Below are 121,896 nucleotides of genomic sequence, written 5' to 3' on the forward strand. Positions count from 1 at the left end.
TCACAAGGCAAGGCTGCGGCAGCGCCAGCAGTCCGTCAAGGATGAGTTCTTCAAGGTGTCTCTCGACTCCAGGATACAACTGCCTTCCTGCTCTGGAGCTGCCCCAGTTATAGGTCTGGCCTCCTTTGATGTCCGGACCCTCGCTCTTGGAGGTCGGGAGGTCTGGGATGAGGAAGTCCAGACACCCAGCAGGGGGGTGGAGCCAGCGCCCGGGGAGGCTGGGGGCGATCGGCACCTGGCGGGGGAGAGCCATCAACACTCCTCTCTCCCATTGACCTGCCAAGTGGTCCGTTCACCTCCTGGGTGGATGGTGGTGCCTCGATGTCGGGGCCTGGCCAGGCCCAGGGTTGGGGTCGAGTTGAGGCCACGCGGCCTCGTGGTGCAGTGTCCAAGATGGCGGCTGGGCCGGGGCAATGCTGCTGATGGCGGCCCGGGCCGGCCGATGTCGTGGTGTTCGGGGGCAGGCGTCCCGTTGGGGACGGGTTGCGGGTTGCTTCTGTGGGTTGCCGGGGTGGTTCTTCTGGTGACACCGGGAGAGCCGGTGTTCGGGTCTTATTATGCGGGGAGGGAGCGGCCCCTTCACGAGGCCTGTCCAACAAGGAGGATCAGTGGGGGAGATGGGTATTAATTAAGTGTCAAATAAATAACCAGGTAGTTACCATTGGAACAGTATATGGTTCGACGGAAGATGATCCATACGTGTTTGATTTTCTAGATTCTGAGTTGGCTTCGTGGCCAGAACCAATTATCCTCTGTGGGGATTTCAACGTAAATAGTGTGGTGTGACTAAACACACAACACTCACAGTTGCATCAAGGTCGAAAGAAGAAAGTGTATTGTTCAGTTTGTAATCTGGTACAACACAATGCCCTTGTTGATGCCTGGGCAAAATTAAATCCGACGGACGATGGTGTCACTTTCTATTCTGCCCCACAGAAGGTTTGTGTAAGAATTGATTATTTTTGTGTCTCGAACTCCATACACACAAAAAGTAAAATAGAGAAGTTTCCTCGATTGATTTCTGACCAAAACCCACTTGTTTTGACGTTAGAAACATTAGGAAGAAATAGTAGAGTATATACACGGACGTTTGAAAGAACATTATTGGTCGATGAGGGTTATGTGACACATATGAATAAATGGATAAACTCTTATTGGCAAATCAATAGGGTGAGCACGAGCACAGCCTTTAGCTGGGATGCATTCAAAGCTGGGGTTAGAGGCGAAACTCTAAGTTACAGTATGCACAAACAGAGGACAGAAAGAGACAGGATTAATACTTTGGTTATCGCAGCATCAAATGCAGAGAGGCAGCTATGTACTGCAACACTCAATGGGAACCCCTTGGATACAATACTTTTGAAAATAATAAACATTAGAGCTGAGATAAATGAGGGTTTCGCAATTAAGGCCGCTGCTGTGTATTTAACATATAAGTAACAGTGTCACGAAGCGAGTGAGCGGGTGGGACATACTTTGGCGGTTCGTACAAGGCAGAAAGCGGCTTTAGGACAAATTAAGGAGATCTTAAATGGTCAAGGAGGGATAGCTACTAAGGGTGGGGAAGTTAGAGAGACATTTAAACAGTTTTATACCACCTTGTACACTGAGGATCAAACACGGCACTCATTTGAAATTTACGACTACTTGGGGGGTGTTATGGTGCCCCGACTCGCAGAGGAGGATAGAGAACTTCTTGATGCCCCACTGACCCTTGAAAAGATAGATTTTGGCTCTTGGTAGCCTTCCTTCAGGTAAAGCGGTAGTGCCGGACCAGATTCCTTTGGAATTTTATAAAATCTTTCAGAATGCGATACAACTTGACTTATTTAATACATTCCTGCAGGCTCAGATGGGTCAGTCCGTGCCGGGGTCATGGGCAGGTGCAGATATTGTAAGTCCTAAGAAGGGGAAGCCACCCTTGGAAACAGGATCGTACAGGCCAATTACTTTAATGAATGCAGATGCAAAAATGTATTCAAAAGCGTTTGCTGTGAGGTTAAGCAAAAAAATAGAGCAACTAGGCTGTTCTACTCAGCATGGATTTATTCCTGGGAAGGGAACTGCTCAGCATATTCGAAAAGTCATAACATTGTTCGATGCTACAGAAGTCACAGGAGACCCACTCTCGGCTATGTTCTTAGACGCTGAAAAAGCTTTTGACCGGGTCTCCTGGGACTTTCTATGGGCCGCCCTAAAACATTATGGCATTGGTGAGGGATTTATTAAGGGAATTCAGGCACTTGACCATGTCACCAGGTAGGTCGCCCCCCTAGCCACCGCGTGGTCCTCCCCGTGCTGTGAGCTACCGCTACGCTCTGACTGCTGTTTCCTTCGTTTTTATCCGTGGTAAACTTCTGACTTTTTTTGTCGTTTTCCCCTTAGGTCTCCTTTGCCTTCTGTATACTGTGTTTGGTTTTCCCTTCGCCCTCTGTATACTGTGTTTGTTTCCCCCTTTACCTTCGGTATCCTGTATTGTGTCCCCCTTGCTCCCCCTTTTGCCTCTGGGCCCCCGCTTCCCGCCTCACCCTCGGACTCCCGCCGCTGCTCCCTGCGGCCCCGTCCCCCGCCGCTCCCATTAGCCATCCCGGTCCCGCCTCCCAGCTGCTCCTCCCTCCCTGAGCCCCTCATATAGAGGCCACCCGGTGGTAAAGGGAGCGACCCTTGACCCTGTCACCAGGTAGGTCGCCCCACTAGCCACCACGTGGTCCTCCCCGTGCTGTGAGCTACCTCTACGCTCTGACTGCTGTTTCCTTCGTTTTTCTCCATGGTAAACTTGTGCCTTTTTTTGTTGTTTTCTCCTTAGGTCCCCTTTGCCTTCTGTATACTGGGTTTGGTTTTCCCTTCCCCCTTTGCCTTCTGTATCCTGTATTGTGTCCCCCTCGCTCCCCCTTTTGCCTCTGGGCCCCCCCCCGCTTCCTGCCCTGCCCTCTGACTCCCGCCGCTGCACCCTGCCGCCCCACCCCCCCACTGCTCCCATTCGCCACCCCGCACCCGCCTCCCAGCTTCTCCTCCCTCCCTGAGCCCCTCATATGGAGGCCGCCCGTGAACACGCAGCGGACGCTGCGATTGTGCGCCGAAGGCGCGCCAAAGGCAAGCCCGTCTGCGCCCGTCGGCGCCTGGACCGCACCCAGCGGCAAGACCCCTGGTCCTCATCGCGCCATCGCACCCGATGAACCTACGACGCCGCCACCCTCCACGCACTCAACGCCGGCCAAAACACCGCCTGCTACCAAGCCACCCCGAGGCGCACACGCGTACCCTTCACCTGCCAAGCCTGCCGATTCACCTGCCTCCGTACCTGCACCGCACCCGCCAAGCCAAGCACCTGCAACAACCACCTGAAGTGCATCCTGCTCAACACCCGCTCCGTCCACAGGCACGCCGTCGAACTCTGGAACCTCCTCGACACCACATCACCGGATGTCGCCTTCTTCACGGAAACCTGGATGAGCGCCTCCTCAGCCCTGGACATCGCCATAGCCATCCTGGATGGCTACAAGATCACCCGGAGGGACCGCATAAACCAAACCGGAGGAGGCACCGCCACCGTCCCCAAAAGCACTATGCGCATTACGACCAACTCCGACGACACCCTCGCCGCCGCCGAACACCTTCACTTCCAGATACACACCGACCCAAAGACCACCCTCAGAGGCACCCTCGTCTACAGACCCCCGGGACCACGCACAAAATTCAGCGAAACCATCGCAGACTTCATCAGTCAACACACCCTCACCTCCACAGACTACATTCTCCTAGGGGACCTCAACTTCCACTTAGAGAACAACAAGGACTGCAACACCGCCACCCTGCTGGCCAACCTCGCCAACCTCGGACTCAAGCAACTGGTGAACACCCCACCCACTACGCCGGCCACACGCTTGACCCTGTCTTCTCCTCCAGCAAACACATCTCCTTCAGCCACTCCACCGGACTACACTGGACAGACCACAGCTGCGTCCACTTCGACTTCAGGAAAACCACGACCCACCACCACCCGCAACAAGTTCCACGCCGAAGCTGGAGCAAGATCACCGCCGACCAGCTCGCCAACACCCTCAGCCAGAACTCGCCCTTCAACACGACGGACCCCAACGAAGCAGCCCGCAACCTCACACAGTGGCTCACCGACTGCGCGACAAACTTGCACCACTGAAAAACCCTCCCAGCAGACCCGGCAGCAGGAAAGCCTCGTGGTTTACCAACGACCTCAAAAACTCCAAGAAAAACTGCTGCACCCTTGAGAAAGCCTGACGCCACGACCAGACAGCAGAAAACATGACCACGCTCAAGAACGCCACCCGCACACACCACCAGCTGATCCGCACCACCAAGAAGACAACATTCAAAGAAAGACTGGACAACAACACCCACAACAGCAAGGAACTCTTCAGCATCGTCAAGGAGCTCTCAAATCCCAGCGCCTGCAACAACGACATCACTCCGTCGCAAGACCTCTGCGACTCTCTCGCCTCGAACCGGCGCCCCCCACCACCACCCTCTGCACCTGGACCCCTGTCAGCACCGAAGACACCACCCGCATGATGAACACAATCCACTCCGGCTCCCCTACCGACCCTTGCCCACACCACATCTTCAACAAAGCCGACTCCATCATAGCTCCTCATCTCCGGGACATCATCAACAGCTCCTTCGCATCCGCCATCTTCCCGGAGAGCTGGGAACGCGCCGAGCTGAGCGCCCTCCTCAAGAAACCCACCGCGGACCCCACGGACCTTAAGAACTTCCGCCCCATTTCGCTCCTCCCCTTCACAGCTAAAGTCATCGAGAAGACCGTCAACAGACAACTCTCCACCTTCCTCGAGATCAACGGATCTCTTGACCCCTCTCAGTCCGGCTTCCGAGCAAACCACAGCACCGAGACCGCCCTCATCGCAGCCACCGACGACATCAGGTCCCTGCTCGACAACAGGGAAACTGCCGCCCTCATCCTCCTGGACCTCTCAGCAGCCTTCGACACCGTCTGCCACCGCACCCTGATGCAGCGCCTCAGCAACACCGGAATCTAAGGAACGGTCCTGGAGTTGATCATCTCACCGGAAGAACCCAGAGAGTCCGCCTCCCCGCGTTCCGATCCGCGGCCACCGAAGTCATCAACGGCGTCCTGCAAGGATCCTCACTCAGCTTCATCCTCTTCGACGTCTACATGAGCCCTCTCGCAGCCATCGCCCGCCAACACAACCTCAACATCATCTCCTATGCCGACGACACCCAGCTGATCCTCTCCCTCACCAACGACCCCGCCACCGCCAAAGCCAACCTCCAGGAAGGTATGAGAGACGTCGCAGAATGGATGAAGATCAGCGTCTGAAACTGAACTCAGACAAGACGGAAGTCCTCATCCTCGGTCCATCTCCCTCCGCCTGGACCGACTCCTGGTGGCCACTGCCCTGGGCAGCGCACCCAAACCAACGGACCACGCACGCATCCTGGGCTTCGTCCTGGACTCTTCCCTCACGATGACCAAGCAAGTGAACGCCGTCTCATCATCCTGCTTCAACACCGTGCGCAGTAGTGTAGTTCCTAGTTTCCCACTAGGCCCTGCGCATTGGAATAACATAAACAGTAAACATAACATAAACAGTAGTATCGACGTGGAACTGCTTATATTCCAGGCCTCCACTGACTATGCTAAACTTAATTGGGTTGTGTTAACAACTAGCTCAGAGGTCACTGGAAACTTTCTTCTCTGCATAGGAAGTGATCAGCTTCCTTGGCACAGACAAGAAGGGATTCAGCTTTCCAACAACCGTGCAACATGACAACTTTGCTCCTCAGATCAAGAGTCGATCTCTAGGGTCGTGTGAAACAATAGACATAGATTTCACTCAGTCAGTCTAGTGCAGTTTACTTTCACGGTATGTAGAGAATAGAGAGACGGGCGTTTATCAATAAAGGGTTAACATTTATTGAACAGTCTTTCTTCTCGTACAAGAGAAATGTATTGCCACAATTGCAATAACTGTTATTATAAAAAGTACGTACAGTAAGATAAGAATAGCGAAATAGAACTGTAAAAGCATTGATATGGTTTCTTAGCCATACAATGGTTTAAAAGTAATAAAACATATATACAGTCATATATACATTAGGCTAACATACTCAACTGGTGCTTCTAACTAAGCCTACCCCAGTGTGCCTGACCTAGGCCTAACACGTGAAAGGGGAGTAAGTAAGTAGCTTAAGTTAAGTTGGTTTTGCCAAGGTTTGTTTCAAGAATTCTCGTCTAAGGGTTTAGTCAACACCATACCTCTGAATAGAATGATGGAGGATTGGTATCTCCTTCAGGGGTCTCTCTCGATATCCCAGTCACCCGCGAGGGTAAACTGGAAGCGCCGGGACTGGATTTCTCAGCACGAGAAAGGCAGCGGCTTCTCTCAGCGCGTCGAGGAAGGAGGGGTGACAGCGTCCGCGGGCAGCTGGGCTGGATGTCTTCGCAGAGGACGGCTGCACGGCTCCTCAAGCGTACTGCACCATAGGTCGCGCTGTAGCGGCGATAATGGTAATCAGTAGCTTCACCACCACAGGATAGCAGGCTGCAGCGACAGAGTGCTAGTTGTTACCAACACGGGGTCATGCAGGCAGCTGGCATCAGCAACATGTTCGCTCATTGCTTAAGGCAACGTTGGTAATATTTCTACCTGACAGGTGCCGGGTTTGACGCAAGTTTGCTGGACATAAGACGTCAATTAAAGATGTCACTAGGAAGTGATAGTTATCAGTTGCTCATTAGAGTTCCATTACTAATCAAAACATAGCTAGCGGGGATTTCCAGGTTTGCTAAGTTTTTATCTTGTTGAAGAACTCGGAGTGTTATCTAGGAATATCAGATAGTGACTGCTGCTCTGTCATTGCACTAATTGGTCGCAAAGGAAGTAGCAGAGAGTCATGCTGGAATGTGGCTCTGTGGCTCTGCTCGTGTGAGGCCAGAGATGACTTTACAGAAAATCGCACTTGAACGGTTATGCCAATATAGGGAATAAATGGATTTATAGCCGAATAGGGGCATAAGGTCACAGTATCGATCAGGAACCTAGATAAGCACATGACACCCACTCCACGAATTCATGTCCATCAAAATTACTAAACTAAGCAATTAGATGCATGTGTAACATGGTGTAACATAGCCCACCCCAAAATACATAAATGCATTCGAAATAGGCGTACTTGTAATACATGGAATTTAGGTACTGTACGTAGTTCTAAAAGCATAGTAATCATTCAAAAATTATTGCATATGAAATCAATGAACGATTATGCATAAAGAATTACACATGAAGTATCTCTGACAGAAGAAATGCGAGATAAATCATCACATAAAAATGCATTGTAATAATATGTGTGCTAGAGGCTGGTGTTATGTTATGTCTCTAGATGTGTTTTTTAGAAATAGAAGTGTGAAGCTTCTGTTCTCTAAGAATAGTTTTTACGTTAAGCAAAGAATTGTTCGTGCCAAAAGGAGAGGGCCAATATTTTTAAAAAATTGTCCAATTCAAAGAAAAATCAGTTTACCAAAGCTCCTGGCAGTTTTATGTTGATCAAAACTGAAGGCCGAATTCAGAGTTCATGGGAACGCCGTGTGTCGGAAAGCTTTTCAAAAGTTATTGTTTCTCTGTGGGTGAGAACATCGTATCAGACAGGCTCGCAAAGAATTGGTCTACAAAATCAGGTGATAGTTCAACCAAATTAGATAGCGCTGTAACTTGGCAGGTGTGAGAATGATTGCTGTCATCGAAGACAGGACCAGCCCTGCTCACAGAACGTTGTACCTGGATGATGTTGCTTTTGTCACTCGCTCCACTGTTACCACTTGGCTGTAGTACAGGAGTCTCCACGAATGCCGTCATCAGGATTGGTAGCCGCTGGGGACAACACAATGCGTGAGCCGTTATTGGACTGAGCAAAGTATCGACGTCCATTGGTACTGCTGATGGAAGTGAAAGACAGATGTCCAACACGCATTCATCGCCGCAAAGCATACACCGTAGCACAGGTAAAATGCAATTTTGCCATATTGGTCTGAATGAAAGGAACCAGGTCATGTTTAGATCTCTCAGCCTGGCCAATCCGAGGACGTTAGTTATCCTGTCCCTGTAGCGCATTGCTAGGATTGTTTCTTCCATTCCCATGGGAGCTATGTCTGAGCCGAGGCTTGCCATAACGTAGCAGGAGGGTCAAAAATAGAATCCCTGCGATGAGTCCAAAAAATAGTGGAATACCACCAAAGATGGAGTGCACACAATTAGGAAAGATTCCCAAAATTGCCTGGAAGGGTGTTAGCAGTCCCGTAAAGACTGTCTTAAATATGCCTGGGATGCTTGTAGCACTAGACATGTTAAGGAGTTGGTCGAGCATTTGTACGAAATGCACGGGGCAATTTGTTGATAAAAGGTCATGGACTTCTGTAGCCGTCCTTGCGACTAGAAGATCATACGTCTCTTTAGATGACGTTATAGGCACTGTTGTCTGTAAAAGCACAGATTTCATTTTGCTTAATGTATCAATTCGTATAGAATAGAGATTCAGACGAGGCCAGAGGGGAGTCACTAAGTCTGGAGGCCCGCTCGGGAACAATGCTTGCATGCAACATTTGACCATGGACGTTACTTGTATTAGATAACTTTTTCCGGGCGCGAGGCCACAGCACCTGTGATCCGTTCTTAGAATGTAACTCCCGTTTGCGAGTTGCATAAAGAAGGGCTCTATCTGAGTTGCAGGTGTGACTAGCTGGTGGCATGAAAGGTTGTTTGAATTGCCATCACATGCTCCGTGTAAATTAATACCCTGACACAAAAGTATACCGCTTAGTGAGTGTTTACAGTTCTCACCACTAAGAAATACATTTTTGTCGCTGTCACTATAGCAAGAATGAGTGTATGGTAATTTCCATTCGGATTTAACATATCCCTTACCCAATTGTTCATATTGGCCAGCAGGTATGTATTCAAGGCACTTTTTAAAGCGGAAAGTTGTTATTGGAATTGTGATAATTCCGTGTATTATCCATTCAATGACAGGGCTCTCTGACATTGTCAATGATAATCTCTCGAGTTTCTCGATGCTCAAGATTGTATAGTCTGCTCCTTTCTGTGCCAAACTGATCTGTTTATCAGTAAGGTTAAAAATGGAAAATAATGACGTTGTGTTTATCAGACGCCAAGGCACATAGCCTGAACGAAGATTTTGCAGCGTCCAGCCTAGTTCTATAATAGAGCGTAATTGAGACTGGCCATGTTGTAACATTAGCAAATCTCTGTCTATCACATCAAAGGCAGAGGATACAATATTGTCCAAAGAATATATTCTGGAAGACAGAGTCATTAACCCATTGTCTACCACAGAAAGTGATTTTTCCAAATTAATACGATCAATTTCTCGTATTTTTTCAGCAGTTTCAATTTGCTTTACTTTCCAAGCCTCGTTGTAAGCAGCATAGATGCTGGTCGCTATGAAACGCTTTTGACGCTGTTTGCGTGGTCCAAAAATGAAATCGCGCAAATCAGCACCATCTTTTAATAAAGACAAGTGTTGCTTAATTTCAGCCAGTGTGGATGTAGTTAGCCATTCTAGGCAGAGTTTCCCTACACTGTATGTGGTTATAATTCCTGGATGTTGTCTCTGGGAATATCTAGGGTCTAATCTGGTCATTTTTAACCCCTGTGTTTTATTCAGGAACCTATCTTGACAGCTATTTGTGTCTGTAGGCCAGATTAACCACTTTTTCCAATCAGGATGTGTTCTGTTGAAATGTAAAATGTGTGACACGTCTAACTCATTATCTGCAGTTGCATTTTCAGCTATTGGCTTTGGTATAGACTGTGTTTTCATTTCTTTGTTTTTGGCTAGGCCAAGACAAGATGTTTGGTGTACAGTGTCATTTAAAAATAACATTTGTTCTGGTATCATGCAGGTTCTAAACAGTGCTTCTATGCCTTGCACCTGCCAATCTTTTGTACCCCAAATTGTTTTCGTTTCAATATTATTTTTCCAATAATCAAAACCAAATGTCATCATTTTGTCATAAAATGCTTCTGAATATATCAATTTAGAATTTGTCAGCATTGTTTTCATGCCTGTTTTATCTAACAGTTTATAATAAAACGTTTCTGCATCACTGGTGTTAAAACCTGAAAAATATTTGAATTTCTCAAAAAATGCTTTAGAACCGCTTTTAGGTGGTGTACTACAATGTTCCCATTGATTATACATAAAAACATTTCTAGGCTGTGCAGATTTATGCAAGTAATGATCCCCATAGTGGGTGTAACAGAATAACTGCTCATAACTAGATGAACCTTGTAAATAATCATGATCTGTGAATCTAGCTGACATTACTAAATCAGACATCATGTCATTAATACTGTTAAAGTCCCAATCATCAGAGAATGTACTTGGTGTCACAAAGTCACTTAAGGAAACCTTTAGTTGATGAGGATACTTCAGGATTTCGACCGGACCATAGATCTCATAGTCTGTTTTCTCCCATACTACCCCACCAGGTATTGGAATTGCTGTGACATTAACTGTTGACAGTTCTCTTTTCTTCACGTGGGATGATCTGTGTGGTTTCAGGACTAGGTTGATGTTCTGACTTGCTGTGTCCATTCAATTGTAATGAACTTCCCTAAAATTAAAACTAAAATTAGGCATAGTAGGAGTATGAATACCCCTGAGATAATCCAATGCTCAATCAACGGTGAATCCAGATATAGTTCTTTGATTTGTTGAAGGAGTCCTGTTTCATTTTCTTTAGAATACTTTTTTGTTTCTGGCATCACTTCGGGGTCATTTAAATCTTCAGAGAAGTTGTCGAAGTTGATGAAATAACCAGAGGCAGTTCTGTCAATTGATGGGATTGTTCTTTCAATCTGTCTCTCGGTAGCACTTTCTGATGCCACATTAGTGTAGACTGGTGTTGTTTCTTGACGAACTGTTTCAATCTGTGTTTCAAGAGGCACGAGTTCCATGGCTGTATTGCATAGTCCTTCATTGTGCACTGCAGGCTGATCGAATGTGATTAGTCTTTCAGTTTGAACCTCTTGGATCGTTGCAAGTTTGGGTATTCTGTTGTTTCTTGGGAGTCCACTGGGCCTACTGTTGATTATAGGCCACATGCTTGTGGTTTTACCAGATCGATGGACACGACTCTGTTCTCCTTTTTACCAGCAAGGGGCGGTAGCACAACTGATCTTGTTCCGGTGACTGCTAAGACAGGTACTGCTTTTCTGTAAGAAGGCCCAAATTCCTTCTTAACCGCGATCTTTTCTCTGACTAGATCCCCAATCTTTGGAATCCAGACAGGCCTTGCTGGGGCTGTTGCGGGTGGTGCCTCGTCAGTGGTACTTGGCTGTTGCTTTAACTTTATGTTGCTTAATGATTTTCTTGTTTCATTCAGTTCTTGTAAAACAGCCAAACGGTCTTTTACTTCAAACTGCGTTGTTTCTTCTTGTACCACTGACATCTGACTATCGAGGTCCTGAACGCTCATTCTAATTCCGAACAATAGTTCGTATGGGCTGAAACCTTTTAGAGAATTTCTTGGCATGTTGTTAAGACTAGTCTGGACACTTATTAAATGTTTGACCCACCCAGCGCCTGAACCTAATACCTTCGCTGTTATAGATTGCTTTATGTCCCGGTTTTTTCTTTCTACCACACTTGTGCGACGGACAAGAATACCGCAACCCAATTCCCATGCTAGCCATGGCCCTCCTATAGGCTCGAGAGCTGAAAGCAGGACCCTGGTCAGAATGGAACGTGGTAATTGCGTATATGCCGATATGGACTCGCTAATCTTTTATAACCGTTCTAGCGTCAGCCGAGCGCTGGTGGCCTCATTATTTTAAGTGCATTTCGTCTTAAACGTTGTACACTGGGACGCGCTTCTCTTCTTTGATTGCGCAGATAGACCGCCTTATGCTGTCTAGAAGGGATCCTGAAACTACACTGGCCTGTTCATTACTGCGATCTCTATTGCAGTCTTCACAATTTTGAGCAAAACATTGAATATCTATACTCATTCCTGGCCACCAGTACTCTGATTGTAATTCTTTCAGAGAGGCTTTGATTGTTTGGTGTTTCAGACCCAACCCCATGTGTGCTTCCAGTAATAGGAAGCCCCTCCTGCTCCTGTTTGGAATTACTCTATCCCCCACTCCAGGGATTCGAGCAAAAGGAACGGAGTTTGCATCGATTATGTATGCATAATTGAGTGGATAGTTTACGGGTAGTGCTGCACAGTCGCCTTTTACGGTCGTTTTTACTGCTAGCATGGTTTCCCCGTCTATATACTTATCTGTACGCTTTTTTGTGGCTACGGAAGCCGGGTTAGTTGCTTCCGCGGTGGCTGTATTAGCCAATGAATTCCCTGCAACGTGAACGCCATCACGTTGAAGACTCTGTGCGTGAATCACGTGAGTCTTTTGTAGTTCTTTGTGAAAAAGAGCTACTTGTTCCCAAAGCAATTTATGCTTTATTGTGGCACCTGTGTCATCTTTGTAGTCGTTTTCGATCCAACTCTGCAGTTTGTTGTTGTAAGATTTGACGCAAAAATGAGAATCGCACACTATAAGTGTGGGGAATTCGCGTTCTGCATTTTCGAGCGCCATCTTTAAAGATCTGATTTCAGTTCTTTGAACCGAACAGTTTCTTACAGATTCTGTTTTTGTTTCTTTCGGTCTGAATTTACCGCACAGCCAACGACCTTTAATAATCGCACATGCTGCATTGTAGGATTTACTCTCTACATTAAAATGCTGTACAAAGCTATCTGTATAGATTATACATGCGTATTGTGGGAGAGGCAGGATTTCGATTGGCAGAGGATATTCTTCTTCATATTCTAAATCATTCAGTTCTTCGTATTGCGGGGCGAAATAGTATTTCACGTCTTCCGCTGCTAGAGAATCTATGCACTGTATCCATTTTGGATCCAGTGACACTGTAGGCAGGTTTACTGGGCTGAATAGCGCTTCGAAGGCGGATTCCGCTGTAAGGATATTAATCCGTTTGCCGTGTGCTAGTTCTCTTTCATTTGCTAATGCGATTTGCACTGCGTTCACAGTTTTTTCTGTGCGACTGAATGTTTTTTCTGCTTGTGTGTACAAGTGAGACTTAATTGAAATTGGTACCTTTTCTCCCTCATTAGAGGTTAGGTATGTGAATCCGCATCTTCCTGGGATGACTCGGATTACAAGATCGATCGTGTTGTCACGTGTATCTAATTTTGTTTTTGCTAACATGTCTGTTTGCAGTGATCTCAAAATTTCTGTGTGTTTTTGAGTCCAATTGATTTGTTTTAAATCAGGTTTAATTAGTTCGTAGAGAGGTTTAACCCTCTCTGCGTAATTTAGGATGTAAATTCTTCCGAAATTCAGAAAACCTAGTATGGATTGTAAATTCTTCAGCGTCTTTGGAGCTTGGAGTACAGCGCACTTCTCTAAGAAGTTGTCCGCTAGGCTTTTCCCTTCACTTGATAATTCGTACCCTAAAAACAGTACTGTCAGATGGGCAATTTGAGACTTTTTAAAGTTGAATTTGTAACCCTCTGCTGCGAACCCAAGTATAATGGTGTTCACTCTTTTCAAGTGAGTATCCAAGTCGTCGTCTGTGAGATAAATATCATCTACGTAAGATAATGCTTCATCATCATAGATTTGTAGTAACTCTGTTACCCTAGCTGAGAATAGTCCTGGGCTGTTCTTGAACCCCTGTGGGAGTCGACAGAATTTTTTCTGCGACCCAAATGCGGAGAAAGCGGTCAAGTATCTGCTTTCTGGTGCAATGTTTTGACAAAAGAAACCATTAGAAATGTCTAATGTCGTTTTATATTTTTTCCTAACTATGTTATTCATTAGGGCTGCACTATGCGAGTTTTGTACTGCAAAAGTTTTGCAACATGTATTAAGGTGTCTGTAGTCCAAAACTAGACGATATGAATTGTCTGGCTTGGAGACAGGAAACAAAGGATTGTTCATTTGAGAGGTGCATGTTTCAATCACCCCCTGGTACTCAAGTTGATCTAAGATCTCCCTGACCTGTTTTTTAGCTTCTTGCTTTATGGGATACTGCCGTTGGGCAGTTGGTTCACTTTTTAGTTGGATTTTGTGAGGAGGTGAATCCTCATCCCATCCTACATGATTTTTATACAATGCAGGTGCCTGGGCTACTGCCCATTTCCTTGCATATGTGTATTTCTTATGAATCGGTATGTGATTCGAGAAGGCAGGCATAATCACTTCTTCGCCACGAGGGCACTCCCTGACAAACTCCGGGGGCCAATCTTTTTCAGCTAACAGAATATCATAGCCTTTTGAGAGCTTATCCCAAAATAGACCCTTAATTTTCCTAGTCTTATCACCCTCTATACGCAATGTTATTTCGTATATTTTATGGGGCTCGCTAAGCCTGGCGTCGGCAGTTTCAACCTGAATGTATTCATTCGTGTCCACTGTCTCCAGATGATTCATCAAGTTCTTGCGCGCTATACTGATTTCTGCTGCACTGTCCAACATTGTCAATGCCCACTCCCCGTTTTTCAACTGTGTCCTCAGTATTCTCGGCATGGTTGATTACTCTAATACTGGCTACCTTCTTTTTAGGAAATTGAGAATTCTTATTTTGAGCAGGTTCCTTGTCTTTGGACTTGGTGTGCTCTCCTGGGTCTGACCGTCCTCTTCTTTCCGAATTCTGTGGAAAAGATCGAGAGGGACGTGTATCAATACTTTGATATCTATCAGGTTTTTTCAGATTATCCCTATTTCTAAGGTTATATCTTTTCTCAGAGTGCTCCCGTTGGGGAGACTGGCGTTCTCGAGTCGGAGTTCTTTCCCTCCGTCGAGGAGACCTTCCTCTGGACTGGAAAACTTTTTCCTTGGGAGTGGATTGTTTATTTCCATCCCAGCTCTTTTTAGGAGTGTTTGAATTATTTTTAATAAATAATTTTTCTGGATTTTCGAGCAGTTGGGGCTTAACTGGTTTCCCACCCAAGCTGTCTCTACCTAATTCTTCATAGCATTTTTCTATGATTTTTGCAAGCTCAACAGGATCTTTTATATCTGTTTCCCTCAACTTCTGGCGAATCGCCACAGATGCTGCTTCTCCCTTTACATTGGCTAATAATATAGCCGTGACCTGCTTGAAGTCTTTCAGTAATTTCATACCTAGATTTAAAGCGGGTTCTGGACCGAATTCATTTTGAATCTGTTTTAGCACGTCTGGTATTACCGCCATAGACGGAACACCGTGTGTTTTTGTGTAAATGGAAGCAAAGACTGTACCCCAAGTGTCACAGTCCTCCACGTGTGGTGCGATTCCCATAGGAAGGCAGATGGTCAAGATTCTGTGTTTCTCAATAGGGGTAGTATCAGGAAATACTGCCTCTATTTGAGTGATTTTCTGGGCTAACCAGAAAGGAATTTGTTCCCGTTTTACGGGTGTTTTACCAAGACATGACTGTATGTTCTGTGGTGTAATTTTATTTGTGTTCCCCTGATGAGGGGTCAGCTGGTGTGAATTAACAGCTGGCTGGACTGTTGCAGTCCGTATTACATATTGGACTAATTGCCTATGTATTTTTATTAATGTGTTTAGCTGTGCTAGCAGCTCTTCTCTAGACATTTTTGCAATGTCAGGATGTGGTGTGTAGCTGGCTAGAACCGGCCACGTGGCTCCTGGTCTACCTAGTGGACCGAGCCTGGTTATATGATCATTGTGTTTTAGGGCGCCATTAAACCAGAGCAGATGCTCTTGAAATTTAAGTGGGATTTCAACCTCCTCGAAAGGAGCGTACTCTCCCGGAGGTTCCTCTATTTTGTAATAGTGAAACTCTTGTGTTATAGCGTTTACCGCTGGAAAGTTTATCCATGAATAGAATACCTCTGTCTGCCGATACTCGTGAGCCTCTATCACGAAAATTACTGTACCACCTTGAGGTGTCAGTCCGTGTTCTATAAGTTTTAAAGTTATAGATCTTCTTAACTGGACCGGGATGATAATAGCATCCGGGTCTGTGTATTCGGGACCTTGCTGAGTCGCATCTACTGCGGCCCCAGAGGTTCCGTTTTCTGGCATTGTAAAAATGCAGTTTTTGCAGAGTAGGTCTCCAAGGAGACAAAGATTAGATGCACAATATTTTGGAACACCGTATCCTTCAACGTTGAATAAACCAGAGCTTTACATAGGAATCTCTTCCTACTAAGGTCGGGCGGATTTTAACCTTTTACCCACTCCAGACGTCTATTGGAGTATTTACGGGAGAAAGGGGTGTGAAATATGCACGACTGAGTTACTCTACAAGTCTTGCGTTAGTTTATCGCCTTACCAAACGTTAGGGCGCCATGTAGTGTAGTTCCTAGTTTCCCACTAGGCCCTGCGCATTGGAATAACATAAACAGTAGTATCGACGTGGAACTGCTTATATTCCAGGCCTCCACTGACTATGCTAAACTTAATTGGGTTGTGTTACCAACTAGCTCAGAGGTCACTGGAAACTTTCTTCTCTGCATAGGAAGTGATCAGCTTCCTTGGCACAGACAAGAAGGGATTCAGCTTTCCAACAACCGTGCAACATGACAACTTTGCTCCTCAGATCAAGAGTCGATCTCTAGGGTCGTGTGAAACAATAGACATAGATTTCACTCAGTCAGTCTAGTGCAGTTTACTTTCACGGTATGTAGAGAATAGAGAGACAGGCGTTTATCAATAAAGGGTTAACATTTATTGAACAGTCTTTCTTCTCGTACAAGAGAAATGTATTGCCACAATTGCAATAACTGTTATTATAAAAAGTACGTACAGTAAGATAAGAATAGCGAAATAGAACTGTAAAAGCATTGATATGGTTTCTTAGCCATACAATGGTTTAAAAGTAATAAAACATATATACAGTCATATATACATTAGGCTAACATACTCAACTGGTGCTTCTAACTAAGCCTACCCCAGTGTGCCTGACCTAGGCCTAACACGTGAAAGGGGAGTAAGTAAGTAGCTTAAGTTAAGTTGGTTTTGCCAAGGTTTGTTTCAAGAATTCTCGTCTAAGGGTTTAGTCAACACCATACCTCTGAATAGAATGATGGAGGATTGGTATCTCCTTCAGGGGTCTCTCTCGATATCCCAGTCACCCGCGAGGGTAAACTGGAAGCGCCGGGACTGGATTTCTCAGCACGAGAAAGGCAGCGGCTTCTCTCAGCGCGTCGAGGAAGGAGGGGTGACAGCGTCCGCGGGCAGCTGGGCTGGATGTCTTCGCAGAGGACGGCTGCACGGCTCCTCAAGCGTACTGCACCATAGGTCGCGCTGTAGCGGCGATAATGGTAATCAGTAGCTTCACCACCACAGGATAGCAGGCTGCAGCGACAGAGTGCTAGTTGTTACCAACACGGGGTCATGCAGGCAGCTGGCATCAGCAACATGTTCGCTCATTGCTTAAGGCAACGTTGGTAATATTTATACCTGACAGGTGCCGGGTTTGACGCAAGTTTGCTGGACATAAGACGTCCATTAAAGATGTCACTAGGAAGTGATAGTTATCAGTTGCTCATTAGAGTTCCATTACTAATCAAAACATAGCAAGCGGGGATTTCCAGGTTTGCTAAGTTTTTATCTTGTTGAAGAACTCGGAGTGTTATCTAGGAATATCAGATAGTGACTGCTGCTCTGTCATTGCACTAATTGGTCGCAAAGGAAGTAGCAGAGAGTCATGCTGGAATGTGGCTCTGTGGCTCTGCTCGTGTGAGGCCAGAGATGACTTTACAGAAAATCGCACTTGAACGGTTATGCCAATATAGGGAATAAATGGATTTATAGCCGAATAGGGGCATAAGGTCACAGTATCGATCAGGAACCTAGATAAGCACATGACAGCATGCTCCGAAATATCTTCCGATGGATCTCCACCGAAACAAGGAAGACGGTCACCCAGGCCCTCGCCACCAGCCGTCTGGACTACGGGAACACCCTCTACGCTGGAACCACAGCCAAACTCCAGAAAAGACTCCAACGCATTCAGAACGCCTCAGCACGACTCATCCTTGACATCCCTCACCGCAGCCACATCGCCGCCCACCTGAAAGACCTACACTGGCTCCCCGTCAACAAGAGAATCACGTTCAGAGTCCTCACCCACGCACACAAGGCCCTCCACAACACGGGCCCGAAGTACCTCAACAGCCGCCTCACTTTATACATAACCACCAGCCAGCTCCAATCTGCCAGCCTCTCCACCGTCCCACGATTTCGGAAATCCACCGTCAGAGGAAGATCCTTCTCCTACTTGGCAGCCAAGACATGGAACTCCCTCCCCACTCACCTACTCACCCTGGATCATCTCTCCTTCAGGAAACACCTCAAGACCTGGCTGTTGGAGCAGTAGTGACCCCCCCCCCCCCCCAGCGCCTTGAGACCCTTACGGGTGAGTAGTGGGCTTTACAAATTCTATGATTGATTGATTGATTGACTTTACAAAGCACCTACGGCGAGACTCAGAATCAATGGAGGTTATTCTTCAGCAGTGTTTATTGCCCGGGGTACGCGTCAGTGGTGCCCGTGCTCCCCATTATTATTTGCTGTATATAAAGATCCCTTAATTCGTAGGTTAGAGGCAAATGATAGGATTCCACCGGTTAGAGTGCAAGGGCAAGTCATCAAAACCCTAGCTTACGCAGATGACGTTGCAATTATGACTCCCTCTCCTGCTACTGCAATGCAGGAAGTAGAAAGGGAGGCGGTACTTTTTGATAGGCCGTCGAATGGACCCAAAACACTAATAATTAAAAATAACCACGTAGACTGTGATGGTACTCAGGTTGTTCAGCTAGCAGTACATTTGGGGATGCAAATTATGGTAGATTTAGACAAATTGGTGGAGCATAACATCGCCCCCATACTGGTAAAAACTAAGACGGATCTTGACCGAATACACAAACTACATCTTACATTGGTTGGACGCGCAAATGTAATAAAGATGATCATCTTACCTAAGTTTTTGTATCTCTTTAGGACAATTCCGCTGACCTTCGAAGTCAAATGGTTTGATGCTATTGAACAACTTATTAATAGATTTATCTGGGCACAGGGCAAACCTAGGAGGGCACTTCGGTTCTTGACCCTTCCAAGGGATAGAGGGGGAAGGGGAGTCCCTGATTTTAGACTATATTATTGGGCTGCGGCCATTCAGTATATGCGCGGTTTGATGGGGGGAGACACTACAGACCCACAAATAACGATAGGATCATCTCATATATATGCAATTCTTATGGGGGATAATGCGGAGAATTGCTTTTTGAAGATATCAGATCCAAATTACTTCAAAAGAACTACGTTCAAGGCACTCAAGGCAGCATATACAATTTGGTCATCATTTTGTAAAAAGCTGGGGCTTGGAAGGTTTAATGCCTATACACAAATAAATGGAAACACCTCTCTTCCTAGAGAGATTTTTGGAGATTCAGTGATGATGGATTGGGGACAACGGGGGAGTAGCAAGCTGGGTAACTTGATTCAAGCTCGAGCCGCGACGAGGTTAGCAGGGCTCCGATGGTTCAGTTCCAAGAACGAGCCGCAACGGCGTCAGCAGGGCTCCAGAGTTCACGAGGTTCAGTTCAGCCGCGATCAGGTCAGCAGGGCTTCCTTGTCCAAGATACAACTGCCCGCTAGTTCAGGGGCGACCCTCGATATAGTTCTGTGACCCTTTGATGTCCGGACCTTGGCAGGCGGTGGTCCGAGGCTGTGGGGGCGGACCGGGGGCGAGGTCCGGCGGTTGGTTCTTTGATCCCTTTGAGGATGCGTCCGGGAATTCCCAGACGCCCAGCAGGTCTGGAGCCAGCACTCGGGGAGGCCAGAGGTGATATCGAAACTGGCCCTCAGGGGGGGGGGCCAGAGGTGTGAGCTAAATCGGTCTCTTCAAGGATGGCCGGAGGTGCCATCGAAACTCCTCGCTCTCTCTCACTAGGGTAGCCCTCACATTCCCAATGGGGGCTGGCGTGTCTGGAGCCTACGCTACGCTGGGGCAGGAGTCAGGTTAGGCCCACGGCATCAGAGATCTCGGGAAGGGAAAATAGCTGCCGATGGGCCTATGAGGCCTTGCGGGTCTGGGGCGTGCGGGCTGGAAGGGTGGCCGGGGACAGGCCGATACGGACAAGGGGCAATGGGTCGGACATGGGTAGGGTAGCTAGGGAGTCCCTATGTACAGAGCTGAGCTGATGGGGAGCTGATTCGCGGGGGGAACCACGCCACGAGGCCGGGTCCAACACGCGTCCCCCCCAGCTGAAAGGCGAAGAGAACTACACATCCCCTTGGGGGTTCTCTTCACTGAGGCGGAAGAACCGGGACAGGCCGTCCGCGTTGGCGTGGTCAACACCTGGCCGATGTTCCAGAGTGAAATCCATCCCTTGGAGGGAGATGGACCATCGCAGCAATTTGGGATTCTTCCCTCTCATTTGCATTAGCCACCGTAGGGGTCGGTGGTCGGTTTGGACTCGGAAGTGAGTACCGAATAGGTAGGGCCTCAGCTTCTTCAGAGCCCAAACCACCGCGAAGGCCTCCCGCTCGATGGTGCTCCACCTTTGTTCTCAAGGGAGTAACCTCCGGCTAATGAAGGCCACGGGCTGGTCCAGGCCATTCTCATTCAACTGGGACAGGACGGCCCCGATGCCATCCTCGGAGGGGTCCGTTTGGACCACGAACTCTTTGGAGTAGTCGGGGGCCTGCAATACAGGGGCGGTGCACATGGCGTGCTTCAGGGCTTCAAACGCCTCTTGGCAGGCGGGGGTCCAGTTGACCTTCTTCGGCTGGTTTTTAGAGGTCAATCAGAGGTCAATTCTGTGAGGGGCACTACGATGCTACCATAACCTTTTATGAACCTGCGGTAGTACCCCGTGAGCCCCCGGAAGGCTCGCACCTCCGTTTGGGTGGAGGGGGCTTCCCAGGCCACGATCGCATCGATCTTGGGTTTTAGGGGGGCTAGGAGGCCACTGCCGACCTGGTGCCCCAGGTACACCACAGACCCCTGTCCTATTTGGCACTAACTAGCCTTAATGGTGAGACCGGCCATCTGTAGGGCTAACAAGACCTCCCGGAGATGGAGGAGATGTTCAGGCCAGTGGGAGCAGAACACCGCAATATCGTCCAGATATGCGGCGCTGAATTCTTCCAGTCCTGCCAGTACCTGGTTCACCAGTCTCTGGAAGGTGGCGGGGGCATTTTTCATGCCGAAGGGCATCACCCGGAAATGGTAGTGGCCATCTGGGGTGGAAAAGGCGGACCTTTCTCGGGCCCCCTCGTCAGGGCAATCTGCCAGTAGCCACTGGTCAGATCGAAGGTACTGAGGTATCGAGCCGACCCTAGGTGGTCAATGAGCTCGTCTGCTCGAGGAATGGGGTGAGCGTCGGTTCGGGTGACGGCGTTGAGCCCGCGGTAGTCTACGCAGAACCTCAGCTTGGGAACAGCGCCGGTGCGGCCGCCTTCGGAACCAGAACCACGGGACTGGCCCATGGGCTGTCAGAGGCCTCGACCACTCCCAGGGCTAGCATCTTGGAGACTTCAGTCTTGATGCAGGCTCGGACTCTGTCGGTGACGCGGTAGGCTCTGTGCCGTACCGGGGGGCTGTCCCCGGTGTCCACATCGTGGATGCACTAACTGGCGACTCCGGGGACGAGGGAAAATAGGTCAGAAAACTGCCCCAACAACTGGCGATAGTCTTCGCGCTGCTCGGGGGTGAGGGAGGGGGCGAGTCTCACTCCCTCTACAGAGCCATCTTTTTCCTTTACACACAAGAGATCGGGAGGGGATCCGTCTCTTCCTCGGCTCCGTCGTCGGTGGCGAGGAGTAAACTCAATTCGGACCGCACAAAGTGGGGTTTCAGGCGATTCACATGGAGAACCCGCAAAGTGTTTCTCGGGGACTGGACATCCACAAGGTAGGTAACCTGACTCTTCCGCTCTACGACCTTGAAGGGACCCATCCACTTGTCCTGTGGGGCACAGGGTTCCACAGGGGCCATCACCCAGACCTGCTGTCCGGGTTGGAACTCGACCAGAGTGGCATTCTGGTCATACCACCTTTTCATTTCTTCTTGACTGGCTTCGAGGTTTGCCTCGGCCAGTTCTCTGAACTTCCGAGTCTGATTCCAAAGAGCCAGAATGTATCGAAATACATCTGGCGGGGGCTCGAAGAATGTCGTCTCTCACCCTTCCTTGACCAGACTAAGGGGTCACAGACGGGGTGCCCGTAGAGCAGCTCCAGGGACTTCTGGGGGACTTCGCGGTATGCGAACAGAAGGCAGGGGAGGAGGACGTCCCACTTGCGTCTCAGGGATTCCTCAAGGCCCATGATCATTCCTTTGAGGGTGCGGTTGAACCGCTCGACCAGGCCATTCCCTTGGGGATGGTACGGGGTGGTGAACTTGTACGTCACCCCGCACTGTTGCCAGAGAGACTTCATGAACCGGGAGATGAAGTTCATTCCTCTGTCGCTCACTACTTCTCTGGGGAATCCCACCCGGGAGAAGATTCCCATGAGGGCCCGCCCCACCACTGGGGCTGTCACTGTCCAGAGGGGGATAGCTTCAGGGTAACGGGTGGCGTGGTCCACCAGGACCAGAAGGGGCCCCACGATATCGATTCCCACCTGCTCAAAGGGGGTACTGACCACGGGGAAAGGTTGGAGGGAAGCCTTGCGTCGCCCCCCGCTCTTCCCGCTGGCCTGACACGTGGGGCAGAATCTGCAGTGGGCCTCCACATCGGAGCGCATGTGTGGCCAATAGAAATGGGTGGCCAACCGGTGGTAGGTTTTGTCATGACCCAGGTGTCCCGCCAGGGGTACATCGTGGGCTAGTTTCAGGAGGAATCCGCAGAAACGTAGGGCTACCACCAGCACTGGGCTGACCCTAGTTCGGCGGATTTCTGTTCGCTATATAGTAGGCTGTTTTCCCAGTAAATGTGGTGGGAGCCGGACTGGTCACTGGCGGCCTGCTGCCGCGGCCCCACTAGAGAGGGACACGAGGTCTGCTCCAGCCCCCTCTTGGCGCCACTGAGCCAATTCAGGGAGATCGTCTGTGCTCGGGACTGGCTCATCGGCTTGGTTCAAGGGGTCTGAGTCGGGGTCGCTGCTTTCACTGGGAAAGAGGTCAAGGCCTCCCGTCTGCCCACTACCCCCTGGTTCAGCGGGAACGGGGGGGTAATTCGGAAATCACCTCCTCGGGGTGGCCACTCGGGCCGCCATGGACCGGGTGGTCACGCAGGCCAACTCGGGTAGGCCCACCATCTCGAGGTGCGTCTTTCGCTCTACTTGCTTCCAGCGAGAGGTCTCTAAGTCGTTACCGAGGAGACAGTCCACGGGCATGTCGGTGCGGACCGCAACTCGTAACTCTCCGGAGACGCCCTCCCACTCGAATGGGACCTGCGCTATCTTACAGGTGCGGACGGAATTGTCCGCGGAGATCACTCTGCAGGAGGCACGGGGTACTATCTGGTCTGGGGTGACAATATGCGTTTTCACAGCCGTGATACTGGCTCCAGTATCTCGGAGGGCCCCTATGCGGAACCTGTTGACAGTCACCTGCTGTCGGTACTTCTCGGTGTTGTCTGGTAGGAAGGTTCCGGGGACCATTTCTCTATCTCCCAGGGAAACTAACGTCATGGCTGCGGGTTCCCACCCCTCGGGGTCCTCTAACTCCTCTTCCTCTTCTAGAGCTATGTTGGCGAGGTGGCGCTCAGGGGGGCCTGCAGCAGGGGTCTTCTTGAGCATGGGGCAGTTGGGGTCATTGGCATAGTGCCCTGTTTGGTTACAACGGTAGCAGGCTGTGGCTATTCTGGGTCCTGATCTAACAGGAGGGAATCCGGCCTTGGCGTCTGGTAGGGGAGTCCCTGGCTGGTTCCTAGGGGGGCTGCGAGGAGGCCCTGTCTGGGGAGCCCGCTGTCTATTCTGATTCCCCCCCTCCCCTCTGCCGTGGCTTTTCTTGTTCGTTTCGGTTGGAGTCCCCTACTGGATTGCTTGGGACTCTGGTGTTCACCCACCGATCAGCTTTGATTGCCAACTTCCGGGGGTCGGCCATTTCGCTGTCAAGAAGGTGCTGTCTCAGCTCTACAAAGCAGTTGTCTGATAGATGTTCATAGGCGATGAGGTCCACCAGACCCTCGAAGGTGGTCACTTTGCTGCCCTTGATCCACCCGTCCAAAGCTCTGCTATAGAAATTCACATATTCCACCCATGTGGTGCGGGGTATCTTCTTGCAGTCCCGAAATCTCTGCCTGTACATTACGGGGGTTAGCCCATAGCGGGTCATGAGAGCGTCCGTCATGTGGGGGTAAGAGTTCACGACGGCAGAGGGTAGATCCAGCAGGGTGTCTCTCCCTTCGCTGAGGAAGCGGCCCCATAGTCCGGCCCCCCAATCCTTCTCAGGTACTCGGTAGGCGGACATGGCGACCTCGTATGCTTTGAACCACTGCTGGATATCCTCGTTCTTGTAGTACTCCTTCACCACATCCTTGGGGATGTGCACCTTCGGTTCGACCGGGGGAGCAGGGTCTCTGTTCCCAGGGGGTCGGGACTCCTCGTTCCGGGCTTTGATCTCGAGCTCCTTCAGGCTGCGCTCATGCTCGAGCTGGAGCTTCTTCCCCTCGTGCTCCCGCTGGAGCTTCTTTTCTTCTAGCTCCCGCTAGAGCTTCTTTTCTTCCAGCTCCCGCTGGAGCTGTTTGTCCTCCAATTCCCCTTGCAGCAGTAACTGCTAGATGGCCAGTTTTTGTTCTGCCAGTTTGAGTTCACCTTCAATTTTAAGTCGGGCCAGCTCCAGCTCGTGGCTCCGGTTGCGTTCCCGGTCTGCCAATTCTTCCACGACAGACCTCTCTCCGTGGGGGCAGCTCGTGGTAGGAATTCGGCTCCCTCATCCCTTGGGCCGTCAGTTTCGGTCGGCGGCTCCTCCTCTCCACTGTTTCCTTCAGTCGTGGGGAGAGTGGCCCCGGCTTCTACCCAGGCCGTCAGGGCCTTCTGGAAGTCGTCTTTTGTGCTCAATCCAGTGGTAGCGATGCGGAAATCTTTACAGAATTGTTTCAATTCTTTGTGAGTGTAATCTTCCAGCTTTTCCTTCTGAAATGTGGTCTTCTCGCTGGTTCCGGTGATACTCATGGTTGGTCTTGTTCGGGTGGTGTGTCAGTCGCTTTACTGTACGATTCTAGGCGTAGGCTCTTATCCTGTCGCTTGCCACCAATGTTAGAAAGGGGGCCCCAGAGGTCGGGTTAGGTCTACACAACTCCTCCATGACCAACCTCTCCCACCAATACTGCCGAGCCTTATGAGAGACCTTCGCTGGGGAAGGCCCCAAGTAGGGATTCGTACACACGAGGACCACACCACACTTATGAACAGACACAACACCGAGGGGTGAGTTAGGAGCTTCTTTATAAACATGAAGAAAGCAATATCACACTTATGTACAATGATCGAAGGATCGCAGAGAGTCTCAAGTCTTTTGGGGATAGGGGTAGCGGGGCAGTCTTAGGGTCGTAACCCAGCACGTGCCGTACCCTGCGCACAGCTCTCAATCCTCGAGCCAGGGGGATACGGGAGATGGTAAACGCACTGAGGACCCTACTGACTTGAGGATAGTCTCTTTGGGGTGATGTCTTCGACAGTCCAACCGGACTAGAATGTTCCTCGAGCCGCGACAGAGTCAGCAGGGCTTGCTCTGTAGGAGGTTCAGGGGGAGCCGTGACCAGGTCAGCAGGGCTCAGAGTTCCGTAGATGTCTTCAAGATTCAAGCTCGAGCCGCGACGAGGTCAGCAGGGCTCCGATGGTTCAGTTCCAAGAACGAGCCGCGACGGCGTCAGCAGGGCTCCAGAGTTCACGAGGTTCAGTTCAGCCGCGATCAGATCAGCAGGGCTTCCTTGTCCAAGATACAACTGCCCGCTAGTTCAGGGGCGACCCTTTATATAGTTCAGTGACCCTTTGATGTCCGGACTTTTGGCAGGCGGGGGTTCGAGGCTGTGGGGGCGGTCCGGGGGCGAGGTCCGGCGGTTGGTTCTTTGATCCCTTTGAGGATGCGTCCGGGAATTCCCAGACGCCCAGCAGGTCTGGAGCCAGCACTCGGGCGGCCAGAGGTGATATCGAAACTGGCCCTCAGGGGGGAGGGGGTTTGGGCCAGAGGTGTGAGCGAAACCGGTCTCTTCAGGGGAGGCCGGAGGTGCCATCGAAACTCCTCACTCTCTCTCACTAGGGTAGCCCTCACCTTCCCAACGGGGGCTGGCGCGTCTGGAGCCTACGCTACGCTAAGGGCAGGGGTCAGGTTAGGCCCATGGCATCAGGGATCTCGGGAAGGGAAAATGGATGCTGATGGGCCTATGGGGCCTTGCGGGTCTGGGGCGTGCGGGCTGGGAAGGTGGCCGGAGACAGGCCAATACACACAAGGGGCATTGGGTCAGACATGGGTAGGGTAGCTAGGGAGTCCCTATGTACAGAGCTGAGCTGATGGGGAGCTGATTCGCGGGGGGAACCACGCCACGAGATCGGGTCCAACAGTTGACTTTACCAAGCACCTACGGCGAGACTCAGAATCAATGGAGGTTATTTTTCAGAAGTGTTTATTGCCCGGGGTACGCGTCAGGGGTGCCCGTGCTCCCCATTATTATTTGCGGTATATAAAGATCCCTTAATTCGTAGGTTAGAGGCAAATGATAGGATTCCACCGGTTAGAGTGCAGGGGCAAGTCATCAAAACCCTAGTTTACGCAGATGACGTTGCAATTATGACTCCCTCTCCTGCTACTGCAATGCAGGAAGTAGAAAGGGAGGCAGTACTTTTTGGTAGGCCGTCGGGCTATGCGTTGAATGGACCCAAAACACTAATAATTAAAAATAACCACGTAGACTGTGATGATGCTCAGGTTGTTCAGTCAGCAGTACATAAGGGGAGGCAAATTATGGTAGATTTAGACAAATTGGTAGAGCATAACATTGCCCCCATACTGGTAAAAACTAAGATGGATCTTGACCGAATACACAAACTACATCTTACATTGGTTGGATGCACGAATGTAATAAAGATGATCATCTTACCTACGTTTTTTATCTCTTTAGGACAATACCGCTGACCTTCGAAGGCAAATGGTTTGTTGCTATTGAACAACTTATAAATAGATTTATCTGGGCACAGGGCAAAACTAGGAGGGCACTTCGGTTCTTGACCCTTCCAAGGGATAGAGGTGGAAGGGGAGTCCCTGATTTTAGACTATATTATTGGGCTGCGGCCATTCAGTATATGCGCGGTTTGATGGGGGGAGACACTACAGACCCACAAATAACGATAGGATCATCTCATATATATGCAATTCTTATGGGGGATAATGCGGAGAATTGCTTTTTGAAGATATCCGATCCGAATTACTTCAAAAGAACTACGTTCAAGACACTCAAGGCAGCATATAAAATATGGTCATCATTTTGTAAAAAGCTGGGGCTTGGAAGGTTTAATGCCTATACACAAATAAATGGAAACACCTCTCTTCCTAGAGAGATTTTTGGAGATTCAGTGATGATGGATTGGGGACAATGGAGGATTAGCAAGCTGGGTAACTTGATGGGCGTAAACGGTGTTGTTCAGTTTTCTGATATACAGCGGTTGTATGATATTCCTAGCAATCGTTTTTTAAAATGTTTGCAAATTCAGAGCTACTTGACAAACAAAATGTGGGGTAACACTGGATTTGGAAATGTCGGGGTCATGGATGTAATTGAAGCAGGGACAGATTGTACAATTAGGCGGTTTTATGCAGAGTTAGCAGTGCTTAAGTCGGACGACTTGGATAAATTTGGCGAAAAATGGTTAGATAAAATACAGATGGGCAGGGAAACGTTTTTGTGCTCTCTTGCGCAGGGGCAAACTCTATTATGTTCTGCATCCTTACAAGCGCAACATTATAAACAGTATATTTTCTCTATCATACGCCTGCTAAGATTGCACAGTGGGGTGGGACTTCAGGAATCTGCTGTCCCCGGTGTGATGCCCCATTGGCTGATAGCGTACATCTGTTTGCAACATGTCCCCAGCTCAGTGGTTTGCACAAAGAAATTGAAACTATTTTGGATTTAACGTTAAGAATTAAAGTCATACTTATGCCAGCTTGGATTATGCTAGGTGTGGGGAGGGGGAGCAGTCTTGCAAATATTTCTTGTTTATGGCAATGGCAGTTTTAAGATTGTGTGTAGCAACAGCCTGGTTGGATAAAAACCCACCGCAATTTCACCTATGGTTGGCTAAACTGCTGGCAATGTATAATTTAGAAAAAGGGATATATGATAGGAAAGGGAAAAAAAGGTAACATTCTCGGGAAACGTATATGGGAACCAATCATGAAATGGAAGGAGAGTAGCTAAGGGGAAGGTAGAGATATTGATAACTGCATTTTCTTGCTTTCTTTCGCGTTTTCTTCTTTTTTTTTTCTTTGTTTTCTTTTATTAGATTGCTAGTATTTATGATTGACTACAAATTCTCTATGCCTCCTTTTTAGGTCTCGCCTGGACATCGCATCCGAAGGATGCGTCCAGGCTGGAGACTTATAGTCGTCTGACACGGGGGAATGAGGGACACAAAACTGTGACGAGCGGCTGGATTGAGCTGCGTGCACGCGCGTCAACATTCACGCATGCGCACATCACAGCCACACGCATACACAGCACTCACGCATGCGCACATACACACGCATACACAGGCACACCCCCGTCACCTACACGCATACACAGAGACCCCTCCACACACACCAGCCCCTCTCCTCTCGGCTCCACACACACGCACACGCATTTACACTTACACAGACACGCAGGCACCCAGACAGGCAACCCCCCCCCCGTCACACACACGCATACACACAGACTCCAGGACACATACACATACACACACACATGCACGCTCACACACATACACAGTCCGCCGCCGCGCGCGCGCAAACAGATGCCCCCCCCCCCCCCCCCCCAACAAGGCGAAGCCCCACTCACCGGCATCCTCAGTGCAGCGGCTCCCACCGGCAGCAAGACTCTTCTTCCCTTCTTCGGCACCGGGGCGCAGGGTAGGCTCCTGCCTGCTCCGGTGCTCCAAACAATCGCGGCTCTTCCGTGGGAGGCGGGGTAGGCTCCCGCCCTCCTACTTCCGGTTGTCCCGCCCGGCCTGCCTGACTTCCTGGTCGCAGGCCGGCGCAAAACGCTGCCTAAAAAATGCTTACAACAAAGGCTGCTTCTCAGTTTCCGCGACCGCGCTCAGGTTACCGGCGTCTTGTGTTTTTTCTTTTTTAATTGCGAGCCTTATATTTTCAACATTTTTCAGTCTCAATTAAGTGCATACTATTATATAACTGAGTTAAGGTCCCGCGACGAGGGGCTGAGCAACCGTAGTGGCGAAGCGAACCTGCCCTGTGAGGCGGCCTGATTGCTGTGGCGGAGCCGGAATCGCGGCGCGACAGACCGAGCCCGGGCCTCATTCAGGTGCGGAGAGAGGCGTCCGCGAAGTAGCAGCAGCTCCGGACTGAATTCCGGCCGCCTTTACCAAGATGGCGGCCGTTTGAGTGAGGTTCCGGACCACAGACGCGGAGACCGAGGGAGAAGCGGAACGGGTCCCACCCGCGAGGCACGGCGCTTGGTGGAGGTGCTACCCGGGAGCGGAGAGCGGGGGGATCCCTTCACCTCCCCCCCCCCGCACCCCTCCCCCTCCAACGACGAAAACCGCGGGCGCTTGGATCGGCGGAGCTGGTCCGTTCCCGCAGGCGAGATTGGACGCCTACAACGGAGGTGAGCCCAGGAGTCAAAAGCGGAGGAAGGGACCGCTTGGGGGGAGGCCTTGCGCCAGTGGCCTACCGGTCCGGTGCATACCCCCGAATTCCCATTAGTGCCACCCGCATCGACGGAGGTGCCCTCTCCCCACCCCCCATACACACATTCCCGCCTGTGGAACGGCCGGTGGGGAGGACACACGAGACACGGGGGCAGGCGACAGACTACGGGAGGCACCAGCAGCGGAGGCTGACCCCGCCAGGGACGACACTAGCAAGGAATCGGGGCCACGCAGGGAAGGGAGAGCAGAACGATCACGAGAGCGGCAGGGGGTGAGACTCCGGACATTGCCCCCCCCCTCCCCCTACGTGACAAGGCACACAGCCGAACGGGGAAGAAGGCCCTGAAGCAGCAGTGGGGATACTAGGAACTGGAAGAAGAGATAGTGCCCCCCCACCCCCCCCCCTGCACCAGGGGTCATTGTGAGAGGACAAGCGCTACACGGGAGAGGGCCGGACCATATTCACGAACCGGGCGGAAGGAGAAGGGATGAGATAGCCACCTCAGCCAACCCTGACCTCAAGGGCCACACGGAGATAGACCACTTGCAAACGCACAACACGCCCCTGCTGGCAGAGACCCGCCTGGGATAGCTCCAAGGGACGGGCTTCGGAGCGACTGAAGACTGAGCACAGGGAAGAAAGACACCTGGATACGACGAGGGGGGTGGCAGGATCGCCCCACCCGGAACCTGAGGTGGGTGCAGAACCAGACAAGCCCGATACTGTGCGTGCAGAGTGACAGTGAGTGCGGAGTGACAGTGAGTGCGGAGTGACAGTGAGTGCAGAGTGACAGTGAGTGCAGAGTGCGTGCAGAGTGACAGTGAGTGCAGAGTGCGTGCAGAGTGACAGTGAGTGCAGAGTGAGTGCAGAGTGACAGTGAGTGCAGAGTGACAGTGAGTGCAGAGTGCGTGCAGAGTGACAGTGAGTGCAGAGTGACAGTGAGTGCAGAGTGACAGTGAGTGCAGAGTGACAGTGAGTGCAGAGTGACAGTGAGTGCACAGTGAGTGCAGAGTGACAGTGAGTGCAGAGTGACAGTGAGTGCAGAGTGACAGTGAGTGCAGAGTGACAGTGAGTGCAGAGTGCGTGCAGAGTGACAGTGAGTGCAGAGTGACAGTGAGTGCAGAGTGACAGTGAGTGCAGAGTGCGTGCAGAGTGACAGTGAGTGCAGAGTGAGTGCAGAGTGACAGTGAGTGCAGAGTGACAGTGAGTGCGGAGTGACAGTGAGTGCAGAGTGCGTGCAGAAACAGTGAGTGCAGAGTGCGTGCAGAGTGACAGTGCGTGCGGAGTGACAGTGCGTGCGGAGTGACAGTGCGTGCGGAGTGACAGTGCGTGCGGAGTGACAGTGAGTGCGGAGTGACAGTGAGTGCGGAGTGACAGTGAGTGCGGAGTGACAGTGAGTGCGGAGTGACAGTGAGTGCAGAGTGACAGTGAGTGCGGAGTGACAGTGAGTGCAGAGTGACAGTGAGTGCGGAGTGACAGTGAGTGCAGAGTGACAGTGAGTGCAGAGTGACAGTGAGTGCAGAGTGACAGTGAGTGCAGAGTGACAGTGAGTGCAGAGTGACAGTGAGTGCAGAGTGACAGTGAGTGCAGAGTGACAGTGAGTGCAGAGTGACAGTGAGTGCAGAGTGCGTGCAGAGTGACAGTGAGTGCAGAGTGACAGTGAGTGCAGAGTGACAGTGAGTGCAGAGTGACAGTGAGTGCAGAGTGCGTGCAGAGTGACAGTGCGTGCAGAGTGACAGTGCGTGCAGAGTGACAGTGCGTGCAGAGTGACAGTGAGTGCAGAGTGACAGTGAGTGCAGAGTGACAGTGAGTGCAGAGTGACAGTGAGTGCAGAGTGACAGTGAGTGCAGAGTGCAAGTGCGTGCAGAGTGCAAGTGCGTGCAGAGTGCAAGTGCGTGCAGAGTGACAGTGCGTGCAGAGTGACAGTGAGTGCAGAGTGACAGTGAGTGCAGGGTGACAGTGAGTGCAGGGTGACAGTGAGTGCAGAGTGACAGTGAGTGCAGAGTGACAGTGAGTGCAGAGTGACAGTGAGTGCAGAGTGACAGTGAGTGCAGAGTGACAGTGAGTGCAGAGTGACAGTGAGTGCAGAGTGACAGTGAGTGCAGAGTGACAGTGAGTGCAGAGTGACAGTGAGTGCAGAGTGACAGTGAGTGCAGAGGGACAGTGAGTGCAGAGGGACAGTGAGTGCAGAGGGACAGTGAGTGCAGAGGGACAGTGAGTGCAGAGGGACAGTGAGTGCAGAGGGACAGTGAGTGCAGAGTGACAGTGAGTGCAGAGTGCGTGCAGAGTGACAGTGAGTGCAGAGTGACAGTGAGTGCAGAGTGCGTGCAGAGTGAGAGTGAGTGCAGAGTGAGAGTGAGTGCAGAGTGAGAGTGAGTGCAGAGTGAGAGTGAGTGCAGAGTGAGAGTGAGTGCAGAGTGAGAGTGAGTGCAGAGTGAGAGTGAGTGCAGAGTGAGTGCAGAGTGAGAGTGAGTGCAGAGTGAGAGTGAGTGCAGAGTGAGAGTGAGTGCAGAGTGAGAGTGAGTGCAGAGTGAGAGTGAGTGCAGAGTGAGAGTGAGTGCAGAGTGAGAGTGAGTGCAGAGTGACAGTGAGTGCAGAGTGACAGTGAGTGCAGAGTGACAGTGAGTGCAGAGTGACAGTGAGTGCAGAGTGACAGTGAGTGCAGAGTGACAGTGAGTACAGTCACTCAGCACCACCACATTATCACTCAGAACCACCACAGCATCACTCAGAACCACCACAGCACCACTCAGCACCACCACAGCATCACTCAGCACCACCACAGCACCACCATAGCACCACCACTGCATCACTCAGCATCACCACAGCCCCATTCAGCACCACCACAGCATCACTCAGCACCACCACAGCACAAATATGTTCTCTCAATGTTTCAAGCTTTATTACAAATGTCACAAAAAGATGTTAATATTTCACTTCTGTTCTTGGATTTTGTTACAATAAAATACACTGAACATAATCTTCACAAAAGTTATTTACAAAAGTTTAAGCTATTGCCATTATAAATTACAATCACTTTTATTAAGTATTAAAAAAAATTAAAAGCCATTGTTATTTGTAATATCAATACATCTAAGTCACGTAAATACAAATGTTGCATGACAAATGCTATAGGTGTCACATTTGCGAAAGTTATAACTATTGGCATTGTAAATGACAAAGCTATTAATTTAGCTATTTTCAAAACCAACACATAAATGAACATTTGGTGAATTTCCATTAAAATATTTGACTTTTTTACTAAGATAGTATTATACTGTTTTATGCAAACAAAATTTAGATACTGCATAAATAACTTTAATAAAACATATTTTATATGAAGCTTTTTATGTAAAAAAAAAAACTATAGCATAAAGCAAAAAACAATTGCCATTTACAATGCTAATAGCTCAAACTTAAATAATGCGAGACCTATTGCATTGCAAATGCTTGTTTTGGTTTATAATGGAAAAAACATTGTATTTGACTGTGCTATGTGTAAAAAGTAATAAATGAAAAAAAATAAAAAATAAAAATTAAACGAAAACCGTGAGAAAGCAATCACAAACATGGTGGTCTGGTGCCCCAGCAGGCTACCATCCCTGTGATGGCCCCTAATCATAGAGAGTCAATTTGCAACCTACCTCATTACTATTTATGAGGTAGGTCAGATTGCGAACCACTATGATTTACATTTTTACGAACCAACGTATTAGTTATAGGGTGGTTATTTAACGTTTTTAATGATTGCAAAACTACTTAACTCCTACCGAAGTGGTCTAGACTTTTCACCAGGACCCTGCCTTCCACCGACACCACAAGCTAAGAGTGAGCCACAGACTTATAGGTCTTCACATATACACAATGGATGCACAGAGCTGGCTGCTTGCAAGCAGACCATAGAATCATGGGTTTTAGTATTTTTCATTATCCCCTTTGGGGGCGGGAGAGGAGTGGGCAGCAGTTCAGTTGATTAGTCATAAAGAGAAGACCCTGTAAAGAGCTGTAAAAATACACAGAGAAAAGCTGTTTTAAAAAGTCGACAATATCCTCCTCAAAGGGTCCACTCCCTACCCGCAAAGAAGCCTAACCACAAAACAAACATTGTCTTGCTAATGGTTTATTAATGAACAGTTAATCAACTGTCGAGATACATATCAAGGATTGATACAGACTGCTATCAGAGTGTGTGAATTGATACAGAAATACAAAGGTGTTTTGTTTGCTGCAGAGGTGAAGCTCCAATAACTGAGACGCTCTCCTGCCGCATCCTTTATGCTCACGCTTTTTTGGCACAGTGCTGGTATCTCCATCGACGGTCCCTACAAAGAAATAAAATCAATTTTGGTTTTTATGCTCCATTCAGTACAGACCAATATAGTACAACACACGAAACGGCATGTGTTAGGAGACAGAACACCCGGGACAAGCTGTCATTCTCCGGGGAAGTTGTCCAGTGGAAAAATGTTCTATTTAGGTCATCATTTCTGAAGTTATTTAAAATAAAACTTTTAAAAGTTGCAGGACATTTCATAGCCATTGGAGATATTATTGAATAGATTCATGGATTAATGGTAGGAATGAGTGCAAAGATGCAGACTGGTTAAACCAATCTTTCAGGCAGAGATAATATTATAAAATGCAAGAATTACCAATATTATGCAACCTTTAAACCGGAACCCACGATATGACTAAATATTGCCACCATTATGTCATTGCCATGACTCCCCACAATTTGTCAAGGATTTATATAATTGTACATTAGCAAATTCTCCCCATCACACTGCAATTCTTAGTGCACAACCTCTCAATCCTGACTGATTGTTTACATTGGTCTCATCATTTGGCAATCCTCACTTAACATTAAATTGGCACTATCACTCGCTAATATTTACATTTTCACTCAGACAGCTGGATTGCTGGCACAGATGTATGCAGAACCATGTCAACTAAATGATACGGACTGATTCGTCATTCTCAGCTTTACCGTCACACCCTGTTTTTAGATATACCTGCCGAAAGCACTATTGAAGGCAATTCGCTGGTTGTCCACAAGTTACTTTTAGTGAATCTGGATCCCCCTATTTTTGTCCTGTAGTTCTATTTCAAGAACTCCCTCCTGTCTAAGTCCATCAGGAGGTCGAGCCCGACCTGGTGGCACTGTCCGACCAGGGTGGGGAGAGGTTTCGATGATGAAGCATGACACCAGTAAGTGTGTGCGGCCTCCTCTTCCATAAGTAAAAGCTTCCCTCGTGTTCTGTTAGGTCAGTGGACCCCTTGCGCCCCAATTTCAGGCTTGAATTGTTGACCCATTCTGGGCTATGGTCTGTACTATCCGGGGGCAACCATACTTGATGTGATAGGGGCGTTATGACCATGAGGACAAATGGTGGTCTAAACAACCCCCCCCCCCCTTTCAACCAAAGGGTTCTAGACAGATGTATGCCATAACTTGGGTGTCCTAGCAGCATGGACACAATTGCAGTATCATTACTTAGGTTTTCATGTTCACATTTGCACAATCACTCAGTGATCACCAGTTCTTGTTCACGACTACGGCTTCAGACAGCAAAAATCAATTGATGCTGAAGTCTTGCACCAGTGCTCAGAAATTTGGATCATTTGCCCATATTTGTTCGATTGCTCAGTCATTTGGACCGCAAACTCAGACCTTCAGATCTGCCCCACTACTCACTAATCTTTGTGCAGGTTTAGACTTGCCTCATTGACAAGTAAACTTCGGTGCATGCTCATCTTTGCCCCATATTGTGCCTTTCTATTTGTTACAACACATGGGGTAGCTTTAGCAGGTGTTTTATTTGGCTGAAGGCATGTTCTCCAAACTCAAGATACCCTGCTGAGCTCTGTATGAGAAGGAGGCATCTGCGTGCATCACAGGTGCCACGTCTAGCAAATCCCTTGTGGCATTGCTGCCACAGAGAGTTCTTGGCAGCCAGTCGCAAACTTCTTGGTACCACAGTTACTAAGACTTTGTTTTTACAGAACAACTCCTAAAGCCTAAAGCAGTGTTTGACCCTGAATATGGCCTGAACAGTAATGGCCACAGAGTATTTCATCAAATTGAAAAATCAACCAATCTTCGAAAAAGCCTTATAGATTAATATTTTCAAGCAACCATTTACCGCATATCAGAACAGCACCAGCCCCCTTCTTCAGACCCACTTTCAATAAGGGAAGATGCAGCACCAAAAACTGCACTCAGAGTTAAGTACTTGCTCAAGAATCCGTTCCTCCAATGCTAAGCATCTGCCACCCAGCATGGACCACACCTTCTATCCATGAGGAGCGCTGACACCCCAGCCGTCTACACATCGTTCACAGACCCCGACTCTTTATAGCTGATATTTAGTTCTCGGTTAATAACTTACTATTGTAGTACCACACCCAATAGGTATTAAGAGCCATCATTCAGAGCAACACAGATTTGTACAAACGAGGGGACAAATTTACTAGCTTTTGACTCCACTCCATTGGTATTTGTATGGGAATGCCCACAGGATGCAAAGTAGCTCATGGTGATACTTTGGGTCCGTTTCACAAAATGAATTTAAGACTCAATCCTAAACTTACTACTATTTTGGTATTCACAGAATGCACTTATTCATTTCGATATTCACAGAAGGCACTTACTCGTTTCGGTATTCACAGAAGTTAGTAGTCCTAATTTTAGGACTCCTAAATGCCTTCTGTGAATACCGAAAGTCTTAAAATTAGGATTTTTCTCAGTTTAAGAGTCCTAAAGTTAGGAGTCCTAACTTTACTACTACTAAACTGAGAAAAATCCTAATTTTAAGACTTTCGGTACTCACAGAAGGCATTTAGGAGTCCGAAAGTTAGGCGTCCTAACTTTACTACTACTAAACTGAGAAAAATCCTAATTTTAAGACTTTCGGTATTCACAGAAGGCATTTAGGAGTCCTAAAGTTAAGACTACTAACTTCTGTGAATACCGAAATGAGTAATTGCCTTCTGTGAATACCGAAATGAGTAAGTGCATTCTGTGACTACCGGAATGAGTAAGTGCATTCTGTGAATACCAAAATAGTAGTAAGTTTAGGATTGAGTCTTAAATTCATTCTGTGAATCGGGCCCTTTGTGTTTCTTTGGCCAACTTCCCAAGGCCAATCCTGATTTGCCTTTTTAAACAGGGAGAGGGTGGTAGCACTCTGCCTCACATCCCAGCACTCAATTTGCCCCAGTGCATCAGTAGAGAGCAAGACATCATTTTGGGGGTGCTGGAAATTGTGCCCAAAGCCTTTTCAGGTCTCTGTACCACACACTGGGCGCAGGTGCATCACCACAAGCTCATCAGCCAAGGAGCTCAAGGAAGCCAATTTCAAACAGGAGGAGGTTGGAGCACTCTGACTCACATTCCAGCACTCAGTTTGCTCCCAAGCATCATGGTAAATGCAGTGCATGATAACACTTACTGCAGCAGTAGCCTTTACTTTTTTTACCCTGTGCTGTGTAACTTTAGACATGTGTTTCTGGATTAATTCTTTTTCTCAATATCACATAGTGGGGTGCTGGAAATGCTGCCCAAAGTCTTCTCAGGTCTCTGTACCACTCACTGAGTGCAGGTGCATCAACACATGCTCGTCAGCTCAGTAGCTCAAGGCAGCCTTTTCAAACACGAGGGGTGGGAGCACTCTGCCTCACATGCCAGCACTCCATTTGCCCCAATGCATCATGGTAAATGCATTGAATGATAACACTTACTTCAGTAGTAGTCGTCAGCCTTGTTTGTGCAGCCTGTGCTGTGTAACTCTAGAAATGTGTTTTCTGTTAATTCCTTCATCAGTAGAGGGTAGTGGCGGTGCTGGAAATGCTGCCAAAGTCTTATGACGTCTCTATACCATTAACTGGGCACAGGTGCATTAACACATGCTTGTCAGTGCAAAGTTGGGCTTCAAATGGTTGACATTGATCACCCTGTGGATGTGCCTGAGGGTACAAAGTTTCACCTGGTAGGTGGCCTCACTCATCTTCTACAGCACTGAGTACGTTGCAGTCCATTTGTCCAAGCTCAAAAACTCCCACTTTCTGACCTGTCTAGTATTGCACCAAGTCTATGTTGTGGTCATACCAGTGCCTGATGATCCCATGGCTGGCTGTTTATGTTAGCACTCTTCATATGCTTAGCCATGCAGGCCCAGCACATAGTTGCAATGCCCTGTTTGGGTTCCTTGAGAAGTTTCTCCCACCCTTCTCTGAAAACCCTTAAGGGTCCTCTTGCAGGGAGACCATGCAAAAGCACAAAGGGGCTGAAGCCTACTCCCTATTGTGTTACCTCTCTACAAGCAAAAAAAAAGCAACTGGAGTAGGACATTCCACTTACTCCAGTGTTTCTCATCTCATGCCTTTTAAGTACCGCAAATCTGCTGCCACCTAGCGGCTTTGATTTATAATATGGGGTAACCAGCAGGTTCATATGGGCTTAGCGCAAGTTGCAAGCAAGTATATATCTCTCAGTGATATTGGAGATTAATTCCGGGCATGTGCCGTGTAAGGATTTGAAAATAAGGCAGCCGATTTTGAAGGCACAGCGTTGGGATACATGGAGCCAATGTCTTCTTCATAATCGGGGAGTAATATTGCCATCTAGGCAGATGTAAAATCAGTCTTGTGGCCTTGTGCACAAGTTCCAGTCTTTTGATTAGATATAATGGCAGGCCAAAGTACAGGGAGTTAGCGTAATTTGTGTGAGAAATGACTAGAGCTAAGACTACCTGCGCCAAAACTTCCCTAGTGCGGAATCTGCTGATTTTCCTTATTTTCCATAGCTGAAAGAAGCAGGTAGAAACTACAGTTCCAATCTAAGACTTTATGGATATGTCGCTGTTGTTGTGACTCCAAGGCTCTTAGCTGCGGAGGATGGAGTTGTGGAAGAGTCCAGCTCAGCTGGCCAAAAGTGTGGGCTCCAAGTACTGCAAGCACCGCCAATCATGATCAGCTCAGTTTTATCTGGATTCAATTTTAAGTGATTGCTGTTCATTCAGTTATGGATACGCAGCACTGTGGCTTGGAATTCGGAAATGAAATTGGATGTGTTATTGATGACAAATATTATTTGCAGGTCATCTGCATTATTACATTTGCTCACAGTTCTTTCTCTTAAGGACAGTATGAGGTACAAGTTGAACAGGTGTGGGGATAGTGAAGAACCCTGACGTACTCCGCAAGTAGTCTTCTTATTAGGTGCAGTAAAATGGGAGAGGCGAACCGACTGGGATCGGTCCTCCAGAAAGGACATAATCCTGTTGAAAGACGATCCCTGGAGTCCTGCTTCCCTCACACGATCTTCCAGAATACCATGGTCGAGTGTGTCAAAAGGCTGCTGGGGTGTACCCCTGACTGCATCTTTCCATTGCTCTTACAGTACAGTCAATATTACTGTCTTAGTTGAGTGTGCTGGTCGGAAGCTTCCTTGGTTCAGGTCAAGGTAATGAGACTGTTCGATGAATAAGCAGAGGCAGTTTGCCACATGGGGTCCCAATACCTTGACCAGGAAAGGGAGCAGGGATATGGGGCGGTAGTTCATCGGGATCAGGGGATCTGCCCCGGGTTTTTTCAAAAGGGGAACTGTGAAGGCTTTGTTAAAGGCTCTAGGTACAGGGCCCTGAGTTAGTGATTCGTTCATGAGAGAAACTGAAGGCTAAGAATTTGCAGTGAAAATTTATTTTCAGATGTAGGGAGGGCAGCTATCTGTAGGAGATCCAGATTTGACTTTGGAGAGACGCCCCATGAGAGTTTCTCTGCTGATTGCCGGAAATGATGGAGGGAGCAGGGGTTTCTTAGCGCCGTTGGTAATGCCTCATGAGCATGGCTAGCATGAATGCTGGCTTTAATGGAAGTGACTTTGTAAATGAAAAAGGTGTTCAGCGAGTTGCAGAGTGCCTGTCAAGGGGTTGGGTTTTAGAGTAACTCTACCAGGATTGGATAGCTCATTGACAATTGTAAATATTTATTTTGATTTATTGGTGGATCTAAGAGAAGTGAGTGGCTTTAGTAGATTGGATGGATTTTTTGTATGCCTTAAGTTGAGCTAGGTAAATCACTTTTTTGTCAGGGGAATAATGCAGTCTCCATTTCCTTTCAGTTTGGTGCAGGGCTAGTTTTTGAATTTTAAAATGTTCTGACTTTTTAAGTCTTCTGAATTGTGTGATGTAACTCGCACAATTCCGTGTAGAGTGATTATGAATAGTGAATTCTGCAAGATTACTTGGAATTAGGCAGTCAGATCCAACTCCATGTTACATTGAATTTTAAAAGGTGCAAAAATTGAACTAAAAAATTATTTTGAAAAAACAAATATGACCAAATTTAATACCTGATGCAAATTGAAAATCAACATTTTTTTTGATTTCTGGTCAAGATAGGGATTTTTAATTTCCACCTTTATAGCGGAGTGGTACTGTTAAACATAAGTCCTGACTCCTACCACTGAAATCCAATGTAAGAAACTAGATTATTAATTAAGGTAGATAGTAGTCCACCATAAGTAATATTGGCATTATCCTTTTTAGGTCTCGCCTGGAAATAGCATCCGAAGGATGCGTCCAGGCTGGAGACTTATAGCTACCTGACACGGGGGAATGAGGGACACAAAACTGTCACGAGCTTATCCTTGGGTGGATTGAGCTGCGTGCACGAGCTTTTTGCCTTCAGCCTCCAGTTTCTTTTACAATGTTTCTTTTTTCTTTGTGTGAGCTTGCCTTAACCGACAATGTTTCTTTCTTGGTGTGATCGTTCTTTCACTTTCGTTTCCCGTGTTTCTCGTCTTAGACTAGAGTGTGGTTGTTCTGAACACGAAGTATGGGGCACAAGGCACACATTCACGTGATACGCAGCAATCAAACATTTTAAATAACAGATGCACGATGTTAAAAGCAAGAATGAGTGCATGTTGTTTTCGACTAAAGCGCCATTATAACACGCAGCAATCAAACCTTTTAAATATACCTGTCCGACTGCATGCAATCAAACAGCACAGATGCACGATGTGAAAAGCAAGAATGAGCGCATGTTGTTTTCGACTAGAGCGCCATTATAACACGCAGCAATCAAACATTTAAAATATACCCGTCCGACTGCGTGCAATCAAACAGCACAGATGCACGATGTTAAAAGCAAGAATGAGCGCATGTTGTTTTCGACTAGAGCGCCATTATAACACGCAGCAATGAAACATTTAAAATATACCCGTCCGACTGCGTGCAATCAAACAGCACAGATGCACGATGTTAAAAGCAAGAATGAGTGCATGTTGTTTTCGACTAGGGCGCCATTATAACACGCAGCAATCAGCAACAATCAAACATTTTAAATAACAGATGCACGATGTTAAAAGCAAGTATGAGTGCATGTTGTTTTCGACTAGAGCGCCATTATAACACGCAGCAATGAAACATTTTAAATATACCCGTCCGACTGCATGCAATCAAACAGCACAGATGCACGATGTTAAAAGCAAGAATGAGTGCATGTTGTTTTCGACTAGAGCGCCATTATAACACGCAGCAATGAAACATTTAAAATATACCCGTCCGACTGCGTGCAATCAAACAGCACAGATGCACGATGTTAAAAGCAAGAATGAGTGCATGTTGTTTTCGACTAGGGCGCCATTATAACACGCAGCAATCAGCAACAATCAAACATTTTAAATAACAGATGCACGATGTTAAAAGCAAGTATAAGTGCATGTTGTTTTCGACTAGAGCGCCATTATAACACGCAGCAATGAAACATTTTAAATATACCCGTCCGACTGCATGCAATCAAACAGCACAGATGCACGATGTTAAAAGCAAGAATGAGCGCATGATGTTTTCGACTAGAGTGCCATTATGGCGGTGCTTAATGCAAAGTGAGACTATGCACATGCAGCAAGTTAAAAGCTACAACGAGCTTATGTCGTTTTAGCCCATAGTGTGTTTATTTCACTGTTCACTCTCATCCAGGGTCACATTTCAACACAGACCACATTTTAAATACAGCCTTCCGAGTGCGTGAAAGTAGCACCCAAGAAGGGCGGGAGTTATTGTTCGAATCCAGGCGCCATTGCGTGAAAGCAGCACCCAAGAACGGCGCGAGCTAATGTTAGAGTACAGGCGCCATCATGGCGGGGCTCAATGCAAAGTGAGCCCATGCATATGCACCATGTTAAAAGAAACAATGAGCGCATGTTGTTTTCGACTAGAGCGCCATTTGCAGGTGCTTAATGCAAAGTGAGGCCATGCACAAGCAGCAAGTTAAAAGCTACAACGAGCTTATGTCGTTTTAGCCCATAGTGTGTTTCTTTCACTGTTCACTCTCATCCAGGGTCACATTTCAATACGAAATAATTAGAATATCATGTGTCTTTCTACCATCACTTTCGTTTCTTGTCTTAGAGCTGAACGTGTTTATTTCTACTGACCGTTTAACAATGGGCATTTTCCAACATAAAATATATAAAGTAATATTGTGTTTCTTTCTCTGTGCTATTGTGTTGTATTTTACAAATATAAAATGTGGCATACAAGCATACGTTTACTTCACATGCAAAAACATTAACTAAAGTAATCACTTGCTTTTTATTTAGCACCGACTTCACTCGAGTGCGTAAAAGGAGCAGGCAACAGTGGGCGATTTAACCTGTATTGTTGACTTTACTTATGGTTGTTTCTGCTTGTAATTGTGCTTTCTAGAGCGCATCAGCCTATCTTACTAACATCCGCCATTATTGGGGGGCTCCAAACAAAGCGAGTGAATGTACACGCAGCAATTTAAAAGCGACAAAGATACCATGTATATGCAGTCGCTCGTTGCTTGTCTTAGAGTGCCTTTACTTACAGTACAATATTCTCAAAAATAATAAAACACTTTTGATGTACTGCTTCTGTCTACATTAACATTATTTTGATTTTCTTTTCGTAAGCAGTTTGCTACAGACTTTAAAGCCTGCAGGTATCTACTTGCATGAATTCGTTTACACATTCTTTTCTCGCCCCTACAGTTATCGACATGGTGTTATTTAGTAGGTGTAAACAGTCGGAAATAACAATAGCACTTCAAAATGTGCTTTGCGGCGGCACTATGTCTGCGGCGATGCTATGTCTGCTTGTGTAATGAGATTTAGAAATGTTGTGCTTTGGCTTTATATTTACAGAAAAAGATTATAGTATTTATAGTGTTGCATTATATATTGAAGGTACTGGCATTATACATAATGCGATAAAAAATAGCGCTTTTTAAATACGTCGTTGGCATTAACTTTTGAGGCCTTGATTGATATCTGAAAGAAAAAGCTTTACAGTAACATGCTGCAAATTGAAATAGTAAGTTTTAAAAAACGTAGTCTTCACCCTCTTAAAGATCGTGTTTACATGTGAAAGAAAATGCTTTACAGATATTTAATGTGGCATACTTTCACTTTATACCTAGCAACTAATTTCTTCGGCATGTTCCTCGAAGGCCTTCTTTTAAATGTCAAAGTAAATGCAGGCGGCACCGGTAAACTATAGTGCTTTCCAAAAAAGTTATCATTCCTGCAGCAGGTGCTCTGACACAAAAGTGTAAAGTGGCATTGATCCACTGTATAACAGTTAAAGGTCTATATAATTATATTTATTTACATTATGTTGTTAATGTTTTTTTGCTGGTATTTGAGTCATAGCACACATGCTATTCCACACAACTATTTGTTACATATGCCACATTGCAACACCTTTGTTAATATGGAAGGCTAACATTTCTGAATTGATGCATGTACTTCCGAGTGTAATAAGTTCAAAATGTTGGAGTTAGTTTTCACTGATTACAAAGCCCGTTTGTAAAATCGTCGGCGGCATACTCCTTCAAGGCTCGTGTTTACATGGTAAACAAGAAGCTTTACAGATTTACATAGCATACGTTTATTTTACACGCAGCAATTATATATCTCGTCGGTATGTTCCTCGATGGTCTAGTTTCAAATGTTGAAGTTTGCATACTTGTATTCTGGCCAAAACACCCAGGCTTAGTCACACCACTTGTAGTTTCATGTGCCACATGGCATCGCCTTCTTTGATTTAGGAGTTTAACATTTCTAATATGGTGCATCTACTTATGCGTGTAATGAGTGAAAAATGTTGGAACTAGTTATCGCTGAATACAAAGCTCCATAAAACATTAGCAGCGATATTCTTAGAATAAGGCATACGTTCACTTTACATACAGCGATACAATAACTCAGCGGGATGTTTGTAAAAGGCCTTCATTCAAAAGTTCAAGTGAATGCACGTGCCTCATATTAAAGGCATCACAACAAAAAACTGCCGACAGCATTTTACCAAAATGTTTTACATCTATACATTTTCAAATCCATTTTGTATATATTTTCGCATGCATAACTTTAAAAATATATCCATTTACATAAAGCATTCTAAGACTTATGGTAAACAACTAATATACATTCATTAAGTTATATTTTACAAATACGAAATGAAACTCAAGCATGTATTACAAGAAACGAAAGTGTTTAAAACTGAAACTCACGGCATGCATTCAAAGAAACGAAACTGTTTAAAAAGAACAGTCCCCTTTGCCCTTTTAATTTACATTGAGAAGTGCCAGACATGTTTTTTCGCACTTAGCCGACTTTCTCACGGCACTGAAGTATTTGTTAGTCCTGTGAGCCTTGCATTTTATTGCTTTTAACGCTTGGTATCTGATCGCAGCCGATACTTATGTTGGGACTTTACGAGTTGTTACACAGACCCTCTGTTGCTGAGAACAACAACCTACGTTCGGATACTTATTTGCTTCGTACTGGACTTCGCTGCTGATCTACCAATTATTTGCATTTAAAGGTAAGCTTTTATTTGCGTATTTTTTAATATTATTTGCTGCTATTAATGTACCAGCATTCAATAATTCATTAAATTCGTTACTTTATTTACTGGCACGCAGTCTAGTCTGACCAAATTGATCACCTGATATTGTGCATGCAGGTCTTTACAGAGAGTTAGTAGAGCACTATATCTTAAACAAATACAAAGACTGTGCTTTGTACTGTTAAATCATGTATGCGCGCTTGCACGACGAAACGCTAGTAATAATTTGTTGATATGTTGGTGAGTGCTTCGAGAAGCTACAGTTCATTGAAAGTCATTTTTTAAGTGACATAATTGTGCGTCAATGTGGCATTATTCAGTTAAATATTTCTGTAATGTTACTTCCATTTGTATAGCTTTGATATAATGAAGACGGAAACGGAGTTTTCTATTGCGCAAAATATACTAGCTTTTAAGCATTTCCGCCATTAAGTGTACCTTCTACCGTACACAAATACTAGATGTTTTGCCTGCAAATATTATATTCGGCAAAACTGTTGTGCTGAATTATAAAATATTACACAGGCAGTGTGCTTTTAATTAAGGCCATGCACACGCAGTTATTTGAAAGCAACAGCAAACGCGTTGAAAAATATAACCGCTCCTTGTTGTATCATTCTGCTTCCTACACTGCGGAAGCCCATGTTAACAGGCGCCAGTATGGCGGCTCTCAATGCAAAATAAAGCTACGCAGCAATTAATAAGCAAGAACGAGCCCATTTTAAAAAATACAGCCGCTGGTTGTCTGTCCTATAGCACCTTTGCTGATACCACTGTATTTAAATAAAGTTATCTGTAGCAATTAAAAAAGCGCGGACCTCACCCAAGTGCGTGTAAGCTGCATACTACGGGTGCAGTCATGTCACCCGTAGTGTCGACTTAGCAATAGACAACAATGAGTCCATTTTAAAAAAAAAAGCCGCTCGTTGTTTTCATATTCGGCAAAGCTATTGTGCTGAATTATAAAATATTACACAGGGAGTGTGCTTTAAATTAAGGCCGTGCACACGCAGTTATTTGAAAGCAACAGCAAACGCATTTAAAAATATAACCGCTCCTTGTTGTATCATTCTGCTTCCTACACTGCGGAAGCCCATGTTAACAGGCGCCAGTATGGCGGCTCTCAATGCAAAATAAAGCTACGCAGCAATTAATAAGCAAAACGAGCCCATTTTAAAAAATACAGCCGCTGGTTGTCTGTTCTATAGCACCTTTGCTGATACCACTGTATTTAAATAAAGTCATCTGTAGCAATTAAAAAAGCGCGGACCTCACCCAAGTGCGTGTAAGCTGCATACTACGGGTGCAGTCATGTCACCCGTAGTGTCGACTTAGCAATAGACAACAACGAGTCCATTTTAAAAAATAAAGCCGCTCGTTGTTTTTTTTCATAGCGCCTTTAATTAGACAACCGTATTTAGATAAAGTAATCTGTGACACTTGTAGATAGTGCGGACTTCACCTAGCATTTTATAATTTTTTTTACTCGTTACTCTATTTAGTGCCCCGCAGTTTTGGTCTACCTTAATTGATATTTAGATATTTTGCATGCAGGTTTCATTTACGATGAGATGCACAACTCTATATTTAAAACAGATACAAAGAGTGTGCTTTGTACTATTAAATCATGTATGCGCGCCAGCACGAATAAACGCCATTTTCAATAATATATTCATATGTTTGTGAGTGCTTCGAGAAGCTACAGGCCATTGCAAGTTATTTTTCCAGTTATATATCATTGTGGGTCAATGTGACACTATTCAGCAAAGTATTTCGTAATGTTACTGGCATTTGTATAGCTTTGATATAATGAAAACAAAAGCGTTTTCTATTGTGCAAAATATACTAGCTTTTAAGCATTTCCGCCATTAAGTCTACCTTCTACCGTACACGAATACTAGATGTTTTGCCTGCAAATATTATAATCGGCAAAACTGTTGTGCTGAATTAGAAAATATTACACAAGGAGTATGCTTATTATTAAGGCCATGCACACGCAGTTATTTAAAATCAAAAACAAACCCATTGTAAAATATAACCGCTACTTGCCTGTCTTACAGCATTTTTTCTTAGACTATCGTATTTGAATAAATTAATCTTGCATTTCTATTTAACACGGACTTCAGTGTAGTAAGTAAAAGCTGCATGCAACAGTGATACCATGTCACCTATAGCGTTGACTTAAACATGGTTCTTTCAGCATATAATTGTGCTCTTCGCAGCGTAGGAGCCCATATACACAGGTCGCTTTTAAGGCTAAATACTAAATTAGCCGATGTAACGCAGCATTCAATATGCGATGACTGGCAAAAAAACTAACATAAAAAGTACTTTACTTAATGAAGTCTTTTAAGGGTTCTTTTTCACCTACCTACTACCGATGCCTTCCTGCGCTTTGCCGATCACGTACACATTTTAGTCCGGCCTTAATCGTCTGTTACAACCATTAGCAGCAAGTGTTCAAGGAAGTGCCCCGGGGTATTGCTAACTGCTGTAACGGTCTTTCAGTCTTTACTGTTCCATTCTAACGTTCGTCTGAAAGCTACTCGGCGCCATAAGGCTGGCGCCCGGGCTGATTTGTTTCAATGTAACATTTCAGCCAATCTTGAACACATTGCAAACAGTTAACTATTAAGTTACTGAGCACCGCTGTTACTCAACTCGGGCCTGCTTATTCACCCACTACCCACTTCGAGACCTCCTTTTCGAAAACAAATAAAAAAATTCCCGGTAGACATAAAATGTACATGTCCATATTTATGCTTACTATGTCGCGCATGTACAAAATAAGATGTGCATTGAAAAAAAAACAATCTGCAATGCGTTCCTCCTCCTCCAAATACATCTTTTAAAAGCATGCATACACATTCTGTCAAACACACAACTGGACGCATGTATTACAACGCTAATATAATTGTAACATGCATATTATTAATGACTGCATTCGCGCACAACCATTAATATGTCTTTTTACATGAAATTAATTCATTAACAATGCTTACATCACAGGCTGTCGATATATTTAAGCAATGTCGAATTAAACGGAATATTATAATTCAACAACCAGCAAAATACTTTTCAGATCACTATATAAAGTCCATAGTTGTTTTTATTTTAACTCACCTTACTTCTCGATTCTATCTTGTAGCACGTAACAAAATCCTTTAACAAACAGCTCCACGCTCAATTTCTATTTTACTACCTGCTGCAGCTATTTCAATAACCACTGCTGAGCACAGGCTACAGTTCCTTACTAACATTAACATTACGATGCTAGACTTCGCTGCTTTGCTGCTTGCTTTGCCTCTCTTCCCTCCCATTCACTTCCTGTTATCCACGTAACTTAACCACTCCCACTTATTCTTCCTTTTTGGAATCGTTCTCCATGAAAGTGCACACAATATGCATCTAGCTTAAAAAAAAACGTCAATAAACACTTAGCCTGCTAAGAAATAATACATATATAACAAATAGGAATTGAAAAAGCAGTTAAACTCCCTAATTCGTACTTACCTTAAAATTGCAGCTATTTATATATTTTGATTTTACAAATCAATTGTTATTAACATTCACACATGAGGCTTTTAATGCCCCAATAATAAACGTGGATGAAGCATATATCAATAGGGAAATTATTATATTGCATGGTAAAAAATATTATTTATTTATCGTTGCTTGCAACTCTCATTCATTAAATAAATAAAGAAATGTGGATTGTGTAACTGAGCACTTGCAGTGTGCTTAATTTTATTCATTTATGCATGTATGTTGCTTGGCTACAAATTACTGTCATATTATATACTAATAATATATAAAGTATTATATGTATATTGTAAATAAGAGTTATACCAGGTTTTATTTATTTTATTTATTAATACATAATTCGAACATGCATTAATCTCAATCCATTTGCATGCATACATAATACTTTCACACACCATCAATTCATGATTTCATCAATACAACCATTTATTATGCAAACAGCCATAATTCATGCATCATACATTTATCCTTACTTCTATTATGCAAACAACCATAATGCATGCATTATGCATTTACCTATACATATATCATGCATGTATTTATCATACATGCATCTATTTATACAGTTAATGCTCTCACTAATCAATCCACCCACTTGCATCTAAACATACTTACATGCAAGCTCCATTCATCTATTTATCCATCCATTACTCCATCATGCATACAGCTATCATGCATGCATTCATGCAATTATACATACATCATTAATGCATCCATCTATCAACTGATCCAATTATCATGCACCCATTTATCATACATGCATTCACCTATTTATGCATCTAACAATGCTGTACCATTACATTACTAATCAATTTACCCACACATCTAATTATACAATTTTCCATCTATTCACAAGTATTTATCATGCATGCATTTATTTATACATCATTCTTGCATATACTATTACATCCACCCACTTGCATATAACACTTTGGCTGCTAAGAGTTTTGCCACTTGGTGCTGGATCTTTATTTTACCATTGTTCATGACAAGGTTAGCTCGTCATCAGCGCAGTGCAGGTAACACCCATGATGAGGTGACCTTGTCATTAGCATGGAAGGGTTAAAAATCTCACTGTGATTTCTAAGGTTAATAAAAACAAGACAGCATTACTATTTTCAGTGTCAGTCTCATTACTCCTGAAATCCCTGGTCATGTACGTTACCTCTGACGGCAGTAGTGTTCAAGCAGACACTAACAAGCATTGGCTACTGCAAGTGCTTTCATACACATGGCATTGGCACAAAGGGACACTTGGATAGTTTAGCTACTTGTAAACTTCCTAGAGAAATAGGACCTGACCACCTACTGCCTGTACAACTTCCTCCTGAAAGGCTGGTACCTTACTGGTACCAATGTCTAACAACACAGTGAACTAAAGCAAGGGTGAAGCCTGCAGAGGCACAGAAATGACCATATTATGTCAAAGGAAATGCGAGATAGTTGGCAAAGTGTTTAACAATCCTGCACGTGTTATTGAGAAAGTAAATTTTTCAATGATTTGGGATTTGCATTTGTTGAAGTACCAACAGACAGGCAGGTTTTGATGCCAAATTTTGCTGTACTTCCCTAGTTCTTGCATTGACTGCTCTTTTTTGTCCTTCGTCTATTCCCAGGTAGACAAATTATATCTGTAGTAAAAGGGGGGGGGGGAAGGGAGCATAAATTAAATACTCAATTTGGGGGTACTCTGGAGAGTATCAATTTGCTAATGGCCTACCAACCACTAGGGTGACTATACCCCTCTATATAACCTACATGTGGGAAGTAGGAAAAGCCCTAATTCAGAATTCTTTACTTTTATTAAAATAATGATAGTGAAACCCGTTTTTGGTAGTGCACCTTAGGTAGCCCACCTTTATGTGTATAACCAGCCTGTATGTGAAACACGCCTTTTGAACATCAAATTTCTCTTCTAGAATGATGGCAAATAGGCTTCAGGGCACGGATGGCATTCCCAGATCTGAGGGGAAGACGTAGTATTAATTTCAATGCAGTAGATGCTTTGAAACTTTTGGCCATGTGATGGTAATCTGCTAGACATCCTTCAGGAGGAGGTGTAATCACTTATGTTAAGCAGGCCCTGTTCGTAGCCACTGGGAGGGCAGGCTCTGACCTGTTACAGTCAGAAACTCTCGGTAATGTAATCGCAGGCTGTACAATTTTAGTTAGCCATTACACTAAGTGACTAGAAGGATTAAGAGAGCACCTTTAAAAGCCTTTAGTGTGTATGTATTTATAAATACAATACTGTCTTCATACTTCATATGCCATGCATTCATCCATTCATCTTTCCATCTATATATATCCATCATTCATATTGTTATAATGCATGTATTGATGCATTTATACAAACATTAATAATTCAAGCATTCATCAATAAATACAATTATCATGCGTTAATCTATCAAGCAAGCATTCACCTATTATTGCCCATCCTGCATCCATACAGCATTTATCAATTCTTAAAACTTACATTTTCACTGTAACTATTACTACTTGTGTTTGTAACTTGTTAAAATGTATAATATAATGACATCTTCATGTAAAGTACTTTCTAAATAATATGACAATAAATGAATACTTCAAAACATAATGTAGCACTATTATAGTCTACAGGTAATTAAGACAAGCTTTTTATATACTGCGTACTGTATATGAGGCCGCTAAATATTTCATACAACTGCTTTCAAAAGTACTAATCAGTTGCATTATAAAGATTGTTACATTTTATTATTGCTTGATATACAGTATAATTTAATATGAACTTTTGTAAAATACCCACGAATAATGCTTTCTAATATTTCTTTACAGCATTTATTACGCCTACACTAAACACCAAAAGAAAAACAAAGAAAAGTTCAACAATAAATACAACGTAAGTGCATTTGAATAGTTTTTTAACTTCTGCTTTACAACTAGTTATTATCCTAATGTAGACATATATATTTTGCATATTACTAGAAATTCTGTTCAAAACTGTTCTCTTACATGTACAAAAGGAGTTTATTGAGCAAATTGTTTACTAATTTCAGAAACAATTAATAATCAACATAATAAAGTGGTTTTGTAAAGGATGGTAAGTTAATGCTATTGTAGGCTAAAAGGTTGACTGCTACTGTAGCTATTCAGAAATGAGTACCATTAAAAGCAATGGAAATTAAGTGGTGATATAGACATTAGCCATTGAGTGATGATATGAACAATGCAGATTGAATACTGCTATATGCAATATGTTTCAATAATACTGTAAACATTGCAAGTTGAGGAATAATATAGTGGCAAATTACTTCTTACTGTATGCATTCAATTTTTTAGCAAGCATACTCCTTTAGACATTACTGCATGCTTTCATCATACACACATCCTTATTTGTTAGTGCATGCTTCAGCAAACATACATAACCTCAGTTATCACTACATGCTTTACAAGCCACATATACTATCAACAGTTAGTACCTTCTCTACAAAACACAAACACCACCAGCTGGCAGTATACATTTTCAACAGGAACACACATTATTAGTTATTGGTACACGCTTTTACCAAGCAGACATCAACAAATATCAAAGCCCACTTCTAACAAACATACACCCTTCCAGCCTTCACAAAATGCTTTCATTACCAGCTAGCTGTGCACACTTACACTATGCACAAACAGCAGTAGCCATGAGTACATGCTTTCACTAATCAAAAACTACCAGCTGACAATACATACTTCCACCATACACACACACTATCCATCAATATACAATTTTTACATGCACACACACCACCAACCATAAATGTATACATCTTTTCTGGACACAATTAGAATTAGCTATTATAGCAATGGCACTATTGTGCACCTTACTTTTAAATATATTCATCTGAAATGCAACATGCCACTATTGCAACAAAAATAAAAACATATCTTTTATCGTTTCTATTTATACCATTTTTTGGCATTTGATGTTCAAATATTTAGCAATGCTAATAGCTAACATATTAATAAATATAACACATATTGCATTATAAATGCAAGTATTTTAAGCTGTCAGGTGTTTTTCATGCTGTGAATAATGAACACTGACATGTTTTATTCTGTTAGAAGATAACACTGCACTATTCCACTTAACATACAGCACCATCTGTCATGCATGCTTTCACAAAAAAAACATCAACAACATTCAATATATGCTTTCACCAGGCAAACATCAACAACTAAAACGGCATATTTCAAATAAACAGACAAACATCCAGCCATCAATGCATGACTTCCACAGACACACATATCACAAAGCTGTGCATGCATTATGTTAACATTTTTATAATTTACAGATATATCAATTGCAATATGGCACACCTAACTTTCACACTAATTCATAAAGCCAGCATGCCACTATTGCTACGAAAACAAAGATACACATTTTTGAGCTTGCTATTTGTATTCTTTTGTTGCAGTAGCTGTTCAAATATTTAACAAAGCAATTAGGTGAAACTTACTATAAAAATATATCGCATTAGAAATGCTAGTATTTTAAACTGTTATCAGATTTACATTAAAAATTAATAACAAAATATGTATAATTATTCTTTTATGGAAATACAAGCCTAACATTATAGTAGGATTGAGTAATTAAACATTATAATATTATGGTAAGGACTAATATGTAAGCAGCCTGAAAGCACCAGCATAGCTAAATAGACAATAAGATGCTACTTATATATACTTTTAAATGATATAGAATGTATTAATGATGCTGTATATAATATATTTGTGCAATATTACAGCAATCATCTCCAAATAAATATTAAATGTTTGATATATTATTATATTAAATCATCCAAAAGTTTATTATAACATCTTGGTATCATCCGGTTCAACATGTTTCTTAAAATATATGTTCTTTAACATGCATATTGTTTTAATGCTATTATATTACAAATATATCATATGTACATATTATTAATTATATTAAACAAAACTTTGTATTTCAGGTACTTCAAATAAAGAAGAAGAAAACAATAAGGTAAAGATCTATTCTTCTATTGTTATTATCATTTAAAAGCTAACCTATAAAACAGACTACTTGTTATTATTTGTACAAAATTGTAGATATACAATATATTTAGTAAATACATACAATTTGTAAAATATTAACATACAAATAACCTTTTGTAAATATAAAATAATGCATAATAGCATACAAGCTCAATACCATCAAGGCCATGAAAAGTTTTCTATACATTCAAGAGGCAAACAATGCCTTCCAAACAGTACTTTTGCTATTATTCACAACCAAAATAAAATAGCTAATATATGGGATGCAGAAGATTTACATAATATAATGGATCTTGGAAATGCATTATATTTAGAGATGCATTCCATCAATAAACAGGATTATATGCATCCTGATGATCTGCCTAAATATATTACACATGGAAATGATATTTATGCAATTAAATTAGGAGAAGCTTACTATGGTAATATATTTACACGTTTTGATTTGATATATCCAGACATACAAGAAGCATTAAATTTAACAATAACAGCTTCTGGAGTATTGCTTTGTATGGATGTCTATGTTATATCTATTTTTAAAAATGAAGATAGCTATTTTGTATTTGATTCACATAGCCGAAATGAGACTGGAATGCCACAACATGATGGCACATGTGTACTACTTAAAAAAAAAACTTTTGAAGAAGTAATTCAGTATATTAAAAATTTAGCAAATAGCATCAAAGCATTTAATGCAGGAGATGTCCAGTTTGAATTAACGGCAATAAATATTCAGAAAATACTAAAAAAATCATTTAATCGTGCTTTAAAAATAGAAGAAAAAAAATTAAAAAATAAAACAAATTTTTTTGTACATAAAGCAAACATTTATGTACAACAAAATAGCAATAACATTGAGAATGTTAAAGCATCAACATCTAGATTGCAAAGTACACTTACAGAAAATGCTACAAATATCGAAGTAGGTAAATCAGCCTTAAATACATTATCTGAAACGACTACTTTAATAAAAACAGCAACAAAAAGACCTTCCACTAAAATTAAAAATAGTAAACGTTGTAAAAAACAAAAAATTACTGTTCTTAGCAAAGAAACAGAAGTTACTAAACACTTGCAAAATTTTAAAAAAGATAAAAAGAAAATATCAAAGAATAAAACAAATATAGAAGAGTTAATTTTAAAAGAGCAATTACTATCAAATATAACATTGGATACTAGCCAAAGTAAAGTCAGTAATGTTACCGCAAAAAAATCTAAAAATAGTCATATCGAACAACTCTCAAACAAAGCATTACATGTTAGTAATATAAGCATTGTCAATAATGAGTTTACAGGTAATAGCAAGTTATTGGAAGTAAATAATAGCATTTTAAAAACAAAATTTCAAGATAATGAACTACATAGCTTATATATTTGCTATATTATATTTGCTGTACTTTACAACAAATTAACATTTATGAAAAACTGGTCCATACAAGAGATACATAATATAATGCAACTTGGCGAAAAAATGTATGAAGACATGCTGATGTTTTATAAAACACAAAATATAGACATAAATGACATACCTAAATACATTAAATATAATAATACAACATATTCAATTCAGCTTAAAAAAAAACAAATACATATAATATTACAGAATGATACTTTACAAAGAAATATTACATTTGCTTTACAAAATACATTAACTACATATAATTCTGTCATAATGTACTTGAATAAAATTGTATTTGTTATTACAGAACAAGATAACAACTACTTTACTTATTATTTGAATACAACATCACATAGTCAGGAAACACATAATTGCAAAACAATACTTTTACATAGTACAACAATAACACATTTAGTGAAGCATCTAACAATGCTTTCAAATAACATCTTGCCCCTAATTTATGAATCAATATCACTAACTATTATACCAATTACTATTAATTCAATACTTAAAAGTTCTTTTCAAAAAACTCAGAGGAGACTAATTACACAAAATAAAAAAGGACTTGCACATATGATAATACATTATAGTGTTAAGTTAGCATCTGAAACTATACCTATTACTCCTATAGATATTAGAGTAAATGTTACTACCAAGAAGGATAATATTAGTTTACAACAAACAAATAAAACAGAACATACTATAAGCCCTAATATTTGTAATGACTACTCAGAAATACCGGACGCTACTATTAGCCAAACAAAAAATAATGATTCTTTTGTTGAAAATGTAGCATTACATGTAACACAGAATACAAATATTAATCAACCAGCTACAAAGTCCATCATAGATCATTTTATTAATGAAATCTATTATGGACCTGAATATATATGCACTATTTGTAACCAAATGTGGCATAAAGAATCAGTTAGAAATATCTGCAATATAATGCACAACAAGACTTTTATATTATGTAATATTAGTAACCAGCCAAGTAATTATTCATGTAATACATGCTATAAGTACATTATTCAAAATAAAATACCACCATGTTCAGTTTATAATGGCATGAGTTTCCCTGATATACCACCTGAATTACATTTGTATGACTTAGAAGAAAGATTAATATCTCCAAGAATACCTTTTTTACAAATTAAAACACTGCCACGTGGATTTCAAAAATCCTTAACAGGTGCTGTAGTAAACGTTCCAGCCGATGTTATGACCACCGTTACAATATTACCAAGACAAATAAGTGATACTATGACAATACCAATTAAATTAAAAAGAAAATTACAGTACAAATCATACACACACTATGAAAATGTAAGACCAAATATAGTTAAAAGAGCAGCTTCATGGTTAGCATACAATAGTGATTTGTTTAAAGAATATGGAGTAACTATAAATTCAGATTGGGAATATGTTCCAATTGAAACAAATAGTCTACAAACATCTAATAGTAGTGATGATTCAAGTAGTACAGACAACATGCCTGTAGGCAATTTAGATACATTATTAACTAATGAAACAATAACAGACGATAACAGAATTGTATTGAGTTTGGCACCTGCTGAGCATAATACACCACGTGGATTATTTGAGGATAAAGATTCAGAATATTTAGCATTTCCTACAATATTTTGTGGTAAACGTAGAACAGCTAATGAAGATAGACATGTATCAGTACATTATAGTACAATATGTAAAGTGGAATTAAGAAGTTATGATAAGAGAGTAGCTAATAATATAACTAATCTGTTTTTCAAATTAAAAAAATTGCAAATTAAACAAATACAAGATAAAATATTTATATCACTTAGAAAACATTTTACAGATGGCAAAATAATAACAGTAAAAGACATAAAAGAAAATTTACAAACTATATTGCACTTTAATGAGGGATACAAAATATTGAAAACAATACGCAGTTCTCCTCCTTACTGGGAAAATTGCAAACGTGATTTGTTTGCTATGATAAGACAATTGGGCATTCCAACTTTTTTTTTGACTTTGTCTGCAGCAGAAACAAAATGGTATCACTTAATTAATATATTGTTACGTATAAAGAAACTTAAAGAATGCACCAGAGAAGAATTCAAAAGTATGTCTTGGGAAAGTAAATGTAGTTTAATACAACAAGATCCTATTACTTGTGCACGACAATTTGATTATCAAGTAAAGAAATTATTTAACTGCATATTATTACACAAGAGTAATCCAATAGGTAAAGTATCAGATTATTTTTACAGAGTTGAATTTCAACAAAGAGGATCACCACATATACATGCTTTACTTTGGGTAAATAATGCACCACAATATAGCATAGACAAAGATGACAAAGTTATATCTTTTATTAACAAACATATAACTTGTCAAAAAACAGAAGAACTGTCCTTTGAATGTTTACTTCCATTGCAGAAACATGGACATACTAAAAATTGTCGTATAAAACATAAAAAGATTTGCAAATATCAATACCCAAAATATCCTATGCCATGTACTAAAATATTAAAGCCATTACAATTAGATAAAAAAGATACAATTGCAAAGCAACAAATTGATATTATCTATTCGACTATGTCCTCAGAAAGCTTTCCACATTACACATATGAAGAGTTTCTACACAAAATAGAATTGACAGAAGAGCAATATATAAAATGCATACGCTTACAAATAAACAAAACAACTATATTTTTGCAAAGAACACCAGCTGAATCTTTTATTAATAATTACAACAGAATAATATTACAGGCATGGCAAGCTAACATAGATATACAATATGTCTTAGATGCATATGCTTGTGCAGTATATATTGTATCATATTTGAGTAAATCTCAACGAGGATTAAGCAAAATAATAGCACAAGCCGCGAAAGAAGTCTCTCATAATGTAAACATTAAAGAGCAATTAAAGCATATTGGAAACAAATTTTTGAATTGCACTGAAATTAGTGCACAAGAAGCTGCTTATCTAATTCTACAAATGCCATTAAGGAAAAGCTCTAGATCATTTTTATTTATTAATACAAGTTTACCAGACAAACGGACGTACTTAATGAAAGACATGCATACAATTAACATGATGCCAGAAACATCAACAAAAATACAACTTGATAATATAATTAATAAGTATAGCAAACGACCAATAACATTAGAAACATGTACTTTAGCTGATTATGCATCTAAATATGATATAGTACCAAAGAGTAAAATAAGAAAAGTACAAAACAGTTATGATAATTTACTGTTAGAAACAAACTTTTATAGTTCTGATGATGAAGAACTTGAAATAAATGAATTAACTTCCAATGAAACTACTAAAAAATACACTTGCCGTAAAAAAAAAAAAATAATACGATATCGCAAATTTAATAAAATTAATGAACCTGAAGACTATTACAGGGAATTATTAATGCTTTTTTACCCCTGGAGAATAGAAAGTAATATAATTTCAGACAAAGATACATACTACGAAAGATACCTGGAGTTACAAATAGAAATTGATAATAATTTTTCATTATATAACAAGCAAAATATAACACCCTATGATGATGTAGAACATAATAATGACAATACACTAATATCACCAGCATCACCAACAGAACAAATACCAATAGATGACAGTGAAATACCTGCACATAATGATGATAATGTAAACTACGACTTGTCACTAGATTTAGGAGTTAGAAGCACAACAGAAGAAGATTTACTGGTAAATAATTTATTACCTGAAGAAGAATACAATAACATAATGCAAAATTTAACATCTGAGCAACTAAATTTTGTGTATCACCATTTACATTGGCTCAAAACTCAAACAACAAATTTCTTTACTTTTTGTACTGGAGGTGCTGGAGTAGGTAAAAGTTTTCTCATAACTGCACTTTACCAAACATTACTAAGATACTACAATACCAAAGCAGGAGAAAATCCAGACAATATTCATATCTTGCTTACTGCACCAACAGGACAAGCAGCACATAATATTAGTGGACAAACATTACATAGCACATTCAAAATTCCAATCTCACAAACTTTATCATATAAACAATTAACACATGAAAATAGAGCAGCACTACAAAGCAAACTAATGCATTTAAAAGTATTAGTAATAGATGAAATTTCAATGGTAGGAACAAATATGCTCACTTTTATACACAATAGAATGCAAGAAATAAAAGCCTCAAACAATACTTTTGGAGGAATTTCTATAATAGCTATTGGAGACTTTTACCAATTGAAACCTGTTTTTGATTCATATATATTTGAAAATTCAAGACACATGTATGCACCATTAAGTACAAACTTGTGGCAAGCAAATTTCAAATTATATGAACTTACTAAAATAATGCGACAAATAAATGATTTACCATTTGCAGAAATGCTTAATAGACTAAGAATAGGTGAACATACTAATGATGATATACAAACATTAAAGACTCGCGAAATACAACCTGACTTACATACAATGAAATCAATACCATATATCATGGGTACAAATAAAGAAGTAGATGAAATTAATAATAATGTTTTACAAGAACACATCAAACACTATGCTGTGTACACAACAATAGCAATAGATACAGTAGCAGGAGACCTAAGTGCAATGGCAAAAGAAGCAATACTAGAAAGATTACCTACAAATGCAACACAAACAATGAATTTATCAAGGACATTACATATTGCAATAAAATTACGATATGATTTAACTTCAAACATTAATGTTAATGATGGTTTAACTAATGGTGCAACAGGCATAGTTGAGTATGTAGATTGTGTAGATGATATCCCAATTATTATTTGGATATTTTTTGACAATCAGAAAATAGGTACACAAACAAGACAACAAAACAAGCATCTATTTCATACAAGTATTTCTAATGCTTGGACACCAATATTTAAAATTTCTCGTCAATTTCAATACAGCAAAAAATGTATCACTATTATACGAAAACAATTCCCCATACGACAATCATCAGCACGTACTATACATAGAACACAAGGACAGACAATAGAACCATTATATATACATTTTAATAACATCAAAACACATCACTTACATTATGTAGCAATTAGTCGAGCAAAATCATTGAAAAATATATATTTGAAAAATTTCAATGAAAATAAGATAGCAACACATTATAAAGTACATGAAGAAATGCTACGCTTAAAAACAGACATGATATTAGATATATCTATAACACAAATAGCACAATATAGCAAATACTTTACAATAATAACACATAACATAAGATCATTACAAAAACATTTCAAATCAATGAATGCTGATAATAACATATTAAGCGCAGACATATTATGCTTAACTGAAATTAATATAACACACAAAACACCTAGCAATGCATATAATATAGATAATTATAATTGTGTAATATTTGACAATTTTTCCAATAAACAAACAAAACATGGAATTGCAATCTATTCCAAAGCACAAATAATTATAAATCCAATATTTACTACAACACAACAAGTTGACATACTGACAATAACACAAACAATAAACAACACAAATTACTTAATAGTATTTGTTTACAAACAACCCAAAGTGCCAACAGAAACATTTTTAGCAATATTGACAACTACAATGAATGCATACCCACTCCATAAATATATAATAATGGGTGACTTCAATATTGATTTACTACAAACAACACACAATGCTAAATTACTTTTAAGTCACATGCTAACATATTTCAATTGCGAACAAAGAATAACAACAGCTACGACAGACTACAATTCTTTATTAGACCACATTTTTACAAATACATGCTTTATAAATTGTGGCACTTTAGAATCATATTACAGTGATCACAAACCTATATGGATAGCTATCTAAATAAAGCATTACATTACTGTCTGTATATATTTATTTTACAACATTATCTACCATTCTAACTTAATGCATTATATTTTACAGATGATTTCTATTGAAGAACTCAAGAACGACAGACAAGTAGATGCCAAACCATATCAAAAAGGAGTCCGTGTCAACGTTATACAATGTTCATCTAAAACTTACTACAGAAATGCCAAAAATGAGAATAAAGTATTGTACCACATGTCACTTGCAGATGAAACTGGATGTATTAAATCAACTTGTTATAATGAAGAATACTATCAACAAACAAAAGAACAAAATGGACTCATGATTAGAAATTACATTTTGAAAGATGGTGTAATATTGATAACCAAAAAAACAAAAATTGCAAGAATGCCTGCACTTTCTATTTCGCGATCTCTTATCCAGGAAGCACAGTATATTTTAAATCCAGTGGCACCGCCAGTCTCTCCTATTAAGGCTGTACGCGAAGCTGCCATAAAAACACTACTAAGTGTATCTGGAACAGTAACAGAGGTAAGATGCAGTAAATTATTTGCTATTACTATGATATTTGCAATTCATCTCCTTTGTAATGCCCAAAAAACATTTCCACAAATGCCTATATATAACTGTTTGCTATGCAATTGTACATATAATTTGCATATAATCATATGTATAAATAATTTGCAGTGTACATGCTATACTATATGACCATAATAAATATCCAATGTTATTTTCAACTGTTATTACCAAATATCCAAGAAAAATTTATAAATGCAGCCAATCCATAGTAATTACAAGGTAAGTAAAGCGCTTTACATGTGTTTGCATTTCCTAAAAAATTACATTCTACAAAAAAATTGAATTAGTACTTTGCCCCCAGAAATCATTGGAAATACAGCCAATCAGTAGTTATTATAAGGTGAGTAAAGCGCTTTACATATGTTTGCATTTCCTGAAAAGTTACATTCTATGAAAAAATTGAATTAGTACTTTGCCTAAAAAATATTCTTTAATATTAAGTGAGCTATCACATTGCTTACTTGCAAACAATTTTCAAAACAAAATACAAGTTTTAAGAATAACAATTAAATACCAACTATAAGGTAAGTAAAGCCCTTTATATATGCTTGCTTCTTTAATAAATATTCATTCCGAAAAGCAAATGGCATTTGCAGTATTCTACACCACAAATTCTTCCAATGCTTTGTAGAGTTTTAACAATGCTAACTAGCAAACAATTGTAGACAAATGATACTATTTTAGAGTAAAAATTACCTATCAAGTATAAGGTAAGTAAAGCATTTTACATTTGGTAGTAATTACAGTTAAGATTAAATACAATAACAAAAACCAATGTGAAAATGCTTTCTGCATACAATTTTATCCAGTATGAAATACATTTTAATACTATTTTGTACTAAAAATTTTAATACAATGTTTACAAATATACAGCAACAATCAATTTAAATTAAGAGGTAAGTAAAGCACTTCAGATATGAAAATAGCATTTCTTTCAATAGTAAAGTAAGTAAAAAACTCTAATACAATGTTTACAAATATACAGCAACGAACAATTTCAATTATAAGGTAAGTAAAGCGCTTTAAGTATGATAGTAACACATTTATGTAATACTAAGGTAAGTAAAGTACTTTAAACATGATAGTTTCAATACACTTACAATAAGGGCAAAAGAACAAATCGCAACTAAATATAAGGTGAGTAAATAATTTACAAATAAATATTGATTGCTTAAAACAAATGCTATTCTTTTACAAAAGTATATAGTCCTAATAAAAATGTGTAAACAGATTTATTAAATTAAAACAATACATAAATGTGACTGCATTAACTCAATACTAAAAACAAAATTTAAATTACAGATTGAAGATACAAGAATCATAATTGTTAAAGGACAAGAAACAAAAATAAGAAGCATCACTATAAAAGATGCTACCGACTCTGTTAAGATAAGTCTGTGGAGAGAAGCAACAGACTTTATTTTTAATCTGGGAACATATGTACAGCTAACTCATATGACTGTACACGAATTTAGCGGAGAAAAAATATTAAATACGACAAGACATACAATCATACAAGTAAGTGAAATTTCTAAACTATACAACACCAATGTTATCCTTTTTAATCCTTTTTTCCACACAATAATGTTTTTCAGGCAAGGTAACAATATGTACAAATGTATTTTTGGAGTAAACTAAATAAGCCTGTGCCCATGCAATTGGATCGAAACAGATTTTCTGCCAATTTTTACCACTTTACAACTTTTATACTAGTTTTAGCAAGTTTTATATAAAGCAACTATTTTTAGAAAAACAATACGTGTGATATAAGTTGCAATGCAACTCTTATTTGACCTGTCAACCCCTAATATATGTTACCGTCTAGCAACTTATATTCTTAACTATATCGAGCACAGGAAATCAATTATAATATGATCTGCATTAAAACAGACACCTACTTACCCCTGTAAGCTATTGCAAAACGTTTTGCATTTCTCATACACATGAACTTTAGTTATAATTATCTCTTTAGATCTCATTATCTTTGTTCCCTTGGCTTTGTACCCCTCTGGACCTATACCTTTTAAAACTTTCTATATATAATTGTTGCTAAATACATAGGAAACTTTGACATTGCACCTTACTTATAATTGCATATTTTTAAACATACTTGCACTTTATGCCAGATTTAGGCCATTCTTTTGTTGCTACTAAAATACGTAAGAGACGTTATTAATTGCACTTTAGTTATCCTTGCATATTTTGCACACACTATTGCACTTTATTCTCAGTTTAGACCTCTCTCCAACTGATACTACCTCACTTGTCAAATTTTGCACTAGATGCTAAAAATTCCTGTTAATATAACATTCAATTTTTGTATATTTTGCACATACTATGGCACTTTAGGCCTAGCATAGGTATCATATTTGTACCATCTATTTGCATGCTATATCAAACGTTTAAAAAAGACTGCTATATATAAATGATTATTTTTAATATGATATGTCTTTGCATTAATTTGCAAAATTGCTGCTAAATGCTATATCAAATCTTGGCTTATTTTGCACATATTACTGTACTTTACATCCTATATAGGCCTCTTCTTTAGTACTATTCAACTTGGCATGCCCTGCAGCAATGTTTACATTGATGCTACATTTAGTGCTTACTTTCTTCTTGAGGTTTTTATCTTGATTAGCTATATGAATGTATTAATGTAATTGTTTTAGCATCTTTTATCATGCTGTAATCCTTTATAAAAGTGACTTCAATTATACATGAATGTTGCTATATAATTGTAAGTGTACAAAATGAATCAAGCATTTTGAAACTGAGACTGAATTCCAAATAGAAAATTCCAACAAGCAAGCATGTTACTTAAACATCCTGTAGCACCCCCATAATATACTACAATGCAATAGCTTAAACAAAATATGCAATCACAATTTTGCATATCTTACCATAAGTCTACGTACATGCATATAATGCATGCAAATTATTTTAGTATTTTACAATTAGAGAAATTTGATTGTAAAATACCAATACAAAAAAAATCTACAAAGAAAGCATATACATCTATATGCCTACACATATAAAAAAAACTTAATTGTTATTTTACTAAATCAATAAAAATGTAAATACACTGATGATTTAGTAAAATAATGCCCGCAACATACCTATTACATGTCTACCAATATATATAGACTACAAGATTGCCACTATCTCGATAAAATAAAAGGCTACTTACAAGTACCTCTATTTATAATATTGACTTTTCATTTAATGTATGCTGCCGAAGTATGTAAATATTTTTCTACAACTTGATGTATTGCATTTATAACACTTGCATATATTTTAGAAATAATGCAAATATAACAATAATGGTTTTTTACAACAATTTTTCAATAGGTTGTGCAACCTCCAAAGGAAACAATTTTCATTACCTTATATGGAGTTGAAAAAATATTACAGGAAAATACTACGATGACAGCTCAAGTGGAAACAAACGAAAATTTACAGTCAATAGACATTGTGAATATTGCTTTAATGGACTTCTTAGGAATAGAACAAGAGACTGACAACTTTGAGGATGCACTAATGGCATATTTACCCATTAAACTAAAAGTCTTGTTTTGCAATGGATGCATCACAGATGTCCTTGAACAAATATAAAGAAAAAATGACAACAAAAAAATTTCCTTCAACTACTACAAAATTTTTTTTTTGCCTAGAACACTTATCACATGTGTATTTCCATATCTAAAGTCATTCTTTGAAAGTATACAAATGATACTAATACAAAGAAATATTTTTGTGCAAAATTGTACTTTTATATACTGCACCTAATTTAGAATGTAAAAGTCGCTTCTTGAAAAACCATGTTCATAAAAAAAAAAGAACAGTATGAGTACAACAGCATTGCAATGTTTGCACAATATTTATATGATGTTTACCATTACACTATACTACTAATGTATGTTTACTATCCAAAACTGTACCATTATATGTTACATTTTATTAGAGTGTTTGCCTTTTACAATCATTTTCTTACAAACTACCTCATAAAACGAAAATATTTATGGTCAAAATATTTTGCCCTGTTTGCACGATTTTGTGATGTTTACAATTATACTATACTATTAATGTATGTTTAATAGTTATAACTGTACCATTATATGTTACATTTTAATTAGAGTGTTTGCCTTCTACAATCATTTTCTTACAAACTACCTCATAAAACGAAAATATTTATGGTTAAAATATTTTGCCCTGTTTGCACGATTTTGTGGTGTTTACAATTATACTATACTATTAATGTATGTTTAATAGTTATAACTGTACTTTTATATGTTACATTTGAATTTGAGTGTTTGCCTTTTACAACCATTTTCTTACAAACTACCTCAGAAAACGAAAATATTTATAACTAAAATGTTTTGCACTGTTTGCACAATATATTTGTGTGGTTCACACTTACCTATTTGATATTAAAATGTACAAATAAACATTTTATCAAGTGAAACTTTTTTGTTAAGAAATTCTTCTAGTATTTTATGCAAATAAATTAACATACTATATAAATAATATTAACAACAAATACTTATATGTTGCTTTTTATTTAAATAAAAAACTATAACAAAAAGCAAAAAGCATTGCCATTTACAATAATAATAGCTCAAACTTAAATATTGCGAGACCTATTGCATTGCAAATGCTTGTTAGGTTCAGTAATGGTTTAAGTAATTTAAACCTGAACTCTACCCTTAGTAGCTATGTCACAGAGCAGACAGGCTTAGCTTAAGAAGCGGTGTAAACTATTTGTATGAAACCCGACCTCTCCATATAGTGCACCACAAGAGGGTACACTGCAGAGAGGTTGAGGTGACCCTTATTGTTTTACAGGAGCAAAAGTAGATAATACTAACACTATATTTTTGTGGTAGCGTGGGCAAGCAGTTCGGCATATCAGGGGGTAGTGCAAAGCATTTTTTGTACTCACAGAAGCAATAAATGATACACCCACTCACTGAACGAAGTTGAGACCGAATTTTTAAATAAGTACTTCTTTTTATATAAATAATTAGACCAAGAATAAAAAGTATTCCTTTTTAGATAAATAATTAGACCAAGAACTTCGGGTACAAGGTAAATACTTTTCGCATTATGGAAAATCATAGTAAATGCAATATTTATAGTTGTGGGGGAGGAGCCTAGCCTGCAGCCGTGATGGCCGCCTAGCTCTTCGGCTCCGCCGACCCTTGCACCCTTCATCAAGATCCTGGCATATATCCTGCACCTCCAAGCCCCACGCTTACCTGTGGAACGCTCCTGACCGCGCTGCTGCAACTCCTGTCGAGAACGGAGCAGCCCCGGCGGTGTGGAGCCCCTGTTTCCTTTCCGGCCTTCCGAGTGGCCGCAGCCGGGCCATTGCTTTGTAGGGACGGCCGGCGGCGACAACAACAGCAGCGCCCGCTGCGGAGTAGGAGGAGCCGGTTCACTGGACCTGAAGCGTGGCGCTGGGCTTTTCACTGAAGCCTTTTTCTCCCCTCGGCAGCCCAGCGCGCCTCGCTTGTAACATTGTATCCGGCTCCCACATATTGTATCCCGGCCTAGCTGGGAGAGGGCCGGGATCGCTTCTTTGTTGCAGCCCTCCGCAGCGGACGCCATCTTCCTGCATTGGAAACCCTGGACTTGCCGGTGGGTTTCCCTGCTCCGCCGATTCCCTTGCACTTGGAGCCTCTCTACGACCGGCTGCTTTCACGTTTTCTGCACCACCTGGGCCCCGCAGAGGGCACATAAATTCTCGGATGTCGATGGCTGGCGAGGGGGACTTGCTTTCCGAGGCGCTCTGTAGTTGCTCGCTTAAGATGGTGGACACAGCTGCATCCTCTATTCTGGATCCACCGCTGGGGCTTCGGGACATCCTGGCTGCACTGGAAGACCTGCGGTTGGCCTTTCGCGACTCTGCCACTGGTTTGGGGGATCGGCTTGCTGGGACTTCTCCAGCCGGCCATGATGGTTCTTCAGTACTGCACACTACGCCACATCTTCAGTCGATCGACGGTGGATCACCCGAGCTGGAGTATGCGGAAGCGACGGAGAGAGGCGCCTCAGTGCCCGCTGTGGTACTCTTCGGCTCCGCCCTGAAGGAGTTTGGCAATGTTGATCCTTCGTTATGGCCGGAGCTTGTGTCTCGGACGCCATGTTGCCCATCTCCTTTGTCCTCTGGTGACATGCGTCTAGGCGTCCTCCTGGACTTGCTGTCTGTGCATCGGCCGGCCGCTACTCTGGAACTCACGCCTCGTCCTGCTCCCTGTTGTGCTCTTCTTGGACTGGCAGTGGCGATTTCTTTTGTCTTTTGTTATCGAGCTCCAATCCAATTTGACTCGTCCCAAGCACCCCGACTTCTGCAATGGATTCCATGGTGGCACGTCCCGTTCCGGTTGGCCGTACCGCAACTGGATTCTGTTGGCATGCGGGTTCGGAGGGGACAGGGCTGAAGATGTTTTTTCCCTCGCTGCAAACTGATACGTACATGGCTGGGACTGTGAATAATAATTGCTGGAGGTACATGTTGGATGGGTGCTAGGTCGGGGCCTGGGGTTGGGTGGCCGCGGGTAACGATATTGCTTGCTTTGATTATATCCTTGGCCCCCCTCCGATCAATCGTGACTTTTCTTTTTCCTTTTCTTCTTCTTTTTCTTTCTCCTACATTTCGGGTACTCTTTTGGGGCGACAGACACACTGCTAGGGGGGGGGGGGTAGGCCGTAGCCTCTGCATGCGTGTAGGGTGGGGGGATTATTTCCTTGATAGTTTCATTTCTATGGGCCTCTTTTTTCTCCCTTTCTTCTTTTTATTACTTTTTATCTCTTGTTCTTTCCTTTCTTATTTCCTTGGGTCGTAGGGAGGATTGGGAACTTGTGGGTAGTGCTTGGGGGTCATCATGTGATGTGTTTACTCTCTATCCTGACTTCATTGATTACAACCGATTGCCTTGCGGATAATGCTTGCTGACTTTTCTGATGATCGTTGCCCACTACAGTCCTGATTGCATTTCTTTGATTCGGATCCTTCTTGACCTGTTGCTATGGACTCATTTCAAAACTTTTAAAAATTAAACCTCATCATCCTACCTCTTGGCGGCGCAATTGTGTATAGTGTAACCTGGACTATTCGTGCCTGCTCTGATATGCTGCTGAGTAGCCTAATTGCTTGCTGATGTGCCTTTTCTTGTCGAGGCCGGCCTGTGGGTTGTAGGCCCGTATTTGTCTGCACATACTGTCCAATAAAGGTTTTCCAAAAAAAAAAAAATATTTATAGTTGTGCGCAATTATGCACAATACATTTCCTAAGGGAATTAAAAGGCAATCAGAAAATCACTGCAATACAGTTATTTTTGTGGTTCACCTTTTGGAATTCGAAGGTTTGGGGGCCAAGGTCCAAAGTTCCAAGGCCAAGTTCTCAGGAGCTTCCTGAATTTCACCAGGAGCAAGGGGACTTTTTAGCTGACGAGCTACGAAGAAAGGGGCCACTTACAAAAGTAAAGCAAAGAGGAACTTGTAGGCAAGTACGAGGGCACTCCAGGGTGTGTAGAGGTCGCAAGGGCTCTGGGGGCATGGGAGCACAGTTGATTCGGAGATGCAATGGCCAGGCAGGCTGGGTGCAGTGAGGATGTACAGTTGGGCAATGGAGTGCAAAGAGACACCTTGAGGTCAAAGGCTGACACCTTGGAGTGATGATTCTGAAGCTGCTGGGTCACTACTGAGGTGGGCCTCCAGACTCCTGATGTCGCTCGTTGGGTGCTGGCTCCCTGTAAAGTTGGAGTCCGCCTCAACTCGCTTTCGTAGGTTTTTGCAGTAGGTTGTCCAGTACCCTGGGTTTTTGTGTCTTTCAGCTCTGGTGGGTCCTAGGGCCTCAAGACCTGGTGCAGAGGCCAAGCTGAGCCTCCAGAGGCAGTGCACCTTCGGCTGGCACTCAGAGACATCGGTCGGGTTGGGGGGCTGGACGACACTGGAAAAGACTTTTCTAGTTTGGGGACCTGAGACGGCAGGGAGATAGCTCTACTATCTCACGGGGGTTCCTTGGCGATCTGCAAAGTGCTTGTGACCTCCGGGATTTATGAAGGCCACACAGTGACGAGACGAGTTGGAGGATGGCGATTGTCGAGTTCTGTGGCGGTAGGCAGGAGTTTGCGCCAAAGTCCACAATGAGGTCTGGAGTTCTCAGTCCAACTGTGTTCGTTTGTTTGCCTTCTTCTTGTGTCCATGGATACTAGTTTCAGAGTCTGGAGATGCCACCTAAGTACTAAATTAAGTGACATTTACAAAGGAGTGACATGTGGTGCCAATAGGACCCTTACCTGAGGAGTCTACACCCTTGATTATGTCCAACTTCTGTGGGAGAGGGACTAAACCCTAACCCTGATTGGAGAAGTCCCACCATCTTCAAGATGGGGGGCACTAAAAAATGCATGTTGCCTCACCTCCTGCCCATGAGGGGTGGAGTTAACAGAGCGGGGTAACCTCCTACTCTTTCTTCATTTTACCTCTTGTCTTTCTGCCAAAAGGTGTGAGGATAGGAGGGAGGGCCAGCTCCTTCAATCAGGAGAGGCTGGGGTTGTCTTTCAAAGGTTGCAAGGTCTTTGAAGCTTCCCGCCACTGATGGCTCTTCCTGACTGGGTGGAGGTGTGAACACCTCCGCCCTGGGCAGGCATTGTTCTCGACCTCTGAGCATGGAGGCGCTCACCCCATGAGGTCAGACATCTGTCCAGGGTTTACAGGCTGGCTTAAGCCAGTCGGTGACCACACTAAGATTGGAAGATTTCAGGGGACCCCTGTAAGGGGTTCTCTGTGTGCAAATATTTGTAAATCTGATACTGGAATCAGTGCAGGTTTATTAAGGCGCGATGTTTAGTACCAAACATCCCATAACACAGTGAAGCCATCATGGAGCTGGGGAACTCATAATGACAAGTCTCCAGCCCATGTACTCTCTATGGCTTCCTTGTTCACTTACAACATCCAAGAATCTAGAGGAATCTTGCAGGGAATATCTGCTCTTCACAGGCCCCCACATACGCCGGGGATGCCTGGTTTCACCTTGGAGATACCCAGTAGGGAATATCTCACAGGGAAAGCCAGGACGGGTTCCCCAGCGGTCTATAGCACCAGGACACCTCCGGGTAGCAGTGCGCTTTACAAGACACACACATTTACATTTACAGGAGATAAATTGCACTTTGCCTTAGGACAGTAAGGCCTGTTATAGGAGTGTCTTACCAATATCACGTCAACTCTTTGGTTTTGTCTGCACCAAGGCACGCAGTCTGCACAGGCACTGTGCATGACCTTGGTGAAGGGACCCATGGGTGGCACAATTCGTGCTGCCGCCCTTGGGGCCCCTCTTCAGCGCCAATACCCTAGGTACCAGGGATACCATTTACAAGGGACTTACAAATGCCACTGAAGTTGCGCTAATTGAGAAACATAAGGTACAGTTTAGGGAAAGAGCTCTGGCACAGGGGATGTGGTTGGCAGGGACCCTGTGCACTTGCAGTCAAAGTTACATCCTTTTCCAGACAAAAATGTGGGCTAGCCATGTCCAAAAGAGGCACTTTCCTACAGCATTTAGAAGTAACAAGGCAAATGAAAAGTTGAACACACAACAGAATAAAAAATCCCACTCCAATTTAGAACATTGGAGAAGGTTTTGATAAACAAAATAAGACCAAAATCAAAAAAATCCAAAAGGATGAAATGAAGAAACCAGAGATACACATTTTTAAATATTGAATTAAATATTAGCACAGAAAAGCATAAAGCGCCAACCCCGGGCAACTGGTCATGATAGACTGGGGCAAAGTCTAAGTTATGGCCGACCACGACTGATTACCGACTGGCCACATAGACTGAGTCATCACAGTGAGAAGGTACCTTCTTAGACGGGTTTGTGGGCACCGTAGGTAGTGGGCTAAGACGAAAGAAGGGTTCGAAGGCCATGGGTTGCAGGATGATGGGGTCCTTAAGCCATTGTTGATGAAGGCGGGAAAAGTTCAGGGTTTCCCTTGACAGCAGTATCAAGAAAGCTGAGTGTAAGAAAGTGGATTACGGGTTGAGAGGGAGGGGTAAAGCCCTACTCAAGCAGCAGCCACAATCCTTGTCAGGGAGAAATTAGAAGCAAACCCCCAAATTAAGCTGTGCTCAACCCTCTGATAGTTTGGCATGGAGCAGTAAAGCCTAATTTACAGGTAATGTGTAAAGTATTTGTGCAGCACGTCAAACAGTAATAAAATGAAAACACATCTAAGAAGCAGATCCCACACCAGATTAGGACAATAGAGTAGATGTTAATAAATAAAACAAGACCAAAATGACAAAAATCCAATCAGCAGAAGCAGAGATTTGTAATTTTAAAGGTTTGAGTGAAAATAGAGCCAAAAACACAAAAACAGAAAAATTTTTGGTTATGCTAGACCAAGACAAAGTCACAAGTTCAAGCTGACGGCGATGGAGCGCAGGCCGGCTACAGGTTCCCAGCTATGCCCGCTGAACAAGAGTGCCTTAAATCTTGCTTGTGGAGAGTTGTGGGGTCCCGCGGCAAGGATGTGTCGTGCAGCAACCGCAATTCATTGGTTCTGGGGAGCTGTGAGGTTGAAATGCAAGATCCTGCGTTATGACAAGAGGTTTGTTGGAACTAGGGCCTATGTTGGGGATGCATCATGCAGCAGTGGTTTAGTTGGAGCTGTGAGAATGTGATGCAAAATCCTTCCCTCAGGAAAATCCACACAGCAGAGGCAATGAGACGGTTTTGCTCTGGGTTGCACCAAGCAGCAGAGGAGATGCATAGGTTCTTCTTGATCCACCGATGGACTGACAGAGCACTTACAGGCCCACTTCCAAGAGTCCAGGACTCTGGTGGGAACACTTGGCAGGGTAGTGCTCACAGAAGGCAAAGTCTAGGTGCTGGGTTCAAGATTGATACAGCCTTCTGTCCATGAGGCTGTAGTCAGGAGGCAAGCCAACTAACCCTTTGAGTCCAGCTAACACTCTTGGGTCCTGCGATCAACAGCTGCAGGCCCATTCTTTCTCACCCAGACAGAGGACAGCAGGCAGCAGCTCAGCAGCGCAGGGCAGCAGTCATCCGAGCACCATTCCAGCACAGTGACAGTCATCTCAGGCCCACTAGTAGCATTTAATTTACAGGCCATGGGAACTTGGAGTACTACTTTACTGGGGACTTACAAGTAAACTAAAGTTAAGTTAAGTAAACTATCATTTGGGTGCAAGCCAATTCTACCATGATAATGGTGAAAGTTCAAGCACCTTAGCACTGGTAAAGTGTGTAGAATCCTAAGGTCAACAAATAGGAGATCAGCAAAAATAGGAGAGGTGAAGCAAAACATTTGGGAGAAGACCACCCTAAGACTGACAGGTCTAACATGTGTCCCCTCCAACTGAAAGTGAGGATAACTAACCAACCTCATGGTTGTTCTCATCACTAAGGCATAAATACCTAGAGAAACCATCAGCATGGGTGTGGTCTGATGCAGGATGGTATTCAACCATAAAGTTCATTCCCTGTAGTGAGATGGACCACCTCAACAATTTTATTTACCTATCGGGAGGTATCGCAAAAGTGAGTGGGTTCCAGACCCTTTGAGCTTTGGTATGGGCAACCTGCTAGAGGACCTTACATTTTGTCAGTGAAGGGTGGGAGAAACTTTTAAATACCATGCACCTTGCTCTCTGCACATGTAGAGCCTTCTTCCAGGGAGGCTCATAAGTATTGTATAAAAAGGAAGGATAAGGCCTGGCAAAATGTTGATGTTGCCAGGTCAAATTGGCAGTTTCAAAACTACCTACCCATTCTGCAGGGGCAGGCCTGGATGCATGCTTTGTATTAACACATTTGTGGCAGCACAATGCTTGCTGCAGTCCACTGATGACATTTAATTTGTAGGCCCTAGGTACCTTTTATATGGTACTCCTGTACCATATACTAGGGTCCTATAGGTAAGTTAGATACGTAGGCAATATCTCTGCAACAGTGTTCCCTAAAAGCACCACCAGCTGCATACTATACCCTCGCCACTCTCCTGCTGAATACATTTGCTACACTTGCTCTTCAGCAGAATCGCATGAATTAAGTCTCCTCAACACCTCACACACATGGGGACCCATCCTCTGGTATCATCCAAGAAACCCTGGGCGTCTCTTCAGTGACAAGGGGCCCTTAGACACCATATTATTTATCAGAAAGTCTCAGGGCCCTCACATCAGCAGGAAGAAATTAACAAACATTTGAGCCCATCCTACAGGGACAATGAGTAGGCTTCACCAGCTAAGTCTTCTAGTATCTGGGAATTATAAGTCGTATCAGGAAAAATACTTTTTAGTGGAGTAGAATACATTTAAAAGAAGAAATCCCAATGTCAAAAATATTTTAGTCACTTTATAGACCAATAGAAAAACAGATTAGGTGGAAACAGTAAACAGAGAAGCACCTAGGGATGTTCCAGTCTGAAGTAATTTACTCGGCGTGCAACCAATCAGCAGCAAAATCTCGAACCAGCGGCTACAATAGCTCAAAAAATACTGCCAGGACTTACTCTCTTTTGTTGTCGTGGTAACTGGAGACTCCCACGAGGTATCTTCCATTGGGCACTTGCCAATTGAAATATGCATCAAAGTCATTGACATAATCAGTCCACTCGCAGTTACTGGTTAGGTCCAAGTTCTGAGAGCAGCAGTAAACTTTCCACCTAGGAAACAACATGATAGAAGTTGTGAATATTGGGAAATGTTAAAAATGGCAAAGGGGCAAGTTAAGAGGGGACAGGAGGGATACCTAAGCACAGCATTAGGAAAAGGTGAGAGAGGGTCAAAAAAGGTCATTAACGAAAGATTGAGGGCCTGATTCCCAATGGTAAACGTACACTTCTGTATAAGTTTAATATTTTTTTGGTATTCACAAACTAGGAGTTTAATTTTACTAATAGTAGGACTGGGAGACTCCGCACTCATGCGGAGACTCTGCACATAAAAAGATACGCCTGTCTGATCTTTTTATTTGCAGATTTCTCCACCCGACTGCAGAGGATACAATGATATTTTTAAATTATGTATTTATTTTAAATTGTATTGTTATATGCTTCTAGAACGCATGAAGAGGAATATGCATAGATACAGATCCCTATCCTGTAATTATATATACATACTCAGGCGTATATGTTTTATTTTACAAAGAAGCATAATCCCATGTACAGAGATTCATGTACATATGTTATCTACCTGTTTTGATATGCATAAATATTTAAAGCATAAACATACATTTATTGCTGTATGTTTTTTATGTACATATTTATCTTACATCCTTATAGAATACACATATATATATATATATATATATATATATATATATATATATATATATATATATATATATATATATATATATATATATATATATACACACACACACATGTAAGTTTGGTAAAATAGGTTTTTAAAGGTGTGATTTGTGTGATTGGAAATTCCATTTACCGAGCTGTAGTTCTACAGTGGTGGATATCTGGAGTGTTTGGGTACAGTTCCTTCAGTTGTTTGGGATGGTTTATAGTAAGGTTGTACTGTGGCAAGGTGTGTTCCCTGGTGGTCCAGACACACTGGGTATTAGCCTCCAGAAAGATTACCTTCTGCATAGCTCGTGTGCCTGTTGGATATGTGTTCTTACAGGTGGCAGTGTGTGTACGAGGACGGATGAGTTTGATGTAGCGTGTATCGGTTGCATGTCAATGTTTCTGCTTGGCAGTATAGATTGAGAAGGGATTTAAACAGAAAGAAGTGATTTAGCCATAGATTTGTTGTCATGGTTAGTGCTGCTATTGTAGGGATTCCATTGGTATGGTTGGTGCAGGTTTGGCACCAGGCTACTATAAATGGTTGGTTTGTGTAAGGTAGTGGGTTTCTCCCACTAAAATGACTACATTCATGTGATCATAGATGGGAAATAGTTTGAGTTAGCATCTTTGCTTAGTTATATGGCAGGGTTGGTTTGGTGCAAAAGTGAGGCTGTGGAAATAGATTGTATTTAGTGTAGCAGTGAGTTCTTGGACATGTGTGTACCTATTACAACTTTTATGTAGAAACAGGTCTCAAGGTAGTTTCTGTCAGTGACGGACGGTCTGGAGCAGTTTATGTTTTTATAACCAGTTGGTATGTGTGAAGATTTAGGAAGTTTGCATTAGCTGGATGTCAGAATGGCTAAGATTACAATTCCATGCATCTCACCCATGGGGGTGGTAATATCTGATGGGGAGGGGTTCTGCTTTATTTGATACAGCAATCTGTGCCACATTTAAAAACCATCTTTTGCATTAACACACTGATGCAAATATAGGGAGTAGCACCATGTAGAAATACAAGGCCGGCTCATGATCATCACATATTTTCTTTCAATTATTGCATCATAAATTCATCTACTAGATTGGTTGGTCTGTGGTTAGTTGTGAATCTTGCAGCACTGCAGGAGTTTTCATGGCAGAGAGGAAGTGGGAATGGATGAGCCTGGGCAGCAAGGAGTAGGTGGGAAAGGACAGGTTTTGTGTGGTGCTGTGTCACTGAGGATAGTTGTGCTCTATGTGGTAGTGGATTCATGGGAATAATCAGGTTTTAGTGCCAACACTCTGAAAGAAAAGGCCAGTTTAGCTTGGCTGTGGTTAGTGTGGGTCCTCATCGGGCGGCTGGTGGCAACGGTTTGATTTCTCTTGGAAACAGTATATGTGACTAGTGAGTCTGAGGTGGCTTGTGCTTGTCAGGGGAACAGCTGGTTTTACAGAGGCTGTGATTATTGAGAGGTTTCATGTGGCATTAGATTGGTGGCAATGGTTTAAAGTGTTGTTGTCATAGGGGAGTTGCATAGCAAGGCTTGCTTTCCACTCTTTGGGTGGCATTACCTCCTGTCCTCGCGTTTGTTGTCATGATAGCTGTTGAAGCCACTGATGACGGATCCAAAAGGGCAGGTGTAGGAGAACGGCTCATCAAAGTTGTTGACATAGGGGCTCCATGCACATGAGGCTGGTCCACTGAAGGTGTTCTTGCAGTAGAAATCCCACTGGCGGTCCTCTTGCTTGTTGCTATGTTGACTGTAAAGAAAATGAAACCTGGGTCAATGAAACACTCCTCGCTGAGGAGTCTACTAATAACAAGTGAAAATGGTTAGAGTATGAAGCATTTTTTAAACTACTTTTATAAGCTTTAGGACTGTGGACTGTGCAATGTCGAGTGGTGCTCATTACATTGTGGACATATTTAAGATCATCAATTAGAGTACAACAGAACACAACCAACAAACTTTAAGAAATGCATTAAGCACATAATCACTCTACTGACCTCAGGGAGGCACATATGAAACTCATCTTTGATTGGTACCTATATCCCTCTAAATTGCACCGCATCTTCCCCACTGCTTCTGATAAATGTTGGAGGGGCTGTGGGATGTTGGGAGACTTTAGCCATATATGGTGGGAGTGCCCCACCATCAAGCCATTCTGGGCTGAGATCCTATCCCATATAAAGGACGTTTTGGGTTACCCGATCCCGGACTCCATGGCCTTTGTCTTATTAGGGCTTAGAGACTCGCTGCTCGAGCACCAGACTAGGGCGGATAAGCGTGTTATGTGGCTGTGTCTGGGTGCGGCTAAGATTACTCTAGCAGCTGCGTGGAAGTCACCATCTGCCCCCGCTATTTCCTTGTGGCATGCCCAATTGTGGCGTCTGTTGAGCATGGAACGCCTCTCTGACATTTTCCTAGGGAATTTTAAGAACTTTATGTGCCACTGGGGCCCGCTTGTGAGGTTTCTGTCCCGGGGTCTGCCTTCAGCAGTGTGTCCATCAGCGCTGCGGTCCCTTCATCTCTTCCAAATCTGATTTCAAGAGTGTCTGTAGTGCTTTGTATGCTTGCTGGTTGCCGCCACTGGGGGGAGGGCGATGTTGGGGAGGGATGAGGGAGGGGGGTCGTTGGGGAAATTGTATCTTTCTTCCTTGTTCTTTCTTTGGGTGCGACTAGCTCCGATTGGGGATGGCCACTGGCTTTGGGTGGAGTCCGGGCTGCTCTTTCTATCCGAGGATGCCGCGTCCACTGTTGGGATATCTGTCCTGAACAAGGGCCTGAACTGAGCGGACGCTCCCCCGTTGCTTTTTTTGGACTATTGCCAGCTCTTTGTGGACTCTAGAGCCTTGCTGCCCTTCTTCTGCGAATGATTCCCTCCCTATTTTTGCGCCCCCTGTGTGGGGTTTTGTGGCGGTATGTCGCCTGTCCTTCTCACTTTCTTTCCTGATTCCCTTCTTACTGTTTCCCTACCCCCTTACTGTTTTATCTGATATACTGCAAAATAAAAATTTTACAAAAAAAAGAAATGCATTAAACCTAGTCTAGTGATGACATGCATTTCTATTGGTGGTTGTTATCTGGGACCTCCTCCCAACAGAACAGCATGTCGGGTGGATGTCTCCATACACAAATCAGGATGTCCCAAACGGTTATTGTCATTTATCAGTGCGATACACCGGAGAGTACGCGGCAGCATCTTTCCCAAACTGTACACTTTGATCATAGCCATGGCCTAGCGCATGTATTCACGTTCTCGTGGCGGCTTTCATTATTCTTGTTGGGTAAGGTTAGCAAGATATTGTGTTAGATTCAATTCTGCCCTTTGTTTGTCTTTACAATGTGTAGCGTGCATCGTTTCAAGCAATTGCCCGTCTCTGTAGATCCTTCAGCCATAAATGTTTAGGAGGTGCAATTGATGCCTTCTAAGACATGGTCATTCTCCTCTTAGCTAGGATAAATGCAAGGCCAATAAACTTGTTTGCACAGCTGTAATTCCTAGATCTAACAAGTGTCTCAATGGGCGGGTTTCGAGCTGCGTCTGGCATCAGAGGCACTAGTTTATTCCGGTATTCACTAATCAAGGGACAGCCTACATCGTGTGGAACACATCTCTGGTGGGTTTGGAACATGGGCAGAAATCTCTGTTATACATGCATCATGTGTACTTGTGGGAGAGGAAGGCTTGGTGCAGGTAATTAAATTGGATAAACTTGACCCTGGCGTTTCTCGGCATTATGTTGGTATATTGCAGAGTTTATATTCAGTCAGTGTCAAGTAGGGTCCAACAGAGTTTTATTTCTCATAATTATTTTCATTTTGTGATCTTCGTATGGTTGAGTTTCAGGAATATTGCTCTTCTGCCTAGCCCTTAAGTGGATGTTAGAGGCAGAAGGTTAGAGGTTGATGCTTGGTTTTTCTCCCCCCCCCCCCCCATGACAAAGAAGCAACTCTCACAAGAGAATTGCCTGTCATAAAGTAACCTGCTCTGCTCTGCTCTGAAATCAAACTTTTTTCATTGGTTAAACATATGGTTGGTACAGTACAGGATGCCTGTGGCTATGAGTCCTGCAGCTCTCTGTTGGAGCCTATCTCACAGTCACAGCCTCATTGTTTTGTGGTAGGTACCATATCAAGGTTTCCAGACGGTATAGTGGGGGTAGTGCCCATGGGTTTCACACATCTCTGTCAGCAAAGCCCTATGGTCAACCTCCGACATGTGGAGTCAATCTACCATCATCCAGCAAAGCCTCGTATGCAGGGGTATAGGTTCGGGGGGGGGGGGGGTGAAACCCACCAAATAACTGCATTATTGGCTTGGTAGTTGAGTATGGGGGCTCTTAGTTGGATCCACTATGCCTCCATTGATTTTCCACTTTGCTATATATACAAACGAGTAGTACATCTGCACCCATAGAAATACTCGACCCTAAAGTATTTACAATGTACATAGATATGCCTAAAAGGAGTACTTAAGTATTTGATCTGTAGCTGGTGACTCTCAGTGAGTTTTAGGTATTCAGGGTCATATTTACAATGACATGTCGGAGCACAGAGCTGGGCCAAATTTGCCAGCGCCACGCTCCGACATGTCCAAAACGCATCGATATCCTGGATTTACAACAATATGGTACACCCCTGTGTTTTCCCCAGTGCTGGTGCCAACAATACCTGCCTAACGCCAACAAAGACACCCTTGACAAAGTGCAAGGGTGTCTGTGTTGCAGGGAATGATTATTTATGTGCAGGAAGGAAACACATAACAGTGATTTGTTACTTCTATAAGCCCACATGGAAGTATCAAATCGTCATTATTTAATGATTGTTTATGTGTTGAAAGGCACATTTACCCGCCAATAAACTATCATTAAATGCGTTTCGCTCTTTCTGTGTGCGATGCATTATGTAGCACACATAGAAAAAGCAAAAATGAGGAGTAATAATAGTATTTCTCCTTGTTTCGCCATTGTAACACCTGGTCTTGCTTGGTGTTAGTTTTTGACGCTGCCTCAGATTTACAGATCCTTGTAAATCTGGGGTAGTGTCAAAAAGCAATGGATGTTGCGGTGAAATGCCCACCATAACTCCCATTGCACGCCCCTTTCAGGCTATGTGATTAGTGTAAAGGGGCTGTACATAAAAGGCGGCATTATACCACAAAATGTGGCTTTAACCCCTTCCTTGCTGCCGTCGGCCATTGGCCGACGGCAGCACTACCTCTCCAGTGCTGCCGTTGGCCAATGGCCGACACGGCCCGCCCGTTTTGCGGAAGTGCCGCACTGCGGGAAAATCGGGGCCGCAGTAAACGGGTTAACCCTGCTTTGCAAATGTGGAGAAGGGCATAGTGACACCAGAATGTTGCTAAAAGTGACCGTCTGGTGGCGCTATCCCCTTGTAAATATACCCCTCAATCGCATCCAAAATATCCCTTCAGCTGAGGATGTCTAAGGAAATATACATCTGTATATAGGCAAGAACTTCAAGCCTTGTATCTCACTAGACTCTATACCTAGGTCAGCACCAATATTTGTTACTGCTCAGTAATGTAAGGGTCAGTGCTTATCTTCCCTTAGCTCATAAAGCCTCATTGACCTCGGTAGCCCTCAGAGCCAAAGATGAGAGCACCAAGCTTGGTACTGAATTTACGCAGGGCATCACTGGTGACCTATGAATGAAGGGGCGACGGAGGAGGTTGGAAACCAGTTATCGTTGTGAGTAGCAATGTTTACAAGGGTTAACAGTCTTAACTGAAAATACTGAGGAAGAGAGAGAATTCCACCAGCATGCTTAACAAGCATTGGTAAAGGCATTAGGTTTCACATATGTGATTAATAATAAGCTGTTTTTGTTGTAAGTTGTAGCTCGCTGAGTAGTGTTATGATTTGTTTATGTACAAAAATGAAATATATTGTGCTGTTACTGGTGGTATAGTGGGGGTATAGCAAAATGTTGGGAAATGAAATGAAAGAGGGAAATGATAGAATTAATTGATGTACTAGCAATATTATGTGTTTGGAGGAGTTCTGACAACTTTTGGGCTCGGTGCCACTGCACCTGCAGCAACATTCAAATCATGCCCCTAGTGCTTGCAAGATAACTGCATTTGTGACTGCCTATTTAGTTGTAAAATATAGCAATATTTGGAGTTTAGATGATTTATGACAACTTTTGGCGCCAGTACCACTGCACCTGTTCCACCATTCAAATCATGACCCAAATGCCTGTAAGGTAACTGCACGTGTGACCGCCTGTTTAGTACTTTAATATAGCAATATTTGGAGTTTAGAGGGATTCCTCAAGCTTTGTGCCCCTGTGTCAAGGCATCCTCTGCATAATTGAAATACTGACTCTAGTACCTGCAAAGTAACTGCATTCATGATTGCTTGTTTAGTAGTTACTTATATAAATATTGGATGTTTGGAGGAGTCTGACAACTTTTGGCCCCGGTGCCACTGCACATGCAGCACCATTAAAATCATGACCCTATTTACTGCAAGGTAACTGCACTTGTGACTCCATGCTAAGTAGTCAAATATAGAAATATTAGGTGTTTAGTGAGGCGTCACAAGCTTTTGGTCCTGGTGTCATTGCACCTACTGCACCATTGACATTATGACACCATTGCCTGCTAGATGACTTCACTTGAGACTGTCTTGTGTAGTAGTAATATTTTGCAATAATCTGTGTTCAGTGGGGTCCTTGGAGTGTTTGGCCCCAGTGTCACTGCAGATGGTTTCTCTCTGAGGGCTTTGGGACACTGCCCCTGTTATATTCAACAATAAGTGCTCAGCTCATATCATATTTAATTTTACAAAAATACCCCTTTATTGTAGTCTAATACTACTACTCTTATTTTACTTCTAGAAGAACATGAGGCACTGTCTGCCCCACCCACTGATACCACCGCTGTTGGACGTCACATGATTGCTCCCCGGGCAGACCCGAAAAAGTCTACGTGTTTGATGGGCTGACAACCTCACAGCCCTGGTGGTTGTGATGTTGTGGAAAATTGACAGTGATCGATGTTAGCATTTAGCTGAAGACATCTTGTTTCCAGCAGCCATTTTGCCTCCCATGTGCTCACCACGTGCTCCTTCCTTCTTCACGGTTGTTTGCCTTTGTGCTCTGCTCAGAGACCTGGCTATACTTAGACTCTGCTATTCTGCACATGCGCAGAGGAGTCTGTAGCTGTCCATACACATGCTTTAGTCTGTAACTGTCAGGTTGTTTTTACCGGAGTCAGCAACTGTTGGCTCCTCCTTTACTGTTGACTGTGCATTTCTGTATGCCCATCTATGTATGTAACTCTCCTATGTGTGCTTGTACCGCCTTCTTTTGAGCTCATGTGTGGGTATAAAAGACCCATGGTTCTTCTACTCCTTGTGCTACTTCATACACTACCGAAGGGTGTTATGTAAATGTAGTTCCACCTCATGGGGTTTAATAAATATCTCTTTTGACCTTTCAGTTTCCGTGCCAACTTCTATTTACTAGTCTGAGGACTTGTGTGCAGAGAAGGGTGAACCCCTAGCACTGGTAGCCCTGGCTGAGGTCCACCCTTACAATGTCATCAGCTTGGCAAAGACCTAGCTGCAAGGCGCAGTCTCCAGCTCTTGATTGCGTGGAGGTAAAGTTAGCCCCGGGCGTTTTAAATACAAGCCCAGGATCGGTAACCCTCCACGTCAATTAGAGAATGGAGAGCTTGCCACCCCATCCTTTCCCAACTCGTTACAGGGCGTGGTGGGACCCACCCTGTGAGGAGTTAGGAAAGGTAGTGGCAGGCGGAAGCCAGGAAATTGAGTGGGCGCAGATTCGATCTCAGACTGCTTTCCACATGTGTGAGTCTGCAATGGCAGTTGGAGTGGTGGAAGCAGCAGCCATTTTACTGCGTCACTCGAGACGGACTGCATTTTAGAGCCGAGGAGGCAGTCTATCCAAGTCCAGTCTTAATCGCACTACAGGGTTGCTGTCCGGAGTGGGGCAGTAGGATTGTACTGATCTGTGCGAACTCGGGTAGTTCACCAGGTACGGTCCAGGTGGGCATTTTTTCACTTATATAGGCCAGTTTATGGCCTTGTCATCGCATGGATGAATGTCGGGGTGGGGAGAGGGGGCAGACACACAGTGCAAAGTGTTAGCGTTTGTGATATATAGGCTGTTGCATTCTTTGATGGAAGAAATAGCTTCCGACTGCAGTTGGGGTGCTCCGATTTGATGATTTTTTCCAGGCCGAAGAAGTCAATGTAATGTTCTTGCACTTAAGCACTCGTGAAATGCTGTGCAGGGTTTGTTGGCCTTGTGCCGGACTTGTTGTGGGTTGTTTTGACATGCATTTTGCGATTGGCCACAGGCGCAGTCTGTTATTCCGTCTGCCCCTCATAAAAACACGTTGTGATGTTTGTGATAGTTTTGAAATCACGAGCGCTGCCACATTGGGAACCTTGTGAGTCTGAGCTCCCTTGAGTTTAGTTAATCACGAGAATAACAGACAGTGGCTCGTGACGTCAATCACTGCTCTTGAGTCTGTTCTGCACGGTGGCGATCATGCTCATCTGATGGCATTACCGGTGTGTCAGCTGTATTAGAAGATAAATATCACTCACAGTTGTTACCGATAACCATTTCTTTTGCCCTTTGGCATTTGGCTGAAACGCATTGTTATGCTAAGGCAAATAAGGCCTACGACAAATATTCCCTCTGGTTTATTCTGGCTTTGCTCTTGTGAGTGGCGGTTTGCCATCCACACAAAGGACATGTTATTGGATCATCTTTTCTTTGAAAACATTGAAACAATGGTGTTGGACCCGGCCTCGTGGCGTGGTCCTCGCTGATCTCCGCAGCTCCAGATCTACGGGTGAAACTGATTCCCGTCCACCCAGAACCGTACATGACACTCCTACCCCGGACCTGAGATGAGCCCCCAGACCGCGTGCCTGCACCCGTGCACGTGACCATCAGACTCCATGTTTGGCCACCCCGGCCGGCCGGCCGGCCGGCCGCCTTCTTTCCTTTCGGCAGCCCCGGGCCACTCCTGGCTACAGCCAAACAAGTGCGTCCGATGCACCCAGATCCGCCCAGGGGGTGAACAACTCCCCAATTCCTCGAAACCAAGACCTCCATCACACCTCCGGCCCCCTTCCGAGGAACTGGTTTCCCTCACACCTCTGAACTATCCCTGGGGGGCTGGTTTCGATCGCACCTTGGGCCTCCTAGCGAGCTGGCTCCAGGCCTTGATGGGCGTCTGAGATTCCCTGGACGCATGGTCCAAAGCATCAAAGAACCAACCGCCCAGACAATCGGGCGCCTGGCCCTCGGACCTCCGGCCTCCTGCCTCTGAGGGTCCGGACATCAAAGAACTCCAGTACTATAAGACAGCCTGCCTTCCATCTAGTCGGCAGTTGTATCTTGGACAAGAAAGCCCTGCTGATCTGATCGCGGCTGACTTTGAGGAGAACAGACTCTGACCCACCGAGCCCTGCTGACGTCGTCGCGGCTCATCCTCGAACCTACGGAACGGCACCATGGGGGCCCTGCTGATGCTGTTGCGGCCCCCCTCCTGAAGGACAAGAGATCTGAACCATCGGGGCCCTGCTGACGCTGTTGCGGCCCCCCCTCTCGGAACGCGAGACCTGAACCATCGGAGCCCTGCGGACGCTGTCGCGGCTCCATCTGATTAGGAGTACGACGGAGTACTCCTGACCAAGCCCTGCTGACCTCGTCGCGGCTTGTCGAATACTCTGGTCCGGCTGGACCATCGACGCTACCCTCACTATCATCTTGAACCAGAAGTGAGTAGGACAGCAGGTCCCATCGCCAGCCCCCGTACCCCCCAGTTCAAGGATTGAGAACTGTGCGCAGGGTGCGTTGCGTGCCAGCTGGCCTCCTAAGACTGTCCCGCTTCCCCGATCCCTCGGGACTTTCGCGATCCCTCGATCGCTGTGTATTGCTCCCTAGATTTAATCTTGATAAAGTCTTTCTTGATAAAGAATCACAGTGTAGTGTCCGTTCATTAGTGTGGTGTGTCGACAGTGTGCACGATCAGTCCTTCCCGGCGGGGACTCCCCCCCTCGATAAGACTCGGCAGTAATTGTGGGAGAGGAGGTTCCAGGTGGTTAGGAGAATCCTCTTGACCCCTGCGGTCACCGCCTTCCAACAAATGGTTATTGTCTACTACAGTTTAATGTTGTGTGGTTGTGGTTTACTGTTTGTTAGTGGTATTATGCAAGGGTACGGATTAATTTGTGAACCTTAGAAACATAAAAGATACTACATGTGTGAAAGGGCGCATTATCATGGTGAAAATGTTTAATCACATTGTAGGTCATTGGTGGCTAGCTGCTTCTTTTAAACTTCATAAATAATTCTTTGCTAGAATTTCTTCTGTTGTGTACAAGTGACATGTTCATACTAAAGGAATCAGATAGCAAATAGGTACAATTACAATTTGTTGATGTCCTTGTAATTTTAAATTTCTAACTCAAAAGGCATGAGGCCATCAATTAAAAGCCGAACTGCGTTACTTACCCTAGCTTTGACAGAAGGTGTCCATAAAAGAGTCAAATTCTAGTTGGGGTAGTCCCTAAAAAGGACAAAAGGCCCCCACTCCATTTTCATCATCTGGCCCCTCCTCACTGTGGTTCGTTAAAAGTGAACATGGTGGGCTTTCACTGGAGGTCTTTGAAGGAGATTTGCATACCTCCCTATTGGAGAAGTTCCTTAGGGCCTAATTTGTTAAAAAAGCACGGGGAACAGTTGTTAATGGTGCAACCATTTTATTAACTCCTCCTTACCGCTTGAGTGAAAACGTGTGCTCATGAGTCTGTGCAATGTAAACTTTTAGTCAAGTGTTGATATATTTCAGCCCCTTAATCTAAGGACCAATCAAATCTTGAGGCTTCATCAGAACTAGTACCCCCAACATCTATCTCAACACCATTAGGTGTTGGTTCTCTAATTGTGTGTCGACGAAAAATAGAAATAGAAGATAAAATGCTATGCCAGGTGTAAAATAGTTTCTAGTGGTAATACCATGTAACAGGTGAACTGTCCCTGAGTCTGTTATTCGACTATCTGTCTGCAAAATTGAATAAACAGCTATTAACAGAAAACAGAAATAGCTGGTCTCTCTCTTTAGAGCGTCAGAGCAGACAAAAAACTATGGACTGGAATGTCACCCAGAAAGATAATATTAGCCAAGATTAATCAAACAATCCATCCATTCCTGGAATGTTTTTCTTTGTGGCACTTATGCCATCAACCTCAGAAGGATGAAAGGCTCAGCAGATCCCACCTGTACTCAGACATGTGCCAATCATGGAAGATGTGTCAAGAAGCCTTTGACCTGAACTTATTTCCCATCTTTATTCAATTAACCAAATTAGGGTCTATGTATGAAAGTGGTCTATGCTTAAGTTGATGGGCATGCCTTGCCAACATGCCTCGTATTGGGATGGTACAAAAAGGCCTATTTGGCGTACTCAATGCATGTTATGCCAGTTTCTCCTCTTCCAGCGAATACAACCTTCACATAGAGATAACAAGCGTTTTCCTCTGTTTAGTTAATGTGGCATTGTGCGTCTTCCTACCGTAAATTCTTTAAGAATTTAACTTGCATGTTTCACAGGTACATATGCATATATAACACACATGTTATCTAACAGGTATGCTTATCAAAGGTAGGGGACAGGTAATAACTGAACTATACTTTTCTATAAAAATTAGGGTCCACCTGTTCTGACACTGCTGAATATGTTGTTTTAATTAGGGCGTTTTCTGTCTTCCTTGCAGATGTGTAGATATAACTCTAAGAGACCCTTCTGCTTCCTTTGTACGTCCGTATGATGCATGAATTTTGTTGGACACTGAAACATGTTGACCCTGCCTTGTTAATCAGCCACAACATGTTCACAGATATTTCAAGCGTGCCTAGGGCATATTATTAAACAATGACCGAGTCATTTGATACATTTTGAATATATCCTTTTATCACAAACACATATGTGATACACCGTTCAGAGGACACAGATCCATTTGATTCTCAACACTGAAAGAGCGTTAGGATAACAGCTCATTACAAACTTTTTCTGAGTCCATCCGTGCATATAAAGTGACGTCTGGTCCAGCTGAACCTCTTTAGACTCTCGCCCTTTTCAGTTCTTTAGTTTTTGGTGTCCTCATTCTGCCAACTCTCTTGTTTGGACTCTCTTTTCTCCCTATACCAAAATGTAGCTGCCCTTGGGTGAAAATGGGAGAGCTAGAGATGCCGCACAAAGATAGTTCTGTTTCCACTTCCATCTCCGTTCACATGTGGGGACCCTCGGAAAGTAAAGATATTGGAGAGGCCAGGACCGATAGCATAATTGGCTTAATTATTAGACTAGTTGTCTTCTGCCTCCACTCCATCAATGCAGACCAAATCTTAACTCTACTACTTGGGTCCCAAGCCATGTCTGATTCACTTGTATAAATAATATTTTTTAAACAAATCAGAAAAAGTGGGGGTGGGGAGGTTCTGATTTCCAGAGCCTTAATATCTCCCGTCTCGCCAATACTATGATGTTGAATATAAGTTTTGAGCTAGGTAAGTTCAGCTGATATCCATGTGAAAGTCCAAAAAATATCAAACAGGTGTTTACATTAACTGGCTTCCTAAGTATTTCTTCCAAGAAATTGCACACCCCTGACCCAAAAATAAAATTGGGACATTCTAAAAACATATGCACATCATCTGCTGCGGGATCTTTGTACCTTGGGCACTTATACGTGTTTCCAGTAATTTTGTATAACTTCTGGGGAGACCAGTAGACTCTGTAGATCGTATATAAGTGATTCCTTTTAAGCGAAGGCAGTTTTACTACTGTCTGCAACATACCAAATGAGTCAAACCAGAGTTTCTTAGTATCTTCATCTCTCTGTTCTCCCTCCATAAGCTTGTAATTTCAGATTCTAAATTGTCCTCAGCTTCCAAAAGGGCCCACTATCAAAAAGATATTTATTTTTTCCAATTAGCTGTTCTTGACCCATGTCCAGTTTTGGGTTCTCCTCCTCCTGTGTCCAATGTTGTGCAGCCCACCAAGAGCAAAGCTGGTAATAATTCAACCTGGTCAGACTACCTCTGGCAAGATTGTTAAGCACCTCCCAACTTACTAAAGTTAAGTCCTTTTGTAGATCTGCCCAGTAATATATGTCTCCTACTTTCAAAGGCTGACTCAGTTGATTTCTCAGGCATTTAGGAGTACCTGGAGATTCCCAAATCGGGGCTCGGGATGAGTAGTACGGCATCTTTAATCTCTTTCTTATGAAAAAACAGGTTTCTAACGCAGCTCTTAAAATCTTCAGCCTTACTTTTTTTCATTTATTTGGATCGCCGTATTTATAAAGAAAATGTTGCTGACCTTGGTTAACATCTCCTAACATGGCTTCAAATAATAGTCCCAATATTGAACTATCAGTCTTCTTAGCCAATTTGCGAAAATGTTTAAAATGGAAAGCATAGCAATAAGTGAACAAATCTGGTAAAGCCAATCCTGTTGAGTCAAGCCTTCTTCTAAGATTTTCTATGCTATTCTTGGGCCCTTCGAGGCCCAGATAAAGCTACCGATTTTTCCCTGTAGCTTGGCTATATCTTCTTTCCTGAATAATAAGGAGATGGAGTTGTGGAGGTTTAACCTCCCATAGATGTTTAATTGTAGGTTCGCATATCGTGACATTAAACTCATTATCTCCTTACTGGCTTTCTTCCAGTTCACTAACGGAATGTCCTCTAATTTCTGAGATAACTGTAAGCCCAGGTACCACATTTGGTTTTTAGCTCCCTGAGTCCTCGACTTCGGTACAGACCTGAGAAGGGCTTCTGAAATAATGGAGTGGAATAAGAAGCCCTTCTCAGTTCTGTACCTTGCCATCTTTTGTGGTTGTGCGACACCTAAAGAGAAGGTGATGCCAAGCACAAGACATACAAACCATGTTTTACCAATACCTCGTCAAATCCTTGGAAGGACCTGATTTTTCATAAGGAGTGAGCTGGGAGGGAGCTGCAAGAAGTGTGGAGACCAGGGAACACCAAGGGCCCGATTCACAGAATGAACTTAAGACTCAATCCTAAACTTACTACTATTTTGGTATTCGCAGAATGCACTTACTACTTTTGGTATTCACAGAATGAACTTACTACTTTTGGTATTCACAGAAGTTAGGATTTTGTCTTAAGTCTGTCTTAAGTCTGTCTTAAGTTTGTCTTAAGACAAACTTAAGACAAAATCCTAACTTCTGTGAATACCAAAAGGAGTAAGTTCATTCTGTGAATGGCAAAAGTAGTAAGTGCATTCTGTGAATATTATTATTATTATTATTATTGGGACATTTGTAGAGCGCTGCGATTACGCACACCGGCGTGTCCACGCGCTAAAAGTGGGAGAGGCAGCTAGCAGGGGACACAGAAACTGAGCGGACAATTATTTAGTGTAGAGAAATGTTTTAAGTTTCGCTCGGAACCTAGCCTCCTCCGGTTCCAGGCGCAGGTCCGCTGGCAGTTTATTCCAGTTAGTTGCCGCTAGGCATCTAAAGGACCTACCTCCCATGCGGGCTTTCTTGATTCTCGGGATCCTCAGTAGGCCGCCCCCTGTGGATCTAAGCGCACGTGTTGGATTGTACACTTCGATCAATTTAGTCAGAGGGTCGGGTGCCCTGCCATTCAAGATGCGATGACAGGTGCAGAGGGCTTTGTATTCCACTCTTCTCCTCACAGGGAGCCAGTGTAGCTGCTGGAGGGCCGCCTTAGAAGGCGCCCTTTTAGGCAGTCTAAGAATCAAACGCGCTGCCGCATTCTGCAGCACTTGCAGGCGAGCCATGCTTTTTTCTGGAGCCCCCAGGTACAGCAGGTTCCCATAGTCCGACCTAGCTGTCACCAGAGCACGAACCAGGGTTTGACGGGCTTCAATCGGGAGTAAGTCAAGGACTTTCCTCAGCTTCTTCAGAATCCCGAAACAGACTCCCACCACCCGATTTATCTGGGGGCCAAAAGTAAGACCCGCATCAAACCACACCCCCAAATTGCGTGCCTCTTGGCAGGGGGTTAAGGTTGGTCCAAGGCAGGATGGCCACCATGCCGACGACCAGGCAGACTGGGCTCTCCCCACCACCAGCACCTCTGTCTTGCTGCCGTTCAGTTTCAAACAATTGATGGCCATCCATTCGGCAAGATCTTTCATGCACGAACGGAAGCCATCGGCAGCAAGACAGGGCGCGTGCGATAGGGAGATCACCAGCTGCGTATCGTCGGCGTAAGAGACCAGTTGGAGGCCATGGCTCTCCACAATCGAGGCAACAGGCGCGACATACTTATTAAAGAGGGTTGGGCTCAATGACGAGCCCTGCGGCACGCCCTGGCCCAGAGGCACCCCCTTTGAATAGCAGTCTCCCTGCCTGACTCGAAAGCTTCTCCCATTGAGGAAATCATGGATCCATCTCAGCGCGGTACCAGAGATGCCACCTCTGTTCAGACACTGTAGCAAGATGTTATGCGCTACAGTGTCGAACGCCGCGCTGAGGTCCAGCAGGATCAAGGCCATAGTTTGGCCTGCATCCACACCCTCTCTCAGATGTTCCGTAGCCATAAGAAGGGCGGACTCGGTAGAATGTCGTGGCCTAAAACCAAACTGCGTCGCATGGAGCAGTCCCCACTCTTCCACGTGCTTCATAATTTGGGTATTGACCACCTTTTCCGCCACTTACCATAATAGTAGTAAGTTTAGGATTGAGTCTTACGTTCATTCTGTGAATAGGGCCCATAGAGTTTGTAATTTGAATGCTGCTTTTTGAAATTTGTTACATAATTGATTAAAAAATCTGAATTGATAGATATCATTTTTTTAAAGCATACCCACTTCTGATTGTTATATTTAGTGAGATTCTTTTCCAGCTGCACAACTAAAAAGACACATTTGCAAGGTCGCAGACATCAATATTTTCATGCAAATAAGCAGAGCTGAAAGGATGGTCAGATAAAATGTCAGAGCATTAGTAATTCACAAAAGGCTGCATGCCTTCCTGCTGCTTTCATGCCTCCTTTCACTTACTGATATTTCAAGGTTAGCGCAAATCCTGGGCGAAGATTAGTCCTGGCCATGAATATACTTTACATATCAAAGGAGGAAGTGGCGATGGAACGTGTCCACGTAAACACAAGGAGCGGATTCAATCTCCCCAACTACAATTAATAAACAAAATAGAATCCACCCATATGAGAAAGGCGAAAATAGGAAAAAGGTCTGGAGTTGGATGTGTTTCCTACAATGGTGGGAAGCACGTGGTGTTCATTAAATACCCCTCGCACACCAAAAGGGCCCTTGGTCTCATACTTCATCGTAGGTCCTTCATGTCCCTCTACGGAACGCGGCGTGCTACTAACCAGTGGGTACGCGGGAGCACTGATGTAATCATTATGTGTGGTGTGCGAGGGTAGTGAGTGGTAGGGTCAAGAGTGAATGGTAAGTGAGTGTTAAAAAATACCTGGCATGTGAGGGCTACAAAGAATTTTAATAAACCTCCGTGCTGGTATTGTTAAAATAGTGTGGTGGAGGTTTTGTGTATTTAATGTACATAACCTCCTGTGTGCGTCGAAATGTTTCGAAGCCTTAAGCTTCTTCTTCAGGACGGGTGCACAGATCCCTACCCTACTCACATGTGACAGTCTAATAGCATCTGTACATAAATAATATTATGTGTAGAATATAGCCAAATGTGCCTACTTTAGTAATCGGGCTGGAACAAGGTAATACCTTCAATGTCAATCTGTAAAATAACACAAAAGTACAAAAGGGATATTAAATAGGTGAGACAGTCTTGATGTGGAGATCGTGACCTGTAAAGGTGAATTACACAGTGTCTAGACGTAATTGTCAATCTATCGGTGTCAGTGCAGTGCCCTAAAAAAAACAGGACAAATACTGGACAAACCAACACTTAACATAAAACACACACTCTATAATAATCCAAATAATCGCAGTAGTACTTCCCAAGGGATGGTACAACCAAGTATAATGGGATAAAAGTAGGTAGAATGCATACTTGCTAAAAATGAAGCCAGTGACATCATGAGCCTGCAAGAACGGAGGGGACATTATTGTGGACATTATTGTGGTGCATGCCAAAGAGTGCTTTGCATTTACAAGGCATTTAGTCAGAGCGACACTATTGCATAGTGACCTGTTTCAAAATTAGCAATTGTCTCCTACTGCAGCTCTCAGTGAAACAGTGGAAGCATATCCAATGCTAAACAAGTCAAGATTGTGCACTGAACTATCAATCCTGTATGGAAGACAGGACTTTCATCAGGCTACAGGTGGTGCCATGGCTTTATATCTATTTGTATGTCAAAACAACTTACAGAATACTTTTTCTGAGACTCTTAAGTTATTGAGAATTGTCATTACAACACCTATGACAGCATCGGAGGCTGAAAGATGCTTTTCCACATTGAAGAGGATAAAGACATTTTTAAGGATCACAATGACCCAAGCTCGATTAAATGCATTGGCCATGCTGTCAACGGAAAAGGAACTAATAAATCAGATTCCAGGATTCAACAAGAGAACTATTGAAAAGTGTGCTCACATTAAAGAACAGCATGCAAACTTTCTATATAAATAGAAACCATGGAAATGCACGTGATGCTGTGAATCATTGGTGCTAGCAAATATAGTTGTTTACTTTAACATTAAATAATACTGTAGGAACCTTGTATTAAAGTAAATGCACCATGTATTTAATGTATGTTTCAGTATCTTGCATCACTTGAGAGGAATTCAGACTTATCATTATAAAGCCCCATAAGCTTTGTGTTGTTTCAGGGTATTAGTTAATGCACCTCTCTCAAACTGTTGTCAAAGTTTCCCCGCAAATATGGCCCAGTTTTGTAAATACCATACTCTGGCAAGATTTAGACTAACTTACAAACTACAGACAGACAGACTGTGACCATGTACCTTCCATGACATACTTAAAGATTGCGCATAATCAGCTACAGTCAGTCTTGTAAGAAATTACAGGATTATGTTTTTTATTGGTCTCATCTTTTCTGAGGGTATTATAGTCTTGTTTTGCAAACTTTATCTGTACAGCAATGTCCTTTAGGAGAAGGAATTTTCTTCTGGCTATCAGTTTGATGACGCTGCAGTTGTTAGCTCGTTTCCTAATTGCAAACTCATTCACTGTAATGTTTGCTGTGCTGGTGGAGGCCTGTAGAATCCTGGACATAGTTTTTTATTACCATATCTATCACTGAGCATCATATAGACTGATCAGGAGGAAATTTGGAAATAATATTACTTAATTTATAATGATGGGCTTCATTTCTGAATGGATATGGTTTAATATCCTCATCAACTGAAGAGCAGACTAGATTTTATACCATTGCATATCTTTATATCTACACATGACTCATTACCTCAAACATAATGCTCAAAACATCACACAAATGTTCAAACAAATACCTAAAGGTGGCAGCACTTCATGTTGATCAAATATGTTACTTTAGCAGAATCTGATTCTAATCCCCATCTGCAGTGATGCAACATCTGTAAGAGTGCACTTACATTTTCATGCAAGTGGTCTGAATGTTAGCTCATGGATTGATAAATGATGTAACAATATTTGCTTGTTGGCACATGTAGTATTATATACTAGTACTATCTTGTTGATGGCTTCATGGGTGTTAGATGATATAAATGTGTAAACCCATACAGCTTTGAGAAAGTTATGTTTCTTCTTTGCACCAATACATATTTCATTTAATTATTTATACAAGTTTTCTAGAGTACTGGTTAACCACAGTCTTTTTTAGAGATGTACAAAGTATTTAACGTTAAAGTACATAACATATGTCTTGTACTATTACATTTTCTCTACACAAAGATTTTGGTCATCTTTCTCTAAATAATGATTTTTGAAATGATTTTACCTTACTTGATTGTTTAAATGTAAATCTATATAAAGTATTCTACATTACTCATTGAGCAACTGGCTTTGGGGTGATGGATATTTACTTTTTGTTTTTCAACTGTAAAGCTATCCGGCTCAAAGTTTCGTTGACTTTCTATAAGATTCCATAATTTCTTTTCTTCGAAATAAGATTTCTTCAATGTGTAGCTAATGATATCATATGAAGATTTCATTCACCTCCTGTGTACTTGGCTTTGAACAAATAATTCATAAAGGAAACAGACATGCACTAAAGGTAGGGAAAACATTTTATGTGTTGCATGTATATATTTTATCTCTGCTTATTTCTATGTGTTTTTTAGTTTATACGAGTTGCCTATATGCATGATATTGAGTTTCAAAAAGTGAACACTAACCAATATGATATTCTAGGGAATAAGTAGGCATTTGACTCTGTTGGACCATCTTGAATGCACTTTGTCTTGCATTTGCACTGGCTCAGTAGACAGATCCATCCTATGTATGCAACATTATTAAAGTATGCCCACTACTCTCAAACTTTATAAAATAGACAGGGGGTAGTGGTGGCACAGACAGTCGCACATCAGAAGAACAAAGAAGTGTGAATTTTGGTGGGTGATGGTAGTGTGACAATTTTATTTGAACCTGTGTGTACCTTAATAATTTCTGACACTATACAGTTATGAACAGCCCAAAATTGGTGGGCTTGTGGGAGTAGAAATTGTTCACCACTGCATTTCATGTATATAAAATTATAAATGTGTCAGGAGGGACAGGCCATTTGTTGTTTATTCCACCTCAGGAACAAGCCAAACCAGCGACCGCTGCACGGGGTCCTTGGAACATTCAATGGAGGGAGCGAGTGGAAAGGGGCGACCACTCGGTCCCCCCGCACGTATGGCAGAGTACCACGATCCCCCCGGGAAGCCATCTTGGGCGGGAGGCGTGTCTCGGCTGGTATGCCCGAAGCGGCGTAGCCGGGGCGCGCCTTTTCCCGCCCTAGAGTGGGCTGGCCTAGACACTGACGCAGCTGGCCACGCCCTCGGGGCAGGCAGGGGCGGGTTTACGCCCGCCCTGAAGACGGATAAAAGGAGAAGCAAGATCCGAAGACATCCTCTTGTTCCTGTGCTCTGAAGCTGCACCTCCTCGCTGCACGTGAGCTCGAGACGGAACGAAGAGCCAATTTTGAGCGTTATAATCTTTCTTTTGTCTTACAGATACTCTGTCGGAGAAATGCCCAAGAAAGGCGGAAAGAGAATGACTACTGAACAGATGCTTCGGGTCCTCATGAAGGAGATGACCGAGCTGAAGAAGCGGGTGGCGGAGAGAGAGGGGGAAGGGGGGCCGGAACGTCCTTCGGCTGGAGCAGCCCCAGGAGGGAGAGCCAAGAGGCCACGGAAGGGACCAGCTGGGGGGGACGTCCCGGTTCCCCGGACTCCGCTCGAAGCGCCAACCCCGGTACCTGTGGAGGGGAATCCGATTCCCTTGGTGGTCACCCCGGTGTCCAATGAAGATATGCCGCCCGAGCTGGCAGCACAACTTGCAGCGTGGTTGGGCGAAGGTAGTGAGGGCGCCACGGCTGTCGACGCGCAGGCGCTGATGAAGCAACTGCGTGAGAAACGGGAGGCAGCCAAGGTCTCCGCGCCGGCTGCAGTAGTTGACAAGACACAAGGGACGAGTACGACCGCAGAGGCAGCGTCCGGTGCAGGTAAGCGGCCATTGCCGATTGCGAGGGATGAGTCAGCACCCTCTCGTAGAGAACAGTTGGGTCAACATGTGCCTTTGGCGATTAAGGAGAAGATTTGGGCGGGGGAATATGTGAACATCTTCTCGTTGCTTGTTGATCATTATGAGGTGGAGCATGTTAAGGGCCAGAAAGACCTCATGCATCCGAGTGTTTGGCGCGCAAAAATGGCCGCCTTTAAAGTGAATGAGAGTATTGGCAATTGGGGCAAAGCATGGGGGATTTTTACGTCAATCTTAGGGGAACGTAGGCCCGAATTGCTTTCCGAGTTACCGACCTATCAGTCACGAATCATGGGGTACTCGACGTCACACCAGGGTAACCATTGGTTCTGCTACGATAATCTTTTTAGAAAGGCTAAAGAGCACAATAAAAGCTTAACCTGGGACTGTTACGATTCTTTGACATGGGATAAAATGAAGGAGACAGGTATGTTGAAAATGCCATTGGTAGGGAGTAATGTTGGCGAATCCTCCCGCCAATATGCGGGGACGCCCTTTCGATCAGGTGCGGGTACCGACGATCACTCGAGACCTGCCAGCAATACGGGGAAAAGGGGGTTCTGCTGGAATTTCAACAGAGGTAAATGTACTAGGCCCCAGGGATCGTGTAAATTTAGACACGAATGTAGTGGGTGCGGGTCGTCCCATCCTCAGTCCACGTGCAGAGCCAAAACGGGTGATAACGGCGGTAGAGGAGGCGCCAAACAGGTCTAACATAGTCCGAGGGGCGCCTTTACCTACCCCGATTGATACCTTGGCAATGATTCCATGGCTCAGTGAATACCCGGATCGTACTTCTGCTGGGGTGCTACGGAACGGGTTTTCGTATGGTTTCCGCATCCCAGTAGGGGACTTTCAGGGTGTGGAGAAGTGTAAAAATCAACTTTCGGTCCTGCAGCATACGACCGTGGTACAGGATAAGATCCGGAAAGAGGTTAGTCGAGGTCGGGTTGCCGGCCCGTTTAGTATACCCCCGGTGCAGAATTTTGTTTGTTCTCCTTTAGGGGTGGTCCCCAAGAAGGACCCGGGTGAGTTCCGACTGATTCATAATTTATCAGCTCCACGTGGTCTTTCTGTGAACGATGCAATAGATCCAGAAGTGTGTTCGGTGCGGTACGCATCCTTTGATGAGGCCGTAGCCATTTTGAATCGCCTGGGGCCCGGGGCGCTGATGGCGAAGTCAGATATCGAGTCAGCGTTCCGACTGCTCCCGGTACACCCAGACGACCAGCGTCTCCTAGGTTTCATGTTTCAGGGTCACTATTACATGGATAGGTGTATGCCGATGGGGTGCTCTATATCTTGTGCCTATTTCGAGAAATTCAGTAGTTTTCTACAATGGGTCTTCACAAAAAGGACGGGTTTCCAACATGTAATGCATTACCTTGATGATTTTCTGTTCCTTGGGGCAGCCGGGGATCTCGAATGTGGCCAGGCCTTGGCCGAATTTTGTGTGTTAATGAAGCAGTTTGGTGTGCCATTGGCACCAGGTAAGACGGTGGGTCCTACGACTTGCCTCGAGTTTCTGGGGATCGAGTTAGACTCCAGTGAGGGTTGTTTTCGTTTACCAGCTGACAAGGTGGGGAAGTTCAGGGCAGCCCTACAAATGTGCATAAATGGATCTAAAGTTACGCTGCATCAATTACAGCAGTTGGTGGGACAGTTGAATTTTGCCCTGAGGGTTATACCGATGGCCCGCCCCTTTTCCCGTTCTATTGCCCAAGCTATGGTCGGCCTAAAGGAGGGTCATCATCGCACGAGACTATCGGCTGAGGTCCGCCAGGACATGCGCATTTGGTTAGCATTTCTGGCGGATTGTAATGGTCGAGTCGTCTGGAACAAACCGGCCGTGTCCTCTGAAGAGCTGGGGCTATGGACAGATTCGGCAGGTAGCATAGGTTTTGGTGCCATCTTCGGCACAAAGATGGCCGGCATGGTGGCATGACAATGGACTGACAAGTAATATTGCTTTCCTGGAACTTTTCCCCATTTTGGTGGCCCTGAGAACCTGGCCCGAAGGGTTCAAAGATCACTCTGTGATATTCTGGTCCGACAATATGACCGTGGTCGAGTGCATCAATAGCCAGGCAGCACGATGTAAACTGCTTTTACGACTGCTCAAAGAAATTGTTTTACTGTGTATGCGACTGAATGTGCTATTCAGAGCAAAACATGTCCCGGGTGTTATGAATCAGGCGGCTGATGCACTGTCTCGTTTTCATATGCAGGCTTTCTCGGGTTTCCTTCCCACAGCGGACCCAGAGCCGGCACCCTTTCCCGAAGCTCTCTGGTCTCTCGGTGCCCCGAACTTCGTCACCTCGTGGGAGAGAGCCTAGCACCAAGGACAAGGAAGGCATATGAAGGGGCGTTTCGGTCCTATTTAGCCTTTTTGGGGACTCATAGAGAGGGGCTTTGGGGCCACGAGGAATGGGTAGTGAATTTTCTGATGTCCTTACGTAGGGCTGGGAAATCGGTGGCTACGGCCCAAAGGCATCGTGCTGCCATTTCCTTTGTTGCCAGGGCTCATGGTATCCAGGACCCGACAGCGTCTTTCGTTGTACAGAAAGCGCTGCGTGGGTGGCAACGCCTTGAGGGTCGCAGAGTAGATGAGAGGCGCCCGATAGGTTTGGATAGGTTGGCCCAGTTGTTGGCCACACTCCCTGCCACATGTTCATCTCAGTTTGAGACGGTGTTGTTCCGAGCCGCTTTTACGCTGGCATTTCATGGAGCGATGCGGGTAAGCGAACTGGTGGCAAGGAACAAACGGGATGTGACAGGGGGTTTGTGCCAGGAACACGTTCAGATCAGAGGAGAGACAATGGCTGTCTCCTTTGTCAGGTCCAAGACCGATCAAGATGGGATGGGTGACTGCGTACTCATACGCAGGATTCCCGGGTCCTCCATGTGTCCGGTAAAGTGTTTAGAAGACTACCTAGCACGAAGGGTGGCATCATGGGGGGGGACCTTGTTAAGACACGCGGACGCCACCCCACTGACGAAATTTCAGTTTCAGCGGGTGCTTGCGATGTCAATTGCCGCTGCGGGCTTGAACCCGGGCGAGTTTGGGACCCATTCCTTTCGGATAGGGGCTGCTACGGAAGCTACAGCTAGGGGTCTTAATGTTGAACAAGTGAAACGAGTGGGGCGTTGGTCCTCCAAGTGTTATAAGAGGTATGTGCGGTTGCACATGTTGTGAAGCTGTAATGATGTACTCACGCTTCTTGTCTTTGTTTGTTTTTCAGTTGCGCAAGCCTACGAGGCGGGGCGAACTATGCAGTCGACCCAACACCGGGCCAGCGGTCAGACATCACCGGCTGCGGAGAAGGAGGTGTGGGTCGTGGGCCACTCATACGTGAGGCGTGCCGCGGACGTATTCAAAGCAGGTGACATGATTCACGTAGCTGGGGAATACGGGTACAGGGTGTCCTTCTACGGAAGAGGCGGGCTCTGTATTGACCAGTTTCAAGAATTTTTCGAGGGTTTGTTAGGGCGGACGAGGTCACCGCCGTCTATAGTCATAGTGCATCTAGGGGGCAATGATTTGGTCACCACCGGTAGACGACTTCTCCTGGAGGCAATGCTTTCCACAGTAAGTTGGTTGGCGAGGAGAGTTCCGGGGTGTACAATTGCGTGGTCACATATGGTCCCACGAAAGGTGTGGCGAGGGGCTATTTCTGTTCCTGCTTTGAATCACTCTGTGAGAAAGCTTAATAACAAAGTGAGTAGGTTGTTCCGTTCCAGGACATTGCATTCTATTTCGCATGGCTGTATTAATGATGACAGTATGTATTTGGGGGATGGTGTGCACTTGTCTCGGGTGGGGAATGAGTTACTCATAGGAGACTTCATAGCATGGTTAAAAACGTTAGAACATGACCTTTAGGTAGGAGCTTTGTGGGGGGTCCGGATAGCCGGTCAACTATCCGGCCTGTGGCGGTAAGGTCATGATCGGTGAGCACTAATTGGAAGATCCCTATGAGTGGGCGTCACCCAACACGGATGGGAGCGCTCGGGAGAGGTGGCCATTGGCCCCTCAACGGGGAGGCGGTCCCTTCTAAGGATGGGTCGCCGAAAGAAAAGGAAAGGCGGTCAAGGCCCCTTCCTGTGTAGGAGGGGTTACAGCCCCCTCCTGGGGAATTTCCCGGGGCCAGTGACGTCTGCGACGGCAGATGTGGTAAGTTGTGCGGGGTTTGGGGGGGGGTCTACGCTACCTTCTAGATACCTCACACGAGTTCTCGAACGACCTTTAAGTGGCGTCGAGTTTTATTGGTGCCCCCCTCAAGTCAAAGGGAAATTGGTAGTTGCACTTGAGGTACGCCTCAGTGCTGTCGCCCCTCACAAGTGGGGGGGGTATTTGTGGTTAGGGATCTTGACACCGGTTACGACCTTGCCGTTGGCCCTTAAACGTTAGGATGTACAATTTCATAATTTCTAGTAAATGTTTGTAGGATGTTAGTTCGGCTAGGAGAACCTCTGTATTAGAGAATCTGTTAAGGTTAGCCAACATCGCAATGTGGTAATGAAATTGTACATAATATGAAAACGTTGATTTAATGTGTTAATTTTGTTTTAATAAATACGGCCGGGAGGGTCACTCCCTCCCTCTTCCAAAAACTTCAAGAACTGTTTCCGGTTTCCCTCCTTTGGGAATTGTGTTGAGAGGGGGTGGCGGGTATCTCAGCCATATGTAACGCGGTGTAATTAGGAATCTGAAGAAGGCCCACACCGAAATGCATCATGCCTGTTTTGGTGAATAAATGCTGCCTAGAAATTCCCTGCTGTGTCCATGGGTCTTTTCTTTGGAATGACTTTCTTGCAAATTTTCATGCTCTGGCCAGTAGCGCCTGTACAGAGGACCCGACCCGTCTTAAAAGAGACCTGTGAAAATATTGGCAATGTGGCAGATTTCTCCAAGGTATTGGACTTTGCAGGCCCACCTCAGGAACAGGCCAAACAAGTGACCGCTGCGGTTAGCAGTCCGTGACTGCACGGGGACATGGGATCATTATATCTTCACGTCAAGGCCCTGTTTGAGATCTGAGCTTGGGGTTGAAGCATTGGGGACTCAAGGCAGCCACAAACACCTTCATTACGGGATCCACTCGGTAAAGATTAGCCTCCTCTTTCTCATGCTTGGCACATCAGAGCTCACAGAAGTACAACACGGCTCCGTTACCAGAGATATGCAAGCTGGGATTTAGAGTCCTTCAACATCGCGCTGGAGCTGCAAGCAATAACGAATTGAGCCTGCTGCACTCCATTAAAGGGAGTGCCTTGGAACATTCAAAGGAGGGAGCGAGTGTAACCTGGTGTAACTGGGCATCTTAAGAAGGCCCACACCTAAATGCATCATGCCTGTTATGGTAAATAAATGGTTGCCTAGAAATTCCCTGCTGTGTCCTCTGGTCTTTTCTTTGGAAGGACTTTTCTGCATATTTTCTTGCGCTGGCCAGTAGCGCATGTACAGAGGACCTGTCTTAAAAGAGGCCTGTGAAAATATTGGCAATGTGGCAAATTTCTCCAACGTATTGGACTTTTGCAGGCTCACCACAGGAACAGGCCAAACAAGCGGTCGCTGCGGCCGGCAGTCTGTGACTACACGGGGACATGGGATCATTGTATCTTCACGTCATGGCCTAGTTTGAGATTTGAGCTTGGGGTTGAGGCGTTGGGGACTCAAGGCAGCCACAAACACCTTCATTATGGGATCAAATCGACAAAGATTAGCCCCCTCCCTCTCTTGCTTGGCACATCAGCGCTCAAAGAAGCACAACACAGCTCTGTAACCGACACTTAACGGAGAAATGCAAGCTGGGATTTAGAGTCTTTCAACATCGATCTGCAGCTGCAAGCAATAATGAACGGAGCCTGCTGAACTCCAGCCAATGGGAGTGTCTTGGAACATTCAAAGGAGTGAGCAAGTGTAACCCGGTGTAACTAGGCATTTGAAGGAGGCCTACGCCAAAATGCATCATGCCTGTTATGGTGAATAAATGGTTGCCTAGAAATACCCCGCTGTGTCCTCTGGTCTTTTCTTTGGGAGGACTTTTCTGCATATGTTCAATACTGTACATATATTCAGACAAAAAAAAGATTTTTTCAGAAACATTTCATGTAAAGACAGTTATTTTTTCAAGGTCCAGTTCTTGTTGCTGGAAGAACAGAAGAGCATGGTGAAATAGAAACATGACCACTGACGCATGTTTCGGTACCTTCATAACGTCTTCAAGGCTGCAGTAATAGTAATAGCATTCATGAATAATTGATTTAAGATGGGGTTGGTATGATATTATATTGTAATCATACTGGTGACTCAGTATTGTTTTGTCAGGGGGAGATGGCACCTGTTGGGTGTCCTTAGAAAGCCCTCACCCACCAACCTAGTTGGTGGCATGCTTCATCATCGGGCCCACCCAGTGACACCTAGCGTGTCCCGGGTGTGCTACGACGCCTGGCTACAGCGGAGCAGGTATGTCACTGTGTGTGCGGTGAAGGGTGTTAAGTACGTGAGTTTAAAACGGCTTGGCGGGGGTCCCAATACCCGAAGGGTAAGAATACTTTATTAAATGGGCCTCCGCCAGCGGTTAAAAATAAGGCAGTGGGACGTTGGAGGCGGGTTACGACCTCCTACGTCCTTTAATGTGTCAACATGTTTCAGCCAGTGCCTTATCTGTAATCTGGCTTTCTTCAGGACTGGTAAAAATGTGTGTGGTTAAAATAGGGGATGTGTAGTGCAGGCTATGTGTCTACACGCCCTAAAGTGTATCTAACTGTGAGAGGGGGGATTCCCTTCTCAAGATCACGCTGGTTTTATGTAGGTCAGACTTCAAGGTTATTGAAGTGGCATGGGGTTGACCAGGATTACTGGTCAGAGCCGGCGTGGGACCTGTTGTGCCTCCTTCGCAGAGTCACCAGTATGATTACAATATAATATCATACCAACCCCATCTCAGCTAGTCCTTTTTTGATTAACTATACATATAAACCGGGGATCTGGACTAGCTATCTGGTCCTCTCTCCCTCTTGATACACGCACTAATTGATTTAAGAGACATTTAGTAACCCCATATGAATCAACCCAGTACCGTTTTATACAAAGAAAGTAAAGGTGAAGGCCCAAGTGAAGAAGATCTTAGAGTGATGTGAGAGAATACAAAAAAGCCGTAGCATTAGTGAGACGTGTGCATTTCAATGGATAGGCCATTATATCATTCTCAATAGGGATAGTAGGACAGGTGGGAAAATAGGAATTAAGTGCAGTTAAATCTGGTAAGGAAAGGTAGATATACTCAGAAGGCAACATGTGGAGCAAGCAACACCCGAACGTGAGTGCAATTCATGGTAAAACGCAATTTTTTTAATTGAGCGTGCTGGAAGCTCAATATCACATGGTAAGGAGGGTTCTAACGATAGCTACAGAACGGGGGCGATCCTCAAATGTTCATAGTGAATACACCAATGTCATGTCGTCTTTATAACGAAAAGAGTAGCCAAGAAATAAGTCCTCAAAAATAAGGTGAAATAGTTATATGTAGTCTGTATGTCCTTAGTGACTAGTTAAGAGAAGATAAGCTATAAATAAGCACCTTATATGTACTGTTTGAAATCTGATGATGTCTTTCAAACCTTGTTGAAGAGCCACAGGGAGAAACTGTTTCAGCAGTTCATATGGTCCAGGGGCATACTTTAGCCCAGAGTCAACAAACAATAGACTCATGAGTACGTTTCATTTATTTCAGACCTTTTACCTTGTTCTCTTTGGGACCAACTCTAGCTTAACAGAATATGATTGACCTTATCTTAATTGGCAAACTTTTCTAACGTTCACTATAGATACTTGGGCGATTCATACTTTGGTACAGGCTTTCAAACCTTATTAAACTGATAACGATTGTACCAGATACTGGGCATTAAATAGATAATGAAGTAACATATTTATACAATCTAAAATGTTTGCATCTAATTTATTGAATTGTCTTTTATCTAGAAGGACGTATCACTGCCCTTCAGTTGCACATTGTGTGCACCTCTACTTTTTAAATCACGCATCTTACAGGCATACAACGTATTTTGGCGTTAGTGACATATTAGCCCTAATGTCTTTTCGAGCACCAAGCGCAGATTTGAATATATCATTTTGCACATATGTCTTATATTTTGATTATCAGGACAACCTGTGCACAGATGGGAATGGATAGGAACGGAGGATTACCTATTTGGAGAATCGACTCAGGAATTGTGACAAGTTAACGCCCATATCCAACGCTGTCTCTGCCGAGCACTTTAATGCGTGAATGACTTTTCACAGTTATTTAAATCGGATCATACTTAATAGAAGAATGCCTGCAGCTTATTTTCTTCTTCTTTTACTCACCGTTTTATCTTACATATGTGTTTGCAATCTCAGTTGAGAAGTCTAGACCACATGAACTGCTGAAACGGTTTCTCCCTGTAACTCTTCCACGACGTTTGAAAGACATCAACAGATTTTCAAACAGCACATATAAGGTGCTTATTTATACCTTATCTTCTCTTAACTTGTCATTTAAGACATACTGACTACATGTAAATATTTATCTTTATGTTTTAGGACTTATTTCTTGGCAACTCTTTTTCCTTCTAAAGACAACACAACATTGGTGGATTCTCTATGAACATATGAGGATCGCCTCCGTTACATAGTTAAGGTTAGAACCCTCCTTACCATATGATATTGGGCTTGGATTCCAGCATGCTCTATACATAAAATTGTGTTTTACCACGAATAGTACTCACTTCCGGGTGATGATTGCTTCGCATGTTGCCTTCTTTGTATATCTACCTTTCCTTACCAGATTTTACTACACTTTATTCCTGTTTTCCCACCTGTCCTACTATCCCTATAGAGAATGATATAATGGCCTATCCATTGATATGCACACTTCTCACTTATGCTGCAGCTTTTTTGTACTATCTCACATCACTCTGAGATCTTCTTCACTTGGGCCTTCACCTTTACTTTCTTTGTATAAAACGGTACTGGCTTGATTCATATGTATTTACTAAATGTCCCTTAAACTAATTACTCATGAATGGTATTAGTATTATTGCAGCCTTGAAGAAGTTACAACTGTAACGAAACACGTGTTGGCTGTCATGTTTCTATTTCATTGTGCTATTCTGTTCTTCCAGCAACAAGAACTGGACCTTGAACAAATAACTGTATAAACATGAAATGTTTCTGAAAAAATCTTCTTCTTGTATGAATATATGTACAGTATTGAATATATAAACAGCATGTATTGACTAAATGTCACATTGATGATTATATTTGAGAGAACTCCAATACAAATCCGAATATTGTCATATCCTGCCATCAATAGACTACATAGATCCTGTGTTTCAATTTTAAAAAATCATTGTTGATGTAATATTGTTGAGTGCCGGGGTACATCTGTCTGCCTAAAGTTTAGCACTCCCAAACTTCACCAGCCGCCACTGGTCAAAGTGTTTTTAAAGCGGCTCATCTTGAAAAAAACATGAGATCTCGCTCACAGATTAAGCCTATTCTGCTACAGACTAGCCCATCTATCATGGGAAATGCAGCAATGCCAAAGGCGGAATTACGGCTTTACAACACTATGGAAAGGAAGTAATTGCTTAGTCGTGGAACATCAAAATGAAGAAGAAAAAAAATAACATGGGAGTGGAGAGGATGTGGTACAGCAGCCAGAGCTGCTGACTCAAGAGCAGGGGTACGTTTGAGTCTCCGCTGCGCAATATCCTGTGATTCTATGCAAATCACTTAATCTAACCCGGTGATAAATTGTTATATAAATATGCTGCAAGAGTAAAAAGCAAAGAGACGCAAAACTTCATAAAAATGAGTTCCACGAAAGTGGATGTTAACAGAATTTCGGCAATGGGAAACTGTTAAGTGAAGCAGACGAGGAACAAGCACTGGTAAATGCCAGAACATATGCTACAGCCAATAGAAATGGAGGAAAAGGGAGTGGCATGCACAGGAACCAATGAGAAGGCAGAAAGAGAGGAGGCGGGATGTAAGCTCATTTTAAGTTTATATTAAAAACAATAGATTTCTCAAGCACAGCGCAAGCTCTGTGTAGGCAAAACCTAAAACTGACAAACTGCACTATAGCAGCAGCAAAGGGAAAATGAGGAAACATGGCCTGCATTTAAAAGGTTTATGGTGAGATATAAAGAGACTCTATGGTAATCACTCTATTAACCTAACTGGGGCAGTTTTCCGTAAGTGCCCCGTGAGCGCAACAGGCGTTGGCGTCTGCTCTCCACTCCCCGGGGCACTTTTGTTTTACGGAAGGGGCTGCAGACGATTGTGTGGACCCTTCTGTAATACCAATAGCGCTGGTGCACATAAAGTGCCAGCGCTATCTTCAAGGGGCATTCCCTCATTTGCATGGGGGTGTGCCCCATGCAAATGAGGGAATCCCTGTGCCTCTGCACCCACGACGTATTACATGCGCAGAGGCACAGAAGCTCTCAGTAGGCGCACTGACAGTGGGCCATCTGAAAGGTGGTGCACTGTCAGTGCGCTCCCTGATGGCAGCCCTCTGGAGGGGGCAAATTTGGTCACATGGACACCCCTGACAATACCTTGCAGGTGGGTGCAGTCACTGACTGCACCTGCCTACAAGGGGATCTCTAATCACCTTTAAAATTGCAAGCAGGTTGCTGCCTGCACTGTGAAAATACGGAGCGGTTTCAAAGCAGCTGCTTTGTTTTTCACAGGAATCGGCTGACCCAGGGCAGTGCGTGTCTGCGGCTGACATGGGGGCAGCGCATTCCATGTAATAGGGCACACTTTCCCTGTTTGTACCTGACACACCTGTTTTGAGGTGCGCTGGGCGCAAACAGGGAAAGTGCGCCCTCTACATAATAGGGCTCCTGGTGTTTGTGACAACTGCAGAATCTCTTCTTTACATATGTGGTACACAGAGGAGTCAAGTGATAAGAAACAAACATTGATGTGAATTTGTGAGGTTCCTACATAATGAACACAGAGGGCCATACGTACAGTGAAGTGACGGAGAGAGGCATTAGCCTTTCAGGCTTCACGCCTCTCTCCGCCACTTCTGAAACGCAAGGCTGCACAATATTTACACGAATGTGGTGCAGCCCTATGTTTCCCCCTGCAATGGCGCTAAGTTTATCAACTTAGAGCCAACGCAGGCACCCTTGCACCTTAGTGCAAGGGTGTCTGCGTGCAGGGGAGGATTGCTTATGTGTTGGTTGGTGTCCCTTCCTGCACACAAACTATTAAAATGCCATTCTGTCACTTACATGCATGCAGCTTCATGTAGCACACATGAAAGTGACAAAATGGCATTTTTAAACAAAAGTTTGTCGATGCACAGGAAGGGACGCTTTCCTGTACATAAACAAACAATGGCTTTTTCCTTTTCCATGTGTGCTGCACAAGGTAGCACACATGGAATAAGCAAAAACAAGGAGAAATAATGCATTTCTCCTCGGTTCACCATCTTAAGACACGTTTTTAACTCGTCTTAATGTTGGCACTGCCTCCTATGTACGCCACCCTTGTACATAGGGGGCAGCGTCAAAATGAATGGGTGTTGTGGTGGAACTCTTACCGCAACACCCACTGCCCACCCGTTTCACACTAACCATAGCGTGAAAGGGGGCCTTATGTACAAGGCAGCAGTAAGCCACGTTAAGTGGCTTAACACTGCCTTGTACATAAGGTGCAGCCCCACCACAACGTCACTATAGGTGATGTTGTGGTGGCTATAGGGCCCTGTACACGTGCCCCAGAGTTTGATAGAGCAAAGCCTGGGTGTCCTGAAACTACAAAAAATACCATGTTAAATTAAGACTTTCCAGGTGCCCATAGCTAAGGGTTCAGACCAAATTCATTGCAAGGGAAAGGGCTGACCTTGAGTCAATAAAGCAGATGAGCTGTTGATGGGAAGTCCACTTATTGATCTTTCAGAGAAAGGGAAGGAAAGAAATAAGAAGGCAACAACTTACATAATAAGGGGAGAATATTTTGGCACAGGTTTACTAAGGCTTGCACCAGCAAAAGCAATGCAAAGGGATGCAGGGTATTTGTTACTGGTAAGTAATACCAAAGGTGTTTTGTGCTGGAAGCGTGCCTTATTCTCAGCACACAAAAACAGTGTTCTGCTCTGCACAGTTTTGGTTTTCGGTAAGGAGGCATTACTAGGACAGGTGAGCACAAACACCAATAGTTTTTAATGCAAACTTATATCCTCTAAAGTAGCCAGATTGGGGTTTGTGTTCAAAAGTAACACTGACTTGAAGCAAGTGTTAACAAGGAGAAATGTGTTTATTTCTCAAAAACTCAAAAAAAAACAATGGGGGTTATTAGGACACCACCCTAGAGTAGGTACCCCCAAGTGCAGTCCCCCACCCCCCCAGGGGCCCGTAACGGGCCCCCAATTGAAATCTCCGCCTGCCGCCATGGAAAGGCCTTGAGAGACAGACTTCCTAATATGGATGGTGGTGCCTATTAGGCACGCCACCATATTGTGGCCCAAGTCCGCCCAGCCGGCAATCGGAACGACTGCCGACCGGCAGAAAAGCACACTTTGCGTCTGCTACGATACCCCCTGCCATTATAATATGGCGGGCGTAAATCGGGTTGCGATGGCGATCCACCCACCATCATAATCAACCCCAATGTATTGTACGTGGGCTGCAGTAGATGTCACAAATCCTGTCTGCGGGAACCTTCTATTTTTGTCTAGACATAGGAATTTGTTCTGGAAGGATATGCTAGAAAGAGCACACTCACCCCTGCACCATGGTGCGAGGCTGTGCGATGGAATGACAGCAGCAGCAGGCCAGTTTCAGTAGAATCTGGTTGTTGTTGAAAAATGAGTGATACTAGTCTTGAGTTTCTTCAGAGGCAGAAAAGGAGAAACCTTGTAAAACATGGCAGGAAAGATGCCAGACACAGGGGAGGGATTAAACAACAATCAGAAGAACAATGCAGAGTGCCTGTGCAGTGCATTACAGCAATATCAATGATGATATTAACAATGAACATTTAGTGGATGCATTAATCATACCTTGTTATTGCGCTGATCGATTCCTCGCCCGGGCAAGCGAATAACAGTGGCTGGTCGTAGCCATTCTGCCATCGAGAGCCCAGTTTATATTCGCTCTCCTCTAGATAAAATGAAAAGAGAGTTACTAGACTATATGCCAAGGAATTTTGCATTTTGTTTTTGTACATGTTGAAGGTAGCTAAGTTCCCCGCCCACTTTTAGCATCAGCCTTGTGCCCTTACCTTACCCACGAGGCGGGTGAGGCAGAAGAGCTCCACTGACATGCATGAGGTGATTCCATCCTGAGATATTAAGAGGCTGACACCAAAGGGATGTATGTATGTCTTAGGAATACAATTTTACGTCCTATTCCTGTACCTTGCCAATGGACACTATCATATCATTTTAGGTAGGCAATCTCTTCTCTCCCTGCTTCGTAAATAATCTCACTGTCCTGTAAAATCATATATGGAACCTCTAACCTCTCCCTATGCCCTTAAATGATTTGACTGTTGTATAACATTACACATGCAACCTATCCTCCTCTCCCAGCACCCTTCCCTTCAGCAACTCACCCCCTCCAATGTCAAAAACAGAGCCTTTCTTCTAGTGCACTGCTTTTGGGGGGCATTGCTCGATGGATGGGGATGTCTCGGTCCCCAAATTCCATCATCGGTAAAGACCTACATTTTCCACAGGGACCAGTCTGTAGCACATTCATCCACTGATTGGAGCACGTGATGCACCATTAACCATTACAACTCAGCAGAGTGAGGAGAATATGACGCAGCCATCTCCACGGGCAATCATACAAGGCTCATCCCTGTGGAAAAAACGACTTACGCCTGCACAAAACCTTCATTGCCTCTTCACCTTCCTTCTTCCATAGAGAATTTCAAGATGGCGGCTCTGGTATGAAGTTTGTTCTCCCAGACCTGCAAGTAAAGTACTTTAGTATTGCTATCTGGGATCTGCGCCATAAATACTGTCACAGTGAAGGTGGAAGGGCGTAAAGGCGCGGGTTGCTCTAGCATATGCACTAAGATCATAGCAGTAATATCTGCCCTTGTGAGTGTATCCCTGCTAAGATGACTGGCTAACAAGCTCTTCAGGTTCCTATTAAAAAACAAGATAACTGAAGTGCTTCTATAACAATGCAGCAAATTTGATCATAGGGAGCAGTGCTGGAACAATTGTCAGAGTGGGTGTGCTGCAGTCAATGTTAAATCACAGACGTCATATAGATTGTGAAAAATCCAAGCATAATACAAAATACACAAGTGTAGCAAAGAAACTATGCCCATCCAGCATGAATGTATTTGGCCAAAATATTGAGTTAATATCAGAAGCCAGGAATATTGGAAAAAAAATATTGTAGTGTAGAAATATTGTTGTCAAGAATATCGTTTTTTCAGGTAACATGGTTAGACCCTTTGCTGCGGGGGTTATTCCCCCGCTGTGCTGGGAGGGGGGGGGGGCGCACAGCGCCCCCATGCTCATGACGAGCTCAGCTCGTCATGAGCTCCGGCGCTCCGGACGAGCTGAGCTCGTCACAGGTGTATTGACACCTGGAATTCTCCCCGCACCTGAGCGTTCCACGGGCCATGACGAACTGAGCTCGTCATGAGCACCGGAGCGCCGTGGCTCATGACGAGCTCAGCTCGTCATGAGCGTCGAAGGAGTTAAGGATATTGTTGTTAATATCGTTGTCAATATTTAAAAAATACAGTTTTTAAATTATCTTAATGTGTTTTAGTTCATATATTAATTTTATGTGCTATTACTGTTTGTATAATTCTGAAAATATTTTTAAATATTTGTCGTTTTAAGTGATTAATACATTTTTATTTAATTGCTAACAATAACTTATAGTCTTGTACTGAGCTGATAGTGTTGTAGGGGTATAGGGTGGGAAGTTAGTTAAGCAAGAATGAATTAACAATTAATTATTAATGTATTATTAAAAATGCAGTGGTTTATTAATTATGTATATTGTGTAATGATTTTTTTGTGTTATATTTTAGGCGCGGTCTGCTGGGTTTGTAGGGGTACAGGGTGGGTAGTATTTTAGGAAATAACAATGAATTACTCATTTATAATTTTTTATTTAATTGATTATTAATTATGTAAATTGTGCAATCATTACATTTTTAGTTATATTTTAAGTCCAGGATGCTGCATTTGTAGTGGTATAAGTTGGGAAGTTAATTAAGTAATAATTAGCAATTATTAATGTATTATTAATTATTTAATTGGTTAATATATATGTATATTGCGTAATAACTTTAGATTTTAGTTATAGTTTGAGTATGAGCTGTTGGGTTTGTAGGGCTTTAAGGTGTGAAGTTAATCAATAATTAATTGACAATTAATTATTATTTAATTGATAATTAATAATGTACATGATGTACTATTGATTTATTTTAGTTATATTTTGTTTGCGGGTTGGTGGGATGCTAGGGGTTTAGAGTGGGATGTTAAGTAATAATAATTAACCAATATAATTATTCATTAATAAGTTAATTGATTATCAATTATCTACATTGTGTTATACTAATTTATTTTAGTTATTTTAAGTGTGGGCTGCTAGGTTTGTAGGGGTACAGTGTGGGAAGATAATTACGTAATACATAAATAAAAAAACTATTTTTAATTAATAAGTTGTTTAGTAATCATGTAATTGTTTTTTCTTTATATATATATAACAACAAATATTATATATATATATATATATAATATTTGTTGTTCAATTAATAATGTTAATTTTAAGAGTTTTATATTTGTGCTAAAATAATAGGGTTATTCAAATATGTGATGCGTTTGAAGTACTTTCCCTACTGTTGCTTAGATTGGATTGGGAATCATAAGTTGAACCCCTCCGCAGTCCAACATTTTCCCTACTGTTTCCCAGACAACGGGCTCCTGTTGTGGCAATGTGTTTAGGCACTACTTCTGACTCTTTAGTGGGCTTTGAAATCCGCTAAGTCTGGGGGGAAGAAAGGGCTGATTTCCCTGGTAGTCAAGGGTCCTCTGCTTCAAGCCCTAATGTCTGGACTGTGAAAAGAAAGGTAGGACTCTTCGCTGGCTATATTATGGGGGTGGCCATCTTGGAAGGGTCGAGTTTCAATAAAGCACTTTTAGTCTCCATTCAGTATGCCTGACCCCAAGATGGCTGCCACAGTGTTACCTAGCACGTCGTGCTCCTCCCCTGAGAAAAAAACTGACTTTGACCATGCCTCGATCACATCCCCCATCAGGCCTACCCTTCAGGATACCGAATCTGTGAACCTACCTCTGACCGTGGAAACCTCGCTTTTTGGCCGATGCCTGGTGGAGCTACTTGATAGCTATAGAGGAGATGGGCTGTAGACTACCCCTTCGGCCGTCACCTACCCAGCCGGACATTGGGCAGACCTTACTTCATCTCTCCGTTGTACTCTCCCTCCTACCCCTTTACTCTACCCACTTTCTCCTTATACTCCATTTATCCCTCCTCTTTGCTCTCTAATTGTTTTCTCATTGAGACCTAGCCGCTCGACTGATGCCCGGTGGAGCTACCTGATAGCTATAGAGGAGATGGGCGGTGGACTTCCCCCTCGGCCATCACCTACCCAGCTGGACTTTAGGCAGACTCTCCTTCGTCTCTCCATCCATCCTATCCCCATCCTACATCTTTACACCATGCACTTTCCCTTCTAAGCTCCATTTATTTTGTCTTCGGACGCTCTTGAAATGTTTTCTTGTAACTGATGTAATTTTATGGAACCTTATGTAAAGCGCTCTGATGCCTCCGGGTCTAGCCAGCACTATATAAAACTCAAATAAATAAAAGGGAGTGTGACTAGTAAATTTAATCTTACCCTACCGAAGTCCATCACTTTTCCTACTGTTGCACAGATTGGTGCGGGAATAGCAAATCTACCCCACCGAAGTTCAACGCTTTCCCTACTGTTGCACAGACTAGAGTGCCAATAGTAAATTTAACTCCTCCAAAGTCAAACACTTTCTCTAATGTTTGCACAGACTGGAGGGGGAATACTAAATCTTACACCTCCGAAGTTCAACACTTTCCCGACTGTAGCACAGACTGGAATAGGAATAGTAAATCTTACCTCTCCTAAGTCCAATACTTCCCCTACCCTTAACCTGTTTGGAGTGGGAATAGTAAAAGCTTACGCTTTCACTAATGTGCATAAAATTAAGTGTGGGAATAGTATATCTATTTAATTTTCCAACTCCAATATCAGGTAGGTGATTTCTTGGGAAGAAGAGACAGGAGGCCTGCCAGTTACTTAGATCATGGGTTTGGGTTGGGGACAGGAAGAAATGGCGCTCTAGCGAGTGTGAGATAAGTAGACTGTGCCCTTGTTCTGATATTACGGTGCAGACAGGTCAGGAGAACAAACCCAAACAACAAACAGCCCCTGTATACATGGGCGTCCGCAGAAATTTTTCCAGGGGGGGGGCAAAATGTTAACGTCATCACCATCCTCCGACATGATGTGTGCCAGGTGGGGCACAAGACACACTAGGGAGCAGAACTAGAATAGACTCAATTAAATGCCAGGAATCCAGGACATCTGACTGACCCTGCCACAGGTCAACAAACACCACCTTTAGGGAAAACTCTAAACTTTCTGACAAGGTGCTTTATCTCTGTCTGCTAGGTGTGCAGACTTCCGGGTCCTCGATCCAACACTAACCAAGGCTTTCTTCAGCACGATTCGATTTTTATCAGAATACTTTAAAACAGCCTATGATTAAAGCACCAGATTAAATATACTGTATGCACAGTGTATGTTAGGGATTATTTGTAGCACACATATTCACCAATATTGGCTTCTTGGTGCTAGAATTCATGATAACTTTTATCCAAAGTTAAAGCACAACTTCAAAGTTAGTAATAAATAATGCAGCAACCACACACGCTAGTGATTCGCAAATGGGTGCTCCCTTTACTAGAATTCCCTGGGCATTGCTAAATTTTTACACACATTCAATTCATTTATACAAAATAAAATGTATAGGTCCAAATGTTAGCTATATTTTTTAAAAGAAACTTAGAGTCCCTCTACGTGAAGTCAATGTCAAACTGACAACGTGCGCACGTGTAGGGATACAATAATGGCCAGCTCCCTTATGCAGAAGCCCAGCACCGTAAATGTGTGGCACATGCGGTGACCGCAGTGGCGGCACATCACAGGTCCAGGGATGCTGAGTTTTACACAGTGGTCGAAGTGGGGAAAAGAAGTAGGGGAACAGTGGGTGGCGAATCAGAGGGCGGGAATAACCCAAGGATTGGATCTGTGGGTGGAGCCAGAGGTGTGGCCAGAATGCGCAGACATCCCAATTTTTTTTATTCGTTTGGCATTTCACTGCCCAGTTTAATCAACCAATGGATACACATGATTATTTAAGGTTATAATGAGTTATTGACATTAAAATATATTCACAAAGTGGGATATGCTTCTAATAATTACAGAATGTACCAAATAGGATAAAATGTGGAAGCACAAGCCATTTGTCTCCGAGCCATGGAGTTTTTGTCATCAGCACTTCACCCTTTTCCCACAACAGCAGTTCAAACATGAATGGCAAAATATCCTAGTTTGCAAATGTTTTCTCTAAAATTATGGCTCTGCCATATTTGCCTCATAATGCAAGTTCTGCTGCATAATCTGAACATTTAAACTAATAAATTGATTGTAGCTCAAACATATCAAAAGTTAATATAAAATGTGACGTGTGTTGCTGCGGAGTGGATGGCCTATTGTAAAGGTTGACTGGTCACCTTTCTCACTGCTGCGTTTGTATGTTACACTGGTACTAATAAGGCAAAATCTTTCCAGAGACTGTTAGCATGTGTACACACGTCAAAATAATAAAATATCTGAAAATATACTGCATTACGCTGCAGCCTTTTTTTTAATGCATTATTTAGTCAACACTACGGCATAATGTTGTCATCCTTTGCTACATAATTAATTTCAGTGGCCCCACAGCAGGCAGCACATGTTAAAAGTGCATGTGAATGAAGACGGGAGACTGTGAAGTTTGCGAACTTAGTTTGGTGTACGTGCAAATCCTGCATTGCCAATCCCTGGTGAGTTGCAGCTACTACTGCTGAAACAAGGCCAATGGAGGTACCTATCAGTGAGGCAGACTGGCCTCAAGGGCAGGGCTAGCCATAGCACTGGTGGTGTCCTGTGCATTAATGTTTGTTAGCCCCCCCAATGACCACCTCTGCCATGGATTCCCTCACTACCACCCTTTAACTGTGCCCCCCAAGTCTCCATAACCACTCTTTCTCTGATGCATTTAATTTGATTTACAGCGCCACTTATACCATTGTAGGGTGTCAGAGCACTTTACATCACACACATTACACAGAGACAATCACTATGTGTGTAAATCACTGTATAGAAAATGTTACATAAGACTAAGGACTACAAGGTGTAGGAGTCACATGACAACCATACTAGTAGCCGGATTGTTTTATAGTGATTGGTCTGGAGAAACACAATACCCGGAATTTAAAACGTAATACCATGGTTGGGGGTTCTCCTTAATAATCAGAATTGATTTCTGTCCAAAAGAACACTTTTTGGGACATTAGGATAATCAAAGACGGGGGGAAGGACATAATGCTCTAATTTATACCTTGCTGTTTGTATGCAGCTCTTAGATGACAGTTAATAGCTCACTGTTCTAAGTTAGGATTTTACCTTATAAACTGCAAGTAACAAAAGGATCTCTCCGACAAAAGCAGTAGTCCACTGACCTATTTACATTATGTGCACTTTGTGATCTGCATGGCGCATGTTCTTTGCAGCAGGTACATTAACCCTCTGAGCTACCTTTCCATGAGTCAAAACTTCCACTAGACAAAATTCTGATCTCTCTCTAGGAAGAAGATTAATCACCAGAGTCATCATGACATTTTTATTGTTGCCGAAAAGTGCTGGAGACCAGGAAGGAGGCAGCAAGCTTTTTTAAAACCATAATATACTTGCAAACATGATGCCTCCACCTAAAGTCAGTACCCGGTGCGGTCACACTGGTTGCACCGCCCTAGAGCTGGCCCTTCTCAAGGGTGCTGTGACCTCAGTGACTGTTGTTTTAGGGTGTGCTGCTTCATAGGCCTGCCCGCAAGACTGGAGGTGAACTTCAGTATGGATAGTGGTGGACAAGCCTTGAAGGTTAACCTACACTTGTCATGCTAGGGTCCACCTGCTTGTGCGAAAGACACCAGGACTTCTAAGGTGTTGCGAAGCCTTCTAAGGTCTAGCATGTGATTGTGCTCTCGCAGGAGAGTGGTCTGGTGGACTGGTTATTAAGGCTGAACCTGGTTCCCAGTTCCAAATTCAGCAGCTCTGACCATAGTGCCACATCCTCTCCCCCACTGAACACCGTACTGCCCCACTGAGAAAAACTCCCACTGTCTTCAACTACAACCCAATTGTTACCCGCTATAAACACCTGGATGCAGCTCAATTTAAATTACGCACTAGACAAGAGAAATATGTGGCCTACAAAAAAAAAAGTAACAACATCCTGGAAAAAGCAAACACTTATAGGGAATCCTAAATTTTGCAAACCATAGGAAATGTAAGCAGGAACAACATGATTACCTTAATGCTTTTACACTCACTATTCAGTAATCATTGAGTGCTTTTGCCTGAAAAGTTAAGGACACGACTACAGGCCCCTGAATGGACCCATTCCAATGGTCATTGCTTATATCCTTACAAAACGTAAGCAGTATGGTAAAAAGACCACATCCCTGGACGCAGAGCCGCAGCACACATTTTGTTTTCCAATGCACACATTGCAGTACCTCCAGGATTGGTGCACTAATTCCAAGTCCAGGGAAAACAAAGACAAGAAAACAAAAATAGCGCTTCACTGGCAAACTCTGTAAAAGTGGCGCTAATGTGTTTCAGTGTGAATAAAATCAGTTTTGCCAGTTTGCTACCACTCTGTCTTACTTTATTTAGTTATTTATCTATTTTTCAAGTGTTTACCCTTTTATTCCCCATGCTGCACTTTGGAATTAAAATGCAACATTTCCAGCAAAAGCGTCTCTTTTTTGGATCCATTTCACAGGGAAGCAAATAAAAGAAAGGAGAGGAAAGAGAGTGAGAACCCCGTCTTCAAGTCATGGTTTTCATGGGCGTCTGCAGGGGGGCAAGGAGGGTCGCTCCAGGGGGGGGGGGGGGGGGGGGCAAGCGCCCCTCCTTGCCCCCCCCTGCGGACGCCCATGCCTGTATAGGTAAGGAAAGATCCCTTACAGGATAAATGCAAATCAAACCGATCTCGAACTCTTTTTTGAACATTGTCCAAACCCTTTGGGTTCTTACTAAAGAGCTAACTAACTTGTAAACGTGTGCACAGGATTTGTCTGCACTTAGCGGAATCGGGAAGGAAAAACGAGGGAAATAACGTTACGTCCAAGGTGCATACAAGTGTGCTGGTGCGGGCTTACTGTGCGGAAGACAATTCGTGGAAGTAAATGAATCTGAAGACAGAAAAGGCCCTTGGGTCAGTGCTGGGCCGGCACGCTCATGGGCAGAGCAAACTGGTGTCTCAGGAGTCTGGAAAAGCCGGTTGGGTTTAGTAAACGCTGCGCTTCCGGGAATGAGGAGTCAGCCAGTCATGTAACCCTGGCAGGGCGTGGCAATGTCGACAGTGGGAGGGGCGTAGTCAGGGACGCAGTAGCCTGCTGTAGGAAACGCAGGGAGGGCGCGCGAGGGAGGGAGGGTTATGGAAGGGGTAAAAAGACTTTCAACTTCTGAACTGTGTCGCGGATTGATAGACTCCAATATCAATGATGTGCGATTTAATATATAAATGAATACTAGGAACAAATGAATTGAAATAGTTAAACAAAGGGCGAAATGGGATAGATAAAACAACCACGTACTTTGGTGTACCGCAATGGGATAGGCAGGACATTAAACGCTGTACAAATAATATAAATAAATAACAGGAACAATTGAATTGGCAAATTCGGGTCAAGTGTGAACGAACAGGGTCTAGATTACGTATCAAGTGGGTCGCTGGTGGCATCATCTGACCCAATTGCAATCTAGTAAGTGTGCAATCAAACAACTCAATGAGTCCAAGTATCGGTGTCAAAAAACAAACAGGATCAATACACACAATGACAATGTGTGGTACAGATGTAGCTGGATAAGCTATCTAGGTGTGGCGGGGTGTACTAATTGGTCTCAGTAAGGTACGGTACAGCTGTAAGGCAGGTGTTGGTAAGCCCTAAATCAGTAATGCTGTTAATTTTCTTCCATTTTGATCCTTTTTGTTGTTCTGTTCGTGTTGTGTTCCTTTCCAGGCGCAGCGCCGGGACGCCCCTTAGCTGGGGCAGCTGTGCGCTCAAAAATGGAGTTAACATAACAGAACATAACATGCTTGGAATGTAGGGTAGAGGATCATATTTGTATGGTACATAGCTGCCAAGGTTTCAGATTGCTATGTGTGACATTTTCATAATTTTAGTGTAATTATGAGTGACATTTCAACGACTGTGAGTGACACTTTTTCGCGTGCAAAATCAAGCAATGAAGACGAGGCAAACATATCTATATATTGGAAATTACACCCATTTGAGCACTAGAAATGGAAGGTACTTAACCGGAGAGGAATTCCGTGTGAGTGCAGAACAGGCATCATAGCTGCCAAGTTTTCAGATTACTTATATGTGACATGTCTATGGTATTAGTGGACTTACGAATGATATTTAACTGCCAACTGTGTAACACTTAAAGTGACACTTTCTCATGAGAAAAAAACATGTAATGAGGTGCATGGAGAGAGATAAATATCAGAACTTATCCACAAGAAGTTCTAATAATATCTTGCAACTGGAGCAAAACCCCTGAAATGCAAGTCTACACTTGCTTTATAATGAACTATGTCTGCAAAGGTTGTGGTAGGCTAGCATATACTGTGTGTAATACAATTTGAAAACAATGTGAAAATTCATGTGCCTACAGTAGCAGGCTGGGTCCTCGTAGCACTATAATATAGAAGTAACTAGCCACTACTGAGCCAAGAAGGACACACTTGAAAAAATATTTACTTTTGTGCCAGCATTCGATTGCTACCAACAATATGCCAGGAAGTATCACCATTAAGCCAGATCAAGCATTAGGCTATTGTGCGGCTTTAATAATGCAGGGTATAGCATTATAGAACATGTGAGTGCCACGGATGTCTATGATATATCAAGGAGGACCACCAATGAGCATTGGATGCCTGCAGTATGGCAAGAATTACAGCCATACTGCCAAAACCTTGACTCTGCTGTGGCTGCTGAAAATATGTGCCTAACCAAAAAATTAATGTGTCCCCTCATGTAAAGTAACTGGTGCTATGTAAAGCGCTCTGATACCCGATTCGGGTCAAGTTCGCGCTATATAAAAAACTGCAAAAAAAAACAAAAATAAAACTTCTGTTCCTCTCTGGTTACAGCTATTCTGCGCTGGAAATTGCCTGACAATTTATCGCAGTTACAACATAAATACAATGTGTCCTGTGTGTGAAGAAATAAACTGCCAGGCTCAGTCTGAAATAAATGGTGTGCTGTCACTGGCATTGCGATCTAGTATTAATAAGCAAATGCTGCAGAGATCAATTTGACAGTACAGTAGTCTGTAGACCCGAAAATGAATGAATGACTAACCTGACTGCTGGTGGTAAACAGGTGCTGGGGATAATGCTCCATACTGAGCGCGGGGCCAAGGGGACATAAGTTGCAACAGCAGACGGCATTTAAAGAGTGCCTGAACAGACGTCGCTGGAGACTGCCAAGCAGCACTTGTCTTCGCATAGAAGTGCTTTATTCTACCTGACTGGCCGGTAGTGGCAATTCATTTTTGCGTGCTGTTTACCCGGCTGCCATCTGCCAGCCAGAGAGACCTCCACAGCACCGGTGATCCCCCTAAATAAAATGGCTTACTGCATTGAAATAATTTCTTCGGGCAAGGAGAGACACAGCAAAGATAAAGGGTTTTATCCTCTTGCACCATTCGTTCTCCGCAGCGGCACTAAAACTTCCTACGGACCACCTGTGAGCCTGGTGCAGTAACAAAGGTCAGCACAATCCTCATGGCGCCACTTTGAAGGGCGGCCTGGCACCTGTGACGGCGCAACTCTGTACTGTTTTTTTACAGGCGCGAGATCGAAGTGTTTGGGGGCCTTCGGCTTCCACAAGTAGTCACGTGATCAGGTCAGATGTTACACTCCTCTAGACTAGTGTGTGGCTCTGTTATTAACTGTTGCTGCAGCGAGAGTCACTACCTCCCTGGGCACATGAATCACTGCGGCCGGGGGTAGTATTTACCATAGCTGCTGAGACACGCAGTGGGGCACGGGGCACCCGGCAGCCGGAGGAAAATCTAACCTGCCGCCTGCCTCCCGAATGGCCTCTGTCTTGCAGCGAAAGGGGCATCACAGGGAAAACGATGATGAGCTGCACTCCAGTTCACCATAAATTGCTGACATCGTCTGACACATGCACGCTTTCCTTGGCACAGTAAGCTCGCTATTGCATCTTCCAAGGCTTCTTGTTAAAGCATGCCTGGGGGTGGGTAGTCAGGGGGGTCCCTTTGCGTGACAAATGAATTTCGTGCGGTGATGCGGACACCAACACTGAAAAGCGATACCGTCACGCCTGATGCGTGACACTTGGCAGGGCTGATGGTACTGTTCTATTCGTCAATGATGTTCAAGCCCCGGTTCACTGAGTTGCAGCGTGTGATCCATTTGCATTCGCTCCTATCAGGCGGGCAACACCCATTGAACTCACCGGGCTTCAGCCCCCCCCCCCCCCGTCGTGTGTGGCAGCCCGGGATGAGACAGATCCCGGGCACACACAGAGCTGCACCCGATCGTTTAACAGGTCTTTAAAAGACCATTTGAATGGTAATTATGCCTTGCTGTTGTTTCACCCCTTGTTGGAGGCCCTGCAGCTCCACTCTGCATACTGATTAAAGGTTCAGCCCCCCCACCCCCGAAATTTTTTCTTAGCCCCCCCCGAAATTTGGCTCTAGTTGCGCCTCTGGCTCCTATTCAGTAGTGTTTCCACCTCTCATAGGTGGTAGAGGTTGGTCGATCACCTGCCAGGTGATGTCTAGTTCGCTGTGATTTTTCTCAAGGAAATGTGTTACCAAGGGAGCTGTCTAAACTTTGCAATGGATTCTGCTTTTGTGCTGTATGATTCTCTGTTTAACCACTTGGGTCGTCTGGCCGATGTATATCAGGTCACAGTGGCATCGGGTAGCATGGACGACATTTTGGGACCAGCAGTTGGTGAAGGTTTTGAGTGTATAGGACCTGTTGTTGGCCTTAAAATCTTTGGTGTTGGATGTGAGTTCACATACACTAAAGGTCTGACATAATGCCCGATCAATGGTGGTAGGTCCCAAGTGGCAGTGATGGAGTTCTGTTGTGTAGGTTTGGTGGGGCAAGAGATAGTGTGGACAAGATGGTTTGCCAGGTTATCTCCCCATTGGTAGGAGAAGAGCGGAGGTTCTTGAAACAACTTTTGGGTTCTCATTATGGTCCAATTGCATTTGAGGATCTTCTTGACTTGGTTGCTGCAAGGGCTAAATGTAGTCACAAAGGGGATTCTGGTGTTCGTTTTTTTGTTCTGGGGTGTAACACCACCCTTATCACGGACTCTACAACTACCAACAACAACGTGGATCAACAACTAATACCCCTCTTCATGTGTCATATTTTAATTATTTTATTCTGGAACTGTATGGTATGTAGGCTTTTTTGTTATGAATTTTTGTACATGTGGAAGGAAATAAAAATGGAACCTTTGGAAACATAAATGAGAAATGAATATCATTGAATGAAAATAATAAAATATTTGCATTTTACCTGTGGCCGCGTCCTGGAAGACTTCATTTTCTGCAAACCCCGTAGCTATGATGACTGCTAGAAGGATTGATGCCCTCATGGTGACTGGCAGAGTGGCACGAGACAGGTTTATGTGAAAAGACGAGGACAGTATGATATTTAAAATACTTTTTCCTCTATCGCTTTTTCCTTTTTCAATCCCTGTCCTCTTGCTTTTATACTTTGCTTATTAAATCACATGCCTTGTTATCAGCTCTGCCCTCCTCCCGCTCCCCATGAGTTTGTGCCACCTGCTTTGAATCTTGTGTCAAACATTGACTTTGCAGCCTTGCAACACTGACGTAAGAACCTTGGTTATCAGAAATACTGATTTCCGGAACCTTGTTTAAAATAAACCTTTTATTGATCCCCCCCATAAGTAACAATGAATCATACTGTAAAGTCTGACCCATGAATGAACTAACCTTTATGACCATGATGTGTTTATAGGGTGGTTAGAAAGGGCCCATCCTGGCCAGTGTTGTCGCTGTGTCCCTCACTAATCTTGTCTGCAGTGGGTGTCACAATGTTTATGTTGCTTCTTTAGCAAGGCTTCATGCTCTGCTGGACTAGACTGGAGAGGACTGGACTGGAGAGGACTGGACTGGACTGGACTGGACAGGACTGGACAGGACTGGACTGGACGAGGACTGGACTGGACTGGACTGGAGTGCATCCAAAGTGTTGAGTTACTTCCAAGTTATTGGAGTCACACCAGGCAGATCCCCGAAGCCCCAGAAGGTAACTGCATCCTTTTCTGGAGG

General features: G+C 43.5%; 2 protein-coding genes across 3 annotated transcripts; one reads left to right on the plus strand and one right to left on the minus strand.

The window, feature by feature from the left end:
- Positions 1 to 33,937: 33,937 nt before the first annotated feature.
- On the minus strand, positions 33,938 to 121,408 carry LOC147734762 (hemagglutinin/amebocyte aggregation factor-like). The gene is made up of 5 exons (XM_086953044.1): positions 121,115 to 121,408; positions 108,230 to 108,329; positions 76,018 to 76,206; positions 73,672 to 73,824; positions 33,938 to 34,155 (listed from the first exon to the last, which is right to left on the minus strand). Exons 1-5 carry the CDS (start codon positions 121,191 to 121,193, stop codon positions 34,113 to 34,115), a joined length of 564 nt encoding a protein of 187 aa, XP_086809170.1. The 5' UTR covers positions 121,194 to 121,408; the 3' UTR covers positions 33,938 to 34,112.
- Positions 53,258 to 65,581, plus strand: LOC147734763 (uncharacterized). 2 transcript variants are annotated; one of them, XM_086953043.1, is made up of 4 exons: positions 53,258 to 53,266; positions 60,635 to 61,072; positions 62,423 to 62,638; positions 64,472 to 65,581. In XM_086953043.1, the coding sequence occupies exons 2-4, from the start codon at positions 60,635 to 60,637 to the stop codon at positions 64,733 to 64,735; spliced, it is 918 nt and encodes a 305-aa protein (XP_086809169.1). In that variant the 5' UTR covers positions 53,258 to 53,266; the 3' UTR covers positions 64,736 to 65,581. The 2 variants fall into 2 exon arrangements, with proteins under 2 accessions (XP_086809169.1, XP_086809168.1); XM_086953042.1 differs by lacking the exon at positions 53,258 to 53,266 and having other exon boundaries at positions 60,191 to 61,072.
- Positions 121,409 to 121,896: the final 488 nt, after the last annotated feature.

This window comes from Lissotriton vulgaris, chromosome 1_2 (genome assembly GCF_964263255.1).
Source record: "Lissotriton vulgaris chromosome 1_2, aLisVul1.2, whole genome shotgun sequence".
Classification (NCBI taxonomy): domain Eukaryota; kingdom Metazoa; phylum Chordata; class Amphibia; order Caudata; family Salamandridae; genus Lissotriton; species Lissotriton vulgaris.

What these genes read in the sequence shown, in the direction of transcription:
- LOC147734763 (XM_086953042.1), top strand. Translation starts at nt 60,617, where the DNA reads ATGCATTATATTTTACAGATGATTTCTATTGAAGAACTCAAGAACGAC. An exon ending in TATCTGGAACAGTAACAGAG is followed by an intron (nt 61,073 to 62,422) that starts GTAAGATGCAGT and finishes TTTAAATTACAG; the next exon opens with ATTGAAGATACAAGAATCAT. An exon ending in CAAGACATACAATCATACAA is followed by an intron (nt 62,639 to 64,471) that starts GTAAGTGAAATT and finishes ATTTTTCAATAG; the next exon opens with GTTGTGCAACCTCCAAAGGA.
- LOC147734762 (XM_086953044.1), bottom strand. Translation starts at nt 121,193, where the DNA reads ATGAGGGCATCAATCCTTCTAGCAGTCATCATAGCTACGGGGTTTGCA. An exon ending in AACAAACGCGAGGACAGGAG is followed by an intron (nt 73,825 to 76,017) that starts GTAATGCCACCC and finishes GTTGTTTCCTAG; the next exon opens with GTGGAAAGTTTACTGCTGCT. An exon ending in TACCACGACAACAAAAGAGA is followed by an intron (nt 34,156 to 73,671) that starts GTAAGTCCTGGC and finishes ATTTCTTTGTAG; the next exon opens with GGACCGTCGATGGAGATACC.